The sequence below is a fragment of the Amphiura filiformis genome, chromosome 2, assembly GCF_039555335.1.
Source record: "Amphiura filiformis chromosome 2, Afil_fr2py, whole genome shotgun sequence".
In the NCBI taxonomy this organism is placed as follows: domain Eukaryota; kingdom Metazoa; phylum Echinodermata; class Ophiuroidea; order Amphilepidida; family Amphiuridae; genus Amphiura; species Amphiura filiformis.
In genome coordinates this window covers 45,287,875-45,432,053 of record NC_092629.1, presented here as the reverse complement: position 1 = coordinate 45,432,053, position 144,179 = coordinate 45,287,875, and the positions used below count along the sequence as shown (strand labels likewise).

Sequence of the window (144,179 nt, the reverse complement as noted above, 5' to 3'; positions counted from 1 at the left end):
CAGCATGCTCAGTGCATGCATGGATAGAATGACATCCAAGAATGATTTGGAAATACTTCAGAAAAAACATTGATCTATAAGCAATATAGGCCTTTTATAGTCAATTGGGTATTTAAGGTTAGCCGAGAGTTTTTCATGCGCTTGATTTCAGAGGGGCGTAAGTTCATAACAGAAACAGCCATGCAGAAAATGAACAAGCGTACCGGGACGTAGGCCTACTTACAATAGAATATCGATCCACGGTCAAGACATGAAAAGGCTATGAAACTTGGCTTAGCTCGTGGCCGGAGCTCGGATGCCGGGGGGTGGCACAAGCCGTTTTCGGCAATTTTCACAAGGATTTTATAAATTTTAAAATTGATTGGGGCACTTCGTCAAGCTACGCCCTGGAAAATGTGTTGATTTTGAATTTATAGCCTTGATATCTTTGATGAAATCAATGCTGCCATTCCCCTGATTACAATGTAAGGGTAGGCAACAACAACAATATCAAAAAGCAATTATTTGTAAATCGAATTTGGGATGAAAATCAACAAGACAGACTTAGCAGGCCTACAAATTTCTGAATTATATAAAGAGAAAAACAATCAATCACGATTCACTGCACTCAGCGAATCAATCAAATAAAACTAAAAAGAAAGGAGCAAGACAGAATAAAGAAATAGAGAAAAAGAGAAAGAAAGAGAGAGAAAGAAAATGAACGAAAAAGAAAGAAAGAAATGAAAAAAAAGAAATGAAAAAGAAAGGAGAAAGAAAAGAGGAAAGAAAGGAAGTAAAAATGAGAAAAGAGAAAAAAAAAAGAAAATTCAGCCACACGGAGACTCGAACCCACAAAAATAGTTCATATTAGATTCCCAGTCCAACGCTCTATCCACTCGGCCATAGATCAGCTTACGCAATTGACTGTTCTCAAAGCGGATGATATAACTATAATTGGATGCAATTACATGATTACAATCGCGTCCGCATTATGGCTCTTAGAATAAACACGCATGTCGGCGCTGAAATTTTGAACGAACTGATGGAGGAAAACCTCGTTTTTTGCAAAACTAGCTTCAATTTGGAGTGAAAATCAAATGGAATAGCAATTGGCAGAATGTTGAGAAATAATGTAGGTATTCAGATGTCTAAATTAACGTCTCGTAATAAAGATATCGATAATTTCACAAACCAGCTTTTTCTCAAGCAAATTCTCCAAAATTTTCCCCCAAAACGGGCTTTTAAAATTTAATCGGTACTGTATTTGGTTCTTCCCCATGGCAACATTATTTCTTTGATCGATTTGTAATACAATACGTGTTTTTGATCTTGTGAACATGGTGGGTAAAAATGCTTTAAACGAAGGATTTTCAAATTTATTCTAATAATTTGTATATAACACACACAAAATGTTAAGCTACATCCAATGCACCAACATTTCACTCGCTGCGATGTTTGATTACTGAGAAAACTCTGTTTTAGAGAACAACTTTATACGTCTTTTATACGTTTTTTATACGTCTCTTTGTGTAACCTTAAAGGTTTCATGTTCAATTTCGAGCAAAAGTAAAGTTATTTTTAAAAAAGGAAGAAAGAAGAGGAAAAAGGCAGAATCAAGGCTAATGCGACACTGTTTGGAGTGGTTCACAGTGAATGGTCCAATGTGTATATATCCGGCGGTGGTTATTTTTTATCTCTTTTGTTCAACTGTCTAAACAAAACGTATCTCGGGGCAATGAGAAAAAATATGAGCTCTCTTCTGATATCAAAATCTCAATTTTGACGAGGTTAAATGGGGATGAGGCATGTCTATCGGATTGAATATCAAAATAACATCATAGAAATACGATACTAATGGTTTAATTATGACCTTCATTTAAACAAATCGTTAGCTATGCTCCAGAAATAAGCATTATTATGTATTGATGAATCCAAGTGTGTGAAAATATTGGATCCAAAACATAATAATGATAAAATTGGATGCATTACGCTCAATATTTATTGGTCGAGCTATGAGTTTTGAAATATTTTTTAAACTCATAGACAGACCAATAAATCGATCTAATTTTATATCACAATCGTGCTCATAAATTCAATCGAAATAAATTTAAATCATATATTTTCATAGCACAATGATACGCCCACCCCACACAATGGTGTACTTTGAGTTACTGTTGTTGGTTCATAAAATCTTATCAGCCTACCCACGGTTGTTTGATGTGATCATTTATTAATTTTTCTAACCAAACATTACATAATGTTCAATTCTAGACCTGCACAATTTCAACAGCTATCACACGAATACACATATATTTTCGTTTTTATATCAAATTATTCATCTTTTTCTGCTTTTTATGGTAATTTTTATTCAATAGACTGTATACGTGTGTGCAAATTGAAGGCGCTATTTACATATATTTTTAATTTAGATTAGCCAAATAATATTTATTTGCCATTTGTAAATATTTTTCTGATGTTCTAATATCATTATACAAGTGTCTACCCCTTGTAAAGATGCAAACATGATTTAAGATAAATAGCGACCTTATTGTTCAACTTTTCTTTAAAATTACACAGTGTTACATGAAACAACCGTGTTGTACACCCCCTACACACCGACATCACCCGGTTAATAATTACACTATACAGCAAGAGACACTGAAATGAATACACAGGATCGATACACGTGGATGTGCTATGCACGATTGATATTCAGACGATAAATCTTTGCAATTGCTCATTAATTGTCACACATGTTACCTCGGCAAATCAATGATCAAACATTTACCACACATGTTTGTGTTTCTAACAATCGATTTTGTATAACGTATAATTAATCACCTTTAATGTAAATTTTGGGATAGGCTTTTACGACGGGAGTTCATAACAATTGGTAAGTTTTTAGCGGGTTCGCGGTCGGACAAGTGTATAACTGTCAAGCTTTCGTCATGAGTAGCTCTGACTTCTTCAGGACAGAGTACCTAGGAATGAGACATTTAGGCCCCTTGCCTAATGGTGGTTCTGGGCCGTTCACTGAAGACTCTCTCTCTGTCAACAGGGAACACGCAGACCTCGCCTATCTGCTAATGTTAAAGGTTCAGTGGCTCTGACAATGGTTAGTCTTCAGTGAACGGCTCTTTTCTGCGCCACCAAACCTTTTACAACAATGTTTTTAAACTTTATAAACGTGTTATAAATGCGTTTCACGTTATAAAAGGTCATGAAAAACCAAAAAAACATCACAACAACATTTTAAGCATGTTGTAAATTGTTATTGCAAAATATTTTGTCACCAAGTTTGTGTCAAGTTTGGGAAAATGTTTTCTAAATGTTATTAACCGTTTTATACCCTTCATATAACCTGATTTGTAAAACGTTTTGTGTTTGCTAGGAAGTTTCGTTCTTTCCTCAGATAATAAAAATCAATACAAGTATCTTTTTAGATTAGAATGAATATACATGATGTTACTCAAAATGTAACTACTCCCCATTCCAGAAAAATACAGCACTACTTTGTTGGGATTAAAAAAATATTATCAAGTTCTACCAAATGAAATATAGCTCAATCCTAATTATTAATTTAGTCCTAACTGGAGATAAAAGAAAAAGTTCACTGTTTTACTAATTTCTTGCAAAAAGAGCCAAAAACGTGCATTTTCGGCATGTTTTCTGACAAACGAGTCACAAAAATCACAGACTTGGAACAAGTCTAAGCATTCAAAATCTTTAGTATATGCCGAAATGTTGCTCTAATTTTCACTTTTTTGTTTTATTTTAATTAAATGGTTGGTTATAAGAATGAAACAAGTCTTTGGGCTTGATTGTCACAGCATACGAAAAACACCTTAAAAACGCATGTTTTTGGCCCTTATTTCCAACTATTATTGACCAACTAAAGGATTAGGATTTGGCTATGTTTCATTTGACAAAACAGGATAATATTTTTTTAATCCCAAAAAAATAGTTCTGTATTTTTCTGGAATAGGGAGTACGATGATGTAGGACCTGAGAGCACCAAATTGCATTCTGAATACAAGGAATGTCTTTCTGATATCAAATTATTTTGATTTTTTTTTAAATTAGCGATATAATACAAATGTTATGGTAAATTATTAACAATTAATATTTTTGATAAATCTTCGGCGTAAACTTTAGTGTATGTAGCTGGGAGGAAAGGCCGACCATCATTTGACCTTTCGTATTGAAGACATACATTCTCCCCAAGAGACCTTATAAGCTGCCACAAAAAGCCTCATTTACAAGCCACACTAAAATTGAATATATTGAATTGCTTTGAGGGCTGAATCGGTTATGCTTTCAGGACAAATCACTATCCCACAGTGCAGCCATGGCAATGCATTTATGCTGACAAGCTATAAATGGAGAGTATATAGAGTAGACCATATCGGGGACCATATCCTTGAAAACTCTGCTATTCAGATAAAGAACTGCAAAAAACCATTGAATCTTAACCTATTAATTTTGTGACGTTAGCCAGGTAACAAAACACATGCGATATGGCAAACTATTCTTTGTTTAAAATGTTCCAAGCGGAACAATTTGAGGTCATTTTGATCAAAATCTGAGCATTTCATTTTAATTTTTTACCCCTGTGGACAATGGTGGCGACCAAATTTGATATTTGACCTGTATTGAATAGTACTAACATATCAAGAACTGTATTGAATCTGATATGCATGACATCTCATTTAAAGTTAAAGCCCCACTTTTGGTTCGAGTTCCTTGGGGAATAGTCAAGGTTAAAATTTATCCATGTAAATTCCGTTCTGTCTGTCATCAAAGTAACATGTGTATTGCCAGTTCTTCTATGGAGAACTGGGCAAGCGGAGCACAGTGTCATCGCCCCGATATCTTCATGGCAGAAGTCGCCATGGTAGGTTGAATCCACAGCCACGCATGGCCATTTTGTTCCGACCTGTTTAATAGTTTTGAGACGCATAATGAGCCGAGGGACATCCGACTAAGGCTACTGACAATAGCCTGGTAATTGACCTCTCTGTGTGTGAGTGAGCATGTATACGCCATGAGGTCTTCTGCTTTCTTTTAGACTGCCTCCACGAGTGCCCGGCACGAGTGAGTGCAGCTAGCCTACGCTGCGCTAAAGTTCGGCACATATAAAATCAGAATTTTTGTCTGTTTTTGAGCTCAATACGCACGCTTCTTTCTCAATACGCAAGCTAACGACTATCATATCCTTTCAACACATATGTTCAAGTGCAAGGAAAAAAATATGGCTTCTTTAGAATAAACAAATTACGGGAGATATTCATCATTTTCTACCCCGGTATCCAAAGATTTATCGTCTGAATATCAAATCATGCATAGCATAGCACATTCACGTGTATCGATCCCGTGTATTCATTTTAGTGTCTCTGTTGTACAATGTAATTATTAACCAGGCGGTGTCGGTGTGCGGGGCTTCCTGTTTCAGCGAAGGGCCAAACCTCAAAACGTGCTTAGTTTTTGAGTCCCATTGTACCCTGTTTATTCTCTTACTTATTGCATATGACACAATTATTGGCTTGGTGCACTCCTGCGCATTACTTCTGTCACCTCTAAATCCAAGATGAGGTCCAAAATGATATCCTTTTTCACATACTGTAATATTTTGATGACAATTTCCAATATCAATATGTGATTATGTTGAGATTGGTATCATTGAAAAGATAATTAATTGCTCTACATTTTGAGTTAACGGGATACAAGAAATTTGGCAGTAAGATTTAGAGTCACAGAGGTGATCTTTTGGTATTCTTAACAAAAACAAAATTTTATACATTTACACTTTACTACATAAAAAAAGAAAAATAACCTGATACTAAGTATGTGAAAGTTGCAATTATATATCTTGTACCAAAGTAACATTATATATGTACTGTGTCAAACAGTGTTTGTCTATAATACGCAAATCGTGACTGCCGGATTCTAGCTAAAACAATATTTTGAATGTAACAGTCGATTAATATAATTTGGTTCACCTCAAGTTTGGTAGTGACATCGATACTCTTTCGCGGTTGCGCCGCAAGCGTGCTGACAAACCGCCCATGTGCGCGTGCGTGTACACTCAAGGCATTTAACTTCACACGCGCGATTCGATACTGCGGCGAGCGAAATAAGCACCTACGTCACTACCGAACTTGAGATGAACCAAATTATAGCCTAGTCATGCTGTGTGCAAGGTATTTGTGCTATTATTTTACGCTCAGCCTTATGATCAGCCTTTACACTTTTGTAATAATTGTGGCGATAACCTCAAAATCCAATATGGTCGCCGTTTTGATAATCTGTTGATCACACGTCAACCTAGCAGCACAGTGTCATGTAAAAGGGAATAATTATGTTCACCTATAATGATGATACCATACTTGGCGGGTAACCGTTATCATGGTTACGGTCAAGTTTGTAATGTCATTTTGTGCCAACGCAATTTTTATGCAATATCATCACATATTATGCAAAGCATTGAACAGCCGGTAACTGTTATGATAATTGGTCTAATTACAGCATACCATTAATATCCCTTCATGGAAGGTGCTGGAATATACCTACTTACTTATAATCAACCAGGCGCCCCCTTCTTACGTGGTGCAACATTGACTCACTTCAAATATTGAGTTTTAGTTTTGGTTTGGGTTTGGGTCACGAGGTTTCCTATTATCCTGCCTAACCTCTTGACTCACAAGATATTGATATCTTTGTTTCTACCATTTGTTAAAAACTTGGAATTTGTATCAAGGTGATTCGGTTTTCATTTCAGTTTCTTATATAATGGTGTGAAGAAGAAATCATTTGGTTTGAAGTTACCTGGTATGACTATCATTTAAATCACGATACAAATACATAGAAGAGTAATAAAACCTGGTAAAACCCAGAGTAAAACTGGTTTATCCTTCGTGTAAGGCTGCATGGAATTAGCCTAGCACAAGTCTTCTATTGAAGGATCATACAGTTTTATTCCGTAAGCTGCCTAATTCCACAATGGAGTCTTTACACTAGTCTAACGCATGAATGTCTTACACCAAGGATACACCAAAACTTAAGATTGCAGCACAGATTTCCTTTTACTCTGGTTACTTAGCTAAGCCTGGGGATCTTGATTGGCTGGCTTTCTGATGAGATTCCTTTGATGGTCTCAGTTCTTGATCCAAGATCCGGTAATGTCCAAGATCCTGTCTACCGAAGGGAAACCCCTGATCTACCAAAGTCTCAGTCATAGCTGCTATGCTGGTGTTTTACAAATGGTCTTAGCTGACCGTAAGCTCCTCTCTCGAAGATCACTTGAGCAAGCTGTCCAGTAATATAACACAGTTCGTTGATAGGGATATTTCAGGGTACCGCTTCTTTGCGTCGACCAAACAATAAAGCACTAATTGGCTTTCACTATTATACCGCATTTGGCGTATTTATTCTCTCCAACACACAAAAAGTTTGAAGACTTTAATTATTGTGGTAACTTTTGTACCACTACTGGCTAACATAACATAAGAAAATTTTGGAGGACACCTCCCATTCACCCGTGTGTGGTGAATTGACCACGTAATAACTACACACTCAATGGTATAGGCCAACTGCACGTATCCACTCCTTTCGAAAGCCCTATCTTGCTAAACAAAATGTATTTAGGCCAGAATATCACAATTAATATTGATTTGAATATTTCATGCAAAAATAAATTTAAAAACTTTAAAAAAAACTCATGTGCCGATGTTATTTAAACTGAGCATTTTGACTGTTTTATAGTGAATCAAGCCCGATAATGCCATTGCTACCATTTATACTACAGTTCATTCATAAAAACATCAAACTCACTCGATAGTATCGACCATATTATATTCGAGCCAAGTCTGGACACCATCCGGATATTTTCCATTCGCGTACCATGCAATATTCATATATAATGCCCATATTTGGCAAACAGGCCAATGGTGCTCATTACATAAATAATTCACAACTATCTTCTATTTAGATGTTTACTGAGGTATGTAGAGTGTGGCCTTCAACACGTAAAATTGGGAAGGCTAAGTAGCATAATAAAGCGTTACTTCCCGATACACCGTGAAGCAAGGAAATTGGTTATTTGCATAATAAATACACTATTAAATCCTTTTCTATCGCTTTGTGTATAAATGATATGTTATATCCAATTGTACTGGCTGTGGACGCCAAGATGTAAATTGAGTGATGATGTCACAGCTCATTAGAGTTTGTCACTCGGTCTATGGTAACTTGTTGTAATGATTTTCACAGAATTCCCTGTTGTAACTCTAAACTGCTGCTGCTGTTTAATTCACAGTCTCCAGGCCTTATATATTACATCATATTACATTATTTCTTAATATAGCTCAATACATCAATAGTCTGAATACTAGGGCTGTTGTCGACAAAGCTGTTGTCGACAATATTGTCGACAAAGCAATCTTTCCAGATTGTCGACAAGCGTGGACCAATTGTTCACAAAAAACTAGTCATTAAAATGTTAGAGATAAGCTTAACATCGTCATTATTTACCTTGAAATGACTGAATTAGTTTTCTATTTTCATTCGCAGGTGATGCAGATTATCTTTCCATTACAATCCCAATATTGATATGCGATAGTAATATTTTGATGTAAATAAACGTCTCTGAACGTAATATTAAAAGGTTAGGCCCATAAGAAATCACCAGTTTCCCCGTCGTGTGTATGTATAATAATTCCCGTCGATCGATGTTTTTCTAATTAAATTGGAAAATACATAATCAACAAAATACAAAATGCAATTGAATATATGAATACAAAGCCCACCCAAGTCCATACTTTGGCCAAATTGAGTTAAGCATGGGAAATTGTTGCTATACATAGGCCTGGCATATGTATGAATGAACAACTCAAATTCATCCTCTGTGTCCATTGAGCATGTGAAAAATAGCATGTATGAAAGAACCACCTAGTCCCAGGATTTGAGTCCTGTAACACATTAATTGAAATCCAGTATGTATAAAAGTCCACTTGTAACACATTCATTGCTGGAGAGTGACTTTTGGAATAAAAATGGGTTTAATCAAGGAAAGTGTGTGGTTTATATCACATGGCAGAATGCTTATAAACATTATACATACCCGTGTGCTTTATTTCGTATTATTTTACTAGTGGTAATCTCATTCCAACATTGTTGTCTTTGTATATGATTCAAAAAACCACCCAAGTCCAGCATTTAAAATGAACCCCCACGAAGTCCCTGAAATGCTAATCGTCCTACCTAATACAGTTTAACCCACTCATTTGCACGTAAAACCTACTATATTGACCAGGTAAATCTACTTGAAGGAATTAAAACGATACACCGGTTTTTTCTCAAAATCACTTCCCATGGACTTGGGTAGGTTTTGAATTCATGTATTCAATTATAGAAGTGCTATGATACTGATTTCTATTTGGCAAAATTTTTCTTGTTCCTTGTTAAAAGTATACATTTTGTGTGCCTTTCATCAGAATTGCCTTTGGTGATATTTGTTTCTGCATAAAAGCACTAATAAAAGTACTAATAGCTAATTATAAAGTATCGAAAATATTTTATAAAATATCGAAAATATTTTAAGGATACCTTTGCATTACTGAATTGTTTTCTATCTTGCAAGCTGTGATTTGCTATAGTATCAAGCAAATATAATACCAGTTATCATGGTTATACCATATTCACGATTATGATTAAATTATACCTCTTGGGCATATGGTTCCCAAAAAATTATTATTTTAATTTTTACTAAAAACAATAAAATACAAGAACAATATTGTACCACTCTTTTAGTAAAATCTCATTAATAGTTGTATGCAAATATGCATAATTTAGGCTTGATCCCATTTTGTATTGGCTTTGCTGATACTAATGATAGCAAAAACAAATTTACTTAATTAATTGATAAAATATTCTCATCTTGTCTGTTAGAAACTAAAATGGTAATGATCATGAGATTTGGATAAAAGACGGGTACGATTGCTTTGTATCTTATTGTTTTTATTACACGTCGTTAAATTTTGAAATTAATTTGAGCATTCTCCGTTTATGCCAGACTCCTATAATTTGCAATGATTCATTTAAGGGCTGGGGTATGAACGTTTGGACAGTATTTATTGTGGGACATTAGAGCACATCAGACATATCGAATTGCATTCTGAATACGAAGAATGTCATTCTGATATCAAATAATTTTGATTTTTGAAATTCGCAATTTAATACACATTTTATGGCAAATCATTAAAAATTGATATTTTTGATATTTAACAGTACTTGAAGTAAACTTTATAAATCTGATGATTTATACTTAAAGTGTATGTAGGTGGGATGAAAAGCCGACGATCAATTGAAAATGTTGACCTTTCGTATTGAAGATATGGATTTTTTTCCCAAAACACCAAAAAAATTAGGTCTTTTGGGGAAAAATCCATATCTTCAATATGAAAGGTCAAAATTTTCAATTGACCGTCGGCTTTTCCTCCCTGCTACATACACTTTAAGAATATGTCATTAGATTTATATAATTTACTTCGAGGACTGTTATATATTTTAAAAAAATTGAAAATATCAATTTTTTTTAATTTGTCATAAAATTTGTATTATATTGTGATTTTCAAAAAATGAAAATTATTTGATATCAGAAAGACATGCTTCGTATTCAGAATGCAATTCGATAGGTCTGAGGTGCTCTCATGTTCCACACAAAATACTGTCGAAACGCAATAAACGCTCATTTTAGATCCCTTAAAGCTATTTAAAATACTTCTTATTTTCAAGGACAATTTGAAAGGGTTTCGGAGGTCCATCGGTACGATGCGAGACGCAGCCAGCTTGTGTAGGTTTATGGTCCAAACTGCTGCTTCCGCATTTTATAAAGTGCAATTAAAGATGGAATTCTCTCTCTCATACGTAATTTTAAAAATTCAACATCATTTCATAATATGCAATGAAGAAGCATTTCTCAAACCTATACATTGCTTTGGAACCGGCATGAGTAATTTTGTATTAATTCAAGTGCAAATCTATTCAATAACAGAGTTACTTGAATATACAGACTTGACATTTAGTATGGAATATTTTTCGCAAAATTCCAAGACTTGTCTGGAAGGGGTTTGCATAAACCGCATGGGCTAAATATAAATTGGGGTGTATCGGGAGATGGTGTAAAATAATTGTTTGATAGAAAATGTGCTTTCCATTTACATTATGGTGCTCATAATGTTGCGAATTTGCCTAAAATGGCGGATTTAGGGAGGCTGAATTTGAGCTTTATGAGGGACACAATTACAGGGGTTTGAGGTGATATTTCCTAAACTTAGTCAGCAATCGGTATTCATCACAGTTGAAATACAGTTGCAATGTACCAATTTTTGGAACATGGGAGGAGCTTAAAATGTGGCTCTTAAAAGTGGTACGTACTCAGAAAGTTTGAATGGCCCCCTGAGGTCAAATGTTATAAACTTACGGTACATAAACAACTGCGCGGATTCTTGGTTATCCAATGAACTCACACTGTATTTTTATGCACAGTAAGTTTATAACATTTGGCCACAGGGAGCCATTCAAACGTTCCTCTTGCGTACCACTTTTTCGAGCCACATTTTATAAAGCTCCTCCCACTTTCAAAAATGGTAGATTACAGGTGCATTTCAGTTCTGACGAACACTAATTGGTATTTAGGTTCAGTAAATATCACCTTAAACCTCGATAAATTTGATAATATCATAATAATATTGCTCAAATTCAGAAATTTTACGCCCGCAAAAATCCAATTCAGTCTCCTTAAATCCGCCATTTTAGGCTGATTCATTACATTATCAGCGCCACACTCCAATTAATATTTAGCCCGAGCGGTTTATGCAAACCCCTTTCAGACCAGTCTTGGAATTTATATATTCCATACTAAATGTCAAGTCTGTACTTCGCTGATCAAAAATATTCAGCAAAAGTAAAGTTTAGTCTCTCAAAGCAAAATCTACATCTAAAAAAATACTCCGCCTGTAAGGAATCGGAGAGCAACGTTTGCGCTTTATTTTGATGGGAGCTGAGAGCACATCAGAAGTATCGAATTACATTCTGAATAAGAGGAATGTCCTTCTGAATTTTGAAATTCGCGATATAATACAAGTTTTATGGCAAATTGTTAAAGATTGATATTTTTAATTTTTTTGATATTAAGAATCCTCGAAGTAAACTTTATAGATCTAATGATATGTACTTGAAGTACCTGGATGAAAAGACGACGATCAGTTGAAAAATTCGACCTTTTCTATTGAAGATATACATTTTTTTCTCAAAATGAAAAATATATTTCATCAATATGAAAGGTCAAAATTTTCATATGATGGACGGCTTTTCAAAAATATAGGTTTTTAAACATTTGCTATAAAATGTGTATCGTATCACAAATGTAGAAGAAATCAAAATTATTTGATATCAGAAAGCAATTCAATTCAATTACTACGTGAAAACGTTGATATCAATTTATTTATTTATTTATTTATTTTTTATTATTTATTTATTTATCTATTTATTTATTTATTTATTTTTTATTTTGGTCAAATTTTGTTTAAACAACACAAAATAATAACGATTCAGAAAAAATGTAGTTTGTCCTATCTGCAACGTAGAGTTTCCGAATTTTAAGTTACAAAAGGTCAAAGGTCGTACTCTTTCACCCGGTTGTCTATGTAATGAGACATTCTAAATGGTGCAAACTATCTTTATTTCAATTGGTATAATTAGAAACCATTTTTTTATGAAAATTGACCTTTTTGCTTTTAACCATACATCTCATTCAGATATGTCAAACCATACCATCTGAATCTTTATAATCAGAGCAATACTTTGATATTTAGCAACATCTGAGTACTTTTTATAAAATTTTGTGACTAATTTAGCATTTTTCTCAAAATATAACTACACACTGGTAACACAAGTTAGGTATATTATAAGGAATCCAATTATTTCACTGAAATTTCAGTGATTCAAGACAAGTCGTTCATTATGTTAAGAAATGAGGTACATTCTAGAGGTACCTCTTTTCTTATCATAAATAACGTCCCGCTAGTCTTGAGTCACTGAAATCCTGTGTGTCATGTTACCAGTGTGTTATTATTTTTGAGGAAAATGCAAAAATAGTCACAAATTTATCAAGGGGTGTAATACCACTTTAACTCTTTACTGAACAAGCTGCCACAAAAGGGTTTTTTTAAAATATTTTTTGATGTCAAATAATGATATTAAAGCTGATGCTGGGCCTCCATCACAAAAAGGCTCACGGGATTTTCTTTGCTTCTCGATTAACTGTAAACCAAGAGTCATGGGAAAATTCCCCGTATAAACATTGACTCAGAGTCCTAACAAAAGGATCTGACGACTTCAGTTTTGAAATAACACTAAGAAGTAAAATATTATTAAACATAATTATACACCTGAACCAGTCGTCTAGACGTGGTAACAAAGGTTAAATAAGCAAATAATATTTACCTATTCTGATTCTCTGTTCAGGGTTCATTACATGTTCAAAAGCAGAAATAATGTACAAACCAAGAAAGTAGTTTTCTTTATGAAAACTATGTCAAATTATCATGTATTGTACTGTTAACATTTATTTGACACAATTTTGGTAATATCGGAAGACATGTAAGTTTCCCTATTAAAATAGATTTTTAAAAAAATCAGTTACACTAAAATTTGTACCCCCCATGATGCAAATCAAAGATTTTTAAATCGTGCCAGTTTTAAGATCGTCGTTAGTGCAATATAATGTAATTGCCTTTATGAAAAACACTTATTGTTTACAGCATAGCTACCTATAGTAAATTGTTCATATTCTATATTAAAACCTGATGGCAAAAGCCAGTATAAGATATCACTTTAGTTGATGTTCTTCATGTTTATTGATAAAAATTAAGTATATATTTATAAACATCTCAAGTAACTAACCCCCCTTAAATAATGTCCATTAGTCAAAAGTGTATTAAAAATCTGTCAAATGCGTTGGAAGCAGAATTTATTTCTGCGCATTTTGGCACCTCATTTGATACGATAGCCCATAAAACAATAAACACCGATCAATTTAAGGTAGTGAGGTCCAGATTTGAAAGTTGCACTTACATACAAATTTTTACAATACAAAAACACTCAGATATCATTACAGTTAGGTATATTATAAGGAATCCAATTATTTCACTGAAATTTCAGTGATTCAAGACAAGTCGTTCATTATGTTAAGAAATGAGGTACATTCTAGAGGTACCTCTTTTCTTATCATAAATAACGTCCCGCTAGTCTTGAGTCACTGAAATCCCTGTGTGTCATGTTACCAGTGTGTTATTATTTTTTGAGGAAAATGCAAAAATAGTCACAAATTTATCAAGGGGTGTAATACCACTTTAACTCTTTACTGAACAAGCTGCCACAAAAGGGTTTTTTTTTTTTTTTTTTTGATGTCAAATAATGATATTAAAGCTGATGCTGGGCCTCCATCACAAAAAAGGCTCACGGGATTTTCTTTGCTTCTCGATTAACTGTAAACCAAGAGTCATGGGAAAATTCCCCGTATAAACATTGACTCAGAGTCCTAACAAAAGGATCTGACGACTTCAGTTTTGAAATAACACTAAGAAGTAAAATATTATTAAACATAATTATACACACCTGAACCAGTCGTCTAGACGTGGTAACAAAGGTTAAATAAGCAAATAATATTTACCTATTCTGATTCTCTGTTCAGGGTTCATTACATGTTCAAAAGCAGAAATAATGTACAAACCAAGAAAGTAGTTTTCTTTATGAAAACTATGTCAAATTATCATGTATTGTACTGTTAACATTTATTTGACACAATTTTGGTAATATCGGAAGACATGTAAGTTTCCCTATTAAAAATAGATTTAAAAAAAATCAGTTACACTAAAATTTGTACCCCCCCCATGATGCAAATCAAAGATTTTTAAATCGTGCCAGTTTTAAGATCGTCGTTAGTGCAATATAATGTAATTGCCTTTATGAAAAACACTTATTGTTTACAGCATAGCTACCTATAGTAAATTGTTCATATTCTATATTAAAACCTGATGGCAAAAGCCAGTATAAGATATCACTTTAGTTGATGTTCTTCATGTTTATTGATAAAAATTAAGTATATATTTATAAACATCTCAAGTAACTAACCCCCCTTAAATAATGTCCATTAGTCAAAAGTGTATTAAAAATCTGTAAAATGCGTTGGAAGCAGAATTTATTTCTGCGCATTTTGGCACCTCATTTGATACGATAGCCCATAAAACAATAAACACCGATCAATTTAAGGTAGTGAGGTCCAGATTTGAAAGTTGCACTTACATACAAATTTTTACAATACAAAAACACTCAGATATCATTACACAGATTTCCTTCCATTACAATGAATACAAAATCAATACAATTTACTGCAACGTTCAAATCTTGGGTTACATTGATTTAAATGTACGCTGTGACGTCAATATTTAGTCAATTGCTGCAAATGAGGTGTCAACATGTGCAGAAATAAATTCTTCTTCCAACGCATTTTACAGATTTGTAATACAATCACCCGTTTTTGAATAATGGTCATTATTTAAAGGGGGTTAGTTACTTTTTTTGAGATGTTTATTTTAATATTGTAATAGAGGGCTGCGACAGGGTTGCATATTGTCACCAACCTGTCTAACATTTACCCGTCCATCAACATGTTGGACAAAAGATGTGAAAAATGTTTCATCACACGGATGTATGGTGTAACAGTACCACGTTCGGCTTTTGATAAAAAAAACTATCAGGGGCCATCTGACCCAGAGATAATTACTCTAATGGCAGTAATTACATTCTACTGCACTTGGTCTTGGTCTTGGTAAACTTCTTAAAAGAGATTGGATAAATCTCTTGACTCAAAGGCTGACATTAAAATGATTAATTTCATTTTGTTTCCAGGCACTCTCCTAGATTGCTCGGTTTTGACGTCACGGTTACATTCAGCTAGCTAAATTGGTGACAGCAGATAGTTATTATGGAATGCTAATAACGTCTGCCACCATAATAATACCTCCGCTGCGCCAGTATCGTTTACGTGATGAACATTAACATTAAAAATGATAGTTTTCTCTGTATGAGTGGAATTACATGATGTTGTACCTCAGGGTAACATCATTGTGCCTTTTGCCTTTTTAAGCATCATCAATGATGCGCTCACCAAGTATACTGACAACAAAATGAAGGTTTAGAAGTTGACGACCTTCAACAGATAATAATATTGAGCCACTGATGACGTACCGGTATTTTCCTGAACGGTAACCTAAGTAACGAGTTGCTCCAGGTAGTTATAACTATTTTTTTAAATTAAAATTGAGATAACAGTACCAACAATTTGAGACCATTTTCATCAAAAATGGAGCCATTCATCTGTACATTTAACCTTTACTTTTTGGCTTGTGTTACGAGTCGTAAATGACTCAGGCCCAAAACCACCTTTAATCTATATTCACTTCAGCATACACTACAAAACACAAGTTAACAAAATCTCAATTTTTAATGAAAAGTATAAAATGATTGATAAGGATTTTGGACATAAACATAAATGCATGAATACACTTTATAATAACACTAAAATTACTACTTGTTCGGCAGTCTTCTTCTGGTTGATTACCAAGTTCTGTTGCACTCACGACTGATGTATAATCCTGATTCAAAGTTTTATATCCTTTGTGTATAAAATCCTCGCACAGATGACACTTTCCAAAATGGTGCTGTTTTCTCCAATCACTCACCTTCTACAGTTCCACTTTATACATTAATAGATGTCATGTTCTATAAACTAGACTTCAGTAAGTCAACAGATGAATATATTCCTCTTTTGAAAAGAGAAGATCACTTTGTTGCACTTCAAATCTCCTTTGTTATATATCGCTGGAATAATAGCACATTATTGGTTATGCAAATTGACTGGCTCACGGGTTCTTCTCTTTGAAGGCACATAAACTATAACACATTACGAAGCCTACAACCTCTTTCTAACTCAGATCTTCCACGAGAAACACTTGCTTCTGTCTTTTATACCAAAGTAGTGAAACTAGGCATTCCCAGCTATGATTTTCCCTACATGATGCAATACGATGGTCACATTGACAAAAATAGAGATGATTGAATTTGTTTTTCTGATCAAGACTAAAAATGTCTTTATACACAAACTCTTGCATGATTACTTGCATGATTGCATGATTACTTGCATGATTGCATGATTCCCGTCTCTCATGAAATAGCTGTAAATTGTAAAGAAAGATAAATAGTCAAATTAAATTACGCACACATATAACTCCGGAATGATACGTCGGAAATAAATATAAGTTTTCTGAATCCTTGTGATCAGAGGAACAATTTGGTATGGAATTTAAACACAGTTCGGCAGTTTTGAATTTTAATCCCTGTATAAACCTTGGAAATCTTGAATTGCTCAGGAGTAACAATTCTACATGTAATGTTGTGATTGATAAACGTATTTAAGAAAAAAATAATCGCATGTTAGTCGCTCGGAAGGCTCGACCCCTTCGGGGTCTCGCCTCCCGAGCGACTAACATGCTCACCATACCTCAACAAGACACCGATTATCTATGGTAATGGTCTGTTTCTCACCCTTTATCTACTACATACGGCCAGCCAAAATAAACGAATTTGTTGTAATGGTGTATTCATTTTCCAAAAGACAAAATGGAAAAAACTGATGTATTATTTTGTAAAAGTTGTGGGTTTTTCCCAAAATAAAAACACCCCGAGATAGTGTAATATTCTTCCCATGTGTCCTGCGTGCGAGTCTATTTAATGACAAATGCAAGTGATTTAATCAAATCAATACAGAATTGATCCCAATTGATATCTCAGTATTTGAAGTGGTTTGGTAGGTTATTCACCTGCATAGTTAACCCGCTGGAGTGTATTCACCCTGTGACCATTGTTATTCAAATGATTAATGAATAATGCAAATTGTATAGAGTTGTCAACGTTTGGACTACGATCTATTTCAACACCATGAAATTTATATCTTAGAAAAATGTGAGTATAAGCAGATATTTGAAAAACCTAGTAACGTAGTGTCCAATGGTGCTCCCCATTACGGCTAGGTCACAGTAAGGCTTTGCACCCCCAGCCTCTTGACCGCAGTACCGCAGGTTAGTTTGCGAAGCTCCCCTGGTCGGGTAGTATCCCGGGGGTTCTTGCCTAGTAGCTAATTCGCATGGACCGTTGAGCGTTTTTGGGTTGGGCAAGGATAAAGACAGATTCCCTTCTAAAAACCAATGGCAAGTTTATATACATGTACTGAGTATACATTCAACAAAACGGTTACTTTTTATTTATTTACTTCGTTATGCTAATTAAAATTTAATTTGCATAAATTTAACTGAGCACCAGTTGGGGTTATATGAATTACTGTTATACGGACTGCAGGAGCCCTCTATTATTTTCTCTTGTCATGTAACATTTGCATTTAAATCGAGCTGTAAATGCATTTGTTCCGTAATTCTATCCGAGACTAGTAACCAACTCAGATTATACATGTATGTTGTGATCCTTTCCATAGTGTTTCTAGAATGTCCATGGTGTTCCTTTTGTTTAGCTCGCTGCCCGAGACCGTTATCTAGCTACCTCCATTACTATAGGTAATGGTCGAGGCAACTAAACTTAAACAAAAGGAACACAATGGATAATCAGTGAATAGAAAAGGGCTAGACGTATATAAATAGGTAGAAGCTTATTATCCTCTTCAGCAGTAGTATTATTGATTGATTTAAACAGCGTTTGATGAGATACTTGTCGCAACGAATTGATACACCTATGAATACGACCTTCACATACATTTTACACTTTAACTCAGAATACAATTTGCCGAGTTTACGCTGAATCGCCGCGTCCACTCACAGGAAAATTTGCATATTAAAGCATTTCCGTATTGTTTTTCCAAGACTTTTAGAGCGTTTTATTTAAAAGGCGCCCCATGAATGTGTGCCAAAAATCGCTTCCTCCCCTCTCGGATGGTCAAAAATTGCTCCCACCCCCCGGGCTCATAATTATGCACAGCCCCTTATTCCACTGGCTTCCTAAAAAAGCTCGGGGAAATTGGCATAATATAATTACTAGAATCGATGCCGAGAACGACAGAGCCAGTGTATGAAATAGGAAAGTGTGCACGATAAAGGACATTTGTATTTATAATCGACGCATGATAATTTATAATTAATAGCAATTTCCATAAAAGGTGCGCCTCCGAGATCATTAATGACAAGTTGCCCTGGAAACCTTAATTAACACTAGTATTATGGAGCATAAAACGCACTTAGTCAATTTGATCTTTATTATAATTCTCTACATTCTCTCCAAGACAAATGTCGAAGGAAAACTCAAATGGCACAAAGCTTATATGAAATGAAAAAAAAATGTAATAGTATAGAATACATTGCATTACCTTTGATCTTGTTGATCGTGAGAAAGATCGGCGAACCAACATCTAGGGGTTGAAAGGTTAGTCGACTGTAAAATTGTTTCAAGGATGCTTTGTGGAACATCATTTCTATAATAGTGTTATAGGCTATTTTGTCATACTAAGGGGTTGTGCAATAATTATGAGCTCTGGGGGAGGGTAAAATTGGGGGAAGAAATCTTTGGCGCGCCGAAAGGGGGAACATTTTTTGGCCAGCCGAGAGGGGGGCAAACGATTTTTGGCACGTGTTCATGGGGCGCCTTTTAAATAAAACGCTCTAAAAGGCTTAGGAAAACAGTACGGAAACGCTTTAATATAAAAGGTTTTCCTGCTCGCTGCGCTCGCAACGTATCTAGACCATTTAAGGTTTGCAAATTTGGCATGTGTAAAGGGGGTGTAGGCAAAGATTTTTGGTGGGCCGAGAGGGGTGGCAAGCGGTTTTTGGCAGGCCGTTCGGAAATTTTAACCCCCAGGGCTCATAATTATTGCAAAGCCCCTTACATACGAATACAATTAAGGTAGCCCTTAATATCGGTTGGTACCCTTGGTTAACAATAATTAATCATTCGAACTAAATTTTACTGTGCTGACGTTTCAATGTCAGCCAAGATGACGTTGTGCCGTTAATATAACGTTTGCCAACGTGAGCGAAGGAAACGATACACGATTATTTGTGACAGAATACAGTCATTTGTGTTGGCATTTTGAGCTTTGTCTGGCGCCCTCTAAATGTTATTTACGTTAACAGATATCTGCTACCACCGTATTTCCGTTGCGGCCCAGACTATAATGAAAGACAGAGATAAAAAAAAAAGGAATAAATCGCGTCTGACGTCAGGGCAAAGGCGCGCCGTAATTGGTTACCACCTTGCGCAGTACGGCGTTTTCTGCCCAGTTGTCAGAATTTCAGACGCGAACTAGTCTTTTCATCTCTGTCTTCATTTTACTTGACACGACCAGACGGCGAATGGCATGATCGAGCCGGCAACTTGTGAAACCGCCCGGCCGTATGGCATTTTCCATATACTCGTACTCGGTTAGTTTTGTGGGGTTCATTATCGAACCCCAACGGCTTCAGTTTGTATTTATATTATTTATTAACATAGGCCTATTTGTTTGTGATATTTCAAGCGTTTTAAAATTTCAAAATAATCCCATTCAATTACACGGTTAACGATGAAAATTTACTGAATTTAGAGAATGCACGGCGACCACCACCTGGACACGACATAGCAACTTAATTTTAGGTTGTTTACCATCAAACATTACATTTAGCACCTCTTCCGGGCGGAATTGAACTGGTGACCTTATTGATTTTTGCCTACGTTTAATTTTATTACTAAATGTAGTTTATTTAAAGCCACACATTGGAATTCACTGTTTCCCAGGAAAATGGTAAAACAGTAAAGCAATAAAAACAAATTAGTTCGATCTTTCGATCGACCATCGATGCTTGGTCGATCCTTATTATTTATGAAACCAATTAATTTACTATTTTTAATTGTGATAAAATAGTAATTTGTGCCTGTAGTGATATTGACCAATATAAATTTAGCGTTAATTCTGATTAATTAGTTGAGAGTTCATTAATAACAAGCATCGAAGCAGAATCGCCGGCCAATCCAAAGATCGAACACATTAGTTTCTGGTGCCAACATGTGAGTAGGTGTAAATTTCGCCTTGAGCACATGGATAGTCTTACAATTAGATTCTGATTTTCCCTAGGTCGCTAAATATATTAGGTGGATATAAATGGTAACTTTTCAAATTGACACGATCTTCAATTCGCTATTTGATAAGATACCCATTCCCTTTTGACAAGTTTCTGCTATGTCCCCTCTGAGAAGATAAACTACTCAAACTTGATAAGTTGACAAGAATCTATTAGTATTTATCACATGTTCACACACTCCATTATGTTGCATTCAATTGAGTTTGGTGAATGACCTCAGTGAATGACCTCGACATGTCATTTTGATGAGTCATTTTGAAGAGAATTCTGTTATGTCCCCATCTGAACTTGTCAAATTTGACAAGTTTTTATTCACAGATGGGTATAGAGTGTGATTCTGGGATCGTGGAATGTACGAATTCTTCTTTATAATTACACTATCGACCTGAAGGTCAGACGGTACTTGTTGCACATGTGCTTGAGTGTGACAACATTGATATAATGCTGTCTGAGATTTGTGAGAAACATCTTCTACTGGTCTGGGAGAGACCCAAATATTCGCAGGGAAGCAGGCCTCGACTGCCTATGAGCCGCAACCGATACATGACCCATATTGCTGCTATGCTCCTACGATGTCACACACAGATAAATCCAAAGAAATCTTCTGTGAAGCCCTTAGAACTAGTGTAAGGCAGATCCTACATGAAGATAAGCTGATGGTTTTGGGGGGGATCTCAATGCCAGAGTGGGCAGTGATATTGCCTCTTGTCCATGTATCCATATCAATTTGTAAGCGCTCTTTAGCAAAGTCATAGTTCATCGAATTTACAACCGAAGGACAAAACAAGCGAAAATACAGGGTGTCCCAAAAAAAAAAGAGGCCCCGCATTGCGTCCTCTTTTTCTCCTGTTTCTGAAAAGTTGATCAAATATATTTTGGTATGTAAAGAAACCTTAAGTTGTTAGCTTTAATAAACCAAAACAATTATATCAATCGGCTCACAACTTTTGAAGATATGCTCTTTTAAAGAAATGTACCCGTTTTTCACTCTGTCCACGAAGAAGGTTTGGCTGCTTCAAAGATTGAAAGGAGCACACATACCATGCATGAATATCAAACATTCCTCAATGATAACTTTATAAAATAACTTTATTTATGGAATGGGCTTTACCGGTGGGTTTATAGGCAATGTATTTTGTTCAGAGTGTCATTAATTTAGGGTAAAATGGATACCGAATGCTTTACTTGTGATTACTTATTTTTTATTGGTTATTTATGCCTTTATGTTTTATTATGTTTCTTACTTTCTTACTTTGTTGTTTCTTGCTTCTTTTTTTATTTACAATATAAGTCATTTCTCTTTTTAGGATAAAAGGTAGCCCTAAAAGGCTGTTTGGTTTGTCTTTGGTTCTTCTGAAGTGAGTTTAATGTGCTGCTCTGCCCTCTACCTGGTTGCCTCCTTGGCGAATACAGGTTTCAGCCCTGGTCCTCATTGCATCAATTGCGTTGCGTACCATCCTTGTGCGCCGGATACTTGCGAATGCATTGTAATACGTTTGCGAAGATCTTGGATTTTGCCACAAAGGAAAAAAACAAGTGGTTTGAGGTCTGGTGATCGTGCAGGCCACTCCACAGCATGAGCCATCCCATTTACTCTGTTTGATATCCGTGGACAGAGTGAAAAACGGGTACTTTTATTCAAAAGGGCATATCTTCAAAAGTTGTGAGCCGATTCAAATAATTGTTTTGGTTTATTAAAGCTAACTATTTAAGGTTTCTTTACATACCAAAATATATTTCATCAACTTTTTCAGAAATAGGAGAAAAAGAGGGCGCAATGAGGGGCCTCTTTTTTTTTGGGACACCCTGTAGTAACTTTTTGCACATTTAAGGAGAATTGACCATTGCTCATTCTAGTGACGCTAGTGTATGGACAATATAAGTGAGCCTTTTCATTTAATTTTGACAAATATTGTAAGGAACACTTGAGGTTTTGACTTTTAAAACCTACATTTTGGTCAAAAAATGTGCTTGGTAGTTTTCAACAGATTTACCACATTCGCCTTGCTATAACATTGAATTGCGTTATCTGTTGACCTAATGACGAAAAGTGTTTTTTAGGGGGAAGTGTTAGCTTTCGTTTGATAAAAAAAAAAAAAATTCTGATTGGATGAAGGAAACATTTAAGGTTTCGACAAAAATAAATTACAGAGACCCTTTTTCAGCTAGAAGCTCCACAGCTCATACGATGCTATGCACTCAACCGTGTTGGACGAAAATGTGTGCTCAGGTGTATCGAGGTATAAACTGCGCGTAGATGGTTTATAAGAGAATCGTTTTTGTATAGAAACCTTTCCATGTGCATCGCACACCGACATCGCCTGGCTAATAATTACTTTGTCAGCAGAGATACTAAAATAAATACCCGGGATCGATACAGAGCGAGTTTGATATGAGAAGAAAATCTTTGGATACCGGTGTAGAAAATGATGAATATCTCCCGTAAATGATTTCGTATAAAGAAACCAGATGTGGTTCCTTGCACATGAATATATATTTTGAACAGATATGATAGTCTTGAGACAGTAGCTTGCGTCTTGAGTCAAAAACTGACAATATTTCTGATTTATATGTGCCGAATTATATAGCGCAGTGTATAGGCCAATCGTGGAAGTAGTCTGATAGAATATGACATATGGTGTACTATGCTCGACTGACACACGGCGAGGTCAGTCACCGAGCTAATCGGGGCTATTGTCAGTAGCCTTAGTCAGATGTCCTTCGGCCTATTATGCGACTCAAAACTAGTAAACAGGTCGATACAAAATGGCCAATTTTGGCGGTGGATTTAACCTACCATGGCGATTTCTGCCATGAAGATATCGGGGCGATGACACTGTGCATCGGAATCATGGGAGAGGTGCGTGTAAACCAACGGGGAGTAACTTCTCTCGTTCTGTGCTGAGAATCAGATGACTGTTTCTAATACTCACCTCCAAGATGCCTGGTAAATGGTACTACTCATGGCAACATCCTCACTCGAAACGTTTCCATCTGCTGGACTATATTCTCACAAGGCAGAAAGATACATGTGATATCACTTCCACCAGTTATGAAAGGTACAGATTGCTCTACAGATCACTTCATTGTAAACTGCATATTAAGCCCATGAGGAAGAATTCTTACCTTACAGACAGGTACCAGTGTGTTGCCGTCCACGGGTGTTCCTCTCGTCTTGTTCCCGTTGTTTCTGGGGTTCCCCAGGGATCTGTCCCGGGGTCCCTTTTTTCTTGTTTCTTTATCAACAACGTATCTCTCATCCCATTTTCTGCAGGTAGCAAATTAGTTCTATATGCTGATGACACTACTTTGTACAAGCCAATTAACAACAGTCAGGACTTGGCCGATTTTCAAGAGGACATAACAAAAATCTCGTTTGGTTTTCTTGCAATCTACTTCAAGCCAATGCTAAGAAAACCAAAGCCATGATCATATCCACCAAAAACAATCTCTACACGGACCTTCTTTTACAACTTAACAACCAACCTATTGGTAGGGTGACAGACATCATCTTCCTTGGCATTCATATTTCTAGTAAATTAAATTGGAACACCCACATTGATATCCTTTGTAAGAAGGCTCGTCGGATGATTGGAATGATACACAGGAACTTCCACCTTGCTCTTCAACACCTTCGTCGCACCCTATACTTCTCTGGTCCGTCCAGCTCTTGAGTACAGCAGCTCAACCTGGCACCCACTCACCAAAACCCAAACCAACCGCCTGGAATCTGTTCAGAGGTTTGCCTGCCGGGTCATATTACAATCTTGGGACCTGAATCATGACAGCCTCCTTTCCCAAACTAACATCCCCTCTCTTGATGCCCGTCGCGACTCATTTACGGTGCGCCATGTGTTCAAAATTCTTGCCGGCCTTTCATCTGCTCCTAATGTATTCACACCTCATTCACGTTCCAACTCAAGATGTAACCATTCCCGAGCTCTCTACCCACCTTTCAGCCGCCTCACACTTTGTCAAAGAAGTACCTAGGTCCTATGTTATGGAATGAGCTTCCGGAAAATGCTGTCTGTTGTCACACCTTGTCCGCTTTCAAGGCTGCAGTTTAAGTCTTTTTTTATCTTGTTTTTGCCTTTCAGTTTATTTTTGTTCTCTTCGTATGTAGGGCTTTCCTTTAATTTAGTGCTCTTTGAGCACTATTGGGTATTGCCTGTGCTTTTTGTGCCAAATGTAATAAATAAAATAAATAAATAAAAGACAAAGCCTAAGCTCCCCAAGAAGGCAAATGTTGGAAGTCTGATCGATGATCAGGAAACAAGAACAAAATTCCAGGAAGCACAAGCTGTAAAACTGGAAGCTCTGCGATTGCTCTGAGATGAAGATACAGTCTCTTAGTATGGCAACCCATGAGGCTATAATAATGGGTGAACAGTTAAGTCATCTACACCGTCGCAATGCGGACTGGTTTAATGAAAACAATGAATCAATCCAGGTTCTCCTTCATGAGAGGACATTCGTCAGGAATAAAATACTCAGGACAAGGCTCCGCTCTAAAAGCAGAAAGTTTAAGGAGTGCAAAAGTAATATCCAAAGATCTTTACGTCAGATGAGGGATGGCTAGTGGAATAAGAAAGCCGTCCAAGAGTTGGCAGATATTGGTAATTCTCAAGCTTTCTTTGCAGCCTTGAATGTAGTCTATGGATTTTAAGGTATTCACACACTCTCCTCTTCTTAATGGTTCAAGTACAGTTCTTCTAACTGCCACAGACGACATCAAGATCGGATGGCAGGAACATTTTCAGGATCTCCTTAACAGACCTCTAGTACTGCACCAAATATTTTGGACAAGGTTGTTAAATTATCAGGCGAAACTGAAATGTAAAAGCCGCCAACCATGCAAGAAATTGAAGGTGCTTCAAGGTCATGAACAGTAGTAAAGCTCGTGGAATGGCCTGGAGTACCTCAGAGGTTTACAAATTGGTTGGGCCTTGCATCATTCAAACTCGGTAGTTTTTTTTAACGAAAACTGCTGGGGTGCAGCTGAAATGGCCCAAGAATTTAAGGATGCAATGATTGTCACCATTTTTAAGAAGAGTGACCGCACGGGGAATAGTGCTCTCAACTGCTGGTAAAATTCTTGCAAGCCAGGTAACAACAAGTTCGCAGTAAAATATTGCTTGAAAGTCAATGTGGGTTCACAATACATTGATCAAATTTTCACCCTGCGCCAGCTTCAGTAGAAGTCGATAGAACAGCAGAGACCACTTTACATGGTCTTCATCGATCGACTTCACCAAACCATTCGACACCATCGATAGAGAATAATTTGGAAACTACTGGATCATTATGGTTGTCCAGACATCTTTGTCAAGATCATTCATGAATTTCATGATGGAATGCAGGCAACTGTTCTAGTTGATGGTGATACAACTGAGCCCTTTCCGGTTTGTCATGGTGTAAAGCAGGGTGTGTGTATTGGCACCAACCTTATTTGGTCTCTATACTTGGCAGGTGTTTCGGAAACTGCATCTGACAACCTCAGATGGTCAGCATGGAGATTACCTCCGTTCTAGAGCAGATGGCAAATTGTTCGACCTGGTTCGTCTCCGTGCCAAGATCCTAGGTCAAGAAGTCTGCGTACAAGAGCTCTAGTGGAGAAATGCTTTAAAAAAGTCAAAACAGCTGTGATAGACAGCTGTGATGTATGATGAGCTCACAGAAGGAAAGCGAAAACGTGGTGGGCAGAAACTTCTGTATAGAAAGCGTGAAGCGTCATCTGGAGACAACTGACTTGGATGTTGATGTGAGACGAATGCTAGTCACCGGATCAGTTAGAGGAAGAAGAACCACGGTGCTGGTAAAACAGTGGAGCTGAGCGAAAGGAGAAGTACCTTGAAGGATGAATAAACAGAATCCTTCAACTTCGACAATTGAGCCTTCATCAACCACGATAGGCAGCCGATGACAATGACGATGACGATGACGATGACGATGACGATGACGATGACGATGACGATGACGATGACGATGACGATGATGATGATGATGATGATGATGATGATGATGATGATGATGATGATGATGATGATGATGATGATGATGATGATGATTTTATATATGAAAAAGGAAATGTGGTTTTACTTTACTTTTATATTACACGATAATGAAGGACATTTTTTGTAATCACCATACCGTATAGTAGTTTATAATTAATAGCCATTTTCATACAGAGTGCGCCTTCAAGATTATTAACGACACGTTGCCTTGGAAACCATACCATTAGTGTTAATTATGGAGCCTAAAACATATTGGTTGATTACATATTTATGTTTTAATTATTTATCATAACTCTCTACCCGGCAAACACAAAAATGGGGGTTTTTTTAACAGCTGAAATCTAGGAGATAACGCTGACGAAACTTCGGCCAGGCACAAGTGTACTGGTGAACGAAGGGGGTCGCCGTAGATAGCTGGTCGGGGCAATTTTTTTTACAGGACAGTCAAGTGTCGCCAACGATCGGGCTTATTACCCTGATCGGAACCGACCGTAACGAGGTCTTTTATCATGGGTTATATATATGCCCGCCTTTACTAGATGAGCCACGGGGAGAGCGGATAAGATTTTTTTTGTCCTGCGGGGAATTGAACCCGGACCTCTCGCTCCAAAGGTCTATTCGAAACGTTTTAATAACATTTAAATGTCGGGTTATATAAAGGTCATGACAACGTTTTTAAAACGTTATTTGTAAAATATTTGGGGAAAACATTTTTGCAAAATAGTTTGTCAACACTTAATTAAAAAAACCGTTTTTAGGGATTTTATCCAAAAATGAGCATTTTTGCCCAAATTTGACCTAACAGATGAATTTATCAATTCTTTGCCATCCTAAAAATGTGTACTTTTATTTACATTTGACCAACAATTTAGCAGTTATGAGGACCTAAAGTTTCGATAATTCCAGGGTTAAGACCACCCTTAATAACAGAATTTTAAATCTATTTCACCAAATATCACGCAAGGAAAAAGAGTGAAAAACCATACTTTATCATCAGCATGCAGTTTATATACTTTATAGACCCTGATTTCATGAGAAGCTATATGGTCGCATGTCATAAGTTGGGTACAATTTCAATTACATGGTCAAAAATGACAAAAAATTTATTTTTTGATATGATGTATATATTGACAACCTCTAATAATGAACACCATTTTTAACCATAACACATGCTTAATTTATGAGATAATGCTTAATTACTAATTAATTAATACACAGGCGTCTATGTAAATCTCAATTTTCAAATGCATTTTTCTCAAATCGGACCTCAATTACAAAAATGACTGTAAAATTTTTATTTTATGCAAGAATGGCATCAGATTTGGAGGATATGTTCTCAATACATTAATGCTTCAAATGAACTATTTAAAATAATTGTACGTATGTTAATTACATTGTGAAGGTCAATGACCTTTTTACGAGTAATTAGCGAGACGGTTATTCTATTATTGAGGAAATGAATATCAAGAAGAGAAATGTACATTAGCATGTTGCTAAAAATACTGAAATTCAACTAGGATTTCATCAAAAATGAAAAAAAATGGAACATATAACCCGTTAAGGTGGCGCTACACCTGTTGATAAATTTGTGATTTTTTGCATTTTTCTCAAAAATAATAACACACTGGTAACAAAAGTTATGTATATTATAGGGGTAAGGAATCCAGTTACTACACTTGAATTCCAGTGACTCAAGACAAGCGGTATGTTATATGTATTATAAGAAAAGAGGTACCGCTAGAATGTACCTCATTTCTTAGCATATATAATGAACCCCTTGTCTTGAATCACTGAAATTTCAGTGAAGTAATTGGAGTCCTTATCCCTATAATATACATAACTTTTGTTACCAGTGTGTAGTTACTTTTTGAGAAAAATGCAAAATTAGTCAAAAAATTTATCAGGGGGTGTAGTACCACCTTAAGTAGTCAGTAATTGTTTTAGTTGCACAAATTCAACATTCAGAGCTGTCAATACATCATAGCCTCACTAGATTTGAAAAAGCAATCAGTAGTTTTGACATGCTGACATGTGAATTTTCACATAGGCCCTATTGCACATTCCCGCATCCGCCTGCTCCACATCCGCCTGCTCCTCCACCCCTGGCATTTTTTGTTTCAACTGATGTGATTTTTTTATTGAATAATGTATAATTATATGCTTCAGTAGACTGGAAGAGTATAATATTAGGCTTAAAATGAGGTATCAACCACTGCTGTAGGATATGGGGTTACGGAAAGCCAATCAAATTTGTAACGCAATTTTCCAAAAAATGTAATCCCTCCACCCTTTTTGCATACCCAACTTATGACATGCGACCATATAATTTATGCCAGGAATTCAAGCTCCGTCCTTCACAATCAAGATTCCCCCACCCCAAAGTCGTCTCTGGACATGGATGCACCCAACGGGCTCAAACCCGGCCCGCAACTCAACACAAAAGTTGACAACCATGATTTTCATCAAATTTACCCCCCTTTTTCATGCAAAATCGAGGACAAAATTTGGCCAAAACAACCCCTTTTTTGTAGTTTTTAATGACCAGAATTTCAAACACCCCTTTTCAATGATTAGAATTTCAAACACCCCTTATCAATGACACTAAATATTTCTGGATTTTCTCAAGTACCCCTTTTATCCAAATTTCGCGGACAGTGCAAATTAAATACACCTATTTAGCTGATTTCCCTGTCAAATTTCACGGACAGTGCAAATTAAATACCCCCTATTTTGCCAATTTCGCGGTCCTTGCTACTGGTAAAAAATAACCCCTTTTCTGCGCAATTTGGTAACTCTCATGGTTGTCAACATTTTTGTTGAGTTGGGGGGGGGGGCGGGGGCTCAAAACACCAATTACTGGACCACATCCTTGTCAACAGTAAGTGGGTAAACTCCCTGCACAATTGCAGAGCTTATAACTCTGTAGAGCTGGATTCAGACCATCGAATACTCAGCATACGATTGCACACCAGTCTCCGAACCACCAAAGGTAAACCTTGTAAGAGGCCTAAGTACAACTGGGAGAAGTTGCAACTCCTATTAAGAACCAGGTTGAACTTTCAAACAGATTCCAGGTCCTCCAGTGTGACAACAACCAAATATTCATTGACTTCAAGAAAGCAGTTGATTCAATCAACAGGAAGATGATGTTTTCTGATTTGCGGCACTATGGTATCCCAGAGAGCATCGTAAAGGCAATACCTGTAGGCCTACTGTATACTAATTCACAAAGCACCATATTGGTAGATGGCAACATCTCGGATCCCTTCCTACATGTCCTAGAGTGACTACTGGAGTATTGCAGGTGGGTGTTCCATTCCTATTCATTATTCTCAACGACTATTTGATGAAGATGGCTACCGAGGGGACTGACAGTGGTGTAGAAACACATCCGCGTCGTTCCAGGCGATATCCTGCCCAAGTTTTGAACGACTTGGGTTTTCGCTGACGATATTGCCTTACTTGAATCTTCCATCCCGCGGGAACAGGCGCGCTACACCAGAACAGCGGCTGTATTAAAAAGCCTGGGTCTCATCATCAGTGTTACTAAAACCGAGTACATCAACTGCAATCCACAGCCACCACTCTAAGTAGGCCTACATTGTATACGGATAACCCATCAAGTATGTCACTCACCGAATTTAAATATCTTTATTTAAATGATGGGCTCTAGCACCAGTGACCTCTCCCGACGCGGAAGACGCTTGCATGGTATGCATTTTGGAAACTGGGTCATCTGTGGAGAAGTCCAACAATCACTGTTGCAACAAAAGTCAAGCTTTTTCACACCACTTGTGTTACAGTATAATAATTGTTCTATGGCTGCGAGTCCTGGGTGATATCTACTGACATGGAAAATAAGAGCAACGCTTTTGGTATACATTATGTTACAGGATAATGCTGAACATCAAGCGCACTAACCATGTTAGTATAGGCCTAATGAAAGAATCTATACCATCACCAACACTGTGCCTCTTATCAACTCAACAGGAAGATGAACCATGCAAAAGATATATGCTCTCTACACCCCATTACATGGTAAAAGAAGACCTGGAAGGCAAAGAACATCCTACTTGTCTTATGTGCAAAACAACCATTGGGGGACTTCGACCATAAACAACCGTTTAGTTATGAAAGTGATTTATTCACACACATTTGGATATTCGTCCAATATTGTTAAACATTAAGGTTATTAATTATTTTAAACTGTTGTGATTTGGTAGTTCACGGCATCTTACGAATGGTAGTGAGCTTTGGCAAAAACTGCATTGCTCAATTCATAGCGAGTATGTAGAAGAATTAAAATATCACAGATATACTTTTATAGGTGCTGCGGTTCTTGAGTTACGTTGTAAAGAGGGCTGAAACAACAACACTTTTGTAAAACGTATACATAACTCATTAACAACAATAAATTAATCAAGTTTGCAAAGTATACAATTTGTAGAATGAACTTTTGCAAAACATCAATGTGTTATTTTTCAATAATATATTGATCTAGATAATGAAAATCGATTTTTAGGTTGCTTCGACCAACAATACCTCGCCTACCCTTAACAACACAGAAGTGTGTGTAAAGCTTTAATACCGACTGCCTTGTCACACCATGAAGGTAGTGGAGATATCTAGGCCTACTACCTTCATGGTCACACTAAAGAGGCACAGCAACAGACGTCATACTGCAGTTACTGTCCGTTTTCCTATACACAATAGGCCTACACAGTGCTCTTACCATTGACGCGTGACCTCTACAAATAGCGTACGTTAGAAGTATGGGGATTTGCCTAGTTAACGTCGCTGTGTGAAACATAACCGGCCAATATTAAAAGTACTCTTCTAAAATTCTAGACAATATAGTTTTGTAACATGTCCTAAATTTTTAGCTAATTTAGATATTTGGAAATATTCGTACTTTGGTGTTTTAGTGTATGTTATAGGTAATAGTACATTGTCTAGTTAACGTCGCTGTGTGAAAAATAACCGGCCAATATTTAAAGTACTCATCTAAAATTCTAGAAAATGTAGTTTTGTAACATGTCCTAAATTTTTAGCTAATTTAGATGTTTGGAAATTTTCGTACTTTGGTGTTTTAGGAAGGATATGTAAACGACAGATAACACCAAAAAATATGAAGAAATTATTTCCAAACCGTGTTAAGTCTGCAAACCACCATGCTTCTCATTTTCAAGAACGCTGGTTAACAATAAGCACGTATTGTCTCATTTCGTAAACAAAAGCCCACACAGAATTGTTCTCTAGCGTTCGCTTTATAATCGTTCACCCAACTGAAACTTTAATACCAGCTCATTGCTCCATTGTACGTGTAAAGCAGAAACATATGTTGTGTGTATTTAACCAGAGAAGATATGATTTAATCAGTTGAGCTGAGTGTTATCTTGGTTTAATAGCTTTTAATGGGGTTTAAGTCCTGCAAAGGTCGTGGTGAATTCTACTGTAGACATGACTGCATCATGTTATTCATAATCATCGTTAGGTGTTCGTCAAAAACAGCTCCAAGATCACGAAACTTGACAAGAAGTACTTCCGTCTTGGTGCAGTGGCGTAGCTGGGATTTTGTTCTAGGGGGGGGGGGCAAGCCTGTATGGGGCGGGGCCCAAATCCACCAAACCTTTCTCTTTTTTCCCTGCACTAGGGGGCCGGGGCCCAAATAGACCATTTTTGCCAGTCTTATTGATAATAATCGTATTGTATTGCATATCGTATGGATTCCCCATCTCTCTGCCCCTCCTCTCCCCCCCTCTCCTCTCTTTTTTCCTCTCTCTACCTCCCTTTTCCTCTTTTTTCCTTGCACTAGGGGCGGGGCCCAATTAGGCAATTTTTGCCAGGGAAATGCCCCCTGCCCCTCCCCCCCGGGGGCAGCTACGCCACTGTCATGGTTTCATTCAGGAGAAGTTTTGTTTTTAGTCAACCACTTCCTAATGTCACAGATTTTCTGGCAATCTTTTCTAAGGCCTAAAAAATTTGTTTGATTGACGTAACATAAAAAATAGAGTTGGTAGGGGTGGATTCTTTTAAAACTTTTAAAGCTGTAAATTACATTTAATAAAGGCCTTGGAACTTTTCTTCTCTTTTTTTAGATTAATTTTTTTAAACTTTGTTTTTGCCAAAAAAAAAGTAAGGGTTGGCCTATTTTTAGGGTAGGTCGGTTTTTTTGCTTGGTCATAGCTTCAAGGCCTCTTCGAAGAATAACACATAATACCGCCTCCTTTTTCCAACTCTCGTCAACTGGTGAATTTGATAGGCCCTATTATAGTCAGGAAGTTTTTTTGTGAGAACATGATTATCTTGTTCATCAAAGGGGAAGGAGAATTGAAGGCACTAAATTTGAGGATAATATTATATAAAAGCTATAGGCAAAGACAAGAGAAATTGTGATGTTAATTAGGGAAATCGGAGAACCCCCGACCCTCTCACCCTGCACTACGTGAAAATTTGTGCACAGGCGCCGCTTTTCGGAAGAGGGGGATCAACAAGATTTCGGTCCGTAAAAAAGTGATGATCAAAAATTGTCAAGACCGTTTAAACAGATAAAGCGGGAACTAAATTGTTTTTAAGTCGAAGGCTGCAATTTTTTACCACCCTCACAAAGTATTCATGAACACTTCGAAGCAATTTTTAAAAAAATATGCTATCAATCAAACAATCTTCAATTGGGTAATCGAATTATCTTTACACGACACGAAAATTTCATCGGGCTGACATCTAGCCTCAGTTGACCGCGCCGTTTACTCAGCTAACGATGTCGTGCGCGAACATCGCTGACTCGCGCGAACACTCGTTTCGCCGTTCATAAATTGACTTCTCCGTAGCATCATGGTTTGTTTTCGTTTTTCTTGCATGTTGCATCAAATTATAGAGTGTATAACCGGGAAGAAATTAAACTATAGTAGGCCTACATTGCTATCAGTAGGCCTAGACCTTAAAACTTAACATCATAACATGGCATCTAGTTCCTTCGTTCCCAATATCGATTGAATGACGTTCTGTGACGTGGAAAAGGGATAATTACGCGTACGACAACAGCAACAGCGCGGCGTTGTCGCGTATCCAACACGCGAACAACATGGCGCTTATAATTGCGCGTACTTGACAACAGGCATGATGTATATCGTGAAAACCCCAGACAAACAAGTACGTATGTCTATAGTGAAAACAACATACGGTAGTTATATCGTCATCGATATTAAGTAGGCCTACCAACCAATTTTTGAAGCATTTTCTCGAGGATTTTACAGCGAAAAGATGATGCTACATAGAAATCAGGAAATCATGTCAGGTTTACATGCTTCTCTCTTGATAACGGATGGGATCAGGCAGCATTACTGTCGGCACTCCGCGGTCGGATTTTATAAGAACTAATAATAATCTTGCCAATAAAAACACGGACTAATTATATAATTGTACATCTCACAATACGAAAACGGTCAACAGAATGCCGCTTTACATGGAACACGCTCTCAGTGTGACGCCGACAGCACGCCACCAAAGACGTCCATTTAAGCTAGCCCCATTAAACCGCCAAGATGTTTTGATGACAGATCGGACGATATTGTTTAATAAAAGAGTGCCGTTACGGCCAATGGAATCGCGAGTTTTTACGAAACTTTACGATAACTCGCATCGATTATTTGTTGGGAAGCAGACGACGTCAGAGTGTAAGCAAAGAATGCCAAGTACGCCGGTGGATATGGGTAAGTTACCATTGGCATTAGGCCTACTTCAGACCGCACGCTGCACGCACTTGCTGTCTGACGCAAGAGAAATTTTCATTCTTGTTTGCAACTTCAGAATGAGCCTATCGGACCACAATGACTTCTTATTGACTTTGAGTTTACAGACATTGAAACAACATTAGGCCCATCTGTCTGTCTTGCGAAAATTTTGCGACAAATATCTGTCAATCAGAATCGATACTAGCCAACACTCCCTCGGTGAGAGTCAATAGCTAGCCAAAATTCCGGGGCAAAGGCGAAAGAATTTCCCGGTTGCATCATTTTACCCCGGTATTATTGGGGGAGTACATAAATATACCGATTTATTAAAGAGGCTGTACAGTCATGTGAAGTTTTCGAGCTTAGCGCGCAAAAATGTGGTATTTTACACTATCTTGCCCCATGATCGGGATCTTTAGAGCCTTAATTGTTTGTACTCATTTTAATACATTTTATGCCGATTCCAAATTATGGTCATGAAAATTTACATAATTTGTACAATTTTTGAATTTTTAAAACAAAATCGGAAACTTGTCGTGGAGAGGGTTAAGAACAGTCCCGGACAACCCACAACTTCTCTGTCTTGTCCTCAACTTTGCAGGTATCACGAATGCCCCGACATGCTGCCGACATCACTGGGAGGTCTACCAAGAGAGTCGTCGGCATGTTGTTGACGCTGTCTTGCCGTACCATGAGGCAATGAGTCCGCCTAGGCCAGCGGCGGAAGTTTTAAAGCGGCGTGGATCTCCCGATAAGCTGGCGGCATTAGTGCAGAAAGATAGGGAAGGCAACTGCAGACAATTGCCGCTCTCAACCATACTTGTCAGGTAGCTATTTAAAAAATAAATTACATGAAGACACAGTCCCTGATCTGTCTGGAATGGTTAGGTAAAGACGTGATGGAAGCAGGAAGTAGGCCTGTAATTTGAAAGAGCAATCAGTGGCTGGAATTCAGATGAGATGACTGAGCCCGGGCCGTGACGCGCCGCATGTTTCCCACGAGCCGGCACAGGTTAGGCGAAGTTTAACCTAACCTGATTTCTACCTAGAGGTTAGTTGAAATCAGGTTGAAATTTCAACGTTGATACAACGTTGATACAACGTTGATACAACGTTGATACAACGTTGATACAACGTTGATACCAACTTTCAATGCAAAAATTAAGGAGGTTGAAATCAGGTTGAAGTCCACTTGCAAATACAACGTGATTTCAACGTCTGGACGTCAAAATTTCAACCTGATTTCAACGTCAGGTGTGCCCACTGGGCCGCAACCAAAATGGGCCACAATACGCTACCCCTATCCCTAACCCTAAACCCTAAATGGTAGGTATTATAGGCCTAAGGAGCCGGTGTATTGCTGCCCATTATCGTTGCAGATGCTCAGACCTCCGATTGCAGTTGTAGAAGTGTTTTATATTGCCCGTCTTACTCAATTTTCTTTCATTTCTGTTGTTAGATCTTATACCTCCCTGAGACGTAGTGTTTTTGACAATGTGGTAAATGTTATTTTCAGCATTACAAACTCTTTTCTATATACACTATATTGGAGTCAGCACCATATTTCCAAACCACTGATTGCGTTTCCAAATTTTGATGTTGCACGTTTCATTTTGTCTTGGCTCTCCCTCATAAACGTCATCCTGCTACTTTTCTTCTCTTTTTCGTTTGCTTCCTCTTTCGGTTTGAAAAATGTTTTTATTAATGTTGTACCGTTATCATTTTTCTTCAATAGATGGCGCCACTTTCGTAAGAAACCAAACCATAACACCATCTCCCTCTTCGATGAACTGCGTCCCTTTGGACCAATCGACAATATTGAAATAACGTCGCAGGTCAGTGCACGAGTGACCTTTCACCAGTTAGACTCTTCATGTCGTGCAGTCGCACAGCGGTTCGTGGGATCAGCAGATAATCCAATCATGTGTTCTTGGTATCATCGATCAATGTTGAGTAAAGCCTTTTACCTGCGGAGACAACATTTACATGTCGTGTACGATCCTTTCACATCAGAAACAATTGGGTAGACTAATAAAGATAATTTTGCTATGAATTCATTATTTCGCCTGGCTCATATTTTTTTAATAATTGGGGTTCTAAGTACAGTGTCGGATACGTGCCCTATTAAAGGCTTTTAGGCCGTAAAGGCTTATGTCCTTAAAAGGACATAAGCCTTTAGGGCCTAATAGTCGGGTTGGGAACAATAGGTTTGTTCGGGAACCCCTACCGGTATAGTTGCATTTTTTTATTTACTTATAAAATGGTTATCGGGTGGGTGTTGTTTTTTAGTTTGAGTCACACATCATTCTACTCCATCTAGGCTACTTGGAGCCCGGAGTGATCCCTTTTTTCGACAAAGATCCTCAGGGATAGACCCCTAGTGTCGTACTCCGTAGGTACAGGTAGGGCCTGCGCACATCGCACAGCATCATCATCCCTATATCTTCGTGTCAGAAATTGTCATGATAGAAAGGCGAGTCCATGTGGCCACAAGTTCTTCAACAGCCACGCATGGCGAGTTTGTTCGAGATAGGCCGGTCGGTCGACTCGTGCAGGCTAAGCACACCACCGGTTACCATAAAAATGCATGCTTCTTCCTCATTACGAATGCAGCCATTTATTAGCTGAAATAAATGATTTTTACGATCTGCGCATGTTCATTATCCTCTTTAACGTTGTCAACTCAAGAAAAGTCGATTTTTCATCAGTTTTTGTTTTCAAGACGCAGAGTGGAATTTCAATGCGCACAGTATAAATAAGTAACGCTTATAGGCCCTACATATCCTTTCAACACATATATTCAACTGCAATTCTTACAAATGATTTGTACAAAAAGCAAAAATAACGGTATATTAAATGGTTTGAGAATATGATCACATCAAAAGAATCTACACCATCATAATGTACCGGGTACGGTAGTCTATTTTCATTATAGGGAATAAAATCAATTCATCTCAATATGCAACGGAGAAATGTGATCTTATTGTACATGAGTTTACTATTCTATACAGACCATTGAAAGACTCGACCTTTAACAATACATTGACAATAGATTTAGCTTGTTTATTTTGAATGAAAACTCATAGCTGAATATAATTAGGCCTACATCGCTGAGCTATAATTAGCGATTGATTTTTAGCCGATGATTGGTTTTTTAACCAATCGCTCAACGAGCGCGGAGTACAAGTATAAGTACCTGTACAAAATAATTATTTACCTGGCGTGGACGATGTACCAGGTAAATAATTATTGTGTCTGAAGCAGAGCACGTAAATTGCCTACCGGCTGCTGATATTACAATAAGCCGAATTTACACTCAGCGCCGTAACAATTTGTATACGCTCTTTAGCAAAGTCATAGTTCATTGAATTAACAACCGTATGACAAAACAGGCGAAATTAGTAACTTTTTGCACAAGATTTGCAACTTAAAGAGAATTTGCCATTGCTCATTAAAATGAGGCTAGTATAATGGACAATATAAGTGTGCTCTTTCATTTAATGACATAAAATTGGACAAATATTGTAAGGAACACTTGAGGTTTTGAATTTCAAACATACACTTTGGTCAAACATTGTACTACTGGGATAAGTCGTTTCCTAAGTTCAGTAGATACCACATTAGCCTTGCTATAAACATTGAATTGCGTTATCTGTTGACCTAATGAAATAGTGTTTTTAGAGGGAAGCTTTCGTTCGTTAAAAAAAAATCTGATTGGATGAGGGGAACACTTGAGGTTTTGACAAAAACCAATCACAGATTTCTATTTTCCACTAAATCTCACACAGCTCTTATGACGCTATATGCATTCAATAGTGCAGTAAAACACAGTCTGCATAGAACTAGCCCCGTTCTCAAACCGCGACGCCTCTCGAACAGCGAGCGAATGTATCAGAGTAGGCCTACAGCACAGTTGGAAAATCTTTAGATCATCATACAGGTATCAGAGTACAGCACAGAAGCCTGTGCTAAGTCTGCGTAGAGTTTAGACTCGCTGTGCTTGGAAATTTTTGTTTGCTCGGGAGTATCGAGGTGGAAACTGTGCGTACATGCATTTGTAAGAGAATCGTTTTTGTAGAAAGCAATCATTGGCTAAAACCCAATCGCCAATAGGTCAGCGATGTAATTAATTCAACTTTGAAAAATTCTATTGTCGGACGTCGAGTGTCTCAATGTCTCTATAAATTTGAAAGCTCAAGTGACAATAGGCCTATTTCTAAAGGACATAGTAATGCATCACAGATCCTTTGTTGCATTGAGATGAATTAAGCTAATGACCGCCACTTGGCTATACGGTGGCGCATGGCGTATATTCTTTTGATATTAAATTTATGATTATATCTCACAACCTTGAATATATTTCGTTATTTTTGGTATTTGTAAAAACTTTGTTGGACTTGCAGATGAATTTATGTGTTGAAAGAATATGGTAACTTGGTAAGCTGCTCTCTGTGTATTGAACTTCCAGTCCGTGTATTGAAAACAAAAACTGACAAAACAAAATCGAATTTTCTTGAGTTGGTAACGTAAAAGATGGCAATGAGCATGCGCAGATCGTAAAAATGAGTCATTTCAGCTGATGAATGGCAACGCCGCATTAATAGTGGGAAAAGAAATGTATCTTTAGTCGTAGAATTTTTCTCATTTAATTTAATGCACTCATTTTCCTATGAAAATCAATCTATTATTAATGGGCTATTCCATTTAAAATGCACACTACCCCTGTGGACGATTTACCTAAAGTCTTCCACAGAGGGAGTAGGCCTATAAGTTTCAAATAGAATGGCTAGTCACTCCAGTTGTGAAAGATATCTACAATCAACTAAATTAATAGTTGGCACACCTTGACAATAATTATGTTGGAACTCTTCATTGCCGCTCTGATAGTTCAGTGAAATTAGTAGAACTATGTTTGATGAGAAGTACATACCTTCTCCTTTCCCCTTCCCTCCCCATTCCCCTCAATCAATGTAGGGGAGACTGGAGAGCCCAATGGAAAAAGTGCTTTCATCAACATTGAACTGGGGGAGAGGGGTGGCGATTTACATTTAGCATGTTTAGTATGCCAGAGTGTGCCAACATTAATTTCCTTGGTTGTAGGTAAAGCCATTATACATGGGGAGCATGAGTTTCAAAATGATTAACTCTGACTAATTAGATTTGAAAAACATAGGCCTACTCCTCCTGTGGAAGATATTTCCAAAATCTTCTACACGGGGAGTGTGCATTTTAAATAGAATAGGCCAATTTTCAATCTAACCTAACTCTGGGCTGATTTGAGACCATATATAATGCTGACTCTAAAAATAAAAAATAATAAACAGATGTCGACCGCGTTTCGCATTTAGGTTTTAAAGCCGCTTATACAAGCATTACCATGGTTACGGACCATAGCCTACGCACGATCTGACGATGGACCTTTGCACGTATTGTTCCACCTACGCGTTATACGACAAGGTCGAGCGAGTCACGAAAAAAAGAAGGCGCGGAAATGCTAAAATGGGGAAATACCAGGTAACCGAACTGAATTGTTAAGCCTACCAAGGACCACACTGTGACCAAGGACGGATCCAGACCGGGGGGAGGGGGCTTCCCCATAATGGTCTTGCCACACCATTTGGCGCGGCGAGCTAAAAAGTTTTCATGGCAGAGTGGACGAAGCGACATTTTCCATATTTTTTTCAGAGCAGAAAAATACCCACATAAGACAAAGGCCAAGGAGAGCCATACCAGCCAAGAAACGATACACACCATGCAAGAAAGTTAGAATTTCTTTTTTGGCATGGGGGGGTCTTGAAGTATAGTGAATCCAGCATTTGGCGACAGAACAATTATTATCCTAAGGCACATTCTCCGATAAAGTGTTCAAAATGCCAAATATGTGTCGCCCATAGTTTCAAGTCGTATTCAGACTTGTTTCGTCAGAAAGAAATGACTTTTATTAATATAACTTATACTTAGGAGTTGCTTTTTAAAATGTGTGAGACTAGATAGAGGTTGCAACATGCCTAGAAAGTATAAAACAATAAAGCTGATTATGCATGTCCATTGTTTTCCTCCATGTCGCCAGCCAAGGTGTGTTCCGTATCATGTAATGTGTCCCTGCTCTCTAAACATGCGCGCATATAATAGATTATAGGTACTTTTCATTAGCTGGTATCATGTCCTAGTTATAAAGTATAAATCATCACAACACAGATTATTAAATTTTTCCAACAGGTCTTTCAGACTATGTCGCCAATATTGTTCACAGATACGTTACCATATTTCTAATGGATAACAAAAATAATTGGCTAGATGATTGTTCTGATATGTGATGGATCAAGCAGGCTTCATAGTTATATTATACTAGATTTCGCGGTTCTCGGGTTGGGTGGTTCTCATAATAGGCCTATCTCTAATGAAACTACTATGATATACCCGGTAGGCCTGCGTCTCTTAGTGATCAATATAATGGGCTATAGGCCTTGCCTGGTTCTGGTCCGAATGAGATGGACCTGTAAATTAGTCACATACACACTGTAATGCTTTCCGATACCCGCGCACTGCGCCCGTCGGTACTCCGCGCACACGCCCGTTGATACTCCGCGTACGCGCTCTGCGAGCACACGATAGCTCCGCGCGCACGCGATAGCGCGCGGACAGACGGACAAACTCTCTATAATTAGTATTAAGATATATGGAACATAACACAATGGTTTCAAAGTAAAAAAATAGGGCCATTAATGGCACAAAGTGCTGACGTTACGTTCATGCCGTCACAGATACGTTACCTAAATTCTACTCCCCTCGGAAAAAACGCTGTGATAAATGAAGCCAAATACCATACCAGACTTTAGTATATTGGATGATGACTGATCAAGTATGGGTATTAAGTCGGTCAGTTATTACACTTGCACGATTAAGACAAAGATGGGAAAGGGTTTCACAGATACGTTACCACTGATACGTTAACCCCAATACGTACAAGTAATATTGCTCAAAAATGAAGTATTGTTGAAAAATCACCCATGCATTGTTTTGTGTTCTTAAACTATTATAGTTTACGATTCTGAATGAATTTTATGAATTCTTTGTGGTTGGCATTTTGTCATTCCGGAGACCAAACTTGGACGCTTTATCGGAGAATGGGCCCTAAGTATCCTAATTTCGACATTATATCATAAAAGACAGTCGGTCGGTTCAAATTATGAGTTTGAGGATTGGTTTTGGTCACGTGGTTTCCTATTAACCTGCCTAAGCTCTTGACCGACGTCATTACCGATATCTTTGTCTGTGCCCTTTGTTAAAAACTTAAAACTTGTAGAAAGCAGTTTCGGTTTCATTTCAGTTTGTTACAAAATTGTGTGACCGCAGAATATCAGGTTCGATGTTACCTTGATCAAAGTATACAAGAGAAGTTTTTCGCAGTGCAATATTCACGAGCAGAGAAGTCGATCGATCAAGTCAATCTACATTTGAAAGCGTGATTTTAATCTTAAAAGAGCGTGATTAAGTTTCAGCAATAATCTTAGGCTTATTTTCCTGGGAAGTAAAACACAGCCCATCCTCTGTTTTCACATTCGGCTACCAGGTCTTCATATTTACACTTTTTCATGGCGTACGCATTTTCTAGGTTCTCCTCCGATGATACTGTCAATTCTATGATGATTGCATGTTTGGTGGCTGAATAGATCGTAATATCAGGCCGCTTGGCAGTTTCTGCTACTTCTAGAGGGAACACTATTGGCTTGTGCTCCTCATCCACCAGGAAGGTCCAGTCTCTAGCCTTCTTCAGGATGTCTATTACTTCTGTCTTTGGAGTACGTAGAGCTGGGTTCCTGTATGTTGTGCCATCGGCTGTACGGAAAGCAATGGTAGGGATGAAGGCTGGAGTATACTCTGTTGTTTTGCTGTTGTTAGCCTCATCAATATATGGCTCCAGGCCTGGTGCTATTGTTCTTCGTGTTTGGTCATGGCGCCAGTTGTACCGTCCATTCTCAAGCGAGTAGCTGCGACAATTCAGGATGTGGAGCAGAGTACAGTTACGGTAGTTGCAGAGTTGGCACAGTCCAAGATTGGTTACCCCAGTTTCAGATTAGCAGGTGAAGGAAGTTGGTCATGGATGGCATTGATATGGAAAGGCGGGAGCTCTGGTGTCATAGGAGCTTCTTCCATGAGGTGTCAGTCTGCATGGCAGAGTCCCATCTCAACCACTCTCCTTGTTTAACACATCCGTAGACATAATGGTAGAGGTAAACTAGCATATCTTCTTCATTCCCTTCTTTCACCAGATTAGTGAGGCATTTTCTGTGCTCTTTCTGGCTCATATCCCTAATAAGCTTTCGAGTTTTCTTGAAACCCAGTCCTGCCCGGTTAGTTTGACCTCGACTCATCGCATTTAAGATGAGGTGACGCTCTCTCTCTGTTCGAGCTCTTTAACTCCATTCCACCTCTTCTTGGCTTTATTTTCCAAACAATCTCTATATAGTGTTTGGGTCTTTCCATCTCTGGAATATTTGTTGAGATGGTATTTGATGACCTGCATGCATTTGACAGCGGTGGTGAGTTTTTTCAACTGTAGGCCATGTTTTCCTTCTGTACAGTGCACTATTGGCGGTGCACCTGCTAATGCCGGCCCATCTCTTCAAGTACTTCGTACATGTTGCCTCCAGGTTCTCGATGTAGGTTTTTGGGAGATTGTAGTGAACTCCCATGTCATTTTGGGGATAATCATATGATTGTATATCCACATTTTCATGATTCCATTCAGTTAACTTTTATCAGTAGTTTTCAGCATGGCTAACAGTTTCTGATTAATCATTTGTCTGATGCCATTATCCTTTGGGTCTTCATAGATGAGCTTTCCTAGGAATCGCATGGGCTGGCTGGGTGTGAATATAGGTGATCATCTGTCCGTCTATTTGTAGTTGAGGATTGTAAGCTACATATTGGGTCTTGTGGCCATTTAACTTCCGTTCTGCGTTTGGAATTACTTTCTTCATCGCATGAGATCTGCATTTGGATGGTTTGGCCTTCATAGTTCTTGTCCAGTTGAGGAAGTTGTTGACAAATCTAACCAGGTTGTAACAATTGGCTTGCCGTTCCTTTTGGCATCTTGGAGCATTTCAGTGAGTGCCTGTGTGTTCCACACATCCTGATATGTTCTCCATAAAACCTTTCTGAACAGCATTATCATTAATATCAATATATTTGTTCTCTGTCAGGTACTCGATTGTCCTTTGAGCAAGAATACCCATTCCAAGGTTGCCACTGGAATTCTTCAGACTGATAGGTCTGAAGCATGATGGATCATTGGTATTCTCTTCTTTGGAGATAAGGATGGTTTCACCTATTCTCCATGTAGTCGGTATTGATGTGCTTCTCCAGATGTCACAGATAACTTCATCAAGCAGTCCAGTTATTCTTGGACATTTCTTCCATACTAGGTAGGGAATACGGTTGGTTCCAGGAGCACTTGCATTTCTACGCTTTTGGAGATAGGCATTCAACTCTGACAGGCTTGGTGGTTTGGTCTTGAATTGTGTTGTTGGTTTTGGTGGTCTTTTCATGCCCTTCATAGGATGGTATTTGTATTCTCGCCTTTTGTCGTTGTTGACATCTTTGAAGTATTTCTAAGCAGCTATTTTACTAAAGGATGGAGTTCTGTGTTGCTTGTCATTAAGCAATCGTTTCGCATATTGGTAAGAGTTTTGTCGGAATTGTTGTTGTGCTTTGCTTGTTGATTTCTTCTCTTTTTTTAGCTCTAACTTTCTGACCTTGTCATGTAACCTGACCAACTTGAGAAAGATAGTCTAATCTTTTTGATAGTCTAATCTTAGATAGTTTTTTTGATAGTCTATAATCTTTGATAGTCTAATCTTAGATAGTCTACTCTTTTTGATAAGAAACAACAGGCACAACAAAGAAAAAAAGAAAATTATACATATGAAATTGACTCTAGTTGATTCTTTTATTTCCAAATGTCCTCTTTTGTTAATTACATACACACCAATTAAATCCCAGAATGGATGAGGTATTCCAGTTGAAATCATACACCCCCTAAGGAAGACATGACCTTTATCTTCCACAGAGGGAGTGTGAATTTCAAATGAGGGTTACCTGAATGAGTGACTCCATTTGAAATCTACACTCCTTAAGGTCACATCTTCCACAGGGGATATGGATTTACACTGGAATAGCCAGATATACTTAGTTCAACAGATAATTGACCAAATTCACCATATAATAATAATAAAGATGTTTAAACGGTTGCTTCATGCAGAGACACTTTGGTCCTTGTGGGACCAGGCTCAAACAAAATGCTCAAGCAAGGCTAAAAAAGCCTATATGTGACCGTCCATGACAAAATGCTCGTACAGTCGGCCTCAAGGTCAATTTTGTTTTATTTCCTGTTAGAAAATATATATCGTAAGCTTTAAAATAATGTATCATTTGACTTCAAAAGATATCAAGAAGCAGAGTTATGGTTTTGTTGAACTTTTCTTCTTCAGCAAAAAGTACCTTATTTCAATGCTACATATGTCTATTTTTCCACATGGCTGGTAATAAATATCAAACAGTCATAATTGGCGGTCATTTCAAATCATCCCCAAGTCAACGAGGTTCAGGAATGTCTTATCATTCTTAATTGTTTAATCCCACCACTTAAACAGGATTTAGCCAGAGCAAACAAAGACTAGAGGTATTTAAGAATTCTATACATAAAGTAGAACCTCATTATCCTCTTCAACAATAGGATTAATGATTGGTTTATAGGTGTTTGACTGGCGCTAACAAAATGAGAAACATGTCGCACAAACTTGAGGTACATATGAATACAACCTTTATGCACACTGTGCGCTGTAGCTCAAAATACAATTTGCCAACTTTACGAGTGGTTTGTGGAGATCCGAATTATGTCGACATCAAAAAACGGTGCCAACGCTGGCCATTAGCATTTAGGAAGTAACATGTTAGTAAAGTAACTATAACCATGGAAGTAATACACATGGAAGCTGGTCAAATACTACATCAAAGTGAGTATCATACTTGCCGCGATACTGAACAAAAGCAGTACAGTTGAAAGTGGAACAATTGAGTCATCGCATGGTCAACGTGTACCATGTCTAAAATCAAAGTTCCCGCTTAAAAATCAATAGCAGTACAGGTCGTGTACTAAGTCCTGACAATGGGCTGTGTTATATTACCGCAGTACATGACTAGTTTTATGAACACAAACAGATTTTATAAAATCCCTACGTAATGGTCAGAATGCTATCAGTTTAATTGATACAATTTTATTAAAAGTATGTAATTATGTGAAAACCTACCAATTAAATGTATATATATGCTAGACTTTCAGATAGCAGTTTTAAAACAGAAAATGAAATGAAATACAATTTATTTTACGCAAAATGTAAAGATAATACCCGACTCTGGAACATTCTGGTCAACAGCAATTTCGGGCAGCCCCGGCACACAAATAGATGCGGATTCATTTTATAATGTAAAGCATGTGCCAAGTGTGCATATCAATTATTACCGCTAATTAGCGGTTTAGACGTAAATGCATGATTTCCAATATTTTGAAGTTTAAGAAAATCTGCAAGTATAGGGTAGAAATCGATATTTTGAATTGATTTCTGTAGTTATGGATTACAAATCTAACATCCCTGTCACTTTTTTCCGAATAAAAACAACATACTTGAAACATAATCAAGAAAAACACGATTTTTGCTCAAAATAATAAACCTGTAAATAAACGAACTGGCAATAAAGGCGGCAAGTCTGATCCACATTAAAGACACGCTGACTACATTGTTATCACAATAGCTTGATACGTATCCTCTATAGAATGTTACGTAAATAATTCAATAGGTGTTGGATCGACCAGCTTCCATGTCTCTTACTTCCATGCTATAACATACATCCTTTTGTCACTTTGTTGATGACTTGATAAACAACAACAAGTGTACTACGCAGGAAAACCAACAGTTTATCTGGGAAAAAAGTATACCAACACTTCTGACATGATAAATGTGATTAGATCCAAAATAACATGTTGCCATGATAACAATACCAAGAAACATGATTTCTATACAATAATTATATATACCTCTATATAAACCAAATGTACATTACAATTTAATCATTATATATTCCAAAATACAGTGCAATATTAATAATGGTCCATCATGGAAATTATAGATATGATGTGCAGGGACTGTCTTTTGGAATTTGCAGGAGGGCATTAAATAACTCTTCTGGAGCCTTCAAGGAGAGCAGTTTAGAGCATTTACAATAGAATATAAGGAGAGAATGGTCAACTAAGGAGAGAATGGTCAACTAAGGAGAGCTTAAAATCACTATCCTATATCAGATTTAAGGAGTGCAGTAGAGAATATTTGCTCTCACTCTCCTCAAAAGGCAAAACTCAAAAAGGCTTACTCAAACAATTAAGTTTACGACAATACAGTTCTTTCAGGGACACCCTGCATTATTCTGGCTTGCAGTCAGTTGGCATAATGCCCTACAACTCAAGGAATGCATCCAAAAGATTTATGAACAGGGATTACTCAGTACATGTATGGCAATAGACCTGGTAATACTATGAGAAATGGGCTATTCCAGTTGAAATCCATACACCCTTATAGAAGAACAGACATAACCTTAATCACCCACACAAGGAGTGTGTCAAATTCAGGTATTAACCCTATTGAAATGCACATTCCCTGTGTGGGAGATTAAGGTCATTTCCCCGGGTCATTTCTTCCATAGGGGTGTATGGATTTCAGCTGGAATAGCCCAGTAAATAGCCCAGTAAAACCTTGAACCAAAGCTTGACCGCACTCTACCCTTGAAATAGATAATAGGTATAAGCCCTTGACCTGAACCGGACAAAAGGTGACTGCTACAATGGATTAATTACGGGCCTTTATAGGGTGAAAATTAACACAACAGCAGCACCAAAATCCATTCATATCATTTTGTCTCAATATTTTTTTAATTGAGTTAAAAGCATGAAGATGTGTAAAAATTGTGATCTTTAAATGTTTGTTTTGTGTTGTTACTTTGAAGCTATACATATTCAATGCTATATCTGTTGGACCAAATAAAACTAAATGTTTGTCTCATGCCCCATTGGCACTTGAAAATCTAAAGTAGTATCCATTTTTTTTAAATTATTCAACAATGACAATTTTAGGTATTTTGTACCTAGTCTCCCAATATAAATGCAATTCTATAGTGTTGTCTACATTTTCAAAGTCGCCAATTTGATCGGAAAAGTTTCACAGTTCCACGCAACGGTAAACCCAATGATTGATCTTTAATGACATTTCAAAGTTCCACGCAACAGTATAGAACATACAGAGGGCAGCAGACTAACATTCAGGGTTCCACGCAAGGGTCAACCAAATGACTGGGTTCCATGAAACGGTAAAACCAATGACAAGTCTTTCGTTAAGTTTCATGCCACAGTACACATAGAGTGGAATCAGGCAAGCAACTCGGGAATTTTGTTTTTAATGGTCTTGGTTCTGAGATCCAAAAATATTAATTATCACTTTCATTCAAACTACTGCACTTAAGTAAATGATTTATGACAAATTTACAAACAATGGGCTATTGACGTTGAAATCCATACACCCCCTGCGGAAGACATGACCTTAATCTCCTACAATACGGCTACATTCCTAGACACTGCGGCAACCCTTTACTTTGAGTGACTGAATTCCTAATGATTGCTTTGCCTGAGGGCATAATTATAGTCAAAACAGCAAATCATAATGAACTGAATGGTAAGGATTCCAGGGTCCATTGGATCTCTGATTGATCGATGAATCATTGTGACCTTTGAACTTGTGGATACAAGTATTGGTTCAAGTAAAATACAGTGCTTAGTTTTTGACTTAAGAAAAATTCTGTTTTGCTGGTTGAAATAAAGCTCAATCAACCCTTTCTTTAGACATAACTGAAAAGAAGATATTAAACTTTAATATTCTGCCTATGTCTGGGTAAATGAGTAGGCCTATTCAAATGTGTTACCAGCGGAGTCATGAGATAATACTCGCAATGTAAAACATTGAGTTACTGTTATTACAATCAGTGCATATCCTTAACAAAATAAGAGTGGCAAGTACTATATCATTTTAAGCACTCTAAAAGGTTCTACAGTTGTCCTCTCATCAGGAGAACCCTTCGAGGTTCTCTAAAGAACCAAAAATGGTTCCAAAACCATCGAAAATGGCCCCAAAATGTGATACACAACCGTTTTTGGTTCTTTAAAGAACCTTTAAGGGTTCTCCAAACTTAAAGAACCCTTTTTAGAGGTAGAAGGGGGAGGGTTCTCCTGAGAGGACAAAAAGGTTCTATCTAGAACCCTCATTTATTAGAGTGTACAACCATAGATCTTGGGTAGTATTGAATCATCTAGGGCTTGTTGTGGGTACAATAATTTTGAAACAAATTTAATTTCACTCTGAAAATGGGCAATGTGGGCCCATACTCAAACGGTAAAATTTAAGTGTTACATTGGTCCACTTTTTGTGACACTTTTCGGAATTTATGACCAGAACAAAACGCCCAAATCCAATCAGAAACGTCGTTATATCGTGAGTATGTATGAACAACAGGTTATGCCATGGATTGATGTTGAAGTCAGCATAGAGACTGTCTTATTGACTTTGATGACAACATTGGATAGGCCAGCTTATCAGTGATTTTCACAGGCTTGTGACCAATTACACTCTAAGTTCCGTACTATTCATTTTTTTTAATAGAATCCCTACTAATTTATTTTTGATCCTGTAACTATTCGTTTTGATAAGATTCACTGTTCATTTTGATTAGGTATATTATCACTTTGAACCGACAATCTTATCGAAATGATTAGTTTCCGTTTTACTTTAACAAGTAACTTTCCAAATTGACAAGATCTTCCAACTCATTATTTGACAAGATTACTTATTTAATTTTGACAAGCTTCTGTTATTTCCCCCTCTGAAAAGACAAACTATTCAAATTTGATTTTGTTGGTCATTTTTGACAAGACCAACTTAAACTACTCAAATTTGATAAGTTGGGTCATTTTTGACCCAAACCTATTCATTTTTTAAAATGACAAGGCAGTCCTATCAAATTCGATGAGTTTTTTGTCATTTTGATGAGAATAACAAATTCACTTTGAAGAGAAATCTGAATAGTTTCCCCTTGTCAAATTTGACAAGTTTCTATTCAGAAATGAGTAGATTGTTTTAAGAGTGTACTTCAAACACTGTTAACATGTACAGGAGCTTTCAGTTATTACTACATTTCAGTAAAACTAGAAAACATGTATATGTAACTTACATTACATTCTTGCACTGAATTCAAAGTAAAACATAAGTACTAAGAACAAATACAATAATAGTAAAACCATTAATATATATTTTTTGCTTCAAGGAGCAATTTTCATACAACAACGCAACATAATTGTTCAACTATGATCGCACACTACTGATTTGTGTAACTGGTGTAGTGAGGTTTTTTCCCAAAAATTCTCATGCATTTTAGGATAGGGGCAAGGTCATAGAAGAAATCTTACACTTCCCACAATGCATTTCTTCCATTTCAATTTTCTGTATTAATTTGCTATGTAGAGCAACATGAGTTGATAATGACCAAATAAACCTCAATGAACAGAGCACATCTAGATCTTGCCGAATGTTTATTTCTTGACTATCGACCCATGATTAGCCAGTCTATTTTCAAAATGAAAATAAAGGAAACTGCGGAGCGTCATTCGATGAAATGAGGGAATGTATCATGTTGCAAAGGATTCTGGGGAGGATAAGACATCTTCTCTGGGGCACTGTGTAAACTGTGTCACTCTGATTTACAGCCGTCATAATCACATACAATTATATCACTATAATTATATTATTTGCATTATGCAAATTATACTATTACATTAAGTCCACAAATTAACCAATTTCAACAAACTAAATTTCAAATGCACAGATCAGGTCAACTAACAAGATTGGTAGTGCATATGAAAAAGTTAAGAGTGTGAAATAATAGGCCTTTTGTGGAACCGACCTGACCTATTTCTTTAAAATTCTCATCACTCATCAATCACATGTCACATTTGTTTGACATCAATCCTTTGTAGTCTAACGCCCCCATATGTTTTACTTTGCGAAAACATCTAGAACACCCTACCAGCAATAGCTGCCATATACACATTTTAACAATTTCTGCATTCTATAATCTAAAAAGATGATATCTGGCAGCTATTGAAGATGTAGCTTTCTGGCAATAGCTGCCCAATAGAAATTTGGATAATAAACACATCAAAAGAAATAAGTCCCCCTCTGAAAATTTCGTCATAACATCGTAAAGTAAAACTTTGTACCAATAAAACTTACTTAGAAATAATTATATGATTGTTTACTAAGTGTTTTGTGAAAATGAAAGATGTCCATGACTTCATGGCTGAATGAACCCAAATTGAAGACAAAAACTGCCCTTTCCAAAAGTCACAAAGTAGGCTTATGCTTGTTAACTGCAAGGCGTATTGGGACAAGGAATGGAACTGGCCATCTTACAACTCACTGTGCTGAACTCTGCACCAAGGGGCTTTGCATGGCTGAATGATCAAGAATCGATACACATTACAGTAAATGTTCACTGGGTGAGGATTTTAAACTGCACTCAAACACATGGGGTTTTCCATTAGTAACAAGCCATGAATCAACTTTTGTGACAAGCAATAGGCCTACTTTGTGACTTTTGAAAAGGGCAGTTTTTGCCTTCAATTTAGGCTCATTCAGCCCTGAAGTCATGGAAATCTCTCATTTTCACACAGCACTTAGTAAACAGTCATATAATTATTTCAAAGTTAGTTTTGTTGGTACAAAACGAAACCTTAACAATGATATGACGACATGTTCAGAGGGGGACTTATTTCTTTTGATGTGTTTATCTGCATTCTATATTGTACACATCTAAAGAAAGATGACATCAGGCAGCTATTGCAGATAAGGCTTTCTTTCCCTTGAGTACAATTTTGATAAACAACCTACATGTTAGGAACCTTGGTCTACATTTCATGCATGAATGACCAATGACCTTTATCATAATTACTCTAAAAGTGGAACATTATGCCAATTTTGTACCGGTTTGCTTGTTTTTAAATTAGCGATTCAAAGCTTCTATACATTGAACTACTGTATTTACTTTATTAAACGCTGTCTTTTCGAAAACGTGGCCTTTATTAGAAGTGAATTTGGTAAATGATTTCTGCCAATTTTTTTAATCTATTTTACTGGCATCAGACTTGTTACATAAATAATAATAAATAAATGTAGATATTTATATAGCGCTTTATGCCGTAAACAGCCTCAAAGCGCTTTACATTTATTCCGACGTCATTAGAATATGTCGGAACCACGTTTGCAGCCTACAATTGGCGCAGGGTTCATCAGTACAACAACTGTGACAACCCCTAACAGCTTCCCATTGCACCTGGGTGGGGTGAGGCAAGCGAGGCAAAGCGCCTTGCCCAAGGGCGCAACAGGGTGGTGGGACAGGGACTCGAACCCATGCACATCAAGCAAGCTCTCAGATTATGAGTCCAAGGCCGTAACCACTGAGCCACCGTGCTCTTGCTAAATGGAAGGTATGATCTTAGTCTAGATACTGTTAAAAAACATTCACTTGAAAGTTTTATTTCACAAGATATCCATGTATGTTTCTCATCACAATAATTATCCGGGGGAGGCCTTTTATTTAATCAATGACCCACTTTTTAGGCCAATTTTGGTATATGGACAGGGTCTTTTTTCAAAATATTCTTAATTTTTTTTGGAAAATAGCCTAAGGCCCCCCAAAAAAGGTTTGTTTGTCCATAGAGGCTTATGAAACAGTTGGGTCGGTAGGATAGGTTAGTCTTAAATGTGTACCTATCACGGCTGAAAATTATTGGTCCCAATTTTTTCTCTGAAATATAATATTCTTTGGGAAAAATCCTTCCTACAAATGTCTCTGTATCAAAGTTGGGGTGGCATTTGGGCTATTCAAATTGAAATCCATACACCCCCTATGGAAGACATGACTTTAATCGGCCACACATAGGGCATAAATTTCAAATGGAGTCACCCAGGTAATCCCAATGGGGGGTATCATGGGTTTCAAATAGAATAGACAATTTGGCAACTTCCATTTGATATACTCACTCCAGCTGTGGAAGATATATATGTGACCATCCACCACAAAGTGGTAGTAAAGTCGGCTCTAGGTCATTTTCTGTTTATTGCCGATTTGGAAAGAATTCACTTTCAGCTTTAAAATGACACCTCAACCAGCTTCATTGGACATCTGAAAGTGAAGTTATGGTTCATCAAAGGTCAAATTCCTAATATATTTTACATAGAAATCCATATACTGTTTTTGATTTATCTCAAAATGGAAAATGCCGACTTTTACGACCAGTTTGTGGTGGATGGGCACATATAAAGCCATATACATGGGGAGGATGTGTTTCAAAATAATTAACACTAGCAAATTCCATTTGAAAAACATACTCCCTCTGTGGAAGACTTTTCTTAAATCTTCCACAGGGGTATGGTAGATTTTAAATGGAATGGCTGCACTGGCTGGAATATATCATTACATACCAATATAGTAATTGTTATAATGATGTATATTCATACGTAGCGGTAAACATAAATAGGAAGCAATTTTAGACTTCTACGCTACAACAAATCTTCAGAGCAATAACATCCGCTGAAGATGCCGGTTGACCCGGTGAAAGCGCTCCGGTGAGTGAAATTTGAGTAGCGTAGAAATCTAAAATTGCTTCCTATATTAATTGTTCATTATAAACATAATAAATTCTCAGACAATATATAGCATACCTATTTATATTACAGGGTTCCTGCACCTTTAAGCCTTTAAAATTCAAGGACTTTTCAAGGACTTTCAAGGTCCAAAAGCATGATTTTCAAGAACTTACCACAACACAAAAAGTTGTTATAAAAGATCCATTAATTCAGTATTAACAAAAGTGGCAGCTCCTCTCCACTCCCCAAATGTTGTCAAAATTACACTTTAGGTAAAAATTCCAATTTTCAAGGACTTTCAAGAACCTTATGCAAATTTCCAGGAATTTCAAGGCCTTAAAAAGGTGTTTTCAAATTCAAGGACCTTGGGAACCCTGCTATTACTACACCCATGTTAGCAAACCACACACTGAACACTTTACTGTTGTAAGAATGAGCATAAATATGTGACCGAGTTTAGAATAATACGTTCTATGGTTAGTAGAAAAATTTACCATGTCTGCTATCATACTAATAACGAAGGCCCAATGATTTATGCGTGGAAAAATAGCACATTGCATGGGGAAAATAGCACATTGTATGGGAAAAAATGGCAAATTGCACTGGAGAAAAAATTTTTCAAGAATTTGAGCTAAGTTTTGATTTTGTCACAGATTTGGAGTGCAAAGTTGTTAGAAAAATTTTGTAAGCAAAATGGCATAAAACAAGTAAAAACCCAATATTTTACTGAAATTGTTGGATTGTGTGGAAAAGGTCATATGGCATGGACCAATAGGCCCGGATAAGGACAAATTGCACAGAGAATCGCGGGATTTAGCAACGCAAAAATTGTTGGGCCCGGCTATTCTAATATTAGGGCAAATACCGTAAACGTTCGCCTAATGGCGCTCCTGGGCTCATTTGCCTTGAGGTAAATTTCATGTACAAAATAGGAGCTCCCTCCTCTAAAAATCCAAACAAGAATTGAAGGTATGTGCTCTTATTTGCTGGTGGTATTTTTATGGGAGGGCATTTTTAGTTTGTGTCTAAAATTCCAGTTATGTCAAGGGAGCCTATAGCGCCATTAGGCGAACGTTTACGGTATGGATGTTGATGCTATTATTATGCTATTGATCAAGTGGAGTGATTGGCATGTTCTCGCAGGCTACATACAACAAGCGCCCTCTGACATCCACACTCTGGCTTTCACTTACACTTATTGTTTACAGGAATTGTTGCTGTTCATTTTTCTTTGAGTTTGGCTTGTTCTTGTTTTGGTTGTTCAACAAAATCAAAGTCAGATACAAACATTAACTCTACCGAATCAAACATCAAAAAAGCTCAATTCACAAAGCATCTACAATTAGCGCAGGTATCCCACGTGATGCGATTGTGTTATCATGCAAACAGTCATATGGCCACGGAGAGCTCAGCAAAGTATGCCCGTGTGCATGTCTGGCATCCGAGGGGTCGGGGGCTCAAAACCGCACCGAGAAAAAAAACCGTTTTCTCTTCTTCTTTCTTCCTTTCTTCTTTCGTTCCGCCTCTCCAAAAAGCACTTGGGGTGTTAGGGTTAAGCCCAATTCTTGATTAATGTTTTCAGTGGTGGTAGAAAAGATACTATAGTGCAATCTTGTTAACACAAAACCACACTATGGACCACAATGGCCTCATTCCAATTGCATAGTTCAATAACCTCAATTAAACAATCATAGTCCAACATTTGACTTAGAGTTGCAGAGTATGAGTTTTTGTACCCAAATTTTCAAAGGTCGTTCAATGAATGTACAAATGTATTGGGGTTAAAGAACTGTACCCTGATAGATGCGCATGTTGTGGATCCTAGTGCCAGTCAACACCAAAAGTGATCATCAAAATGATGTTTTGAAGTTCCGATCAAATATCTTTATACATTATATGATCTGATATTTAGTGATAAAACAAAATCCTGTTATCACAAATTTAAATTCAAGGTCCTGACAAGTTTGTGTCAACAAAGTTCCACTGTATAATGTACATAGCATATTGGGCTGGATTATTCAAGTTGAAATCGATACATCCCGTTATGAATGATGCTACAATTTGGTTTACCTCAAGTTTGGTAGTGACGTCAGTGCCTTTTCGCAGTTGCACCGCAAGCGTGCTAACAAATCACCCCTAGCTCTACATCTTCGTTTACACTCAACGCATTTAACATTATGCGTGTGATTCGATACTGCGGCGAGCGAAATATGCACGCACGTCACTACCGAACCTGACGTGAACCAAATTATACCTTAATCTCCCACACAGGGCCGGAGGAGGGGGTGTAGATTTCAAATAGAGTCGCTCATTCAGGTAACCCCATTTGAATTTCACACTCCCTATGTGGAAGAGGGATTATGTCTTCCATACAGGGTGTTTGGATTTCAACTGGATTAGCCCATTAGTAACTATACTAATATGTGACATGATCTGGTCCATGGAGGCCAAAGGAAGCATTTTTTATGTGCATTTCTTTTGTATTCCCGATTGTTTTTTCACTCCATATCTTTGCCTTTATCTCAATTTCAAATCTGCTGCATTTGGCCACTACTGATGAACCGGATTGTGTCATAATACTCTTATTTTAGTGAGAACAACTCGCTAACATGTGCAAAGTTTTGTCCATAAAATAAACCTGACCATCTTTTCATTCTTCTTTGAGTTTGGCTTGAGCCAGCTTTGGTTGGTCCACAAATTCCAAGCCGTGAGACAAACATCAGTCCAAGCGTGAGGACAGTTGCTGTGAGCCAGAATAGAATGTATAGAACTTGAAGATACAACTCGGCTGTAAAATAACAAGAACAAGACAAGACAATAATTTAATAATGATTCCTGTTTTCACATTAGCTGTTTCTAGCTAGCTCATCAAGCCCCAATCAACACAAAAGTTGGTAACCATGAGTGTTACCAAATAGCGCAGAGAAGCAGGGACTGTCTTTTGAGGAGAGCGAGAGCAATCACTCTACTTCTCTCCTTAAATCTGATATAGGAGAGTGATTTTTACCTCTCCTAAGTTGACCATTCACTCCTTACATTCTATTGTAAATGCTCTAAACAGCTCTCCTTGATGGATCCAGAAGAGCTATTTAATGCTCTCCTGCTAATTCCAAAAGACAGTCCCTGAGAAAAGGGGTAATTTTTCTACCAGTACCGAGGACCGCGAAATTGGCAAAATAGGGGGTATTTAATTTGCACTGTCTACAAAATTTGGACAGTGAAATCAGCACAGCAAAATAGGGGGTATTTAATTTAAAGGGGTAACCAGTAATTTTATGTCAATATTTAGTGTCATTGAAAAGGGGTGTTTCAAATTCTAGTCATTGAAAACCACCAAAAGGGGTTATTTTTGGCCAAATTTTGTCCTTGATTTTGCATGAAAAAGGGGGGTAAATTTGATTAAAAATAATTGCAAAGGGGGTTTTTGATTTGGTAACCCACATGGTTAACAACTTTTGTGTTGAGTTTGGGGCCGGGCTCATTAATACCTTCCTTGTATTATGCATGTGTTCAGAAGACATCAAAGAATATTCAAAACACACGTACACAAAGTGCAAAGTTCACACTCATTGAAATAATGTGGGGAGTCCTCAATGTTTATCTCTCATGGATATTACCCACAATGCACTTCGATCTGAAATTATTACAAAAGGGCTTATGGGCGCATTACACCAAATCACTGCGCGAAAGGTGCAATGGTGATGAATTCCGGTTAAAAGTATATGGCAACTGGAGACAATGTGGTGTCCTTATAGGGACCATGTTCTTCGCGAGGTTGGCATGTTCTGATTTAAATGAAAGATGCTAACCTATTAATGACTAAAATAGATATGAAATTATACAATTTGATTTCACAAGAAAAGTAGGCCCTGTCCGATTTACTGCTAACGGAACAAGTTTAAATGCTAGTTTTGGCGTTGAAATAGCGGCGTCGCTTTTCAACATTTTTTAATAAAAAACTGAATCTGTAAAGTTAACCAAAATTGAAGCTTAAATTAAAATTCAGTCCTTAATTAATACAGTGATGACGGAAAAAAGTGAAAAATATTGTCACGTCTGGTAGAAAAACGACGGTTAAAAAAGTTGATTTTTACGTGCTTTTCGGAGAATTTGATGGTCTACGTCCTTATTAGCTAACAGTGCATTAGGCCAATGAAAGTTGATTCACTGGTTCTCATTTCCTGTCGCACTTTCAATTTTACATTTTAGGTAACATTTCAATTTTTTTCCATTATTTGTTTTACGGCGGTCGGTCTGTATTTTTTTCCTTTTTTCTTTCTTTTTTTTTTTTGAGGCTAGAATGTCACCGAAACATCTGGCAAAATTTTGATTTTTCAAAACATGTTCAAAATGATTGCAATCATTACAAAACTTGCAAACACATTTTGAATTTTTGAAGAAAAAAAATTGGCTAAAAAAGCAGGCTGATTTTGCATGATTTTATCCAAAAAAAAAAAAAAAAATCCCAAAACGCAACATCTTGGTCAATCAGGCCCGGCCCATAAAACATTTTTTTTCCTTGTCGCCCAAAGGATAACATTTTAATCCCCCCCCCCAAAAAAAAATCTGTATTTTCAATTGGAAATGAGTACATGTATTGAACAATAAAATACAATATACAATAAAATACAATATACAATAAAAACATGTACATTAAAAGTGGTGATTTTCTCGAGTGTTATTTTTTGCGCTTTGCAGATTTTGAACTACATTGCTTGTTTTTTATTTTTAAATTTTGAGTTTTCTTACATAGACCTATACATTAAAAGAACATATTTGCCTGTTTTTATTTTCGCGGCAGCTGTGTTGCATGCTAAAAGTGTGAAAATAAATGTACTACGAAAATTCACAAGACGTAATTTGCCTTTTAGAAAACAGAAAACTTTGGTCTCTAATGAAATTTTACAGTAATACACCATGGAATTGACATTGAAAAGTTCACCCTTGTGTCTATTCTAGCAAAAACTAGAGCGGTTACCGCACCATAGCTGAACCATGGGGCTTTGGCAGTATATTGTGGTACATGTATATATCACCCCTTTATGACCCCTTAATGACCTTAAATGAATATTAAATTATTTTAAACATGTTTAGAATGTCATAAGGATCATTGCATTTAAATTTCAGCTCAATTGGAGCATTTTGAAAACTTGACCTTTGACCCTTTATGACCCCTTAATGACCTTAAAGGAATATTAAATTATTTTAAACATGTTTAGAATGTCATACGAATCATTGCATATAAATTTCAGCTCAATTGAACCATTTTGAAAACTTGACCTTTGACCCCTTAATGACCTTAAATGAATTTTAAAATATTTTAAACATGTTTAGAATGTCTTAAAGATTATTGCATTTAAATATCAGCTCAATTGGAGCATTATTGAAATCTTGACCTTTTACCCCTTTATGACCCCTTAATGACCTTAAATTGATATTAAAATATTTTAAACTGGTTTAGAATGTCATAAGGATCATTGCATAAAAATTTCAGCTTAATTGGAGCATTTTTGGTTAAAATGACCTTCTTTGACCCCGGTGACCCTTTGGATGACCTCTGACGTTAGGAAATATTTTTATCATATTCTTTACTTCTTTCTCTTTCATTTGACACCACTTGGGGGTTCATACCTTCGTGGCATTTAAAGATATGCCCATTTTAGACCAAATGGTTGGTAAGTAAGTAAGTAAGTAAGCAAGTAAGTAAGCAAGTAAGTAACATACATAGGCTGATACCATTTCATGGTTCAGCAAAAATAACATTGCCATATAATGATTATTTCCATTATCCACCTTGATGAGCAACAACAAAACATAAAATACACTGAATTTGATCACTCATCTGTTACAAGTTCATTGTACTTACACGCCTTCAGATGAGGTCAAAGAAAAAACAAAAACCCTCAAAAGGTACTTATTAAATTTTAACAGAAATAAATCACATTTTTCCTGATATTACTTGGATAAGGATATATTGACTACATAACATCACAAGTACTGTACAGTGAGATACTTTCGCTGGGTTCGTTTTGCGTGTTTTTATTAATTCTGAACAGTTAGTGGGTGTTTCATTTTTCAACAACTCTTCCTATACCTTTGTACAGGAGCCAACCGTTGTTAAACCGTGATGAACTCACACTTTTGCTGAAGCGTATCTGCTGAACGCCGAAGCGAGACTACGCGTTCTGCCGAGAGCGCAAAATTCGTCATGCCTGGAACCTTTGTGCGTATGCCAGCTTACAAGTTGAATTCAGTATTTTTCAGGTAGCGGCTAAACATTGCCATTTTATTCTGTAGTTTTATTGCTGATATCAAAAGAGAAATCATCGAAGTTTTTGTAAGGCTGAGTGGCAATGATTAACTGACATTTCCTCGTTAAATAATCGTGAATTATACGATATTTAGCTTCTTTTCGTTGTTGAAAGGGATTCAATCATGTTTCACCGTTGTTCATCACCGTTTAACAACTCGCGTCCGGCGCGTCTGCATGGTTTACTTCGCGAGGGCAGCTTTAGCAGACGCAGACGCGGCCGCATCGTTGTTAAACGGTGATGAACAACGGTGAAACATGATTGAATCCCTAAGTGTTTCCAAATATATTCACATAAAGTACTATGTGTAATAAATATTTCTTTTTATTTAAATCGATTTTTTTTAAATATATTTTTTATTTAAGGTGGTACTACACCCCCTGATAAATTTTGTGACTAACTTTGCATTTTTCTCAAAAAATAACTACACACTGGTAACAAAATTTATGTATATTAGGGGCAAGGAATCCAATTACTTCACTGAAATTTCAGTGATTCAAGACAAGTGGTTCATTATAATATGTTAAGAAATAAGGTATATTCTAGCAGTACCTCTTTTCTTATCATAAATAACATACTGCTTGTCTTGAGTCACTGAAATTCCAGTGTAGTAACTGGATTCCTTGCCCCTATAATATACATAACTTTTGTTAACAGTGCGTTATTATTTTTTGAGAAAAATGCAAAAATAGTCACAAATTTATCAAGGGGTGTAGTACCACCTTAAAGAACTGCTTTACCCCATGATAAAGCCAAGAGACCAGTGGAATGATATACATATGCACAATCCTATCACATATTTATAAAAATCAAAACATGTTTTAATGAAAAAAAATGGGAAAATCATGGGAAAAAGCCTGTTGAATTCTGCACCTTGAAGACAAATATTTTAGCAATACATCAAATGACATAGCAGTGTTTAATTGTATCCAAAAGTTGTAGAAGCATTAGCCTAGAAATGAAGTAAAACAGTCAATTTAAGAAAGAAATTAACTTTCATTTATCAAAACTGGTAAAAAATGAAAAACAAGATTTAAATCAGCGATTTTTTTTAGAAATAATTATTTTATTTAAATCATGATCTAAATCAATTGATTTATATTTGACTTTGCTGAGAATGGCACTAAAAAGACACCATTTGAAGAAAAAACCAATATACCCATGTTTATCAAAATTGAGATATTGGCAAAAATAAGTTGTATATGCCCAAATTTTCATTGCATTGTGAATGATAGTGCTAGTGAGTGGACAAAAGTCAGAGAAGATGTACCCTTCCCAGAATTCTTTGCAACATGACGTATCACCTCATTACAGCAAACGACACTCCTATTACTTTGTACGGATTCCCTTTGTTTTCATTTTGAGAATAAAAAAAAGCGCAGTGATTTATACGCATAGGCACAACGCCTGGACGTTGATCCATAAACCTTGGCACTGTGACAGCACACTTTACAAGTTTACAGGTTGTCGCTGACCACTTCGACCCCACATCATTCCATAAACCATTTAACAACAACTCGGAGACTTTGCAGCTTCAAGAGCACACACCCTAGACATTCCACAAATTGACCTTCGCAACCAGGATCATCTCCCCGAGTTTTGTACGGGTTACAACAAGACAATTAGCAGTAAGTTCCTTGTCCAGGGAACTCAATTTTCCATGAGAGCATACTAAGCCACCGCCAGGGTTTGAACCCGTAACCTCTCGCACCATAGTCGAATGCCTTATCGATTGATAGACTGGCCTAGCATGGATCGATAAAAGAAATAAACACATTTTGCCAGATCTGGATACACATGTTCAGTGGCGGCGCCAGGAATTTTTTTCCGGGGGCATGGGGAGGGCAAAGTGAATTTCAGGGGGGCAAAATTGGCAAATTTACGTGATTTTGCCTCAAAAGTGGGGGGTGGGGCAAGAAAATATTTGGGGGGGAAATGCCCCTTTACCCCCCGTAGCACCACCACTGCATGTGCTCTGTTCATTGAAGTACTTTTTGTCACTATCGACCCACAGCAAATCAGTACAGAAAATCGAAGAAATGCATTGTGGGAAGTGTACGATATCGTCTCTGAACGAGAGTGGAGTTATAACACTTCTGTCGGGTAAATTGATTTTATGTCAGGATTGAAGACTACCTGGCCTTTTGTGTGAGGGTGAGGTTATCATAGCTCAATAAACAAACCGAGCTGTTATTAATAATCTTGTGCTTTAAATATCTATGCACAATGGCTTTACTTTCGTTTGAATCGATGCACAGCTCCATTTGTTAGCGATGCTGTTGTTGTGGTATCTGTAAGTCACTTAGTTTGCCTTTTGTACACCGCGTAAAAAATAAAACATGTTTATCATCCCCTCCCGCTTCCTTTGATGCCACTTATTTTCCATTTTTTTTAAAATACAGTAATAACTTTTGGAAAAAGATGTCTTGGAAGTTGAGATACTTTCTATAGCCTTGCTAATATACGAAAATCGCTTCTGGAAGGTTCTGTGATCATTAGAGGGGCATACCTACCAGGAGAATAAAATAAAAAAGATCTGTTCCTTTTTAGGGATTATTTTATACGCATAATACAGGGCTTAATATTTTTCAATAAAAAATAAAAAGCCCCTCATCCTCATTTTTTTGAAAACCCAGATGAGAAACATAATTTTATTTTTACTCGGCCTCAACAGTATTAAGGTCTTTTTGCTGCATTAGATTAGAGACCAAAGTTTTCCGTTTTCTAAAAGGCAAAATCCGTTTTGTGAATTGCAATACCAATTTCCAACAGTTTTCAAATTGCAAAACTGCACCCTCAACATAGACAGACCATTATTGTTAGCATAAATTTGGAGTGTAAGAGGCAAAGCCAAGCTTAAAATGACGTTAATTAGTCTGACAGTCTTCTCCAAGAAGTTATGACCAAAAAACTGAATTCAGGTATGAGACTGCACTTTCCTAAAAACTGAATTTATGTGAGTGAAATTGGGCACAAAGTACCAAAACAAACTGAAATTAAGTTTTAAAACTGAAAAGTCTCATGCCTGTGAATTAGATTTTCTTTAATGGCAAGATTTTCTTTATTGGTAAAACGGAAAACTTTGGTTTCTACATTAGAGTGTTGGACTTTTAACAGAGGAGATAGCATTTTCTCTGCTTTTAATTTATTTTATACCAAGAAACAACTCCACTACAATGTGTGATTTCAAATTTCGAGTTGAAATCCATACACCCCCTATGGAAGAAATTACCTTTTTCTCGCACACAGGAGGGGTGGGGGGGGGGGGTAGATTTCAAATGGAGTCGCCCATTCAGGTAACACTCCCTGTAGGGGGAGATTAAGGTCATGTCTTCCAAATGGGGCGTATGAACTTTAACTGAAATAGCCCATTTACAAGCTATTGCTGCTTGATTAGTCATGTCCATGGTCATCAAGCCCAGCCTTTACCTTTAGATCAGAGAAGATGTCTTACACTTCCCACAATGCATTTCTTCCATTTCAATTTACTGATTTGTTATCTAGTGCAACATGTGTCGATAGTGACAAAAAGTATCTTGATGAAGAGAGCACGTCCAGATCTTGAAAAAATATGTTTATTTCTTGATAAGCGACCCATGTTCAGCCAATCTATTCTCAACATGAAAACAAAGGGAACCTGTACAAAGTAGGAGTGTCATTTGATGCAATGAGGTGATGCATTATGTTGCAAAGGATTCTGGGAAGGGTATCTTCTCTGCCTTCAGATATGGTCTATTGGACATGTGTGAATCAAAATAGAAAGGAAAGGATGTGTCCAGTAATCCCTATTGATCGGCTGCTTTGATTTGTTATGTTTTCTATAGGGCAAAAACAAGTTGTTTGCTTGTCCTCATCGGACCGAATGTCTCGGCAGTCCGGACCATAAAACTTTCTTTTTTTTTGAAAAAAAGTGATTTTTTTTTACAATTTCCCAAAAAAGTAATGAACTTTTCGTCTGAAAAAGCTGAAAATATAATAGAAATGTTGTTAAATATCATTCCCCCGTCCATTTGTACCTGGCTGAGGGTTCTGATATTTCGTACATCATCCTCAGCATCCACACAAGTAAAATATTGTTGAAATAAAGTATTTTTTAAGTCTGCCAGAAATGTACATGTCAAATAAAGTAGGGTTTACCTTGAATTTGTCTTTGGTGGATATTCTGTGGTCAGTGAGTGTTTTACATACGAACAAATACCGGTACTTCACATTATACTTTTGTTACATGAAAAAAGGGGGAAAAAACATTTTCCGACCGACTAAACTTCTGAAAGTGATCTATGAACAAGCAAACAATTTATTTTTTTGGCCTAAGTTGAAAATGCCAAGTCTGTGGTTAATACCCTGCATGCTGGCCATAGGCTTCAACATAAAAAGTTTTTTGAGATATTTTCTTAAAATATCAAGAGGTATCTGAAAAACCACAGAATCAATACTAGGCTTGTTTGTACTTATTTTAATGCATTTTTCATGCTGATTCCAAATATGGTCATGAAAATGTATAATTCTGACATTTTTGAATTTAAAAAAAATTGTTTTCTACAAGTTCAAAATGCTAAGTGCATGGTTAATGGATTGTTGCCCAGTCTCTTTTGTTGACATTGGTATTTTTCAAAGCTTGAGTTATGAGCAGGGTTGTTGAAAGCATTGTGTTTGAATTTGTTTTTTCTTCAATTTTATGTCTAAATTGCAAAGTAAATCGTGCGAGAAAAGAAAGGAAAAGAAAATCTTTTTATTTGTGCACTGAAGAAAAACTAAATTTGAATGGGAACCTATCCCCCACAAATTCCACAGAAAATCCCATATTGCACAGAACAAAACATTGCAATTATGCGATGTGATCAAGCAAAATGAGTCAGATGTCCGAATATTGATTTTGGAATTTTTTTTTTTTTTGATATTTTATATGTCATGCAGTTTGATGTTTTTATTGATCGTAAATTGCACATCAATCTGTGACTGTGTCAAGTTCAAGTTTCAACGCTCTTCCCATACCACAATTTATACTAAGTTGACCTCAGATGACCTATGATGCACCCACCCACCAAGTTTGTGGAACTTGTGACCCCTAGTCTATGAGAAAATAGACCGACAGACACCCAGACAGATAGACATTGCATATAAATTATTATCGCCAATAGTAGTATTCAACTTCCTTTGTATTTGATCGTTCTGAGCATTAAAATGGCCATATCTCTGGAACCGTAAGTTTAATTATAATGGGGTTTTTAGCAAATTAAAGCTCTGAGAATGCTTTCATCCTCTTCCCAGACACCAAAAGGCTGGCTATTCCTCTGTTTGTACAGAAAATCCTACCTGGAACTCAGCTGATCACCAAGTGACACAAACCTGATAAATGCAATTTTCAAAACTTTTAAAGTTAAGGCCACCAACATCTGTGCTGCCTTTATATTTTGATACCCTACTTTTTAAAAAATCCAAGGTAATTTTTTTTAAATATGATCAAAATAACACACTTTTTTTGTATTATGTTCTTTTACTTCCTTCTACCAGACCAGTTATGCAAGTATTACACTACCAAAACCAGTTATGTAAGTATTACACTACCAGCACCAGTTATGTATAAAGTATTACACTACCAGAACCAGTTATGCAAGCATTACGCTGAGATCAGGTAGCTCAAAAGTCACAGGTTCAACTCGAGGCTATTCCAATTGAAATCCATACACCCCCTATGGAACACATGCCCTGTTGCTAGCCGAAGTGCCGGCTAATTTTCCTATCCAATTCATGAATAAGAGCTCTGGTTCAGGCAGGCGCGTAGCGAGATGACAAAAAGTGGGGTGCCCAAAGTTACGGGAAGCTGCAAACAATTTCAAAACAGTGCAAAAATTGCATAAAGTGCAAAAAATTGGGACGCGCCTGGACTCAAGACACAATCTTTAGTGAATGCGAGGGACCTGGAAATAAGCTACAGGCAGGTGGTATGCGCCGTGCATTCTTTAAATTCAGTAAATTTCCACACTTTATTTAAAACACATGAAATATCACAAACAAATAGGCCTATATTAATAAATAATACAAGCTAAAACCGTTGCGGTTTGATAATGAACCCCACAAAACTAACCGAGTATATGGAAAATGCCATACGGCCGGGCGGTTTCACAAGTTGCCGGCTCTATCATGCCACTCATCGCCTGGCTACAGGGATATCACCCCCTAAAATATGTTGTCTTTTTAGGTGTGTGTGCTGACTGGCTAGTGTCAGTGCTGGTTGGCCCAGCCGGTGACGGCCAGCGTAGCTACAACCCTGAAGACATTGAAGACATGATCTTCCATACAGGGATTGTGAATTTCAAATGGGGCTACCTGAATGAGTGTATGAATTTCAACTGGACTCTAGCCCACCATGAGCTCACTTGGTGATTAGCTGAGTTCCGGGCAGGATATTTTTTTACAAACAGAGGTCAAATTGTACCATTGTTAGTCATTTTAAGGGCTGGGGTATGAACGTTTGGACAGTATTTATTTTGGGACATTAGAGCACATATCGAATTGCATTCTGAATATGAAGAATGTCATTCTGATATCAAATAATTTTGATTTTTGAAATTACAATTTAATACACATTTTATGGCAAATCATTAAAATTGATATTTTTGATATTTAACAGTACTTGAAGTAAACTTTATAAATCTGATGATTGATACTTAAAGTGTATGTAGGTGGGATGAAAAGCCGACGATCAATTGAAAATTTTGACCTTTCGTATTGAAGATATGGATTTTTTTTCCCAAAACACCCAAAAAAATTAGGTCTTTTTGGGAAAAAAAATCCGTATCTTCAATATGAAAGGTCAAAATTTTCAATTGACCGTCGGCTTTTCCTCCCTGCTACATACACTTTAAGAATATATCATGAGATTTATATAATTTACTTCGAGGACTGTTATATATCAAAAATTTGAAATATATCAAATTTTTATAATTTGTCATAAAATTTGTATTTTATTGTAATTTTTAAAAATGAAAATTATTTGATATCAGAAAGACATTCTTCGTATTCAGAATGCAATTCGATAGGTCTGAGGTGCTCTCATGTCCCACAAAAATACTGTCGAAACGCCAAAACGCTCATTTTGGATCCCTTAATGACACTTTTTACTCTTTGCGTCCCCATAAAATGTCTGCGGGGAATTCCCCTCATGCCCCCTGGCTATGCGATTGTGTACAACCCACACATCTTACAATGTCATGCAAGCGTTACTAATAATTCACTAATGAAACTAATAGACACAAAAAGAAGGATTGTTCACATCAAAATATTCTGCAGAACTAAAGTGCAAATTTTAAATGATCATGCTGCTGTAATAATTTTTTTGTATTTTGACATTTTGATGACATTTTAGAGACCTTTGTTACCTTTAGCAGCTTCAGAAACCTTTTTTATAATATAACTTACACACCACCCACAAGCTACAATGTATGTATAATAACAGGTGCCGGGTGTGTTTAATTGTATGATGCATCATTCTCTTAATGCTATGTATGTTAGCCATAGGCTTCAACATAAAAATGTCTCAAAAATTAAGTACCACAGAACAAATACTAGACTCATTTTAATGCATTTTCCATGCTGTTTCTAAGGGACCGTTCACAAACACTTGTAAGGGGGGCATGATGCAAAAAGGGGGGCCCTGAAAAATTTTGACCCTCCTAAGGGGGGGCCTGAAAAAAATGACCACAAATTTTCCTGGAAAAATTAAGTTTATATGCTTTTCTATGGGGTTGACCCATAATTTTCATGTCAAAAGGGGGGCCCTGAAATTTTGAGGTCTGTAAAGGGGGGCCCAAAAATGTTGCGATGAAATTTTTTTTGCATCAGGCCCCCCCAACAAGTGTTTGTGAACGGTCCCTAAATATGGTCATGAAAATGTACTGCTCCAACACTAATGGCTGCACCCATCCCCCAGGTAATGAAATTTATAAATCTGAATTGCCTCAAGCAGTTTACTTGCATTCAGTATACAATTAGGGTCTAAAACCAAGTGAATTACCAATTTATTCTGAGCACATCCTGTTTTGAGCATTTGAAGTAAATGCAAGGTCAAGCTAGAAAGACCCAAAAATCCCTCTTCAAAGACAAAATAGGGGGCAAACTTGTAAGGGGTGGTGCAATAATTATGTGTACCCCCAGGGTGGTGAATTCTCAAAATGGTCTGCCAACAATTGCTTGCCCCTCCCTTTGGCTGTGCCAAAAATCTTTGCCCCCCCTTCGATGTGCCAAAAACCTTTGGCCCCCTTACACATGCAAGATTTTGGGAACCCGAATTTAAAACCTTAAATTGTCTTATCATATAATGCGAGAGCAGCGAGAAGGAAATTGTGCATATTTGAACGTGTTCCTCACGTTTTCCTTTTACGAAATAGAAACGGTACCCAAAATATCTGTGCCAAAATTGCTTGCCCCCCTTCGACCTGCCAAAATCGCTTGACCCCCCTTTTAACCTGCCAAAAATGCTTGCCCCCCGTTTGGCCTGCCAAAAATCTTTGCCCCCCTATAATTCACCACCCCAGGGTACACATAATTATTGCACCACCCCTATTAGCTCCGCCCCAAAAAGGCTACATACATCTCAAGTTTTGCTATCTACTGAAGATAACACAATGATTGGTTGCGATGGCACTTTATGCCTATCACCCAACACTACATAAAATGTATAAACATTAATTTGAAAATGCACCTCTTATCAAGTATTATCTTATCAAGTTATTAAGTGTCATTTCTATGTACCCTATGTATTATCATATTCCCTAAATACGTAAAGTATCAATTTTCTATACTCTAAACCACTTATATTTGAGACAAAAGTCCTTTAAATATTACAACTGGGAAAAGGTCCGAAAGTTTCCATGATTTCATACAATTTTTGTTTCTCATAGAACCCTTTTATATATGTATGATTCATTGAGCAAGAATTATATACCGTTTCTCAAATTTGCTTATTTTATGGCTGCTGAATTTGACAGTGTTATGACACGCCATAAAAATACTGTGGAATAAAAAAAAATGCATTTCGCATTTGTTTTCAAATTGTTTTCAAATCGGCCAAAGCTTTAAGACAAACCTTATTTTTGGCCTTATCATTATTTTCTATTATTATTAGCAACTGGTCAATGACCAGTGGGTTCTCAAGAGCAGCAGATGTTTCTCAAGATCAGCAAGTTGCACATCACTGGAAACTTACTTAGACCTAACAAAAATAAAAATTTGTTTCCTGTAACATGCTGAAAAAGAAAGTCAGTAGGTAGGAAAAATTGTTTATTTTGTAGAAAATATTTGTATTTGTTCTAAAACAAACTAGAATTTCGCGGTTATCGACCTGCGCGGTTCTCGACGCAAAGCGTCGGCCGCAATGCCTCCACCTTGACGCCCATCATTTTAACCAGTGCAATTTCACTTGACCCCAAAATGACCTTCACATTCTGTTTCCACCAAATTTCATGAACCTGCAGCAGTCTATGGCGATTTGACCCCACATGACCCCCAAATGACCTTAACATTTTTGGCTTGTTTCAGTGGTCATCCCCACAAAATTTCATGAACCTGCGACAATCTATGGAAATATGACCTTGGATGACCTTGGATGACCCCAAAATGACCTTGACATTTTTGCCTTGTTTCAGTGGTCATCCCCACAAAATTTCATGAACCTGCGACAATCTATGGCAATTTGACCTCGGATGACCTTGGATGCCCCCAAAATGACCTTGACATTTTTTTCTTCCTACAGTAGTCGTTCCCACCAAATTTCATGAACCTGCAACTATATATGGCCATTTGACCCCGGATGACCTCAAATGACCTCACAATGACCTTGCGATTATGCAAATTTTGCGCTGAAAAGCAAATCAGGTCAAGAACCTCTGGCTGTGCTACTCTCTGCCAAGTTTCATCACTGTAACTTGTACAGATCTCCAGATAATCTGTGCACAAGGTTATTTTGTTTGATATGCATAAATTATGCAAATTAGGTACTTAATTACCATATTTTGCGACAAAAAACTGCTAAAATTTGGAGACCCCAAATTGCCACCCCTCCACCAAATTGCATCACTATACACCTTACCAGTTGCGAGAAATTGCACTCACAAGCTCGGACGGACGGACACACAGACAGACAGACGGACGGATAACCAGGAAACATAATACCTCCGGTGGAGGCATAAAAATCATAGGTTGCGGAAAAATAAAAGCTGCCAGTGTTTTTCTGGTATTAACATGTACATAAATACATATTAAATAAATAAATCTACCAAGTTTTATTATACTTTGTAAATGATTTATTCCAGGGGTTTATTACACTCAAGAAAACAAAAGGTACCCCTCCCCCTGCATGTTCATTAGGGTTACAGGAAACAAAACATTTTTTTTGTTAGGCTTTATTTAAGAAGCAGAAGATTTCTATTAAATCACAATGCATACAGGCTATGGCAGTAGGGCTATTGAACTTTGATGAGTTATTATTAATGTTTGGTTTTGACACACACACCCACCGGTCAATCACAACCGGGTATATTTTATTAAGTTGAAATTTTGACAGTTATTTTTAATGCAATATTGTAACATTTCTATATAAGAAAAAGATCTAAAATGTTTTTCACGTTTAAATCATAAGACTGGTCACATCTTAAACATCAACAAATTGTTTATAACAGGAAACTTGGTAGAGCCATGCCAGGGGGGTGGTACTTGGATTTATTTTGGATGGGGTGTGCAGCTCCAGCCTCAAAACCCATACCAACTTCTGAGGGTAATTTTGACTTAACTTAGCTTACACTTAATTGGAATGGGAGGGGGGAGGTACTCAGTACAAATGGCCATGTGGCGATGTACTGCAAACATGGGTAGCATTTGCAGCCTTTTGGTATCAATGACCCCTTTTTCTAGGCCAATTTTGGTATACGGATGAATCCTTTTTTTTCAACATTTTCCCTTTTTTTTTCTTCGGAATATTGCAAAATTTGGCCTCAATTTAGCCAAAAATTTTGGGGAAACATTTGTAAAAAATAAGACAATTTGAGTTCAATTCATCCAAAAATTTTGACTTTGGTATATAGATGGGTCCAAATTTCTTGAAAATGGGTATATTGATGGGTCCACTTTCAAATTCTCAGCGGCACACCCCTACCAAAACCAAACTTGAATGAGAACCCCCCCACCCCAGGATTTGAATCAGCCAAATTAGTTGTGTTTGCAAGACAACAGAGCAATTTTGAATTTAAAAGACATCAAATCCGCCATAGAGCAGACAAGATAGTACGAGTATTTTTTTTTCATTTTCTCATTATTTCAGTTTTAATTGACCAGAAAACCTTCCTGACAGTTGTTACTAAGTCTAGAGCCTTGTTTAAAGGGGCATTTCGTGATCCACAGCCTCATCCCCCACTTTTCTCAAAAAAAAAGTTGAGATTTTTATATCACTGGAAACCTCTGGCTACATAATGTTTATGTACAAAATATTTCTTGCAGATTAATTCGTTTTGCAAAGATATCGTGAAATTTGAATTTCGTTCTGGTCTATGGAGCAGTGTAATACACATAATCATGCATAACTCGCAAAAGCAAAATCGGAATCAACTGAAATTTTGGGAATAGGCTTTTTTCGTGAATATGTACTGAAAAATGTCATAAAAAGAGGATGCTAGGATCACGAAACACTCCTTTAACATTACTAATATTATTTCTAATGTTTGGCAAAATAAAACCATATTTCAAAATAGTTGACCTATATCATATATTACAGCATCAATAAATAACCACCTGTTCTGAGTAGGGCCTACTGTAAAAGTAATTTGTGTGTGTGTAATTTTTTGCGCTTTGTAGATTTTGAACTACATTGCTTGTTTTTGATTTCACAATTTTGAGTTTTCTTACATAGACCTATGCATTAAAAGAACATATTTGCGTGTTTTTTATTTTCATGTAGCTGTGTTATGCACTAAAAGCATGAAAATTAATGTACCACTGAAAATCTCCACGCTTTTTTACAGTATTATTACACATAGTGCCATGTGACAAATGGGTTGTTCTATTTATGATCCATCCTTCCCCTATGGATGATATCAACTTCATCTCCCACACCTGGATCTACGCCCACTGTGTGGCAGATTGAAGCCATAATATACGATCTTATAAGCATACCTGAAACAGGGTCTTTATAAAAAAAAAGAGGAAAAGAAGCTGATAATGCTAAAAAAAGCTGAAAACAGCACAAAATTGGGGTAAAATGGCTCAAATTGGGCGGAAAATAAAAGAAAACACATAAATTTCAAGAATAAAAAAAGAGGAAATCAGCTAAGTTTCAGGTTTGTATAAGGCCAAAAAAAAAGTCTGTCTCTGACACATTTGGTAAAAATGCTAAGTTTTTTTGCTTCTTTTTTTATATATATAGAAAATGTGATATTTTTTTTACAGTCAAGGCACAATGTTTATGCACTTTGTATTTTAAATCAAAAACAGGAATATAGTAATATACAATGAATAGTTTGTTTGTCTCTTTTACAATCATGTTGAAATGTATACAAAAAACAATAACCAAACTGCAAAAAAAGTCCAAATTGGATCGTGATATGATACTGAAAATATATCTATAAAAACTGAATATATGAAAAAAAAAAATGGAGTTGAAGTTCACATAGCAATGCGCGCAAGTGTCTGACAGACTTTCTTTTTGGGGGGCCAAATATGAAATTATTAAAAATTTTTGCAATCCTGATTTTTTGGCATATTTGTAATGTTTACACCCACATGTCCCAACTTATTTTACACCTAAATAATCAGCCAAATTTGTTGTGTTTATGTCCGCCACAAAACTCCAAACTTAAAATGGACATAAGCCTCCCCAGCAGTTATTACTAATATTATTTCAGCATTTTAAGTCCCTGTCCCACCACCGTGTTGCACCCTTGGGCAAGGCGCTTTGCCTCGCTTGCCTCACCCCACCCAGGTGCAATGGGAAGCTGTAAGGGGTAGTCACAGACGTTGTACTGATGAACCATGGGCCATTTGTAGGCTGCAAACGTGGTTCCGACATATTCAAATGATGATGGCGGAATAAATGTAAAGCTTTTGAGGCTGTTTACAGCATAAAGCGCTATAAAAAATATCTACATTTTATTTAATAACAAAATTAAAATTTGCGGAAATTGTACATTATGGCTACAAGGACACTCTTCCATAGAGATGGCTATGGAATACCCCACTGCTTGCTCATATTGAGCAGCTGCTTATTAAGACACAAGCAGTGTTCGAATTAAGGAAATATAAATGGTTGTCCCACGGACAACCAGATTACAATTTCTGGTTGTCCGTCTAAGTTTTTGGTTGTCCGTAGGCCTACAAAGGTGACTTGGCTACAGATTTATGGTTGTCCGATGGACAACCGAATCAGTATTTTTGGTTGTCCGGCGACTTTTTTAGTTGTCCCGGGCGAACGGACAACCAAAATTTCGAACGCTGGACACAAGACATGCTTATTTTGGGGTTCAAGTAATAAACCCCAAAGAACTACATGTATTATAAAACAAAATCAATTGCCAATAAAAATTTATTGCATATGCTTGTGCAAGAGATTGATATTTATATTGCGAAGACCACACAAAGACCAAATTAAATGTGCCATAGACGACAAACAATTGCATTTTTCTTTCTTTTACTGTCACATTGTGAAGTGCCATACCGTAGAAACCCGTCTATAAGGAATAGAAGCGACTGTGATGATAGCATATTTCACGCTAGCGCCTCCACAATATTATATCATTATGGAATTTGAGCAAATCATTTACCGACACAAGCAGGTATACAATGTATTATTTATCTTTATTTCAGATCTCACGAGCATAGCTCACTTGGCAAGGCATAAGACTTTGGTTCTTTAGATCGGAAGATGGTGAGTTCGAGCCTCATCACGGTCACACAAACTTTTATAAACAAAATATTGTTCAAACTTTTCATTTATATTTTCTTGCATTTTCTAAAGACTCCTTTCGTGATCATTTTTTTTTCATATTTAGTTTAATTTATTCTATTGTTTTTCTTTTATTGTTTCTTTTCTTTGTCTTTTTTCTTGTTTAATTTTATTTTTTCTTTATTTTTCTTTGATTCATATAATATTGGCAGGATAAGGAGAGGAGGAACTAAAGACCCATTCAGTGATTTGCTCATCCGGACGATCGTAAAAATCATCAAAATTCACCTTTGTCATTGTCATAGATGTGGTAACATAGCCTGCTAGTGGTTCAGCAGAAAACCGTGTGACACATAATATACATTTGGCTACATTTTATTATACGATAAATACTGAATTTATTAAACATGGTAACAAATATTCTCTAGCAGATCGGTTATACGATGGAACTGGTAGGCATAGGCCTATTATAAATTCGGGATATTAAATATCTTCCTGACGCGACAGATCTGCGCATGTGGTCAAAGACGATTCCTTATAGCCACAGACCGTCCGCTGGAATTAGTTGAACATGAACCATTCGCTATGGCTGTTGGTCGGACCTCTCATCTCTCCACATCGATTGTGACCTATAATCCCCGACATTGCCATTATGAACTCACATCCTCCTGTTTTATTCCAATACACTGGCGAAATTCGTAATAATCGGATTAACTACCATAGCAATAGGTGAAAACAATTTTTGAATATACCGCGTTATACACTGATACGTTCAGGCGGTACCTCTTCATTGAACCATATCATGCTGCACCTGTAAGATCTTTGAAAAGACCAGTATTGTATTCAATCTATGATTGCAGACATACACAGTACAGGTGATGAGTGTAACCTGCTTGTAGCGCAGCGCGATATGTTCAAAATTGTTTTCACCTATTGCTATGGTAATTAATCCGATTACTACGCAACTTCACCAGCGTATAATGGCCGAATATACTCTGACCATCTCTTGGCTTGTTGGATTCGTCTATACTACAATTCGCTGGCGAAGTGACGTAATAATCGCAATAACTACCATCAAGCAGATTGCACTAATCACCCGCGTATGTCACCAAACATAGATTGAATACCACTCTTTTCATAAATACTAATCTTACATGGCGAGTGATTAGCATTTCTTTGACAACTATGGTTTAATGCATAGGTGCCACGTGAACGATGAAGTGCAGGGCTATATATTCAAATTGTATTCATCAATTGCTATGGTAGTTAATCCGATTAATTACGCCACATCGACAGCGAATAGCCTGTAGTATGGGTTCAAGTGGAACAGAAAATAGTGTATGTCCATTGCTAGCTATGGTAATTAATCATGTTAGTGTTTACATCACTACTTCGGTGAAGACAAGAGAAGTGTGCCTTCTCTACCAACGCCTGTGATATAACAGGTGCAAGCGAAACAAAATTGAATGACCAGAATAGTTTCCTTTGTCAGATGAATTGATTGAAGTTTTTGAAGACACTCTATTCTTGATGGGACAATAGATTCAAATATGGAATAATTATTATTCCTCATCTAGTTTTTTTTGTTGAAAAAACTGCAATTGTGGCAACAGAACAATATTTATTTTGATTTCATTTCAAGTAGAAACAAAATCGTGCTTAAGCCAAAAACGCACCCTACCTACCATTCCTCAAGAATTGGGATGGCACAAAGGTGCAACATAGGTTTTTATTGCAAAGAAGAGGACAGACAAGTAGTTACAACACATCTGTCTAACCGTGGGTTTCGCTATTATTTAGAATAAATGCTTTTACTAGTTTCTATAAAACCACAAAATTACTAAAAAAAACTAAAAAAAAACTAAAAAAAATAAATTAAAAAAAAATACACACCTAAAATTAAAAGTAGAAAGGTAGATTTGAAGAAAGATAAAAGAACATGTCAAAAAGTTAAAATTAAACGAGAATGAAAAAAAGCGGAACCGGTGCCCGGACCATGCTCTCTTCAGCATGTCTTCAGTTCCAAAGTCTGACGCTCTATCAATTGAGCTATACGATCCTGATATACTGAAACAGTCGTTATTATGTCAATACAATTGATTGGTGTTACAACATACTTAGATGGAATGCATAGCCACCCAGTGCCAGTATATATTTGTTCAAACTCCAAATACAACAAGCAACCAATTTTATTGAGGGCGTTTCTTAGGTATATCCTTGTAGACGGGGTTTTACGGTAGTGGAAGTGGAAGTTCAATACCTTTAGAAAATATTTCTCTGTGATGACTAATGTTGATTTCGGCTTAATACGTTGTATTTTCACTTAAGAGGATACATGATTCCGCTTGATTCATTGTGCACCAATTTGACCCCCTAGCTTACTGAATAAATACTGCGGTTTTCCGATCTTGATTTGAAAAGGTCTTTAAAGGCCCATTCAGTGATTTGCTCATCCGGACGATCTTAAAAATCATCAAAATTCAGATTTTGGTACCTTTGTCATTGTCATAGATGTGCTAACATAACCTGTGAGTGGTTCAGCCGAAAGCCGTGTATTTAAGACAAAATAAGACATTTTACACGAATCTGTAATTTAGATACTGACAGTATCTAAATTAGCTACATGTATTTGAATGGGGCTTCAACTTCGTCAGTACTGCTGTTTTCTTCGCTTATTGCCAAATGTGTGTAATTTCAAAAATACCAAATGACAATTTGAATGACTTGTCCTTCACTTTTAAGCAATGTATAAACAATTTTATTTTTTTTTACACTTGCGCTGGGATCACTGAATGGGTCTTTGTGGACATGATATATGGATTTCCAATGGAATACGCCACTGTTTGATCACAGATGAGCAGCTGCCATAAGACATGCTTATTTTGGGATTCAAGTAATAAAACCCAAAGAACTATTATAAAACAAAATCAATTGCCAATAAAAATTTATTGCATACGCTACAGTTTGCATAACTCAATATCAGCTTCGGCAACTTACTTTCTTTGCCCAGAATAGCATAAAATCTATGAAGAAGTGATTAATTTTGGTTTGGGTTCATTGCCAATTCATTCACATTTATAATTGGGGCATGGGTAAGATGGCTCTGATGTAGCCGTTTTTAACCGCTGTCATGCATCTATCGTCTCAAATAACACAGGCAACATCATTATTTTAAGTGTTAAGAATTATTCATATTATTCATATCATACAAATGGCAGTCACATGCTGGATTTAATACATGGTGATTTACAATGAAAACACAATTAAAGGTAAATGAATATGTATTCATAACCTCCGCGATTCACGCCATATGTGCGTCCCAATCAAATTGGTCGTTAGATGATTTACGCACACCGCGGTGTACCGGTGCGGAGGTTATTGATATCCATCAATGACCTCCGCGTATACTTACGTGGTACAATGTCTTCCGCATGTGCGTATCTGTTGCGCCGGAACACTTCACGCGCACGCAAATACCATATTTGCACATGGCATGATTGCGCAGTGCTGTAATTGGCAAGTCCGGTTTAGTCTGTTCGACTTCGACTTTTTGAAGGGCGAAATATAAGTTTTGATAAAAATTGTTTATTTCAACAAATTTCAGAGAATAAAATCTTGAGATTTGGTTGAGTGATGAGTTAAAAATGATGGTTATGAATTCGGTTAATAACTTTGCATCAGTTATATGTCGGGCATTGTGAAAAATCTAAACATTTTGCTTTGGACCTCGGAATTCCGAGCCCTTAACCGTGCCCTCAATTATAAATATGAATGAATTGGCAATGAACCCAAACCAAAATTAGTCACTTCTTCATAGATTTTATGCTATTCATGGCAAAGAAAGTAAGTTGCCGAAGCTGATATTGAGTTAAGCAAACTGTAGCGTATGCCAGTGCTGTATGGTGCAAAACCTAATTGAGGAGCCAATGGCTCCTAACTTTATAAATTTAGGTGACCAAATTTTGCTCCCAGGTAAAAAATCTGAGGTGCCAACTGAACAGCCATGTGCGTTTAATGTTCATAGCTGCTGTACTCAATCTATTGAACGCTACATACTTCATACACAGCATGTACAGTGTTACAGTACATGTAGGCCTATATGTTTTCCAGGAAGTCTCCATTGAGACATTATAAATGCATATATTCATAGCATACATTCATACTCTTGAATGCTACATTACATACATATTTTGCATTTGCTGGCGATTAAAAGCTTCAATACATGAATAGTTGGTCGCCATTGGCGCCAGGGATTAATATTTAGTCGCCATCAGAAAAAATCTAGTCGCCAATGCGCCTAAAATGGTCGCACCGTACAGCACTGGCGTATGCAATAAATTTTTATTGGCAATTGATTTTGTTTTATAATAGTTCTTTGGGTTTATTACTTGAATCCCAAAATAAGCATGTCTTATGGCAGCTGCTCATCTGTGATCAAACAGTGGCGTATTCCATTGGAAATCCATAAACCCCCTATGGAAGACATGTCCACAAAGATCTAAACATTTTGCTTTGGACCTCGAATTCCTCGGTTCCAAAGGCAAAATGTTTAGATTTTTCACAATACCCTCCAAATAACTAATGCGCAGTTATTAACCTATAATCAACATTCAAAATTAAAGAAAAAATACATCATTAATATTTTTACAAAACTACACAAATATCCAAAGATGGCTCTGACGCACAGATATTATATAAATAATTTATAAATAATATAATTATTATTCCAATCACATACATAAAATAAACCACCCACTCTACCCCTCTCTAAAAAAACCCCTGTCACATAGACCAATGATTATAAACCCTACAACTCTCCCCCATCAAGATACAGCACATACAAACTCTCATTGCCCCCATTCCCCAAAAATATCCCAGACCAAAACCAAACTAAAATATTATGACTTAACCCCCTCCCCCACCACTTTATCAGCTAAACCAAATCACAGACCTAGAACAACTGTCACCCTCCCTCTGCCAAAAACTGGAAAATATACGCAATATACCCTAACCTTAAACATCTAAACAAATGTCATATTGAACAGGAATATTATTATCGCATCAGACAATTTGTGACTTTTTTTTTGGTTGCTGTTAATATTGCTGTTGATTAGGAAAAAATAGGGAAAAAAAAACACCTCACAATACTTGCTACCAAAATAGAGCCTATACTTTGCGTCACTTTGGTATTGGTATTGACGTCAGTGTTTTTCAGGAGATTATGCTGCAATGTAAATGAAAAAATGGCCTTGTACACATGTGCATAATGTTCTGTAGGGCAAGGTTAGCTTCGCTAACAGACCCGAGGTGTTAATGATCTAAACACAGCAAAAGATAGAGGGCGATATAACCATTTCTGTGTGGTGCGTTAGGGATGTAGACCACCAAATAACTTCTCCATTTAAAAGCATGTAAAAATCAACTTTTTTACCTGGCGCTTTCTACACCGCCTGACAATATTTTTCACTTTTTTACGTCATCATTTAAGCTTCAATTTTGCTTAACTTTACAGATTCAGTTTTTTATCAAAAATGTTGAAAAGCGATGCCGAAACTAGCATTAAAACTTGTTTCGTTAGCAGTAATTCGGACAGGGCTTACTTTTCTATAAGTCATCAATAGGCTAGCATCTTTCATTTAAATCAGAATATGCCAACCTTATGAAGAACATGGTCCTTAAGGACACCACATTGTCTCCAGTAGCCATATACTTTTAACCGGAACTCATCACCATTGCACTTTTCGCGTAATGATTTGGTGTAATGCGCCCTTAGCTTCACTAACAGAGCCCAAGGTGATTATGATCTAAAGTATAGAACACAACAAAAGATAGAGGGCGAGATAACTATTTCTGTGTGGTGTGTTCCAGGCGGTGGCGGATGCGATATCGCCATTTTTGATGTCGCCATTGGATTAACACATAATCATGAAATCTTCACAAACAATTCTAAATTTGTTATCTGGTGTCAAAGCAAAATTATCTTACTCTAAAACCGTTGGGGTTCGACAAAGTACCCCACTGTAAGTATGTTGTTTTTTAATTTATAACTGCTAACCGTCTATTTTGAATGGGGCTGTCAGCCTTGTATTTTCGCCAGCCTCGAACGTCACATGTCCTATGCTGCCAGGTGTGTTCCAGAAAACATGATTTCAATTGATAAGGTGACTAAAAAACACCTGTTCTACAGGCCCAAGCCAGGCCTGTATGCAGGGGGGTGTCGCACCCCCCAAATTGGCAAAAGTATACAAAAAGTCCCAAAAATTACAAAGTGCGAGTATAGCGTTTTTGGGGAAGAAAGTTTTTATTGTTTTTAATATCTTGTAAGAAGAGCCCCAACCTCTTGACCAAAATATGCATTCTGTGAATGTATCTCGCTGTTCCCTTCTATCTCAACTTTTGTGGTACAAGTAGTACATAACACAGACTAGCTCTTTTCACGTTCATTCATGTATAAATTTATGCGCAGCCTTCAATGCACAACAAAATAATAACTCTTGGCCCACTGAAATTGTTTATTTGCATAATAAATACAATATTGGTCACGCTGAAATTCTAAGATCTTGCAGGAACATATTGCTCTAAATTATTATCTTATTTTTTTATTTCTCATGATGTTGATATACATATGAATTGTAATATATCACAATTTACTTATAAATAATAATGAAGCAGCCTGATTTTATCCATATGTTTAAAAACCATTAAATTTGTAATACTTGATTCAGAGTTTTTTTCTGAGAACAACAGTATACATTCTGTGCATTGAGAGTGTTTCTCTCAAAGTGGGCACATTTCATTTCATGACGCAACTTTTTTCTAGGTCAAATCTGTCTCTGCTCAAGGAACTCACCGCTTACAGTTGGTTTTTGCGGAATATCAATTTTAAACGTCTTATTTTCTCATAAAAAGGAGTCATTTTCATTGTCCTCATAATATTAGCTTGCCAATGATATGATGTTGTCCAAGCAATATATATATGCCCTTTAAAGCTCGAAGGGAATTGATTTTGACAAACATATTTTGAGCAAAATTTAGAATATTTTCAAAATATGTTTGCCAGACATTTTTTAGATTTTTCAAGCTTTCGGTGATTTTGATTCAATTTGATTGGGATGTACAATCATACATATAGGCGGTTACCCATATTTGGCGGTTCTCGGCCGGGCGCGATTACCTGGCTGATGGTGACTCTACCCACCATGTTTCATGCCCATATGACAGTTTTTACTAATTTGACCTCAGATGACCTCTGGTTACCCCAAAATGACCGTCCAAAAATTTGGCTCTAAATGTTGACTGTACCCACCAAGTTTCATGCCCATACGACAGTTTTTACTAATTTGACCTTAGATGACCCGTGGGTGACCTCAGATGACCCCAAGATGACCTTCCAAAATTTTGGCTCTGAATGTTGTCTGGACCCACCAAGTTTCATGCCCATATGACAGTTTTTAGTAATTTGACCTCAGATAACCCCTGGGAGGGGGCCCCAGGGTCAGATGACGTAACGAACATAAACTTCTTCTTACCAGGACAGAACTACACCCACCCACAGAGTTTGGGCCCCATAAGACCTATGACAGCCTCACACGACAGTTTTTAGTAATTTGACCTCAGATGACCCCTGGGAGGGGGACCCGGGTCAGATGACTTAACTAACATAAACTTCTTCTTGCCAGGACAGAACTACACCCACCCACCAAGTTTGGGCCCCTGCACGACCTACAACGGCCTCACATTAGCAGTCACAGACAGACAGACAAACAGACAGAGAGACAGAGAATAGCGTATTATTATATAGATATGTGACATGATCAAGGGGAATGAGTCACATGTCGACCCTGGTCGAAAATGAGTTTTACATAAGTTTCTAAAGAGGACATATAGAGCTTTCATAAACTGAAAACCCCGTGTTGATACGACTTTTCTTTGTGAAATTACGTCAATTTATCAATCACTGAAAACAATAGCAAACAAAAGAATTTTAACACTTTTTTTGCCAATATTTCAAAATTAATGCTAGCGACATCCGACTCATTCCCCTTGATCATGTCACATATGGTGTGACACAAGGCGTTTATGAATAACCATCAAAGCATTATCTCTCTATATGCAGTCAAAGATGCATGTTGTGACTTTTCAAATCACACCAATAGGTTATTCCAGCTGAAATTCATACACCCTCTATATTACATTCATCTTCCACACACAGGGTGTATATTTCAAATGGACCTTTTCACATTGGGCTATTACAGTTAAAACCTATACACCCTGGAAGACATGACCTTATTCTCCAACACAGGGAGTGTAAATTTCAAATGGGTTTACCTTGGATGACTGTATTTGAAATAATACACTCATTGTGTGAAAGATCAAGGTCATCTCTTCCATAGGGGGTGTATGGATTTCAACTGGAATAGCCCATTTCAATTTGATGCCATGTACTTGTTTGCTTGATTTGGTCATGTCACATTTCAAGCCTCGGGGCATTTTTGAGTCTCTTTATGTTTCTTCGGTGAATTAGAATTTGTTAACAAAACAGACCACTATGAAAGTGGTAATTTGTGTTTAAAATTAACTTCCCTATTATCACGCTCAACATACCGTATTGTCTGTATTAACGCCCCAGGGGCGTTGCATTTTTCTAAGTGGGGGGGGGGGGCGTTTATTACAAGTGAATTGTCAATGAATAAAACTTAAAAATCAGGTTCAATTTTGGTGCTCTTGTAGAAAGGAGGGATTTACAACTATACTAATACTTCCGTTCGTTTCCCGGTTGAGATCCAAGATGCTGGTGCGCATCGGAATACAGTATTTAGAGGTTAATAACTGCGCATCGGTTATTTGGAGGGCATTGTGAAAAATCTAAACATTTTGCCTTTGGAACCGAGGAATATATAATATATTCCGAGGCAAAGCAATATGTTTAGATTTTTCACAATGCCCGACATATTATCGATGCAAAGTTATTAACCTCATTCATAACCGTCACTTTCATCTCTTCACTTTACAAAATAACACAAATTTTTCCTCAAAAGTTTGTAAAAATACACAATTTTTATATACATCTTCCCTTTCCAAAAATCGATCAGGCTAAAACAGGACGACCAATAACAAAAATGCATACCACAATTTGTGCAAATATGGTAGCGCGCAATCCAAATACGGCAGCCAGCGCGCGCGCAGTTTGTTCAACGCACTATACAGCACACGCGGAGGTTACTAATATTTTATTTTGAACAATTACGCATTTTGTGGTCAATTGTGAGATATTAATGACCTCGATTTGCGTTCTCGTTTTCACAAATAGCTAAATGTAATTGGACCGCACGCATCGCGTTTATTAATGAGGTTATGAATATCATGTTAAATACTAAGAAATTACATCTGCAAGTGCATATTAAGCAAGAATATAATTTACTTAGTGACATTTTTAATTCGACAATGAACTGGATGGAAGTTTCACAATAATAGGTTTTATCCATGCAATTTAGCGATCGTCACTGACATGACTGATTCATGTTTTAAGCTTACTCACACGATATGGCATGGAAATATTTGCATTTGTGTCCATTTTACATTGAAAAAATGGAGGCATTTATTAGAGGGGGAGCGTTTATTACAGACAATACAGTATACCGCAAAAATATTTTTTAAAGTGCAAATATATGTTCTTTTATGTAAGAAAATTCAGCATCACAAATTTCAAAACAAAGCGCTAAAAATTACCACCCTTTAATTTCAATGAGCTAATCCAGTTGAAATCCATACACCACCTATGGAAGACATAACCTTAAGGGCAGAGTAATGGGAGAGAACATGGACCTTTTCGAGCTTCATTATTTCTGAATTGTATGTCCAAAGTATATAAAACTATACATATTTGGAAAGGAAATGAGTCAAGGAATCCCATGGTGACGTCAGATTTGTTCAAAAATCTCAAGTTTTTGAAAAAATCACAAAAATTCACTTTTTTACCCCAATTTTTTTTGTGACAACTTAGAAAAAATTCCGTTCGGAGTAAAAAAAAAACAGTTAGCTTTTCATGGAGAAGAGACATGAACTTAGGGAAGGTTTTTTATTTTTTTGAAATTGCCTTTTTTTCAAATATTGAAAAAAAAAACATGTGAAAAAAGCCATTTTGCACTCTATAAAGCTAAAATTGCACATAATGGTGTATATTTTTTTTTTTTTTTTATATTTTGAAAAAATGAAAAAACTTCCCTAGACTTTGATGTACTCTAAAGGATAGTGCAAAAAGTTTACCCTTTGCTTGCATATTTTTCGAGTTATCTTGTCACTAATATCGCGCAATATTTTCAAAAGTGAACTCTGAGAAATCGACGTTTTAGTAAAAAAATGTCAAAATTATGCACAAAACGCCCTTAAATTTTAAAACGGTAAGACTTTCACACTTGTAAAAGCTGTATCTGGTGCATGGTCTAAATATGCATCTTTTTGCACCAATGAATCTATAATGTCTGCTTTCAGTGTGCCAAAATTCAAAATAATTAAAAAATCCAAGTGGCATTTTGACTGCAATTTTTTGTTTTGTTTACACCACATTTGCTGGCGTTAACAACATACCGAATGCGCCTTGACTGCGTTGGACATACGCCAGCAGAGTTGCGCCATCGCCACGCGGACGCTTAATCGCTGCGTAATCACAATATTTCGCATTCACAAGCATTTCTGCCTCATTATTTCCGCCAATTTACTAAGCTGTCTTGAGCCATGTGACTTTTTAGAGTTGAAAAGAGTGAAATAAATCAAGCAAAAATACTGAATAAATATTAGCAAGTTGTAGTTTATCAGTTTCAAGTGAAAGAATACATCTTAGTGTTGATAAATATCAAACAATCTCAAATTCGGTCGTGGACGAATGTGACATGTGTCTTCCATTACTCTGGCCTTAAGCTTCCACACAGGGAGTGTGAATTTCAAATGGGGTGACCTGATTAGGTTACTCCATTTGAAGTCTACACCCTCTGTGTGGGAGATTAAGGTCATGTCCATAGAGAGTGCACAAATGTCAACTGAAATAGCCCAATTATATCAAATTAACAGAATCTAAGGATTATTATGTACACGTTTCTAAAATATCTACACATAACACCAGTTTTAATAGGCCTTCATTGCTGGAATTTCACCTATTATATCGCTAAGGCAAGTCTGTTTCTCAGACACCCACACGCATTATGTGAACTCCAATTATGCTATGCGTTGGCTGTAAAATTCACTGTATTTTTCCCCCATATATTAATTTTTTTTTTTTATATTTTCGGTATCATTATATCGCGATCCAATTTTGTCTTTTTTTGCAGTTTTTTTACGTATTTCACCATTGATTTTAAAAGAGATATATATAAAACTATTCATTGTGTATACATGTATATTATGTTTCTTTTTTTAATACCACAAAGTGCATAAACATTGTGCCTTGACTGTAAAAAAATATCGCATAGGACTTGATTTTTTACCAAATGTGTCTCAGATAGACTTTCTTTTTTTTTTGGACTAAACTTCTTGAAACATCCCATTGTAATCTTGAACATAATGAGGCCAACAGCCCTCGAATTAACCCACGGCACCCATGGCATTTTGACGTGGGTGCCCATCCCCTCTGCCGTAATGCCCTCAAAATATGTTCTTTACCCAAGGCAGTCACTTGCCGTGCCCTCTATAATGAAGTTGCCGTCGGTGCCCCAGCCATGTCCCTTCATTATAAAATCATCTATCTATGTTTTGTGTGTGTATTCTTCACTTTTGAGAAATTGCCTTGGTGCCCTTCTCAAATTTTCAACAGTTGCCGTAATGCCCTCTTGAAATATTACAAACTGCTGTGCTGCCTTGCATTTTCAGTGAAAATCCAAGGCAATTATCAACTTGCCCTAAAAAATTTGCCGTGCCCCTTCAGATCCTAAATTCGAGGGCTGGAGGCCAATAACAAATCAGATCCTGGGGACGGAGATTCTTTTCATCAGCAGCACAACATAAAACACCTTTTTTAATAGACCTTTATTTCCTTCCGGTTAAGGACATAATTGTTTTCTTCTTCTGTTTAACCCTAACCGAACCAAATAACAACAAACCACAATTCACAAAGCATATACACGTGCAGGTATCCCACATGATTTGATTGAATCATCATGCGAACAGTCATATGGTCACAGAAAGTTTGGCTGGCTAAGGTAGGCTGTGGCAAGGTAGGCCGTGCATGTGTCTGGCACCGAGGGGTTGGTGGTTCAAAACTGCACCTGAGAAAAATGTTTTCTCTTCTTCTTTCTTTCTTCCTTCCTTATTTCCTTCCCCCTCGCCAAATAGCAACTATTTTGCTGGTATTTCACCTTATTATAATCGGTGAACTTCTTGAACCATCCCATTTCCGTTTTAATCATTTTGTGTATTTTCTTTGTCGTATCTCTGCGCCATGAAAATCATTTTTGATGGACACCAGAGAATAACATAATTGTCCTTTATTGTTGTAATTATCATGCAGGGAAATGTTGACTCGTAAAATTATGCTTTAAGCACAAGCATCTATCAGTCAATCATACCGTCTTTTAATTGGGCTATTCAAATTGAAATCCTAACACCCCCTATGGAAAACACAAACTTAACCTCCCACACAGGGACTTTATATTTCAAATGGAGTCATCCATTCAGGTAACCCCAATGGAAATTTACACCACTTGTGTGGAAGATTAAGGTCATGTCTTCCACAGGGGGTGTGTGGATTTCAACTGGAATAGCTAATTGATATTTCCAATGCATAAAGAATGAGAAATAAAAACCACAAGAAAAGCTTACCTGATGGAATGAGTATACTGATGATACACATGGAAAATGCAACAATACAGATGGCTGGAAGCTGTCAAACAAACATAAAAAACAAACATATGTAAAATAAAGGTTGTACCAGAGCAGTGCTCACATATGATATTACATCTCCATTGAAGAATTTCATCAGGAATTCAGAAATCAGATTTAGAAGTTTTACCAATTAGTGGGTTGACGGCGAACCCGCTAAAACCCCACTAATTGCAGTTCTAAACTTGTACGACCGCAAACCTGCTAAAAACCCACTAATTGTTATGAATTCCTGTCGTAAAAGCCTAATAAACTCACTTGTTTCCGCAATCCAATCTATAGCCTTTCTCAAAGGTGAATGCTAACCGATCCTTTGTATGACGTCATGGTGTGATGACGCCCTCTGGATTAATTGGTCATAAATTCACAAATTCTTGCGATGGACGACACAAGAAACACCAGATGGATAAGGGAGTCTATCTGGATCCGGTTAAGATCACAGCCGAATACGAAGGAGAGCCTAATGTAGGGCTGCTAAGAATACGCAATTGCGTTATTTGCGCCGCAATTTGCATATTTTGGCACCAATTTTTCGCGGATTTGGAGAGTCCCTGGACCTGGAAGTTTGTATCCAAATGGGACCAATTTGTAACTTGTGTTCACTTCAAAATCTATCTAAGATAGATAGACTTGTGTACAAAACCAATGCATTTTTATATCTTCAATAGACTATGCAGTGAACATTTTCGCGGATTTGGAGAGTCCCTGGACCTAACATCAAGTGCTACCATCATTAAAAAAAAATGTTGTTTTTTTTAAATTTGGAAAAAAGTTACAAAAAAATTACAAGTTTGTATCCAAATGGGACCAATTTGTAACTTGTGTTCACTTCAAAATCTATCTAAGATAGATAGACTTGTGTACAAAACCAATGCATTTTTATATCTTCAATAGACTATGCAGTGAACACAAGTTACAAATCCGTCCCATTTGGATACAAACTTGTAATTTTTTGGTAACTTTTTTCCAAATTATTTAAAATCAACCACAAATGATTGCAGTACTTCACTCTAGGTCAAGGGACTCTCTAAATCCGCAAACAAATTTTTTTAAACACAATTTTTTATTTTTTTATTTTCTTAATTTTTTTTTAAATTTTCTTAATTTTTTTTGCGTTTTTCGGAAAATCGGGGTGTATTTTTTGGCCTCCAAAATCGCGTATTCTTAGCAGGCCTAGCCTAATGAATGGCCACGAGGGGGCATTCCAACTTAGTCACATTTATGACCAATTAATCCAGAGGGGCGTCATCATCCAATGATAACCATCATGCCATCCAAAAACAAAAAGATCGATTGGCATTTCACCATTGAGAAAGGCAACAGATTGGATTGCCGAAACTGTATGAAAAGTTTTTCTTTGTATTTTACAACAAAAATGTTTAAATATATACCCATCTCTTTTTCCTTGGCATTGGGATACAAGAGAAGCTGAACACTTGACCATTTGTTTGTATCACAAAATCAATTTTAGCAAGAAACAACTAAACAACTTATTATGTTTGATCATTATCATCATCATAATTAGTCGGCTGCTGTACAGGCGACCACAAATTTCCTTCATTTACTACGGTCCTGTGCAAATTCAGCAATGTTTGTTGGAGCATATGAAGGGTCATTCAAAAAGTTCTGCCTCCACCCTCATATCTCATCCAGCTTCTGCATTCAGTAGCCCTTTCACATTTTCCATGATTATAAGCTTGTGAAATGAGAAAATATCTCGAAAACTTGCAACATTTTATGTTAAAGCCTATGGCTAGCACGCAAAGCAAAAAATTGCCAACCTACCAACATAAATCTGACATCTCTGGTCCTTCGTAGCGGGCATGATATTGTGATCCCCTCTGTTTCTTCAACAATGTAATTGCCAAGGAATAAATCTACTGAATCCTGAAAGATCAAATTCAACATGAATGTGTTAGTTGATAAAGCAAGGAAAGTTGATGGTAAGTTTCCCGTCACATATTTTGTTGAGTAATGAAAATTACCGTAATTCAAAATGAGTGTTAAGGTATGAGTTGGTAGTTTCGAGACATCCTGGCTGCTGAGTTGATGTTATTTGTTTGCTGCGCACCTGTACAAGCCAGTAGTATGTCCTTTGTGAATGGCTCATTGTGCCCCCATTTACAAAGGACATACAGACATACTACTGGCTTCAACAGGTGCGTGTGAAACAAAGAACACCAGTGCAGCAGCCAGGATGTCTTGAAACTACCAACTTGTGACTTAAAGGTGGGTAACCTGATTGAACAGCCTCATCACCCCACTTTACCTCATCAAAATGCAGATTTTGGTATCAGCTAAAAGCTTATATTTTTCTCATTAAAACATACTGAAATTAGGCGGTGTATTTATGAAGAAATCAATAAAAACATGTCAAATTATAGTCTCAATTTTGATATATCACTTTAGCGAATAATTCAACAGTTTTCTGATATATTCGGAAATACACTGATTTGGAACTCCTAATTTCAATACGGTAATGAGAAAAATAGGATCTTTCATTTGATACCAGTTTATTACAGGATCATGATGGTTATCATTAATAAAAACACTATAGACTTCCAGTATCACGCTGTATTAATGTCACATTTACAAGGAACATTTAGGTGTTCTTTTTTGCATGAATGCTTGAAAGGGACAACATTTTATGTTATACATAAGTTTTTAAAAATTTAATTTTCCAAATATATCGGGTCATCTTCCTTTAATGCTCATTTCCCGGTAGCGGTCACAAATGCCAAATATATTAATTAAGGTTATACGCATATTTAACAGCTTGTGTAAGGTCTTTATTATTTACACACTAACCTGTCTAAAGCCATCTACAAAGTTATTCTTGTAATATCTGATAGCTGAATTCACACCATCCTTCAAAAGACCCAGCCTAGTCCTTTTACCAGTTCTGCAATCAAAACAAACCCAATAACAACTTCATCAATAGATCTAAAAGACTAAGCCTGCAGTGCTTAAATTACAGTAAATGGTTTTTTTAATGAAACCTGGGATCGCTGGTTTCATTCGCCAATTCCAACATAGAAGCTTTACAATTAAGCGGCTAGGTGGTTTTCATTCATTTTACCTCATTATTTCGGCTTAAAAAATGGTCAGAAAACCTCCTTGGCAGTTGTTACTAGTATGTAATATTTTTAGTAAAGAATAACAAAATCAATATGACCGAAATCATACATTATGGCTTTAAATGTACGCATCTTGAGGGCACAAGAAGACAGGTAAATGCTGACTGGATGGGTGGCTAGGTAGTCACTGATTGGGAACCATGTCTTAGATGCATGTCCTAGCCCAAATATAGTATCTAACATTCTAACCAAACACATTTTGTAAATCAAACTCAAGTTGTGTACCTTGTGAAATCTGTTTTGAGAGCTCCAGTTCCAGCATACTGTAGTGAACAAGCATCTGCATTATCGGCCCAGGCTAATAAGAAACAAGGAAATAAAATATGAGCATAAGATGACATCAACACCATAGTGTGGGTGGTGGATCCCTGTGGGGAAGTTCTTCAGGACTCAAGTTTGTTTGAGTAGGGATGTGTCGCTGAAAATTTGAAAGTGGACCCACCCAAATATATTTTCTTATCATTGAAAAGAACTTTTGCCGTAGAAATGCGTATGTCCATTTTACACATCTGCCATTGCGTATTTACGCAAGCATCGTTGCACAATACATGTGAAAACAGTGATGTAATCACAAATTTTACCATTACTAAAGTACTATATATCTAGTTACCATTTGTTCCATTAAGGGGGCACAACACTAAATCCTTCCGCATTTGGTGTAACCTTGTATAGTTCCGGTTAAAAATAGCGCCTGAGCGAAATATATCAGCCTCTCGAGGGTACTAAATTTAAGTGAATCGTGCTTGTTTTTAATGAAAACACTAGAGTAGAACCTCGACATTAAAAATCTGTTCAAAAAATGTTTCAAATCGATTGTGAATTAGGGACAGGCTGTCGGAATGATATCAAGGCCGGATCTGGTAAGGAGGCGAAATTGTCGGCTGAAATTCGTGAGGGCGCTGTTCAGATGCCCGTAGCTCAAAAGTTCGACTAGATGCCCCCTCAAAAAATAAATTTTTATTAAATTTCAGACTTTATACTTTCAGAAAATCCATACAACATTTTCTCATCTTTATAGGCAAAAGGGTAGAAAAACAAATTTACTTTCATGTGTATTTCAATGGGACGATTATTTAGTGGTGTGCCCCCTTAACCGCCCATGCCCCTATAAGTGCCCACCCAGTGACTTTACAACAAGCAAGCAGTGATATTATTATCTCCCATGCAAATCTGAATCTTGGTCTGAAACATATGGCACAGTGATGATGATGGATGAATATTTTAGGCCGTTATTTTACGCATGCAATTATGTAAACAATGTAGAAATTAAGCGCCCACCCAAAATGACTTTGTTAAGTGCCCTGGGCGGTTAATGGAATGAATATGGTACATATAATTGTGAATCTTTTCTGCACTCAGGCGCAGAGAATCCACAGTCTGAGCTTTTGCATTCATCAGGCGCAGTTCCTTACACATAGCAGTAGATCATTGCTGTGCTCAAGAGACAGAGAGTCCATTCTCGGAGTTGCTGTGCTTTCAGCTTTGACTCAAAATAATATATTTTGTATTATATAATAGCGACCAATCTTTGTAGGCCTAGTATTATAATACTGAGAAGTTTTTACCATATGTGTACATCCATATCAAAAGCGATGCACTTGTCATTGCTACATGTGTCTCATTTCACATTATAGCTAGGAATAAATACCAGACTCATCTCAAGTGGAGGTCAAATCATCCCCAATTCACATGGTTTATAGGAATACAGAGAACATTCCTTAACCATCTGACTTGGGGATGATTTGTGACCTCTACTTGAGATGAGTCTGGTATTTATTCCTAGCTATTATGTAAAATAAGACACATGTAGCAGACGACAAGTGCATCGTTTTGATATGGATGTACACATATATTAACTCCAAATGTACATTTATTATTAAATATAATTATAATACTTTTATTATTTCTTTCGTTCTTAGGGCTCATATTGAAATACCCTACCACGTTTTCACACAGAAAGAAGGCAGGATTCCCCTCGCTAAGCGCGCGCCTTTACAAATGTAGGAAAGCTCGGTCAGGAAAGCACGCTCCTAATTTAAGTCAGTGAAGTGGCTAATTGCAGTGTTATAATCACACAGGATTTTAACAAAAGAAGGCTAGCACAGGAAAGCTGCAGGATGGCGCACACCTTCCTGTGTAAAGGAATTTCAAAAAGAGCCCTTAATATATATATATAGAGTGAAATAAATAAATAAAACTAAACCAAACAAAAATGTCATAATGACGAATTTAGTATAATGTCAAAATATCTGCATATAAAAATTTTACAAATTCCACTATTCCAGGTTTAAGTTTTTTTGTTTTCCACAATGATCAAATGATATGGCTACTATTGGGCAACATAAAAATATGAATTGTTGGGAAAATATCACAGCTGCAAAGAATATGTTAACACAATTTGTTTTTGTGTCCAAATTATCAATATCTTTCTTTGTTTTCCACAAATCTGTTAACACGTGAATAATCAATGATCAAATGCTATACATGTATATGCGAGTTAAAAATGTGAATGTGAAAATATTTCGGTACAGCTGCAAAGAATGCTTGCATTTTTGTTTTTACATTCAAATTATCGATATTTTTCTTTGTTTTCCACAAATCTGTTAACATTAAGGGCTCTGGTATGAGCGTTTGGACAGTATTTTTTGTGGGATATGACAGGACATAAGACATATCATATTGCATTCTGAATACAAAGAATGTCCTTCTGATTTTTTTGAAATTTGTGATATAATATAAATTTTATGATAAATTATTAAAATTTAATATTTTTTCAATTTTGATATAAACAGTCCTCAAAGTAACTTTATAAATTTAATGATATGTAGTACTTATTTAAAGTGTATGTAGCTGGCATGAAAAGCTGACGATCAATTGAAAATTTTATCCTTTCATATTAAAGATATCAATTTTTTCCCCAAAAAAGACCTAATTTTTTTTAGTGTTTTGGGGGAAAAAATCCATATCTTCAATACGAATGTCAAAATTTTCAATTGATCGTCGGCTTTTCATCCCAGCTACATACACTTCAAGAACATATCATTAGATTTATAAAGTTTACTTCGAGTACTGTTAAATATCAAAAATATCAATTTTTAATCATTTGCCATAAAATGTGTATTACATAAAAAAAATCAAAAAAAATCAAAATTATTTGATATCAGAAGGACATTCTTTGTTTTCAGATTGCAATTCGATATGTCCGATGTGCTCTCTTGTCCCACAAAAAATACTGTCCAAATGCTCATACCCCACCCCTTAAAATGATTAACATGAACATATCATATGACATGGTTCAACTACATTCGATATATAAAAATATGGATTGTTTTCGGTGCAGCTGCACAGAATATCAACATATGTTGCTTTTATGATCAAAATTAATCCGAAAATGTAACACTTCTTGTATTTGCAATCAATATTCATTAAAGGTCCGTGACCCGATCGACAGCATCATCCCCCCGATTTTTCTCATTGTTGATGAGTTTTTGGTATCATTTAATAGATTATATTTTTCTCATTACCATCCTGAAATTTGACGATCCAATTTGATGTATTTTCGGAGAAATCAAGAAACAAACAGGCTATACTGGTAGCCACCTTCAACATTCTGGGTAGGAAAAAATGATTCCGTGAATAAGAGCCGTTTTACTCCCATGCCAATTCGCACAAACGGAAATAGTCCGAAATAATGAGGGCGCTATAATGATAAACGCTTAAAACAAAAATAAAGAAATACATAAGGATGAAATAAATACAAAACAAGACCTTATCTTGTTAAGTATGATACGAGGAATATGAAAAAAAATATGAGAAAAAATGTCCCCCACTATAAAATTAATTAATTAATTAATTAAAAATATTATAAAAAAACCCATTTTTTCATTAAAACAAATCCTAAAATAAAAGATAAGTGTAAAATGTATGTGATGATAATATACAAAATTAAAAGGAAATGTATCAGGGTCAAATTAAAATAAAAAGAATGAGATATTTTGTCACAAGAATGATGAGCGTAGTGGTATGGCGAAGCACTCGACGGGAGTGTTGTTTCTGGATGCCGGACCACAATGCAATTCATGCGTATCAACGTATTGGCTTACTAATTGTGCTAATTATTCACTTTTACGCTGAAAATGTTCTCGTTTTCTCACATAGATGCATAAAGGGGACAATATTTGAAATTGAATGTAAGTTTGAAGACAATCCATATCCTAAACTGATAGGGTTACCCCCCTTTAAGGTTGCACACAGGGTGGAAAATTTGATTGGTTTGTAAGTTGTATCTTTAAAAGTAAAGATAATAAGTGCATAAAAGTATACATTTTCAGAAAGGAAATGATGCAAGGAATCCAAATAGCACAGCAGATTTCTGACATAATGAGCCAATATTGGGAGCAAGCCGATTTTATCATTTAAAATATTTGCCGCCCAATAGGCTTCACATGCTCCCCTAAGTTCCCCTAAGACTTTTTAAAATAAATTTAAAAGTTTTATACGCAATTTAAAAAAAATCATAAACACTATTGGTAGTCAATTTTGTTTTGCACACCTGGTCTAATGTCACACCTCTTTGCATTCGGTTACAATGACTCATTAAGTAAGAAAAGATGCAGTTTGGAAAGTTGCACTGCGGTCCATTCAACTCATTTGACACTTGAGTGTTGTTTCAACTTCTTGTTTTAATATGGGTCACTCCATATCATATCAAGGAGGCTCCCCACCTGACCCCCTCAGATTTGCTTTATATTTTACTCATATGTTGTACCTCTAAAAATATATTCCTGTAATTATGTTTGTGTCACGGGGTCATTAAATATGCAAGAAAAATGTAATGTTTTGTAAACTGGCAAGTTTAGCCCCCTAAATTCACATTTTTGTCAGATTAATTATTTTTTGTTGTCACTGATGGTATATATAGGATAAATACAATGCATACCCAAAAATTTGAGCTCACATTTACATTTCGAACAGCGCCCTCATGAAGAGAGAGAGGTCTGAAACTTAAGTTGTAACTTAAGACTAGTTCTGTCATATACAAGGCGGTTCTCGAACCACGAGTCTCGCCTGCTTTTGTGACCACCTGCTTTTGCGATAACTGTTGGTAGAGAGGTAAATGAATTTGGCGGTTATCGGCTGGGCACGATTATCTGGCCGATGGTAACTGTACCCACCAAGTTTCATGCCCATGCAACAGTTTTTACTAATATGACCTCAGATGACCCCTGGTGGCCCTGAAATGACCTAAAATTTTGGCTCTAAATGTTGACTGTACCTCTCGTGCTAAGTTTCATGCCCATACGACAGTTTTTACTAATTTGACCTCAGATGACCCCTGGTGGCCTCGAAATGACCTTCCAAAAATTTGGCTTTAAATGTTGACTGTACCCATCAAGTTTCATGCCCATACGAGTTTTTACTAATTTGTCCTCAGATGACCCCTGGTGACTCCGAAATTACCTTCCAAATATTTGGCTTTAAATGTTGACTGTACCCACCAAGTTCCATGTCCATCCAACAGTTTTTACTAATTTCACCTCAGATGACCCCGAAATGACCTTCCAAAAATTTGGCTTGAAATATTGACTGTACCCACCAAGTTTCATGTCCATACGACAGTTTTTACTAATTTGACCTCAGATGACCCTGGTGACCCCAAAATGACCTTCCAAAAATTTGGCTTTAAATGTTGACTGTACCCACCAAGTTTCATGTCCATACGACAGTTTTACTAATTTGACCTCAGATGACCCCTGGTGACCCCAAAATGACCTTCCAAAATGTGGCTTTAAATGATGACTGTACCCACCAAGTTTCATGCCCATACGAGTTTTTAATAACTTGACCTCAGATGACCCTGAGTGACCTCGGATGACCCCGTAATGACCTTCCAAAATTTGGCAAAACCAAAGAACTATTTCATCAAAGTAATAAATCAAAACAGAAAGATGCTTCCTTTACGAAGTTATCACTCATTGAAAGTGCTACTTTGCTATACTTTACATGGAAAGCGACTATCTTAAAGTCGCTATATTTCCTTAATTACATGACCGATCAAGCTGTTATTGGGATATGTGATGCACAGTTGAAAATTAATTGTTAAAAGATTTGGTGACCTCAGTTGACCTTTGACCTTGTATGTGACCTTTGACCTCACGAAATTGGAAAAAGTATGTTGCGCTTGAAAAATCAAATTTGGCAATACCAAAGAACTATTTCATCAAATAAATCAAAACAGAAAGATGCTTCCTTTACGAGTTATCACTCATTGAAAGTGCTACTTTGCTATAGACGAATCCAAATACACGCATTCCTACACCTGACTAGCAGCCTTTAGTTGGGTAGCCGTCGGCTACAATGCACTCAAAATGTGAAATGATTCGCCTTGGCGGAAATTTTAAACTGCATTCCATCACCCGTTTTACACCTTAGACTGCGAAAACACAGGTAGACAAAAGAAAAACACAATACAGTTCCCTTCGACAAAACACACAGCATGGTCTATTCATTGTTGAAGTTACATAATAATCGGATTAACTATACGCGGTATCTATGCATTGATGTACTTGCGAACAAAAGGACTATGTATATGAATAGATGCGACGGGATTACCTCATGGAATTATCTCCATTATATATATTATTAGCTATTATTCTATTAACCCTCCTCGTCCTTGCATCTTCTCTAGGTGTTAGGCGGCTTTTATTTGCACAATTGGACGCTCAAAACACCAGGTTGGGGCTAGCGGCTACCCAAAGATGTCCGACCAAATCCTGACCATGACTTGGCTACTTGGATTCGTCTATACTTTACAAAGAAAGCGACTATCTTAAAGTCGTCATATTTCCTTAATTACATGACCGATCAAGCTGTTATTGGGATATGTGATGCACAGTTGAAATTTAATTATTAAAAGATTTGGTGACCTCAGTTGACCTTTGACCTTGTATGTGACCTTTGACCTCATGAAAATCTAATCAGGTCGAGTACCTCTGGCCACGCAACTCCCCACTAAGTTACGTCACTGTACCCCATACGGATCTCCAGATAATCTGTTCACAAGGTATTTTGCTTATTACGCATATATTATGCAAATTAGGTACTTAATTACCATATTTTACGCTCAAAATCTAATCAGGTCGAGAACCTCTGGCCCCGCTTACTCCTCACCAAGTTACGTCACTGTACCCCATACGGATCTCCAGATAAGCTGTTCACAAGGGTTTTTTGCTTGATACGCATCAAATACGCATAAATTATGCAAATTAGGTACTTAATTAGCATATTTTGCGCTGAAAATCTAATCAGGTCGAGAACATCTGGCCACGCTACTCCCCACCAAGTTACGCCACTGTACCCCATACGGATCTCCAGATAAGCTGTTCACAAGGTTTTTTTTTTCTTGATACGCATCAAATACGCATAAATTATGCAAATTAGGTACTTAATTAGCATATTTTGCGCTGAAAATCTAATCAGGTCGAGAACATCTGGCCACGCTACTCCCCACCAAGTTACGTCACTGTACCCAATACGGATCTCCAGATAATCTGTTCACAAGGTATTTTGCTTATTACGCATAAATTATGCAAATTAGGTACTTAATTACCATATTTTGCGCTCAAAATCTAATCAGGTCGACACCCTCTGGTCATGCTACCCCCTATAAAGTTTCATCATCATAGCACTTACGGTTCTCAAGATAACGCGCTCACAAGCTTTTTCCGAACACACACACGCACACATCGCACACCCCCCCACCCCTACCCACATAACCCTGAAAATGGGGACATGGGTAGAGATGTAGGAAATTGGGGACAACCTATTGCATGACATTATGCTTGAAATTTTTATTGCTTATGTGTAGGTATACCCTACTTATCAACAATCTGTAGTGGGAATTACAAATTTCAAATTCCTTGTCCTAGTGATTTTTTACATTGGAACTGTGGACACACACCAATACACACTCAATGAGATTTTTAACATGAAATATGGGGATACAGAATATCCCCATTTTAAATGTAAAGTTCTGGAAGTGTGTATGGGTATTTAACATATTAACTGGGGACATTGGAACTGTGGACACACACCAATACACACCCAAATGAGTTTTTAACATGAAAGAGGGAAAAACGGAGTGTGTTCATATAAATGTGAACAACCCTCTCAAGTTCTGGAAGGGTGTGTATATAACTGTTTAAAGCCAATTTTAGCTACTTTAGGAAAAGTATTGAGAACTAAAATGAAATGAAATAATAAGGAACCCTGAAAGTACATTGTATGTTTTAATTCTCCCAGTCCTGGGGTTCTTTCAGATCTGGAAAATTATTCTTGTGCAATATTTGCCACATTTCCTTCAACATGGCAGGATTCCCACAGGAGTCAATTGGGGAAGTAGGGATATCTCCAATTCTCTTTTGATTACATGGGGGTGTGGCAGAATGTTGCAATTGGTCGTATGCCATGAACTGGGTACGCTAAAATGGGGGAGCCATTTTTGTGTCAAGTTTCATTCAAGTTTATTCTTAAAGTACTTGACTGTGTTCAAAGTATTTGGTATCAATTTATTGCTAGAGGTCTGCTCTAAAAATAAAACCATTTCCAGCACATTTGGACTAGTATTGCATTAGTGTTGCATTTGAACTACAGGTTGTCCCAAAAAAAAGAGGCCCCACATTGCGCCCTCTTTTTCTCCTATTTCTGAAACGTTGATCAAATATATTTTGGTATGTAAAGAAACCCTAAATCGTTAGCTTTAATTAAACCAAAACAATTCTTTCAATCGGCTCACAATTTTTGAAGATATGCCCTCTTTAAGAAATGTACCTGCTTTTTCACTCTGTCCACGGATGAGGTTTGGCTACATCAAAGATTTAAACGAAACACACGGTTAATGACATGGATAGATAATAGCATTAGTCTTGGGAAAGCATTCACTATAAGCGAGGATCACCAGCTAGCTTCAAACATCTTCACAACCTCAGACATTGCTGCATTCGCAAGTATCCGCGACAAGGCCTTAAGGATGGTACGCAACGCAATTAATGCAATGAGAACTAGGGCTGAAACCTGTATTCGCCACGGAGGCAACCAGGTAGAGGGCAGAGCAGCACAGTAAACTCACTTCAAAAGAACCAAAGACAAACTAAACAGCCCTTTTCAGGGGTACCTTTTATTCCAAAAAGAGAAATGACTTATGTTGTCAATAAAAAGAAAGCAAGAAATGAGAAAAACATAAGTAATTGCAAGTATAGCAAAAGAAGTCCCATCCCACATCAATTTCGCCCAAATTAATGACACTTAACAAAATCCATAACCCATAAGCCCACCGGTAAAGCCCATTCCCTTAAATAAAGTTGTTATTTTATAAAGTTATCATCGAGGAATGTTTTATATTCATGCATGGTATATGCACTTTTCAATCTTTGAAGTAGCCAAACCTCCTCCGTGGACAGAGTGAAAAACGGATACATTTCTTTAAAAGGACATATCTTCAAAAGTTATGAGCCGATTGAAATAATTGTTTTGGTTTATTAAAGCTAACGATTGTAGGTTTCTTTGCATACCAAAATATATTTGATCAACTTTTCAGAAATAGGAGAAAAAGGGGGCGCAATGTGGGGCCTCTTTTTTTTTTGGACACCCTGTACAAGTGTAGGGAATTGAAGGAAAGGATGTATACAAACAAGCTAAGCATGATTCAAATGTGGTTATTCCAACAGGTTGTGTTCTTTATGTTGGAATAGATATGATACATGAAAACAATAAATTTGTACTTCGGGTTCAAGACCATGAAGACAATATGTGCTCAATATCCGCCTAATAATATACCATATTTAAAGTCACCCTGTATAGTACCATTTTGCATAGAGATGACAAATAATATATGTACTTAACAGAATGTACAAAGGGCCATTTAATTACATAGAAGAAAATGAAGTTTGTATTCCATGACTACACTTACTACATTAAACCTGTTTAATTTTGATGAATTTCGTACTAATGAGTCAAACATGATCACCCTGTATAATATGTTGATCACCCTGTATACTTAATATTTGAGTATAACTATGGGCAGAAACTCACGACTCATGTATTTCTCTTTCTAATGTACATTTTCAGTGATGAAATATAGGACTGCTACTTAAATAAAGAAGTTAATTGATCTTCAAATTAATTTTTTTGCATCAAAAAATACAGTCGAATTTGACCACCCTGTATGATCAACACAGAACACCACCAGTCGTCCCGTCTATGATTTGTTTGTGGGCCATTGTCATATTTTTTTAATCCACATCTGTTTTGACTTGTACATTTTGGGAGAAAAAGATGACTCAGGTATATCAAAATTTCAAAATATGTATTTTTTTTTTATGTTACACCCTATAGGAATTTTACCCGCCCTGAATATTGGATCTCTTTTTGCCGTATCTAACATCCTTGTAATAAGCTTTCCAAAAATATATATGTGTGTGCACTTTAAATGTAAGGAATAAAAGTTATGCTTACTGCAGTACATATTGGTGACGTTTATGTCATTTTTCAGTGTGTAATATTCATGACATACGACCAATTACAGACACTTATTTCATGCTGAAATTGGGGATACATACAAGGATTCTTACTAGTCAATTGGGGAAGTACCGCGAAATAAGGATATCTTCATATTTCTCTTTTGTTTACATAGGGATGTGGCAGAATATAACAATCAGACACTTATTTCATGCTGAAATTGGGGATACACACAAGGATTCTTACCAGTCAATTGGGGAATCGAATTGGACACAAAGGTGTGGCAGAGTGTCGCTCTCACAGACACTTATTTCATGCTGCAATTGGGGATACACACAAGGGTTCTTACCAGTCAATTGGGGAAGTACCGCGAACTGTGAATATATTCATTGGGCATTTAGGTGTGGCAGTGTCACAGTGGCAGGGTTCTTACCAGTCAATTGGGGAAGTACCGCGAAATGTGAATATATCCATTGGGCATTAAGGTGTGGCAGTGTCGCTATCACAGACACTTATTTCATACTGCAATTGGGGATACACACAAGGATTCTTACCAGTCAATTGGGGAAGTACCGCGAAATGGGAATATATTCATTGAGCATTAAGGTGTAGAGTGTCGCTCTCACAGACACTTATTTCATGCTGCCATTGGGGATACACACAAGGATTCTTACCAGTCAATTGGGGAATCGAATTGGACACAAAGGTGTGGCAGAGTGTCGCTCTCACAGACACTTATTTCATGCTGCAATTGGGGATACACACAAGGGTTCTTACCAGTCAATTGGGGAAGTACCGCGAAATGGGAATATATTCATTGGGTATTAAGGTGTGGCAGAGTGTCGCTCTCACAGACACTTATTTCATGCTGCAATTGGGGATACACACAAGGAATCTTACCAGTCAATTGCGGAACTTAGGCACTTACTTCATGCTGAAAATTTGCTATTTCAGATTATCCACACCCCCCCCCCCATTTCCAACTCCTTTTCCTCTCAATATTGCATGGGAATTCCCATCACGAAAATGCCTAGATTGAATGGCTATAATGCCTATTGCTCGGGAATTCCATTGATTTAAATACCTATTGTTTGGGAATTCCCATCAGAAAAATGCCTCTTGCATTGGAAATTCTCATCACAAAGTAAAGTACTCAAACAAAAATGTGCAATTGTATTGCAAAAAATAACCAAAACATGAGATTAAAATTGGTCTGAAACTGGGGTAAGGGCTCTGGTATGAACGTTTGTCACTTGGACAGTATTTTTTATGGGACATGCACATGAGAGCACATCATGCATCAGACATATCGAATTGAATTCTGAATACGAGGAATGTCCTGATGATATCAAATAATTTTGATTTTTTTTTTAAATTTGTGATATAATTGGCAAGATTTTTTGGCAGGCCCAGAGGGGTTGGGAAGTGATTTTTGGCAGGCCCAGAGGGGGCAAATGAGTCCTCGAAGTAAACTTTCTAAATCTAATGATAAATCCAAGCAATCCAGGTAAATCATCCACATAGTAAATTGCTCAACCAGGCCATCCTACACTCATTGCATTATGTTCTGATGTTCTGATCTGATGAGTGTAGGTCGGCCTAGCCTGCTTGGCTTGCCTTCATGAAACAATGTTGTAAACAACAATGTTTTAATCAACCACCAAGTTCATTTTAAATATGAATCTAATGATGAGTACTTAAAGTGTATGTAGCTGGGATGAAAAGCTGACAATCAAATGAAATGTTTGACCTTTCGTATTGAAGATATGGATTTTTTCCCAAAACACCAAATTTTTATTTTTTTGTGGTGTTTTTGGGAAAAAATACATATCTTCAATAGCTACATACACTTTTTATCCCAGCTACATACACTTTAAGTACATATCATTAGATTTATAAAGTTTACTTCGAGGACTGTTAAATATCAAAAATATCAATTTTTAATCATTTGCCCCCTCTGGGCCTGCCAAAAATCACTTCCCAACCCCTCTCGGCCTGCCAAAAAATCTTGCCCCTCCCCCTCCCATGCTAAATTTTTTGGGATCTAAATGTGCAAACCTTAAGGGATCTGGAATGAGCGTTTTGACAGTATTTTTTGTGGGACATGAGAGCACATCAGGATGATCAGACATATCCATAATAATAATGATATCAAATAATTTTCATTTTTTGAAATTCACGATATAATACAAATTTTATGACAAATTATTAAAATTTGATATTTTTCACATTTTTGATATATAACAGTCCTCGAAAGTAAATTTTATAAATCTAATGATATATTCTTAAAGTGTATGTAGCTGGGAGGAAAAGCCGACAATCAATTGAAAATTTTGACCTTCCATATTGAAGATATGGATTTTTTCCCCAAAAGACCTAACTGATCGTCGGCTTTTCATCCTACCTACATACACTTTAAGTACATAATTATCATCAGATTTATAAAGTTTACTTCGAGTACTGTTAAATATCAAAAAAAAATTTAATCATTTACCATAAAATGTGTATTACACTGCGAATTTCAAAAAAATGATATCAGAAGGACATTCTTCGTATTCAGAATGCAATTCTATATGTCTGGTGTGCTCTAATGTCCCACAATAAATACTGTCCAAACGTTCATACCCCATCCCTTAAATGGTCTATATTGTGAGTGCAACAAACAGGAAAATTTGCATATTTTAAGCATACTGCTTTTTAAGCATTTTATTTAAAAGGGGCCCCATTATGAATCGGATAACAACGTTTCCACAGTATTTTTGTGGGACCTGAGAGCACATCAGACATACCGAATAAGTATTCTTTGAAATTTGCGATATGATACAAATTTTATGGCAAATTATAAAATATTACTATTTTTTTCATTTTTGATATTAACAGTCCACTGAGTAAACTTTATAAATCTAATGATATGTAAAGTATATGTAGCTGGGATGAAAAGCCAATGATCATTTAAAATTCTGACCTTTCATATTGAAGATATACATTTTTTTTCCAAAAAGACTTACATTTTTGGTGTTTTGAAAAGAAATCTATATCTTTAATACTTAAATGTAAAAATTTTCATATGATGAACGACTTTTCATCCCAGCTACTTACACTTTAAGTAATAAATTATCATTAGATTTATTCAATTTACTTTGATGACTGTTAAATTTCAAAAATATCAATTTTCAATCATTATATCGCAAATTTCAAAAAATCTAAATTACTAGTATTTGATATCAGAAGAACATTCCTTGTATTCAAAATGCAATTCAATATGTATGATGTGCTCTCAGGTCCCACAAAAAATATGTGAAAATGTTGCTATCCGAGCCCTTAATGTGTGCCAAAAATCACTTGCCCCCTCTTGGCTTGCCAAAATGGTTTGCACCCTTCCCTCTCAGCTGGTCAAAAATGTCTTCCTTCCAATTCCCCAACCCCGCTCTTAATTATTGGTGAAGGGATGATTACGCAATCTAATGTTCAGATATCAGTAGACCTATATTTTTAGAGAAAAGATTGGTATAGCTATATATTTTACCTTCATGCAAATTAATTGCTAAGTTTTAGGTAAAAATAAGCTATGTTTTTGCATGCAAGACATGCATTATAGAGATTGTAATATGGGTGGTTGTGAAGAAATTCCAACCAAAAGGCCATTTATTCCATAGGGGAAAAGACACTAAAGTTTCTCTATTTTTGAGGAACTATATAAAGTTATCGTGTTTCGATTAATGGTGATCAAGACTTAATTGATCTTAATTGATCTCATCAGCTACATTTTGCTCAGCTTAATTTAGGTATATTTGTTCACAGTAGAAACATAAATCTGCATAGCTATATAACTTGGGTCTAAAATGCCTAACTTTTTGACATTGGCAATTTGGTCCATTTTAAAGGCCCATTCAGTGATTTGCTCATCCGGACGATCGTAAAAATCATCAAAATTCAGATTTTGGTACCTTTGTAATTGGCATAGATGTGCTAACATAGCCTGCTAGTGGTTCGGTCGAAAGTCGTGTATTTTAGACAAAATAAAGCATTTGATGATTCTGGACTTTTGATACTGACAGTACAAAAGTCCGACTCGAGATCGAAAGAAGCTCACTCTGCCACGCACTAACACGCTTATGCGTATTGTTTCTACTACTTATTACATCAGTAGCTACTATTTTAAACAAAATACACAATTTTAACTGTTTTTCATATTTGAATTGACCGTTAGTTTGCTTCGGTGACCTTTAATTGCTTATTTTGTTTTCTACTACAAAAATTAAGCGCCTGTTTTAAATCAATTTAGACTCTACTTCCCCGTGTTAGAAACACTGGACTAGGAAGTTTTTCCAGTCGATTGGTGGCGACTGTACGAAAAATCTCGATTTTCTCGAGTCGATCTGAGTTGAAGTAGAAAACCTTTCTAAAACTTCTGTTTTTTACTAATTTGTCGATGTATTCAGGGGAAAAGTGGTTTAATGAAATTATGTAGACTTATTCTTTATTTCTAAGCAACTCTGACAAATTTCCATTTTTTTTAATGTTCCTGTGAAATCACTGAAAGGGCCTTTAAGTGACGGAGTTTTTCTCTAAAAATGGAAAATGCAATGTCTATTATGGCATTGTGTAGGCCTATGCTAACATATAGTGATGTTCTACTATGAAAATTAAGCATGAGTGGTTTTGATTTCATTCAAATGGATATCTTTTCTTTATTAGAAAAGAGTAGACCTATTAGTAGGCCTACATATCATAATAATGAAAATCTAGTTGGGTACAATAGGTATATAGTTCGTATTTGTTTGGTATAAACTGAGGAGTAGGCCTATTATACAAGTGCCTTCATAGTGGGTGACAACACCGGGGTGGACTCAGTGGGTTTATCCTCTGTGGTGGTTCTGAAAAGAATGTGTGATTGGAAGCATGTAGGTGATTTATTTTTTCATGCATACATTTTGAGAAACATAAATGCTTTTAAGGGCATATTTTTAACCCTTTTTTCAAATAGGGAGCTTGCTACGGAATTGTTTAAATGTTTTAACCACGAATATGTATTTCTAAATAAAATGATGCAAATACACTTTCAGCTCTTCATTAAAGCATCAAATTATACATTATCTGAATAATAATAATAATAATAATAAAATATATTTTTGAGCGCCTCACAACAAAAGCAAGTTCACCAAGCGCTTTACAAAGCAAAATACATGAAAGCTAAATACACAAATTATTTGCAAGGTACAAGCCAGCTGTACAATGCCATAAATTAAAAACAAGGTTACTATACCATAAATTAAGTACAATAATTAATCTACATCTTGAACGACAATTTGAATAAGATGAGTCTTTAGGAATGTTTTAAAGTTCTGCAGAGAAGTGATGAATCTAAATGATATCTGTAGTATTTGGGCATTTATTGGTTCATGATTTTATGATTATACCGGTGTCCCAAAAAGGTTACATGTAGATTTGTGAAAATAATCTAAGTTGCTGTTAACAAATATTAATGTCCTTTTCACATGACATAATCTTTGTACCCTCTACTGCACTTCCCCTGAATGTAAAGTTCACAACGTATGATTTAGCCCGCATTCCAAATTCCTGAGCAAACTGTTTACTATGTTTACGGGACATAATGCAACACGAGGTTCGCTGCCCGCACACAGCGCACAGTACATTTGGCGGGTCATTTGAGTAGGTCCAGCCATAGCATGGCAGATGCAGTATTATTCTGTTGAACAGAAAGTTAATTTTGTTCAGTTTTATTTCAAGAGACCAATCAGAAAATGGACAATATTCTTACAGTAATTTCAACTCAACAAAACCCAAACAAAGCCTAAATGCAAATTATTATTAATTTCATTATGTTGATGGCAGAAGATACAGCGTGCAGAAATGCTTTCACCAAAAATTGGTGACTCCATATGTTACATTATAATATTTTATGTATAATACTTTTCGTGACGTCAAAAAGTATATTAGAAGTCAAATAAAAATGGGTTCCACGCCGAGTTGAATCACATTAAATAGCGCGCTATAATCCCGACTCTTAATTGTTTGCTAGATTCAAGCGAGGTCATCCGAAAATCTATCAAAGATAAATTTCTACTGATGCTGCTAAAAAATCCAAGAGGTGCTTTTGGATGTTTATTCTACACTTTACCAGTAGGCCTACTATAGTAATAAATTCACCAGATCTAAATCCACCGTGCCAGGAAACTGAATTCCTGTACCATTGTGTACTCTGTAGTGTTTTTCATTGGCTTTCCCTACACCATGACATCTAATTTCATAAACTTAAAAACAGTTATAAGATACACACATTTGCTTGCATTTTCTTCATTAATGTTTATAATGCACCCATATTTATAAACAAAATTTCAGATTTTCAAGAATATGCCTATTTTTAAGCACATATTCTTACTAATTCCGACATGTCCATTATGAAACCGTGTGAAACTGACCCTCGAATCCAAAAAAATTGGACCCCTCAAATCCCAATAATTAAATTCCTTTTGCTGGAAAATACACTAGGCCTATTATTATGTCAAGGACTCACAACATGCCCTTAGGCTTCTCAACCATGTTCACTTCATTCAATGCAAATCAATCACTACTATTCACTATGGATGTGAAGTCCTTGTACACCAGTATCCCACATGACGAGTGACTACAAGCTTTACGTCATTTCCTTGACAGACGTAAGATCAAAGAACCATCAACTGACACTATTTGTCGACTTGCTGAACTTGTTCCGAATCTCAATTGCTTTGAATTCAATGGACAGTTTTACCTCCAGACCCAGGGCGTAAAGATGGGTACCAGATTCGGACCAGTATATGCTTGTATCTTCATGGGTTTCATTGAACAACAGTTTCTACAACAGTATAAGGGTCCAAAACCTCATCACTTCCTCAGATACATTGATGACATAATCGCGACGCTAACTGCAGAGAAGAAGATTTGTTACACTTCATGGAATTTGTCAATCAATTCCACCCGGCGCTTAGATATACCTGGGAAATCTCCAACGAACAGATCAGTTTCCTAGACATCATGATCACCATCGATGGCAATCATCTCTGCACTTCAGTACACTACAAGAGCACTGACTCCCATTTCGTACTTGACCTACACATCATCACATCCAAAGTCATGTAAGAATTCCATACCGTTCTCACAACTTCTCCGCCTGAGACGACTATGCAGCAGTGAAGCCGACTTCAGCAAGCAATCCTTGGACATGATCCAGTTCTTCAAGTCTTGTGGTTACCTCGACAATGTAAACTCTGCGGCATTACAGCGGGTTCATACCATCACCAGAGAAGAGAGCCTTCGCACTGAAGAGCGTGCCGACAATCACCAATGTCCCCGCTTGTACTCACATATCATCCAGCCACTGTTGCAGTAAGTAATGTGATCATGCGCAACTGGAAGATAATTAGTGATCATCCTACAACCACTGATATCTTCAAAGAACAACCCATTATGTCCTACCGTCGCGACAAGAACGTTAAAGATCACCTTGTTCGCTCTTCACTACCACAAACAGATGAAGAGACGGTAGCCAACCACGGCACGGTAACCTGCAAGCCACGCAGATGCAACACCTGCCGCCATCTGAGGAGCAACAACAACGTAGCGGGACCCAGAGGAGTGTATCACATCAAGAAAACATTCAGTTGCATTTCAACCCATGTGATTCATTGCATTAGTTGCAAACGCCATCCCACCTGTCTATATATGGGCAATTCCATGTTACTCGCGTTACATTTTTGATAAAATCAGCACATTCAATGTCATATAAATACAATTGAACAAGGAGTTGGTTTATTCATCTTCTCTCCACATGTACTTACTGACCCAATGTATCAAATCACATAAACTTTAATTTTGTAAATAACTAGATGAAACATTTATTAGCAAAATGTGATTCTGACTCGCTACGTTAAAAAATTACACCTTCAAAATTAGGCTTTTACTTGTTCAACATTTCTCCTCAAACAAACAGCTGCAGACAAAAGTTTATACCACTATGTAATTACCTTATATCTCAGCTGTATTACAGAAACAAACACCAAGTATATTTGAGATTGGTATTTTAAAATGGCCAACTTTAGCTAAATTGAAAGTGCGTGACTCAAGTTACGTGACTCACGCTACGCTCACTATTTTGATTACATGGTCCCACTTTGAAAGCTTTAAACATGCTCAATTTCATTTCCATTGTGGTCAGTCTTACTTTAGCACTATAAAAATACTGTAATTCAGCATTAAAAAGGACCCTCTCCTCTGGGGTGGTATGGTGGTGGGCTGGGGTGGTGGTAATGGGGGCTAATGATGGAAATTTAAAAATTTGAATAAGAATACAATATTTTCATATACATTTATTACATAAAATGCATTGAAAAACTGTATGGAAACATTCATACACCAGGCACAAAAAGAAACTTGTCAGTTATAGTCATCCTTGCTGTTCAACAACCTGATCATTTTGGATTATTCTGAAATATACATTTTGTTAATTGGACTTTGCTTTCTCACTTGACACCCTGTTCGTAAAATTGAACAAGAATTGACCACGACATGCGCCTCCAAACTCTCAAACCCCAAAATTAAAAGTTGCAATTTCAATGATTTTCAATGGGATGCATCGTTATGTTGTACACAGGCACCACGGGCTGATCAATAAAGCACACAGTGTAACAGGCATAATTGAATCGTTAAAATTGCAACTTTCGATTTTGGGGTTTGGGGGTTTGGAGGCACATATCTTTGTCAATTCTTGCTCGATTTTCATGAACAGGATGTCAAACGAGAAAGCAAAATCCAACTAACAAAATATATATATTTCGGAATAATGCAAAATTATCAAGTTGTTGAACAGCAAGGGTGACTATAACTGACGAGTTTCTTTTTGTACCTGGTGTATATGCAAAACTGATATAGACCATTTAAGGTTTGCAAAATGGGTTCCTAAAATTTTTCCATATGTGCAAAGAGGGGTAAGGATTTTTTGGCAGGCCGAGAAGAGGATCAAGCAATTTATGGCAGGCTGAGAGGGGAGGTCTGCTTATTGTAGAGCCCCTTAGCAAAATATAAAAGGCTGCTGCTGATCAATGTGGAACGCATTCCTCAGACTTGATTTATTCATCTTCTCTTTAAGCGCTATTTACATGGAGACTTTACCCTTGCCTACATAATAACCGTAAATTTTATTTTGATGGATTACTTGCCCTGGCGATGCAATTTACATGGGGACATAGAGTCCAGCAATTATGACCTCAATGAACTATATCTGGGGCAGCTATTGTAACCAATAAAACCATAGATGTGACTAAACCAGGTAAATATGCTGAAAAGTGTGCATATGTCATCAACATACCAGAGAAACTCTCTGGAGAGTGTATACTGTCCTGAAAAAATAGCCCTGGTTCTATTTTGAGGAAACTATGAAAGGTCAGAGGTCCAGGAGCATTGCCTGGCAAAATTACCAATATACATGGGGACTTTCCCTTGCTGGAAATAAATTTCCAGCAATAGAGTCTCCATGTAAACTGTGCATTACAGCATGTATCAAAACACATAAACTTGTAATTTGTGTATAACTCTATGTAACGATGTAACATTTATTGGCAAAAATGTGGTTGTGACTTTTGTTACTAAAATTACCCCTTCCAAATTGAGCTTTTACTTTTTCAATATTTCTCCTCAAACAAGAAGCTGCACACAAAAGTTGATTTTAAGTACATTAGAGTTTGGTATTTCTAAAATGGCCAACTTTGTGTGTGACTCGCGTTACGTTACGTGACTGTTACACTCACTATTTGATAACATAGCCCAATTTGAAAGCTCTAAACATGCTCTATTTAATTTATATTGTGGAATTCAACTTTAAACATGACCTTCTGTTCTGGGGTTAGGTGGAGAAACTGGGGTGGAATGGTGGTAGTGGGTGTTTATAATGGTTGTTTATAATGGAAAGTCAAATTGTGAATTTGAATTCACAGATGGGGACAAATACCGGACAAAAACGGTTTCCAGTCCTGCAATTTGTTAAGTGATGTACATGATTATGAGTTCTGGGGAGGGTAAAATTGGGAGGGAGAAGTTTTAGTGATTATTTATGGATTATTTTCTAGCCCTACTGTATAGAGAGCTGTATAATATGTGTGACTCAAGCGTTAAATATCGTGACTCAAGCGTTACATTGTGACTCGCGTTACCATTTTGAATAGTCTGTCTCTGGTGGTACAATTGTAGCAAACCAAAAACCTTATGAAATAATTATGAGTTATGACCCAAACCAGGAGGAAAATGAAAGGGAACATTTATAACCCTTTAGATTTTTACTGCATTAAAAAGTTGTTCTTTTTGTGACTCGCGTTACATGCTTAACATTATACAACTTCCCGTGCCATCCTGACCATTACCAACACAGCTTCCTAATTTTTTATTTTTTATTTTGACAAATTATGTATCAAACAACACCATCACAAAAAAGAATTGTTTTTGTTCCATATATTAATGAGAAAAAAAATTAATTACTTTTGACTATTTGCTATTAACAAAATGTAGGAAAATACATTAAATCCTTCAAATCAATGAAAAAAAAATACTGCAGCTGATATTCATTTGAAAATTTCTTTTTTGTTAACTTTAAAGGGTGTATAATCAAAATATATCATCAATCATTGCCAATTGCAAAGTTCATATTTTTGAAAAAATGTCATTTTAACATGGAATTGCCCATATCGAGGAGATAGAGCGTAGGTTGGCCGACAGATTTACAGAGCACAGACGCGATATCCTTCAGTTGTGTGACATCTCCCGACCAGTTCCGGAGCACTTCACTACCAGTGACCACACCTTGGATGATGTCGAAGTGACAGCACTTACTCAAGTTTCAGATAGAAAGAACCGCAAGCTGATGGAACAACAAATCATTTTCCAACTTGGGACACTCAAACCCAAGTAACCCAACGGCATGAATCTACAATTTAATGTATTCAATATAAATAAATGTGACTCTTAATTTCATCCATCATGCCGCTCAGTAGTCCAGGAGTTGCGATCTGCGTATCTGTTTTCGTTTTTGTGTATTTCCTGCATGTTTATGGTATGTGCGCTTTACACGCACGCACAACACGCGGTCGCTTTTCACACGCACACGCTTCACGCAACAATCTTTTCTTTGGTTGTTTTCAAGTACGTGAATCGCAGCCCACACTTGATAAAGGCCAAGGGTCGAAATATTGTGAATAAATCTGTGGATTAAATTCCTCAAAAAAGTTTGGAAACTTTAAAAAACGGTTGTATATCAGACAATTTTGAAATCTATCTCCATATTGTTTCATACCAGCGAAAACATTGTTCTTTCCTGTCAACAATGACACCTCATTTGTGACGATAATTTATTCCACGGCTGGGTAACTTTCTTTGAAAGACAGATAGGTCTCAAAGAAAATGTGCGAAATAGACCATTATCTGCGCTCATCTTATTGCTCTGAATGAATGAACGAGTGGTTTAATGCATGAATAAAAGAATGTATGAAATGTTGTTTGCAGTACATCATGTTGAATGAAAAGTGCTAGGATGGGATTAGCAGTTCTAGTACATGTGCATTCAAACAGATCAACGCAAGTCAACCTATCTTGCTGGTCACTTCTTCATAGTGGTCATTTGCAAGAAAGTTCTAATCAAACATGGTTCAATTACCAGACCTGGATAAAACTTCGCTATTGGTCAGCTTGAGGCTGGCATACCTCAGAATCACGTTACGGCGACTTTTGGATTTTTTTGCAGTAGGATCTCCAAGCTAAAAGTCAAGTGTCGTCCGACCGGAAATGTTAAAGACAGACCCAGAAGTAGCCATACAAGAAAAAGAACGGCTGCAGAAGACCGGTATGTGAGACTGGCAGTACTTTGAAACCGCTTTTAATGAAACAATGTGGCATTCCTTATTCATGTTTACTGATGCAAATGGCGCAGACAATGACAGATTTGGCACATTTTGTTTTGAGACCTCCTTGTCTTTCAAAGACAGTTACTCAACAATGAAACAAGCTATGGTCACAAATTTGGTGTCATGTTTGACAGGAAAGAACAATGCTTGCATTGATATGAAATAATATGCAAATAAATTTCAAATTGTTCTTATATAAAGCCGTTCTGGTAAGTTTCCAAACTTTTTTGACATATGGATATATGGACGAGAAATAAGATGCTGTATCGTGCACAAAGAATGGTCCGAGCCTATTTCATATGACACGGTGCATGGATTTCAAAAGACGGTGTTATAATAGATATCGGCAAGGGAATTATTACAGCATGACGCTTATGCGTGTGCGCAATCCTCTTGACAATCAGCCAATCAGAAAAGCACATTACAAAAATATTTTCGTAGAGTTGAATTTATTTCAACTCAGAAATATATTTCAATTTTAATCTTGTTTCACGTTTAGCAGCACTTTGACTTGCGAAAAAGAAACAAAGGGGCACCCCTGGGGCAGTGATGATAAGTATACTCTGTGGAAAGCCATAGAGGCCTAATAATTAAATATATAGGCGTTAGTCTTTGCCAAATATTTATATGTTCTATGCGGAATTTCTTTTTGTATACATTACAATAAAAAAAGACGGGTCATACTTTTTAAACGTTCAACGCGTTTATTAGTAGGCCTATACTAATTGTAGTTCTATTAATTTTATTATGGTTGTTAATTATATGTATTAAAATTATTATTTTATTATAGTTTTATTAAAGTTGTATTAATTGTGGGATCATTAGTACCCATACATGTATAAGAAGCGTTGCATATGATTAACATTATTCATGTTTTAATGTAGGCCTATTTTGGGATGATAAATAGAACATACTCCAACATTACATGTAATATCACCGATATCAACATGCACAAAGTGTTGCAAATTCATAACCCAACGTGTTTATGTTGTAACCAGTTCTGCAACTCTTATTAATTTATTGTTTTACCCGTAAGTAGAGTGGCGTTGTGAAGTGTTGTGTCATCCGGCTTTTTTTTATTCCAGCGTAGGCCTCTAAATACCGTACCAAACTATTCATGATTATTGATAACATGAATAAAATCAAAGCAATTTTTATTACCATATTATTATGTGGGATGTCTATAAAATTAATGTAGTAAATTATCCGTTTTTTTTGGTTTGTTTGTTTTAAAATTAGTAATTGAAGTATAAGCCTACTGTACAGTTAAAATATTATGCAAGAAGACATCAAAAGGTGTTCTTCATTGCGTGTAAGAACACTCACTAAATTTACCACTCTTAGAAATTGAGCAACTCCTTATGAATTAATTAAGCAACACCCAATATAACAAAATATATATTTTCCCGGTACATACTTCTCATTCGACGTGTAATACTTTTTGACGTCACGAAAAGTATTATACATAAAATATTATATGTAACATGTGGAGTCTGCAGACTGCCTTAAGGGGTTGTTTGGAATGACAGGTGAGTCAGGGGTCAAAAACAAAATTTTTACCTTTTTGACCTCAGCACATGTGTATGTATGATCTGCCATACAAAAATTAAAAAAACAATACCTCAAAGTATCATTTTTCATCTGTTTGTACCGGGGGCGTGTCTGTTGCCAGGTAGGCCTACATGACAGCATAGACACACGTTACAACCTTGAATAATAATACAGAATTGTGACGTTATATTCTTCTTAACCTATCTTAGAACTGCCTATTATTTCAATTGTTATACTGTTCTGGTTGGTTTATTGCATATACTGTATAGAAATTATGCAATATGACGTCGAGCATGACAGAGTCATCTTCATTCAAATAAAATTCAGGTACCCGTAAGGTACCACGGAGCAATTCGCATGATAATACAATAAAACAGATGAAAGGTATGAATGGTTGTGGAATCGAATTGCAGACCTGTCCCTCTGTCACCTTAGAACTGCATCTCGTAGGCAATGGTAGGTAATAAACCAACCGGAACGGTATAACAATTGAAATAACAGCATGTCTTGGTCTCAATTCAAGATGTGCAATTTGGACACACCTACTGTTGGCTGATTTATACTTCAACAGTTCCTCAAAGTGATATCAGAAAAGCCACTATCTCATTGTTCATTGGCCCGCAGTATGCGCTCGCCCCGGGGCACTCAACTTTAGAATTGATGGGTATATGTGCCTACAAGCGTCGCACAGTGTCTTCGACCCTACATCTTCATGGCAGGAATCGCCATGGTAAGTTAAATCCACAGCCACGATTAGCCATTTGGTTCAAACCTTTAAAGCTCTTTTAAACTAATAATTAGTCGAGGGACATAACTAAGGCTACTCACAATAGCCGGGTAATCGATCTTGGTTGTGCGTGATTAAGCTTGTATACCCCATTGAGGTCAATGGTCATCGACTTTTATACTGCCTGCAGTGAGTGCAGCTGTACTACACGCTGCACGCTGTAGTCCATAACAGGACCAACGCAATATAAAATGGTCAAATTTTGAGTTCAAAGCGCACGGCCAATTTTCAAAGCGCATTCTAGCGACTATCATATCTGTTCAACACGTATTTCCAAGTTTATGAGACCAAATCTGGTTTCTTGAGAAAAAAATCATGACGGGAGATATTCATCATTTTCTAACCCGGTATCAGAAGATTTTCGTCTGATATCAAAATCGTGCATAGCAATTCACGTGTATCGATCCCGTGTATTCATTTTAGTGTCCCTTCTGCACCAAATAATTATTAGCCAGGCGGTGTCGGTGTGCGTCACGAAGTAGGCGCATATCAGTACAAAACGTTGGGGTTTTTTTTATATAAAAAAAGGGTCATTATGTACAATCAAAATGAAAAAGGGGTCATTGTGTATAATATTTTGAAAACTGAAGGTGCCTGGTCATCGGGTATAGTCGGCTTCAAAAGAGGGGCATATATTGACAGGCACATACCGTCACCTCTAAAGTTGATGCCTCCCGGTACTCGCATTATATTTTGTTCATGGCTCGCTTTTAAAACTCCCACACATCACAATAAGGCTATTGAAAAGTGTATAGAATAGCTAATGATAGACCGGTCCCTGCGATTAGTCGCGACCCGAGCGACAATATAGTAAACACATCGAGTTTATAACACAAGTGACAGTAGTCGTGAATTATGGAGGGTTTCATTGAACTTCTACCAGCAAAATATGGAATAATACTAACACAAGACACCAATCGAGATGATGATACCAGCCATAGTGGAAGGCTTGTATTTGACCTTCTTATGAATCCAATTTCGTGGCGAGAAGTTAAAAAGGTAATGTATATTTCAAGAAATTTGGGTTCAAAAATTCCGTATCAGCTCAGTATCATCAATTCCGTAAATATGGCGATAGAGGCACAACTTGACAATAAACTGAACTATTTAAACGTAAAGGACGCACTGGATACACATAAATTTGTGTTTCCTTGCTGGCGGAATAGTTGCAAAACTCTTTTTTGTCATAAAAGTTGGCCAATTTATGAATTATGATTGGCAAAATAGCGAAAGGAAATATACTTTTCCAACCATGTAAAACTACACTGGGTTGTTGACATGGTCGACATACATTAAGGCATACGCATGTTCCTAAAGTAGGAGGTAAGTACTATAATTAATTGTTTAAAGTGCTCAACATACCAGCAAAAATTCATAGGGTCATCAGAGTAAAGGGACTTTGTGAAATACTGGGTACAAAAAAAAAGTGCGTGAGCCGATATGCAACATCAAATATAAAAGCCGATTTACATAATTTCCCATGACCTTACAGAAGTGATCGTGCTCAAATATAAAACTATAGAGTTTGGTCCTTGATATGCACCATCAATTGTGTACTTGTGATCAATATTGCTAGGCAAACAATCACAGCAAACATGCCAAAATCCTCCCATTTCTCCTCCATTTACACACATATAAACCCATCCCTTAAGCGGTACCCTTGGACAATAGTATTACCCATATACGGATTCATTCAATAATGACCATTTTATTCATTCATTAACATAATAGCAAAATTTGAACCTCTAAACTCAATATAGATATTGTTAAATCTATCATGTTACCTACGAATACCTGGGTTTCTTCACGTATCATTTAATAAAGTGTTAAGTGTATGCTTATAGTTCCTAAATGCTGCAATTGGGGATACACACAAGGATTCTTATCAGTCAATGGGGGAAATGCCGCAAAATAAGGATATACCCCCATTCCTCTTTTTTATAACATGAAGGTGTGGCAGAATGTCAAAATCACAGACACTTATTTCACTCAGGATAGATACAAGGATTCAATTGGGGAAGTACCGTGAAATAGGGATATCTTCATTTCTTTTTGTTACATGGGGATGTGGCAATCAGACACTTATTTCATGCTGAAATTGGGGATACACAAAAGGTTTCTTACCAGTCAACTGGGGAAGTATCGCAAATTGGGCAAAAAGGTGTGGCACAGTGTCGCTCTCACAGACACTTATTTCATGCTGCAATTGGGGATACACACAAGGATTCTTACCAGTCAATTGGGGAAAAATAATACCGCAAAAATAAGGATATCCCCATTCGATCTTCTTTTGATAACAGAATGTCACAATTGAAACCTAAGTATGGGCCCAATTTTCAGCAGCTGTTCTCATAAAAGATTCTTCTCTACAGACTCCAGTACAAGGTATCAATTTGGAATTGGAGTAGACTTGTTTCAAGTCCTTTGGCGTCCATAGTTAGTGAATGTAAAATTCATGGAAGCTTTGCCACATCTTCCAAAAATTTCTATTACTTTCCAAAGTTTTGAAGTTATCTATTCTTTCAAGATATTTATTTACCATCATAAATTTGTGAAAATCTATTTGACATTGGAATTACTAGATTGTGGACTTTCTTTATCATACTTTACCCCAGGCATACTGTGCACTACAGGGGTAGTGTTTGAGCAAATTAGACACCATGCCCACAAGGTATACTTCCTCCCTAGCTCATGTTGCCAGTCAAAAATTCTGACCTGACTAAAAATCTGAGGGATTCTTCAACCATATTAAGAGCATGAACAGAGAAAAAGTAAGGAGAAAGACTTGATCAAGGCTAGAATTGGAGTGGCATAATTATAGTTTCTGTATTTTCTCATCTTCTCTGGTTTAATCAACAGTTCACACACCATGCAAAATGGAACAGGACATTGGTAAATGCCAGTTTAGGGATTGTGCAAGGTCTTGATCGATGTGAATAAAGTGTTAAGTTTGTCACCCATTTTCCCTTGTGTGCTGTATGAGCCCGGGGTATGAGCATAAGAATTTATAAAGATGTTGTTTTAACAATAATAATTTTCCTTATCCAGTAACGATGTCCCGTGTTATATGAGATGATAGATATTGGCCTATACTGGTACACAAAGAAATGTTAGTACCAAACTGGGGATGACGTACTACAATTACAAATCAGCAGGCCTAGGACCAGGCCAAGGTAGCCTAGGTCAACATAGTAGGCCTTATCCTGACAATTAAGGTCAACGGGAATATCACCATTTCGCGGTGTTTCCCCAATTGACTGGTAAGGATCCTTGTGTGTATCCCCATTTACAGCATGAAACAAGTGTACATAAATTATAGGTATAATCAGAAATAATGGCACCAAAGTGTGACAGAGTGATCAAAATTACAAAGAGTGTTCTTGCGACAAGTGAGTTTTGGAACATTTATTTTGCGCACCATGTAGTCTTTATATTTTCATAAGTAGACTATTAAGTGACTAATTTGAAAGAATGTGGTACTTAATAATAGCAAACATTTCAGAAAATGCCATGAAAACCCATGCAAAACTTTTTAACTTGTACATTTTTTACAGTGCATGTTTCAAATACAAGTACCTCTTTTCACGCTAGCATGTAACACTCCTGACCATATGGGGAAGAAAATTGGGCATATTATTTTTTACATGACAGCTATGACACCATATACAAAACACAGTTTTTGAAGGATGAATTTCCGTGCTGGTCTTTTCATACAACAACCTCACGGTGCCATTATTTTTTACTTTACCCATTATACATACCATTCTAGTTTTACTGTTTATAATACAGTGGCCATAAACCAGTAGAAGGGGCCTATTAGATACCATTGTCAAATGAATAGAACTCACACCCTAGCATGTGATTTACTATATGAGTATGAACATCACAAATTGAAAATCTAGGCCCCTATAAATAATATAAACCCGGAATATAAACTCGTTAATGAAGAAAACAGCATGAAATCAAAACAGTACTCTGATATCCACATTGCTGATATGAAATTCAGAATAGATATCAACAAGTAATCATGGTAATGACAAATTGGCTTCTGACAGAGTTACAACAATCCCCCAGAAATCAAGATTGGCAGCCAGAATTTTGACAAATTTCTGTAGGCTACATACTTGTCAATTTCAGCTTATAACCATGCAAAATTTAGTTGCAACCCAGCAAACACAAAAACGTTTTAAAAACGTTTTAAATAAGTTATATTTTGGCTTTTGGTTTAGGTAAAAACGTTTTAATAACATTAAAATGTCGGGTTATATAAAGGTCATGATAACGTTTTAAAACGCGTTTTGTATGAAAACACACTACAACAATATTTTTTAATGTTTTCAAAAAATGTTATTTTAAACTATTTTTGCAAACATTTTTGCCAAATATTTTGTCAATACTTAAATAACATTATGTTAAAATATTTGAACCCAGCAAACACAGAAATGTTCTTAAAATGATTTTTTTAAACCTTTTAATAACATTTAAATGTCGGGTTATATAAAGGTCATGAAAACGCTTTTAAAACGTTATTGCAAATATTTTGGGCAAACATTTTTTACGCAAAATATTTTTTTCAACCCCAAAATAACATTCAGTTTAGAATGTTTTGTATCAAGTTTTCAAGAATGTTTTTGGAATGTTATTAAAACATTTTTATACCCTTTATATGTTTGCTGAGCAGTAGATTAAATTTTTTTAAGGTTATGAAAACGTTTTATACTCTTAATATACCCTTTATATAACCCGACATTTAATCGCTTTCTGACAACCTTTTATATCCTTTTGCGAATGATGTCGAAAACGTTTTGTGTTTGCTGGGAAGTTACTTACGTTGAAGTTGAAAAATATGCACAAGTCAAATGAGCTGCTGGCCACATTAGGTTCACTTTTGTCCATGGAAACGGGGACATCAAATTGGGTTGGCTTATTATATTTTGTCAGTGGAAATGGGGAGATCACATCAGTTTTTTTTTTTTTCTGTGCAAATGGGGACACACTCAGCTTGATTTTTGACTGTGCAAATGGGGACGTCACAACCGTGTGGTTTTTGTCTGTTGATATGGGGATGTCACCTAAACTGTGTGTAAACTGCATTGTTAAAGCATCTTACACACATGTGTGTGGCAGATTGGGATAAAACCATGCAAACTGGGTATGTACCTCAAATCACCCCAGATTTTCAAAAATGCATTTTTACATCAAATTTTAACATATTATGACCATTAGAGAATTGGGGATATCCCCATTTCACCGTATGTCCCCAATTGATTGGTACGAATCCTTGTGTGTATCCCCAATTTCAGCATGAAACAAGTGCACCCCCCCCCCCCACACACCCCCACACACGGACACACACACACCATAGTGATTACTAAGTCTCTCCCTGAACATTCAGGCGAGACAAAAAGTGATGTTTGATAAATTTTGAAGGTGGACCACATCGACTTTGCAATTAATTTCATCTTTGTGAGGGCGCTGTTCGAAATGTAAATGAATTGTGAACAAAGCGCAATTACAGAAATTTATTATTTTTTACTTTTTGACAAATTGTGCATGCAGTTAGTGTGTATACACTTGAGGTTTCAGACCTCTCTCTCTCTTATTATAAAGAAGGCACAGACTCCCAAAGATGAAATTTATTTAAAGGGCAACTTTTGGGTCCAAATTTAGACCCCCCTACTCCAACTTTAAATGGCTGCCACAGAAAATCCGTAAGAGCTACAGACCTCAAATTTGCAGGTTTTTAATATTCTAACAGGTACAACATATGAGTAAAATATAAAGCAAATCTTGAGGGGGTCAGGTGGGGAGCCTCCTTGATATGATATGGATTGACCCATATGCAATTGGTTCTATTTCATGTTTGTTGATTTCACTATTTGTAATTTGTACACTGTAGGTGTAAAAATAAATTTATTGGCCAAGGCCACAAAAAAAAATTGTTTGACAGGTACGACTGACCCAGATTTTGCATTTTGAGGATTTTTTTTGTATTAGCTGCATGAAATTAAAAATTCAGCAATTTTTTGGTCGAAGTGGATTGATTTTGATAGAATTTTGGAAAAAATTCTGCAAATTCTCAAAATATGTTCAGATTTCACCCCCACTGATTTTTCAAGCCTTTTGTGATTTTTTAGGGTCACTTACGCCCCTCCCATCAGAAAAAAGAAAATACCAATCAACCTACTGGGTATTGTATTTAAACAGCTGGTATACATTTTTCAGAAGGTTCAGAAATTAATGTAGACACTTTGGACTGAGGTTACAGACAAAACGTTGAGACACATTGGCAGGGTTGTAGATAGCAGAATTTGAGTGCCGGGCACCAATTTACAGAATTTGCTTGATTTAGCAAGATTACAACAAAGTCAACACTTTAAGGATCACAAATACACATGTTTCTTAAGTTTGAGTGGTGGACTCCAGCATCAAAATTCACCTTAAAGAAACATGGCAATCACAACATTATGCCTTATGTTAGAAAAACAATTATCAAGCACAATTGCACGAATCACATGGTTTTATTTAAAACAAACTCATATTGACCATGAAAAAACGAATAATAGCACAACCTGCAAAAACAATATGAATACAAAAGTGCACTAGAACAAGTGATGAAAATAACTGTGCATATAAGATAAGCAGCCACTATAAACCAAACAACCAATGTAGGCACAGTGATTTTCATCACTTGTTCTAGTGCTGCTTTTGTGTCCCCTCTGTACCGTCTAGTCTGTATTTTACTTGTTTCCACACGTCAAGTTGGTGTAACTTGCTCTTTTTTCTTTCCAGTTGTTTGTATATTCAAAGTATCCTCTAGTATCATTTATTGATCCTTGATGTGTTTTGTGTCCTCGTCCGTTGGATTCACAATTACCCACTTTTTAAACAGGGTACTCGAATACGATATATAATTTGGGGTTTTTTTCAGGAGGGCCTAATGGATCTGTGAAATCTTCACACTTGACATTTTTTAGGAAATGCACTAAAACGTTTTATGCTGTAAAAATGAAGAATCGTTCAAAATAGACCTTTTTAAAACCCATTCGGAAATTGCTCGAAAATGAGATCATGTGGACTTTGAGCAACCAATCACATACATGCACATCCGATGCCTCGGTCATCTCAAAATATGTAAACAGTGCACAGTGACAATGGCGGATTATTTGCCGATCAAAGACTCATATTCTAAACCACTCCAGTTTAAAGGCCAGTCCTGCCGGCGATATTTTTTTTCCTAGTCAACATTTGCATCACATAATACATTTACATGATATAGGCCTATGAGGCTGGATTGAGCTGTGTTCAGTTTTATACGGCGGATTTATTGCCATAATTATTACCTCTTACTTAACAAAAGAAAAACAAATTTATTCCAATTAAAATTCTACCAGGGTTCGAACCCACAACCTTTTGATTAACAGTCGAGATCGAATACCACTACGCTGTGAGTGCTTCTGCCAGAAATGCGTTTGTTCATCATACTTATTGATTACGGAATAAATCGCAAACACACGATATATATATATTACTTGTCTATTACTAATAAATACGTATATAATCTCCAATCTATGCGGTTCCTATGCAAATGTTGACTAGTAAATTAATATAGGCGTCCTGCTGTTGCTTGAGAAATGTGTGAACAATAATTTTTGAAGATATATTCACATATTGTTGACCCAAAGAGAAAGGTGTGAAAAAACATTTTTGGGAAATTGATCGATTTTTTTTTAAACTTCAATGTTTTATCTACCATTGTATGGAAGTACCTCACTCATCCACCACTGACCATGCGAAAGTTCATCATGGTTATGATACATGTTACACATTGGACTTCGTACTGTACATGACGCTGCTAAGTACTTTTTTGTTTTGTTTGGGGAAATTATTTCATGCTTCGGGCTTAATCGGAATGAATCGTTAAAAGTCAGTTTGAAAAGGTCTGTTATGAAAAGCATATGCTGTTAAAATATAGCAGCCCCAGGAGGCTGTAAGTGCGATTCCAAGATGGTTAATGTTTTCTGGCTCCCATGTTATTTTAACGTAAGGAATTTTCCGTTTCATTTTTTATATTTCCATAACAAAATCAAATTCCAACATAAGAAATCAATCAAATGAAAAGATGGCAGTGAGAAAAATGGGCTATTCCAGTTTAAATCCTTACACTCCCTATGGAAGACAAGACCTTAATCTCCCACACAGGGGTGTAGACTTCAAATGGAGTCACCCATTCAGGTAACCCCAATTGAAATTTATACACCCGGTGTGGGAGATTAAGGTCATGTCTTCCATAGGGGGTGACAGTGTACAACTGGAATAGCCCAATCGATATCAACTTACTGTTTTTGTAGGTGTATTCAAACGCTGTAGACAGATGGTCATCTAGCATTTCCCCAGATCTGAGGATACCAAAGTACTGAAATGATAACAATACCAAATCATAGGAATCACAAATGCATTTAAGGACCCGCAGTGGCGTACGTAGCCAGGACTTTTTCGGAGGGGGGGCAAACATTGACAAAAATGGTCAAAAATGGGCTAAAAATACAAAAAAAAGGCCTCTCACAGGGGGGAAGAGGGGGCCAAGACTTCTTACAGGGGGCAGCTTCCCCCTGGCTACGTCACTGAGGACCCGGTGCAAAATCTTGATGACGACGTTGACTTAGTCGGCAAGATTCTGCACCGGGTCCCAACAACAAAATTGTTCCAACAGCCTTCCCTGTAACTCTGAAAAGTTATAGGCCCGGGTGAAAAGTTACCGGCCAAAACTTTTTAGAGCTTTGAAACGGGAAATTATAAGTTGGGACACATTATCAACATTATTTCAAGTTCAATACTCAACAAACACAAAACGTTTTAAAACGTTTTAAACAGGTTATATGTTGGTTTTTGGTAAAAACATTTTAATAACATTAAATGTTGGGTTATATAAAGTTCATGAAAACGTTTTGTATAAAAACACACTACAAAAATATTTCAAAAATATTTTTAAAATGTTATTGAAAATATTTTCTGCAAACAAGTTATCAAAAAATGTTTATGAATGTTATGAAAAGGTTTTATACCCTTTATACCGGTATACCCATTATTTAACCCGACATTTAAACATTTTCTGGCAACCTATTCTAGCCTTTTGCGAATTATGTCGAAAACGTTTTGTGTTTGCTGGGTAGTGAAGTTTTAAACCAAGGAATTATTTGTCATGCATATTTAAAATGAACTGTAGAATTATAATTCTGAATAGGTACTTTAGGGACTTGTAGGTTACTACGGGTAGCTTCACCCCAGTTCCCGGGAATTTGTCCCAGCTGTAAGTTTGGGAGTCTGAATTAAAGTGGCAACTGCAACATATCCTTAAACATGTGTCCCGATTTGAGGGAAAAAAATCCCTAAACATTCAGAGTCCTGCATGTCAAAAACTGTTTAATCAGCCGTTTTGGGGTATGGGTCCAGATTTGAGAAATAAGATGGTCAAAAACGGTCGAATCAGCCATTTTTTAGGTTTAAAAATCCCTAAATACGGGTAGAAGTTTCAGAGTTCCAGCGGCACACCCTGTCAAAATGTAATTCAAGTACGCCCCCTCCACCGTAAACTTCTTACATAATTGAATTATGATCCATATTACTGATGTCAGCGACTGTAGAGTCCGACTCAGGCTGTTCAAAACGGGTATCTCGTTACTATGACGAAATACGTTGGTACTAATATAAAATGCACAGAATACAACTTAGGCTGGTAGAAGCGGTGGTTGAACGGATTTAAACTATTGAATTTATTTTATACCGTGCTTCGTAAGTGATTTAATAAACAATGACAGATAGACTATGCATTATTCACGAATCATGTTTAAAAACTAAAACCGCTAGTCAGGAAAGTTACCGGCCCGGCCAAAAAGTTACAGGCCAATGGCCGGCTGACCGGCCCTATTTAGAACGCTGCTGAAGATGCATACATTTGTTAGGCGCATACTGTCTCTATTTCTCTCAAATTCTCTATGCAAAATATTAGGCGTCACGTCATATTTTGCTGAAATTGCAACAAAAAAAATGTTAAATATATTGACCGACCGACCCAGGTGTTGGTAAAATAAAGGGCAAGTCAACTATATTTTATTAGCCTAACGAGAGTTTACATGTGTTTGTTTGTTTGTTTACCTGTAATTGGTCCTGTAAAGCCCTCCTTGCCAGTAATCCTTGCACTACATTGGTACGATCTAAACAGTCCATACAATTGGACCTAAACACACCTGTCTGGTGCTTCACTAAAATATTGTCTGCAGCCATCATGAAATACCTGCAGAAAAATCAACGCATCAAACAAAATTAATGATCACAAACTAAAACAACTTTGGCAGCTCCAGACCTGAGACGAATATAATTAAAGAGATACGAAGCCCTATTCATTCATACCTTGTGCAGCGATCCAGGTCTCCCACATATATTGTTATGCAAATCACGCTAGCTCTACCCTTGCCTGCTTACTGCACATGCTCAAATCAATTACACAGCTTCACTTCTGGGGTCAATACACTGGGGTCAGAAAGTTGTTTACAGTATTCGCCGGCTAACTGAATGCCCAAACTAAATTACAAATACTAACTATCAGAAGAGTAGGTATTTTTACATTTATTCATAAAGCTGCATATTGATGCGCAAATTGACTCACATTTAGTTCCGTGTTGAAGCTACCGTGAAAGACCTCGAAATACAATCCATATGTGATAACAATAGGGCTGTGCATTGCTTTGTATCTCTTTAGTTATATTCGTCTCAGGTCAGACATTTACTTTGCGAAACAATCCAGTTAAGGGATCTGGAATGAGCGTTTTGAGCGTTTCGACAGTATTTTTGTGGGACATGAGAGCACATCAGACATATCGAATTGCATTCTGAATATGAAGAATGTCTTTCTTATATCAAATAATTTTCATCTTTGAAATTCATGATATAATACAAATTTTATGACAAATTATTAAAATTTGATATTTTTCACATTTTTGATATATAACAGTCCTCGAAGTAAATTTTATAAATCTAATTATATATTCTTAAAGTGTATGTAGCTGGTGGAAAAAAGCCGTCGACGATCAATTGAAAATTTGACCTTTTATATTGAAGATATGGATTTTTTACCCAAAAGACCTATTTTTTTTGGTGTTTTGGGAAAAAAAATCCATATCTTCAATACGAAAGGTCAAAATTTTCAATTGATTGTCGGCTTTTCATCCCACCTATATACACTTTAAGTATAAATCATCAGCTTTATAAAGTTTACTTCGAGTACCGTTAAATATCAAAAATATCAATTTTTAATCATTTGCCATAAAATGTGTATTACATTGCTAATTTCAAAAAATCAAAATTATTTGATATCATCAGGACATTCTTCGTATTCAGAATACAATTCGATATGTCTGATGTGCTCTATTGTCCCACATTAAATACTGTCCAAACGTTCATACCCCATCCCTTAACCATATTGATAACATTGCCAACACTTATGGAACACAGCAAAAGATTTTTCTTTCTTCTTTTTCTTTCAACATAATGAGCCATTGCAGCCATTATGCTTCGGGCCAGTTTGACCATAGTGGGTCACAAGGACCATTGGGGCACAAATGTCACATGATCAACTTCCGGTCAAAGGTCATTCACTTCCAGTCAATAGCCAAAAATTTTATTTTCACTAACAATTATACTCCTTCCACATATTACATAGTACAATGATGTCACTTGCATACATGAATCAGCTATAGCCAGTTTCTAAAAGTTGTACACATGCAGAATTGGGGTCAAATGTCATTTAGGGATCATTTCCAGTATGTAACCATTTTAAATGGAGTCACCCATTCAAGTACGGCAAAAAAAAAGAAGATTTGTCTCATGTCCCATGGGAGTTTGAAATCTAATGCCGTATGCCTTGGGTTTTTTTCCTAGAAATTGAACAACACCAATTTTGGGTATTTTATAATATCAAATTAAAATTGAAATTGAACATTGACTTTACAGCCAATTTTCAGCCAAATTTCGTTAAAATAAAAATAAATAAAATAAAATTCAACTTCTGCAATTTTGTTTGAGCAAACACGCATCAAATTCACGCTGGAACATGAGACAAATCTATTATTTTTGGCCTAACCCCATTTGAAATTCATACTCCCTGTGTGGAAGATAACCCTAACCAAATGTTTTTTTTGCTATCGGAAGGGTAAGAATTAAGAAACAAGAAACGGGAAAAGATGAACAAAGAAGTCACTTGGTACCCCCTGATTCAAATCTCGGACCCCTCGCATGCCACACAGAAGATCACCGACCTGTAGCCACATGGGTTATGCTGGCCCAGCCAGCGATTCCACAGGTATACATGACTTAGGCTGATTGCATCATCGTATCACATGGAATGCATGGACAAGCAGTGGTTTTAATAGTGAGCTATAGTGAGATCTGCTTCGGTTAGGGTTAAGGTCATGTCTTCCATACAGGGTGTTTGAATCTCAACTGCAACAGCCCTCATTGGATTTCAACTGCAACAGCCCTTATTAAGCAAAAATTTAAATTAGACTCTTACCCAAATTTATCTTGGTCGCTGACACATTTCTCAACAAGCAATGATAGCCGATCCCACCTCATCTTACGGCACTTTCGTGATGGAAGTCAAAGGATATATACCTAGTGCAGAAAGCAACAAGAACATGAAATAACAATGATATGTACACATACTTTCTATGTGGTTTGAAAATGGTGGCATACTCAGAGATGCCAACATTTGAGAATTGGAAATAGGGAGGTTTTATTTTTGATGGAGCGAAGCGGTCCGAGCCAAAATTTGGGGCCCCTTGCGGGAGTTAAGAGGGCAATGCCCGCCCAGCCGCCCCCATCAGGCTCCTGGATTTTAGTTTGTTATATGCCTTTAGAGCTTGTCCAATATTTCAAAACTTGTAGCTCAACTAATAAATATGGGCTCAATCGATCTAATTTTATATCATACATGTATAAATTTGTCACTACAGCCAAATTTGTTCGACCCTTGATTTATCTATTGATGCTTGTTATAAATGAGCTATTTAATCAGAATTAGGGATGAAATCAAAACTCAACTGCTGGTTCCCTCCGGTTGGAGCCAGTTTCTATGGTTCTAAACAATGGAACACGGTTTAAGAACCAGTAACTGCCAGTCAACCGGTGTTTTGATTATATCCCTTAATGGAATAATGGTAACTTTGTTTTGATTGATATCATTACATGCAAAGATTCACATGTTATCACAATTAACAAAAGTCAATTGATTTCATAAATAATAAGTATCAAGCATCGATTTCCATTGAAAGATAAACTATTTTGGTATATTTCAAAAATGACAACACATACCTAATAAGACTGTTTCCTACATCAAATATAGTTTTGGCAAGGGACTGCTCCAGCTTATTCTCAGCACCCTTATGATCAATCTGAAACAAAACCAAAATTAGGCTATTCCAGTTGAAATCCATAAACCCTCTATGGAAGACATGACCTTAATCTTACACACAGTGAGTGTAAATTTCATATGGGGTTACCTGAATGGGTGATTCCATTTGAAATCTACACCCCTGTGTGGAAGATTAAGGTTATGTTGGTCTGCCACAGGGGGTGTATGGATTTCAATTAGAATAGCCCATATAGAACATGATCTGCTCTATGGGGGCCAAAGGATGCATTTTTAAAAATTGAGTTTCTATAATTATTACGGTACCTTATACAAACAATAGGCTATCATTATACTGAAAACACCAAAGGTCTAGCATACTTGGTTCTAAAATTTGGAAGTTTTTTGATGAGTATTTTGTTATGTATTTTATTGTTTTTTTACTCCATATTTTTGCCTTTATCTCAATTTCAAATTTGCCGCCTTTGGCCCCATGGACCAGATCGTGTCACATATAGTCCCTTTGTGCTTTCAGTACTGAACAAACATCAGCTATACCATTTTTCACCCTCATGTGGCAGTGGCGTTAGTACCCATATCATTGGGCGGAGCTTCAAATCGCTAGTGTTCGCTCAAAGCACTGGTGTACACATGCATACACTTAATGACACCACATAGATGCATGTGCGAAACAGCTGCCTCCACGCACTGACGTTCATTAGGTGAGCTTAAAACTCACACTGAAATAACAAACTATGAACTTAGGATCAATGACTTCCGGTTCACTTTCGGGTTTACAATCAGACTCTGATAGCTACTCAGTCGCGGCCATTGAAAACTGTTAGTGTTATGAGATTTGCACTGTTTTCATGAACTTTTCAGGTGAAATTTGTAGTATTGCAGTCAATAACATGTAAAATTGGTCCTGTTCAGACGAGGGTGTTAGTTTGAGGGTTATTATCATCACAAAAACTGCTGGGGCGTTTATTTGAAGGGTAGCGACTATTTGAGGAAATACAGTATTGATATTGTAGCGCATATTTCATTATTTTTATGTGAAATAAATTAAATGAATGAATGAATTGTCAGTATGTTAACAAGAAACCAACTTCATGTTCAGGATATATAGCTAGTAATATTTCTACATACCAGATTGATGACTACTTGGTTCCCATAATTCACTATCTGACTGTCAAAATGGCGGTTAAACCCATCTTGCTGTAGAGAGAGAGAAAATTGATATTATATGAAGTATTTCTTATTTAAAATGGCTGAATCACTCAATGTTAGACACTGTTTTCTCTTAATGCCTAAGGTAGGGTGTACAGACAGCCAGGTGGTACCCTGATCGGGAACTGGTTGCAAAATCTTTTGCCATCCACTGCCCCACTTCAAATGCAATATATGGAGAGATAGAGCAGGTAATACTGTGGGATATTTGCCTCCACCGGTAATTGAACCAGGGACCTCTTACATCGTCTGGCATCAAAGACCTTAACCCCTGGACTAAGCTGCTCTTTCTGCAATATATAAATATTCCATTATTTTTAGTCAGTGGGAGTGGTCTAGTTCGTAGACACATAATCTGATTGGACAACTGCCTGATTTTGGGTACCGTCTATCAGGCCGTAGATGACCCCACGCCATCATGAGTGTTGATAACGCGTAAAACGCTTGTAGAGGTGTGCGTATGCATCACATTAATTGTATGCGTAGACTAGTGTGGAATATGCGCACATGCTAGCAGTACGCGGAACAGAATATGTGAAGTTGTAAATAAGTTTCGTTCATTTTATAATAAGGGGAGTTTTTATGATGGTAACTTAATTTTTGCTTTAAAAAATAGTTTACTGTCATTAAAATAATATCTAACTGACTAAGAATAAGAATAAATGATAGGAATTTTTGATTTTAATATCCTCTACCTACGATAGATGACAAGCAGGTCATCCACTACTCAAAATATTGGACCTGCCTGTCTATCACATGGTAGAGGACAGTAAAAAGAAAAATTCCTGTCGTTTATTCTCTAATTGTTTATTAGTGAGTATCAGAATTGAATTATACACATGTTTTCTGGACTGGGAGTGGGCAAGCGTTAACATTTTTTTTTTTTTAATTTCAAAGTCAATACTGCATATTGAATTTACCAATGAAGCTGAATAAGATTTATTTAGGGATATTTCGCGTTTACATTGCTTCATTCATATGTTACCTTCCTGTTTTTAATCTTTAAAATCATAATTTAAAATGTAATTAATTAATTGGACTTGATACAGTTACATTAGTACTTTACAAATCTGTTTCGTAAGGTCACTAGGGCCTCACTCATCAGAAGCACATAACCATATGAGGTAATTTAAAATGTAGATAGGGCAGATATTCCTTTGTATACTTTTAAGCTTGTTAAGTTTGTTTAAGGGGGTACTACACCCCTGCCCAATTTTGTGCCTATTTTTGCATTTTTCTCACAAATTATAGCGCATTGGTAACAAGTAAGATATGTATGTTATAGGGGCAAGGACTACAACTACTACATTGGAAATTTTATTTCAGCACAGACAACAGTTGTGGAGTTACAGTAAAAAATGAGGGAAGCCCAATATTTGATCAATAAATCAATAACTACTTGCCTTGAGTTGCTGAATTTCAGTGCAGTAGTTGTAGTCCTTGCCCCTATAATATACATATCTTATTTGTCACCAATGCGCTATAATTTTTGAGAAAAATGCAAAAAGAGGCACAAAATTGACCAGGGGTGTAGTACCCACTTAAGTTTGTTTTGTCTTAAAAGACAAAACATACTTTCCGCTAGCTTTTAAAATTGTGTGCGCGGTGGGGGTAAACAAAAAAACAGCAACTAATACTTACATGACTTTGAGTCTTGCTGAGTTGTGGAGTTGGTTTATACTTCAAATTTGGTCTCTGTGACCAATAGAGTGGGATGGAGCCTCTTGTCTGTGTACGTAGAAAACAATCAAGTCAATCATTACAACCACTGGGCTATTGTAGTTGAATCCATACACGCCCTATGGAAGACTCAACCTTAATCTTCGTCACAGGGAGTATGAATTTCAAATGGGGTTACCTAAATGGGTGACTCCCTTTGAAATCTACACCCCTTGTGCACCCTCCCCTAATAAGCACCTCTATGGGAAGTGACAACTATCTAAACGCCTCTGCTTAAACAACTAATGCATTTCTCCCATTTCAATTTTTTATACTAATTAGACAATAATAACTGCGCACCATCTATTCTGAGGTCATTGTGTGAAATTGGAGGGTTTTGTTTTGGGCTGAGGTATTTTTCGAGGGAGCGGTAGCTCCCGAGGAAAATACAGAGGCCCAAAACAAAACCCGACAAATGCTATTTTTGATTTGTCGTATTTAATATTTTGAACAAATCAAAATAGCATTTTATGCCATAAAACGCTGTTAAATATAAACGGTTTTAATTATTGTTGTAACCTACCCTACAACAAATCGACCAGGCGAATTTAACATTCGCGCCGACAACAGGAGCTACCAATCACAGAAGCGCGGCGGCATTGCGTAGGCGTGTGCATTGCTATAACGCTTAGCTTATACACGCATGCGCGCGCATTAGTCATTGAAGCGCGTCAGGAGTCATTGTGAGTTATTAATGACCTCGCAATTATTGCGCGGTCAGGCAATCAATTTCTTTTGATTGGATCACAGGTTTCGCGTATATTAATGAGGTTATGAACGTACCTCAATGAATAGAGCACATCCAGATCTTGCAAATTATGTTTATTTCTTGACTATATCAACCCACCCATGTTTAACCAGTCTATTCTCAAAATGAAAACAAAGGAAACCTGTATAAATTAATGGGAGTGTCTTTTGATGAAATGAGATGATATTATCATATTGCAAAGGATTCTGGGATGGGTAAGATGCAAGGCATTAGTGCCAGAGGGTGTCTTTAGGGTGTCCAAAATGGTCAAAAATACCTTATTCTACAAAATCAGGCTCTGGCTAATGCCTTGGTAAGATATCTGATATAAACTTTGAACACGACTACAAACATCATGTTGTACATGAAAGATGCCCTTGCTTAATCACATATTATAGTACATGTTGACTGCTCAGTGCCAAAAGTGGGTAAGAGCAATTACCACCATGTGTAGCTGCCATGTGTAGATGAGTACAATATACAGTGTGTAAATTGCCAAATGGTCACAGGGCTGCTATTGCACTTTCCCACTTCTGGCGCTGAGCAGTCAATGAATATTACCTGTATGAAGGATGCTCTTGCCCCATTGTATTGCACAATTTGTTCTGTCTCTACAAAGTTGGCTACATGCCCTTCGCTGTCCAACCCTCGCATATAATACCGACAGCCCGCACGAAAACAACTTCGCCGTGATATTAAGATGTAGTCAAAGCGCTTGGAATTTATGATGCCCATTTTGATTGCAACAACTGTAGTTTACATTGTTAAGGTGTAAGTAAAGATGTTTTCAATCACATTGTCTGCATCACATACTGTCATATCTCTAAAGGCTGCCTTGTGTGATTTTTTTAATCATTGTCATCTAATTGTGATATGATACACTGTAAAATTAACTTAATATATTAATTTAAGGGGGTACTACACCCCTGTCTAATTTTGTGCCTATTTTTGCATTTTTCTCAAAAATTATAGCGCATTGGTGAAAAGTAAGATATGTATATTATAGGGCAAGGACTACAACTACTGCACTGGAAATTTTATTTCAGCACAGACAACAGTTGTGGAGTTACAGTCAAAAATGAGGAAAACCAATATTTGATCAATAAATCAATAACTACTTGCCTTGAGTTGCTGAATTTCCAGTGTAGTAGTTGTAGTCCTTGCCCCTATAATATACATATCTTACTTGTCACCAATGCGCTATAATATTTGAGAAAAATGCAAAAATAGGCAAAAAAATGGCCAGGGGTGTAGTACCCCCTTAAAGATAATATCAAACTATCACAATCCCATGTCCATTCATAAAACAAAGGAGCATGCTGAAATAGAAAATAAACAATATGGAATACAAAAAGGATAAAAAAATCACATAAGGCAACCTTTTGAGATACGACAGTATTTAATGCGGACGACAGTAAAAGGTGCAACTTTATGTTAAATCATCCCGCCATTTCTATCTACATCAGTAAGAACATCCCATTATTTCACATCATGATTTTTGGTAATTTTATAACAAAATTGTCACCAAAAATGTTGAAAATGCAAGCAAATAGAAAGACATCAATCCGCAAGAAATATGAATGCGTACAAAAGCACTGCTCATAATACGCAGAGAGTATTAATACAAAATTAATGCACTCCTGACATTTTTCTGAAGTTTACTCTGATTGGTTCTTGCTATCTAAAGAGTGTATGAATTATAGTCAAAGGAAAGGATACATCCACACATTATGGGTAGCATGAATCTGTGAAGCTGCAGAAAAAGTATAACAAAGAAAAAATATTATATAGATGTCATCATGCGATAGATATGATCTCAATATTCACAGGGCAAAAGCAGGTGCTGCTGCTGCTGCTAATATGAAGTATAGACCTCACAAAAAGTAACGCAGGCCATTATAAATACAGGCTTTGCCATTTAGGAGAGCTAGAGCGATTGCTCCCCATCACTCCCCTCAAATAAAGTTGAGGAGAGCATTTTATTGCTCACCTACCGTTGGTGTAACAATAATAACCACATATACAGTACAGTAAAAATGCTCTCCTGTAGCACTCAAGGAGAGCGATTAAAAGCTCCCATGCCAATTTCAAACGGCAAAGCCTGAAATACACCTATAGCTACAGAACTATTAATTGTATTCACAATATCTTAACATAGACAGAATGGTGGTTTTTGTACAAGTATTTTGATAGCCCATTTGCCCAACTGTGTTCAATATTAACAACACGGTGGTATTTTTAAAGAAAAAAACCTGAAGTTAAAAGTTGCACTTAGAGTGAATGGGTATTAAAAGTATTCTGGCATGTAAAACCCACCATTATCTTCGCGCTGATTTCAGATCAATACAGTTTACAGACACTTTAAATTCTGGGTTTTTTCTTCAAAAAATTGCTGTGTTAATATTTAATAAAATCAAACAAATAGGGGTATCAAAATGTGCGTACATAAACTACCGTTCTTTCTATGTTAAAATATTGTGAATATGATTAATAGTTCTAAAGCTATAGGCATCACTCATGAATCTATTTAAAAGCCAGATCTTCACTAATTCCCTCTAATGTCCCTACCCAGGTTGTATCGTAACTAGGGTGTGATCATCGGCCACACAACAGCACAGTCTCATGGTTCTGACCAGGGCTCAAGCAAAGATACTAGCAATTGGGATCGCTGTCCATCATTTGGCTGGAGAAAGCTCAAATGATAAGAGCACTGGGCACACCACAGACCAGCGGTCACAGGTTCAAATCTCAGCCAAATTTTCTTTGCTCATTTCCTCCATTTAATATTATTGTGTATACCTAGTTTTTCTGTTTACCAGTAAAAATCCATCTACAAGCATATATTTATGTTTGAGGTTTTTTTGACAAGAGACAAAAGACAATTTTTGGAGTTTGAGAAACTATGTTATGGATACAGGCGGTTGTACAAACATGTACTTTTATAAGACCAATCTATTGCAGTATTTTGTGGAGGGTGTCTGTTTTATGGGGGAGGGTGGCGCAATGGTTAGGGTACTTGCCTTTAGTGCATGATGTCCCGGGTTCAATTCCCGCGGTGGCGATTTGCTGGGATATTGACTTGGAAAAAAAAAGTCTGAAATTAATTGGCAACTTCTGTAGATTAAACTCACGACTTCCGCTCTCCCCATGGTTCATTTAGAATTGGGATAAATGAATCATGAAAGTACTCCGTCCTTTGGAGGGGACGTTAAGCTGTCGGTCCCGTGTACAGATAGCCATACCTGTACCTGTATTTCGCAGCCAGTTTCAAAAAGAGTAGGGTGTTAACCCCTGACTGTTCCCAACCCGTCCCGGTGTTCAAATGGACCCCAATGGAAATAAGCTTCAATAGAGGCTTTCTTGGGTTATCCAGGGTTGTCAAAACCCGAACAAATCAAACTTAAAAAAAAATCTGCCTTTCATCTCTTTCATCAAACAAACCCTCGTTTAGAGGCACATTATGCTTGTAGATGAAACTCTATGGTATATTGTTTCAATAAATGATTAAAATAAATGAATCTAATTCCCTTACCTCTGGCTGCTGCACTAGTTCTCTCAACATGTGACGATTCCATACAAATCTTTCATCAGCCTGCACAAAGGAATACACAAAAGACAACTTCCTAGTTAAACCCATGGGCACTAATGCCTTTCTAACAAGGCCCCTGATTGGTTAATTACATGATATATCACCTGAGTAAGCAACCAAAATACAGCTTTTAGATCTCTTAGCAATTTTAAGTTTAATCCCATTCAGCCCTACTGACTATTCTTACCATATCTCTGATTGGCTCAATACTGTACATGATATACATGTAGCCATTTTGTAACCAATCAAAATAGTTCTTAGAGGTTGATAATTATACCAGTAGTGCAAATTAAGTGCTAATTAGAAATGATTAGGACCCCAATCCTTAGTGACTAAACTCTCAAAGGTCTTCCAGATTCTATGTTTTCTAATTGTTCAATGTGCTCATTACATAGCAACTTGGTAAGTGGCATTATCCCATTGTGCTTCTTGCATTAATCTATGCTTTAGGGAAGTCTAGTCTCTGCACTAAAGAGCCTCCATTCTCTCTGCTTTTTGCCCAAGTGGAAGGAAAGAAGGAAGGAAGAAAGAAGATGAAGCCACAGATTTGACCTACCGACCCCTCGGGATGCCAACCAGTAGAACGGGTATAGCAAGCCATGTGTGTGACCGTGGCCTGGCCTACGGTTTCATGCCTATTATGTAGTTTAGCATGATTATGCAATTGGATCACATGGGATGCACGGTCTTGCAGTCACTCAGTGCTTTATAGTTTTGTATGGTCTGGTAGCATTAGGGTTAGAGCCTGCATCAGCTAAAAAAAATTTACTTACCCTTTCAAATAATGGCATCTGCCTGAACTCAGGGCTTGTGTTGTATAGTCTTTGTAATGAGTGCGTCAAATCATAATTAGTTGAAAAGTAGTAGTCATTACATTCGATAGCGTAGTTGATCATAGACTCGTAGATCTTGTTGTCTTGTTGCTGAAATTAAACAAGTAAAAAATATAATGGAATGTAAGGTAGGGCTTCCTAATAACCTTTTTTTCGGTGACTCAAATTTTTAAAGAAAAATATGGCGCAACCCACAGATGCTGAAACTTGCAACTGCTGAAACTTATCCGTAGCATACCAGGCAGACCGCCTCCCGAAAGGACTTTACTGGTGCGTATATGAACCCTCATAGTGTACAATTGGTGGTTGGGTCATCTTTATCTGTTCTTCATAATCTTGCTGTCCATCACAGGTAAGAGAAGAACATTGGGAGCACGGTGGCCGAGTGGACTCATGATCAGAAGGTTGCGGGTTTGAGCCCTGGCAATGCCATCATGTTGTGTGCCCTTGAGTAAAGCACTTTATCTTGATTACTCCTCTCCACCCAGGTGTGTAAATGGGTATCGGCATTCTATAATTCTGGGAAGGTAACAGACTCACTGTGGAGGAGGTGTGGTGATCCCCCCACAGCACACATTTCACGGTGGAGTATGGCACAAATCTCTAATGAAAGAGAGATGGGCACCTTTTTGTCCATCACTCACTCACCTGTTCTTCATTTAGGTGTAGGAGTCCCCTCTTATAAGGCAGTATATCATATGACGCTAGCTTCCATATTGTCTCTCCGTCGATCTCGCCAACTTTGTTCTTTTTGGTAATAACGACAAGGTACGGGCCTACATGTATGAGGAAAAATAAAGATCTAGTTTTAAAAGAAAATTTGAATTTCCGACCTACCGACCCACCCCAAAAATCCCACCAGAGGGCAAGCAAACAAATTTTTTGCCTAACTATTACATTTTGAATTACAGTGTGCGAAAAGACTTGATACTATCAACAACAACAAAAAACCAACAACAGCAACAAAAAAACCTCACCTCAGAGTGCTGTCATGGCAGCATACCACGGCAATGTGCAAAGAAGAAATAGGACATAGCTATATGTACAATGGGGTTTTCTGATAGGCTCATTGGCTCAACATGTCATTTTAGACCTACATATAACTACACGTGTCTGCTGTTTCCAGTAAATATGAGACATGTAGGCCACCCCTTGCCTACCGATAGCTTTGAAAATAGCCGTTCCCTGGAGACTGCCCCTTGTTAACAGTAAATAAGCATACCTGCTCTATATGCTAATGTAAAGTTTTCGGTGGCTATGTAAAGAGCCGAACACTGCGGACTGCCCTTATCAACAGAGAACAAGCCGACCTCGCTTATCGGCTAATGCAACTGCAGGGAGTTTGCAATAAAGTAGATTGCCCTGTACCTCTTTGAGTGATTATTAAATAAATAGACTGCCCCTTGCCTATGACGTCAAATAGTTATTTGAATTACATCAAAAAATGTTTTACGAAATGTAAAAGTGTAAAAAGGTATGTGTAGCCTTATTTATTTTACACATGTGGACCAATTTATAGCATCACACATCAGTGCATTCAGTCACAATGATTTATTATGTAAAAGAGGTCATTTTAAAAGTTACACAAAAGTCAATAGCAGTCAGGTCTTCCTTAACAATCACATGATATAGGTCTGACCTACTGTATGTTTTGAGAATTGACTCCAAAGAACTAAAAGCAGTGTCTCTAAAAGCAGTGTCTCTAAAAGCAGTGTCTCTAAAAGCAGTGTCTTTGCTAACATACTAAGCCGTTTTGACTGAACGCAATGATGTGTGATGCTATAAATTGGCCCACATGTGTAAAACAAATAAGGTTACAGTTACACATAACTTTTTACACGTTTACATTCGTAAAATATTTTTCGGCTTATTTCAAAGAGTATAAGTATTACAGGGGAACGCACAAGTTGTGGATCCTAATTACTACATGTACATGACTTACCTGCTAGGAGTCTAATAATACCCACAATGCCACAGATGGGCCGACTGAATGCACTGGAAGGAACCTGACTGGCATCTCCTGTAATGACAGAAACATTAAATCCATAACCCCATTGAAGACATGACATTAATCTTCCACGCACCAAGTGTGAATTTCAAATAGGGTTACCTGAATGAATGACTCCATTTGAAATCTACACCTCTGTATGGGAGATTAAGGTCATGTCTTCCATATGGGGTGTATGTATTTCCACTGGGATAGTCCATTATTCAATAAAGCATAGAAACCTTAAAATTAATCAGTACATTGTCTTAATTCAAAACATTTATTATAATTGTGGGATAGGCTTTTCCGATGGGGAGTTTTTTAGCGGGTTCGCCGTTGGACAAGCTTGGAACTGTCGGGAGCAACTCTTGACTTCTTCAGTACAAAGTACCTAAGAATGTGACATGTAGGCCGCCCATTGCCTACTGATGGCTCTGAAAAGAGCTGTTCACTGAAGACTGCCACTTGTCAATTAGAGAACAAGCAGACCTAGCTTATCAGCTAATGTGAAAGTTTACGTTTGGGCCACCATGACCAGTACTCACATTAAACCTTTAAAACATTCCTTTTTCTTCTAACTGATGTTTCCATTTTTCTTATGTTGTTGTTATTATTGTTGCCAACCTGCAATAAGACGAATTACTTTTATCATCAAAACTTAGAAACCAATAGACTCTCTAGCTACACCATGTAGGTGAATTTTGTGTGTACGGTATACAATAAACTGTGCATCTGTCTAAAGACTGTCTTACTTTCTAGATATATTTCTTGGCTCAGTCTGTCAATTACAAGGACCTCCCTAGCTCCTGGGTCTCTGGCCTCTATGTAGTACTTGTCATCTGTTGTGTGTCTGCAAGAGAACAAAACAAAATCACAGTAAAATGCTGGTGAATTCACACTCACTTCATCCTCTGGCATGCCATCTACATTGTACAGGGGGTACTGCTTCACCCCCCCCCCTTTCCACTAAGGTCCACATTTTGCTATATTTTCCACTAAAAAGGTCCAAAAGTGGGAGAAAAATTGATAAAAAATATTCTTTACAGGGTTTAGGTCTACTATTTTCCAACCAAAAATTGTTTCGAGCAAGTTCGCTTTTTGAAAGTCCGGTATTCTGACTATCCTCCCATTGAGTACAATGCCAACTGTCCCTTCATGCCTTTCGTATCCGAGGGCACAAGATGGTACAGCCGAATCTCAGAAAAAACAACCAATGGGATGTAGCCAGCGTTCGAAATTTTGGTTGTCCGTTCGCCCGGGACAACTAAAAAAGTCGCCGTAAAAAACCAAAAATATTGATTCTGTTGTCTACCAAAGAAAGGCGACCTCTCTCTCATGACAAACTACCGTGGTATTTCACTTATGTCCATTGCCGCAAAAGTGTACAACAAGATCCTTCTGAACAGAATCTGACCTCACATTGATCCTTTACTGAGAAGCAACCAGGCTGGCTTTAGATCAGGTCGAAGCTGTGCTCAGCAAATACACATTTTGAGGAGGATCATGGAAGGCTTCAAGGAGTACCAACTTCCATTGACAGTCACTTTTGTGGACTTCAAAAAAGCCACTGACTCCATCAACAGGTCCGTCATGTTCTCAGTGCTGCGGCATTATGGAATACCAAAGGTTGTGGTCAATGCCATCCAGGTGCTCTACAAGGACTCCAATAGTGCAGTTTTGGTAGATGGAAGTATCTCAGAGCCTTTCCAAGTAACAACTGGAGTACTTCAAGGTGATGTGTTGGCACCATTCCTGTTCATTATCCTGGTAGACTACCTCCTGAAGAAATCAACTTCTGGAATTGGCGCTGGAATTGTTACCTACCCACGTCCGGTCAAGCAGGTATCCTGCTAAGATGCTGAATGACCTGGATTTTGCTGATGATATTGCCCTGTTGGAATCTTCTATAGCTCGGGCCCAGTCACAGCTTACTAGGACTGCAACAGCAGCAGCAGATCTAGGCCTTGTCATCAGCGCACCTAAGACAGAATATATGACTGCAAACTGTAACGCCCAGCCAGCACTTGAAGTCTATGGTAGTACCATCAACCATGTCACAGACTTCAAGTACTTGGGTTCCAAGATGGGCTCTAGTGTTGGAGACCTAAAAAGAAGAAAAGCACTAGCCTGGGCCGCTTTCTGGAAACTGGAACGCTTTGGAGAAGCCCATCCCTGCCAATCGGAACAAAAATCAAGCTGTTTGAGACAACTTGTGTCACTATCCTGTACGGGTGCGAGTCATGGGTAATCACCAAGGACATGGAAAACAAGATCAATGCCTTTGCAACATCTTGCTACAGAGTCATGTTAAACATCAAGCGTGTGGATCGGATCCCAAATGAAACCATCTACAATCTGACCAACACCACTCCACTGGTTGCCAGAGTCAAGATTCATCAACTCAAATTTCTCGGCCATATACTGCGTCTTGAAGATGACGAGCCTGTGAAAGAATATGCCCTTTATATTCCACCACATGGGAAGAGGAAACCGGGGCGACCATGACACTGTACTTACAGTATGTACAGCACCTCCTGGGAGATACTGAAGGGATGCTGCAGCCAAACAAAATTGTTTCGCTTGCCCAAGATCGCAACAGTTGGAGAAAGCTTGTAGTCGCCTGCTCCGCAGCCGACTGATGATGATGATGATGATGATGTCCGCCGGACAACCATAAATCTGTAGCCTACGGATAACCAAATTTTTTAGACGGACAACCAGAAATTGTAATCTGGTTGTCCGTGGAAAACCATTTATTTTTCCTTAATTCGAACACTGGATGTAGCGATCTATCACGAGTGACGTCATGTCGACCAACAGAATAAGTGTAATATTTAGTGTAATAATTGGGACAACCGGTAGGCGATTATTTTTTTGTACATCATTATTTGTACATTTTGATTTTTTCCATTTTTCGTTTTTACAGCACAGGGAATAAAGCAAAACTAACTGAAAAAATTAGATTTTCTGAAAAATTAACTGATTTTACCACATACTTGACAAATTAGTTGTAAGAAAAAAATAATCGCGACCAGTGCAGAAGATTCTAGTGGCGTATAACTAGGGGCCGGCCAGGGCGCTACCACTAGCATGACTAGGGCAGTAGTAGTAAAGTAAAGTTAATTTTTTAATACTTCCATGGTCCGAGCTGTGCGCAGGGCGTAAACGACAGTGTTGGTATCGACAAGGCGTTGTCAACAAAATTGTCGACAAGAGCACTTTTGCCGATTGGCGACAAGAGCTTTGCATGTATCAACAAAAAATATCAGAAATTTTGCGATCGAAATTGAAAAATTGATTGGCAGATACTTTGCTAATTTCCTTCTTTTTAAGATCTCATGCGACAAGAAAGTTATGAATCTTTTTTATCTAAATATCAAAGGATAGTTCATAATATATAGCATCCAAAATGGTCAAATCCAGCAAAATTGTGACCCCTTTCCATGCTTTCCCATTTTCGATGATGTTGATTTGGCTGAATAACGATCGTTGATTGGCCAAATGTCAAGGTCATTCTTAGCGTGCCGTGTGCACACTTGGGATGACAAAATTAATTTTGTGTGTTTACTTGGTTGAGTATTTGTTTATTTATATGTTTTTTACGTGAAAAATATGCTTTATTTTCTTAGTTCCTCTCACCCCACATGCAAATAATATTTAAGCAACTATACCATGACTATAGCGTTGCCAGTATGTATCGTTTTCATAGTCCCTGCAGTGTGTTGACTGTATAAATGTGCACTCTGTAGGTTGCCAAATTTGAACCTTGATCGTCGCAATAATTTGCCATGGGCCGAATTTTTGGGACATTAATTAGGCCTAATTGTCGACGTCGGCTTTTTAATTTTGATCGATTGTCGACAACGAAAATGCTTGCCGATACCAGCACTAGTAAACGAGCGTACACACAGAAGAAATAAACAATCACGGTGATTGGATGATCAACGCACTTGACAACAAGCCGGTTGACCCATTGGTCCTCGGCGCGGCGCGGCGCATAGTAGGCGATCTTGTGACTTCTACGCAATCGCAATTCACCAGCGCGTACCTGGACCACGGAAGTAATAAAAAACCAACTTTAGGGGCGCCAAGTTGGCCTCACTTAGACTTGCTTGCCAGTCTCGTGTACGCCGTTTTTACACTGAGACTGGCTTATGCCATTTTGTGTGTCAATGGGATTTACACACTTTACGTTTTGCGCAGCTCAAACATTTCAACAATTTTTTTTGCAATTCAGTCAATTTATATGAAATTGGTACTCACATATATCTGATCTCCAAATCATAGTTATCTTATTCAATGTATCCAAGTAAATTTAACTTGGAATTTCTGATACTTAAAAGATAATTTCCAAGCCGCCGACCCCCCTTCGTCCGACGAGCGTGATCGGTGGTGAAACAATGCAAGTCACGAGATGACCCACCTCATTTACAGCCGGTTTCTGTCTGTTCGCAATACAGCCACGTTGCACAAGTGAGGTCGAGACTAATTGGTGACGTCGATAACAACGAGTAAACAAAATGGCTGGGAGAACTGAGAAAGTCGTGTTTTTTAAAAAATGTTTCATCGTGACGATCAGAAACCTCAAAAAACTTTCTTTGACTGCGCTTGATATGCTAACGATATTCATGTATTACAGGTAGGCCCAGCGTTCGAAATAGGGCCGGTCAGCCGGCCATTGGCCTGTAACTTTTTGGCCTGGTCGGTAACTTTTCTGACTGGCATCTAGTTGCCATCCCCGGCTGGCCGGTAACTTAAGGTCAAGCCCGGCTGGCCTGTAACTTTTTGAGGCATATTTCGAACACTGGGTAGGCCTACATTGAAGGATATAAATTGGATGGTAAATAAGACAAATATTGCAAGAAATCTACTCGCTAGAATCCTAGCAAGCCCGCAAAAAAATGTCCGTCCATGCGAATGTAATATAAATATTGACAACGTAAAATCCCCACTAGCCTCACTTCACTTAAAAAAATATTATATCATAATGCCAATGCCATTCCCACACCCCCGCGTCTAAGATATTCTCGGGTGGGGGGTAAGGGCACCAATTTTGTTTCTTGCCCCGGGCGCTACCAACCCTAGTTACGCCACTGGTAGATTCAGATCCAGAAACTTGACACATTGACAGGTTGTTAGGTTGTCGAATTCTGTTCCCTCTTCCAGCGCTTGGCCTTCGCCGCCAAATTCCTTCAGTCCACTCAATTCCTGGCTAAATTTCCCCCCATCAAAACACATTGCTTATATATTAGTTAAATCTACTACCTACTCCTAGAGTTTGAGTGAGAATATGTGACAACTTTATGAAATTTTGGTCACTTACAAAATCAGCGTCTCGTACACTGCCATCTTGATGACTCGATACTCCCGCATAAAGGTCAATGACCTTTTCGCCAATTTATTGTCCATAAATTACGTGTAGTTTTTGGCTGTGCATGGTGCCATGAGGCGCCACAGCGCCAACGCTCGATGTCCAATCATTATCTTCTGTGGATAGCTGGCTAGATCAGTTGAGTTTCTCACTTTTCATCCGGCGTAAAGAATTCTTGAAAGATAAGGTTGTATTTTTGGAGTAGATACCGTAGGCTACGGTACATTTGGCAAATTATTTTGTAGGCCTAATAAATAAATAGGCATAGGCGGCGGAACAGGGAGGCCAGTGGCCCTCCACTTTTTTGACTGGGGGCCTGCCCCCTCCCCACTTTTAACCCATAATGTGCTGTGTGTAACATGTCTGGGTGAACATAAATAATCAAATCTCTATTCTAGACCCTTAAACATGCTTAAAGAAAGTGTAAAAATGATGCACGAATGGCTTCAAATTGGACCTTCATTTAAAAAAAATTTCCAACTCCCT

The 144,179-nt window shown here is 37.0% G+C and overlaps 2 protein-coding genes across 2 annotated transcripts; both read right to left on the bottom strand.

The window, feature by feature from the left end:
* Nucleotides 1–42,478: 42,478 nt before the first annotated feature.
* Nucleotides 42,479–43,822, bottom strand: LOC140140898 (uncharacterized). Its single transcript, XM_072162653.1, has 2 exons — nucleotides 43,749–43,822; nucleotides 42,479–42,953 (listed from the first exon to the last, which is right to left on the bottom strand). The coding sequence occupies exons 1-2, from the start codon at nucleotides 43,820–43,822 to the stop codon at nucleotides 42,479–42,481; spliced, it is 549 nt and encodes a 182-aa protein (XP_072018754.1).
* An 11,179-nt stretch (nucleotides 43,823–55,001) lies between these two features.
* LOC140146277 (phosphatidylinositol-3-phosphatase SAC1-B-like) lies at nucleotides 55,002–143,686 on the bottom strand. The gene is given in 21 exon segments (XM_072168065.1): nucleotides 55,002–56,475; nucleotides 56,477–56,553; nucleotides 86,817–86,877; nucleotides 88,662–88,763; nucleotides 89,685–89,778; nucleotides 90,239–90,311; nucleotides 123,152–123,227; nucleotides 124,967–125,105; nucleotides 127,380–127,450; nucleotides 127,453–127,480; nucleotides 128,180–128,259; nucleotides 129,366–129,434; nucleotides 131,088–131,174; nucleotides 132,475–132,662; nucleotides 133,633–133,666; nucleotides 135,446–135,505; nucleotides 136,276–136,425; nucleotides 136,984–137,111; nucleotides 138,278–138,355; nucleotides 139,075–139,172; nucleotides 143,646–143,686. Coding segments are annotated over 21 exon segments (1,779 nt in total). The 5' UTR covers nucleotides 143,672–143,686; the 3' UTR covers nucleotides 55,002–56,415.
* Between the last annotated feature and the right edge of the window lie 493 nt (nucleotides 143,687–144,179).

What these genes read in the sequence shown, in the direction of transcription:
- LOC140140898 (XM_072162653.1), bottom strand. Translation starts at nt 43,822, where the DNA reads ATGCGATTCCTAGGAAAGCTCATCTATGAAGACCCAAAGGATAATGGC. An exon ending in CAAATGATTAATCAGAAACT is followed by an intron (nt 42,954 to 43,748) that starts GTTAGCCATGCT and finishes GAATTGTCGCAG; the next exon opens with CTACTCGCTTGAGAATGGAC.